The 144,179-nt window shown below is 35.6% G+C and overlaps 1 protein-coding gene and 1 pseudogene across 1 annotated transcript; one reads left to right on the top strand and one right to left on the bottom strand.

Moving 5' to 3' along the window:
* Nucleotides 1-54,136: 54,136 nt before the first annotated feature.
* LOC121474852 lies at nucleotides 54,137-54,594 on the bottom strand (annotated as a pseudogene).
* A 13,537-nt stretch (nucleotides 54,595-68,131) lies between these two features.
* VWDE (von Willebrand factor D and EGF domains) lies at nucleotides 68,132-141,476 on the top strand. Its single transcript, XM_041727390.1, has 30 exons — nucleotides 68,132-68,344; nucleotides 77,583-77,767; nucleotides 80,363-80,594; nucleotides 88,218-88,283; nucleotides 91,646-91,893; nucleotides 92,502-92,591; nucleotides 94,364-94,508; nucleotides 97,461-97,678; nucleotides 97,920-97,993; nucleotides 99,928-100,198; nucleotides 102,579-102,787; nucleotides 102,932-103,896; nucleotides 106,706-106,842; nucleotides 110,877-111,032; nucleotides 111,148-111,252; nucleotides 112,949-113,063; nucleotides 117,454-117,704; nucleotides 118,548-118,767; nucleotides 120,383-120,520; nucleotides 125,651-126,220; nucleotides 127,610-127,705; nucleotides 127,787-127,882; nucleotides 129,284-129,379; nucleotides 129,939-130,034; nucleotides 131,477-131,572; nucleotides 133,942-134,037; nucleotides 134,139-134,234; nucleotides 134,938-135,033; nucleotides 137,774-137,877; nucleotides 141,211-141,476. The coding sequence occupies exons 1-30, from the start codon at nucleotides 68,284-68,286 to the stop codon at nucleotides 141,223-141,225; spliced, it is 5,343 nt and encodes a 1,780-aa protein (XP_041583324.1). The 5' UTR covers nucleotides 68,132-68,283; the 3' UTR covers nucleotides 141,226-141,476.
* The last annotated feature ends 2,703 nt before the right edge of the window (nucleotides 141,477-144,179 follow it).

The raw sequence follows: 144,179 nt of genomic DNA, 5'->3' as shown, positions 1-144,179 counted from the left end.
GAGGGTTGAAATCATATAAGCATCTTTTCCAACAACAACGGTATAAATCTAGAAATTAATTACATGAAGCACATTTAAAAATTTACAAATATGTGAACACTAAACAACATACTATCAAACAATCACTGGATGAAAGAAGAAGTCAAAATAGAAATTTAAAAATGTCTTGAAACAAACAAAAATGGAAAAGCACATACCAAAATTTATGGGATGCAGCAAAAGCAGTTCCCAGGGAATTCATAGTGATAAGTATCTACCTCAAGAAACAAGAAAGTTCTCAAACAATCTAACTTTACATTTCAAGAAGCTACCAAAACAAAACAAAGCAAATGCAGCCCAAAGTTAGTAGAAAAAAGGAAATAAAAATATTAGAGAAGAAATAAATAAAATAGAGATTAAAAAGACAATAGAAAAGATCTATGTAAAAAAAAAGAAAAGATCTATGTAACTAAGAAATAGTTCTTTGAAAAGATAAAATTAAAAAACATTTAGCAAGGCTGACTCAAATAAAATCAGAAATGAAAGAGATGTTACACCAATATGACAGAAATGCAAAAGATCATGAGTGTACTATGAACAATTATATGCCAACAAATTAGACAATCTAGAGGAAATGAATAAATTCCTAAAAACATACAACCTACTGACACTGAATCATGATGAAATAAAAATTGGAACAGACTGATTACTAGAAAGGAAATTGGACAGTAATCAAAAACTTCCCAACAAAAGAGAAGTTCAGGATAAGAGAGCTTCATCAGTGAATTCCACCAAACATTAAAAGAATAATTAATACCAATCCTTCTCAAACTCTTTCAAAAAATAAGAGAGGGAATTCTTCCAAACTCATTTTATGAATCCAGACTGATACCAGAATCAGAGAGACACCATAAAAAAAGAAAAGTATAAGCCAATATTTCTGATGAACATAGATGCAAAAATCCTCAACAAAATGTTAGCAAATCACATTCAACAAAACAATAAAAGGGCAGCCTGGGTGGCTCAGCGGTTTAGCGCCACCTTCAGCCCTGGGCATGATCCTGGAGACCCAGGATCAAGTTCCGTGTCGGACTGCCTGTATGGAGCCTGCTTCTCCCTCTGCCTGTGTCTCTGCCTCTCTTCTCTCTGTGTGTCTTTCATGAATAAAGAAATAAAATCTCTAAAAAAACCCCAACAATACAATAAAAGGATCATATGCCACAATCAAGTGGTATTATTCCAGGGATGGCAAGAATTGCTTCACATTCTCAAATCAGTCAGTCATAAATATGCCACATTAAAAATAAAGTCATAAAATATGCCAAATTAACAAATGAAATACAAAAATCATATGATCATCTTGACAAATACCAAAAGAGCATTTAACAAAATTCAATATCTGTTTATGATAAAAACTCTCAACAAGGTAGGATTAGAGGAAACATACCTCAACATAATGAAGGCTACATATGACAAGCCCACAGTTAACTTCATATTGAATGGTGAAAAGCTAAAAGTTTTTTGTCTAAGATTAGGAACAAACAAAGATGTCCACTCTTGCCACTTTCATTCAACACAGTTAAATGAAATCCTAGCCAGAGCAATTAGGCAAGAAAAAGAAACAAGACTCCAAGCATCCAGATTGGAAAGGAAGAAGTAAAACTGTCACTATCTGCAGATGACATGATACTGTATACAGTAAATCCTAAAAACTTCATAAAAAACTGTTAGAATTAATAAACAAATTCCATAAAGTTATAGGATACAAAACCAGTACACACAAATCTATTGGATTTCCTTACACTAATAATGAACTAATAGAAAGAAAGTTTTCTAAAAAACATGCATTTACAATTACATTCAAAAAATTCCTGAGAAAAAATTTAACTAAGTGGATGAATCAAAGATGTATATTCTGAAAACTACAAGGCACCAATGAAAGAAATTGGATGAAACAAATAAATGGAAAGATATTCCAGGCTTATAAATTGCAGAAATTAATACTGTTAAAATATCCATACTACCCAAAGAAATCTACAAATTCAATGCAATACCTATCTAAATATCACTGATGTTTTTTACAGAAGTAAAACAATTATACAATTTGTATGGAACCACAAAAAAACCCTGAAAAGCCAAAACAATCCTGAGAAAGACGAACAAACTGGAGGCATTATACTCCCTGATTTCAAACTATAGTACAAAACTATAGTAATTAAAACATTATATATTGGCCTAAAAACAGATATATAGATCAAAAGAAAAGACTAGAGAGCCCCAAATTAAACACATTTGGTCAGTTTATTTGCAACAAAGGATCCAATAATATACAATGGGGAAAGGACAGTCTCCTCAATAAATAATGTTGGGCAAATTGGACAACCACATGCAAAAGAATAAAAGTGGACCACTTTTATACCATACAGAAAAATAAGCTTAAAGTGAATTAAAGACTTCATTCATTACATGTACTTCTTACATGTAAGACCTGAAGCCACGAAACTCCTAAAGGAAAGCATAAGCAGTTAGCTCCTTGATGAGTCCTGACAATGATTTTTTGAGTCTGACACCAAAAGCAAAGGCAACAAAGGCAAAAATAAATAAGTGGGATTACATTAAACTAGAAAGGTTCTGCCCAGCAAATAAAACCATCAACAAAATGGAAAGGGAGCCTACTGAATGGGAGAAAATAATTGCAATTATACATCTGACAAGAGGCTAATCTTTGAAATATATAAAGAACTCATACAACTCAATGGCAAAAACAACAACAAAAAATCCCAAAAAACAAACAAACAAAAAAAACCAGTTTCATTTAAAAAATGGGCAGAAGGCCCCTGGGTATTGCAGTCAGTTAAGCATACAGCTTTTGGTTTTGGCTCAGGTCTTGATCTCAAGCTTGTGAGATTGAGTCCCATGTTGAGCTCTGTGCTGAGTGCAGAGTCTGCTAAGGGTTCTCTCTCCCTCTCCCTCTTCCCCTCCCTGCATTCACACCTCTTTCTCACTGTCTCTCACTCTAAAATAAATAAATATTGTTTAAAATAATGAAATAAAATTAAAAAATAAATGACTAATGGGTAGAAGAGGGATGTCTAGGTGGTTCATTTGGTTAAACGTCTGATTCTTGTTATCAGTTCAGGTCTTTTTCTTTTTCTTTTTCTTTTTTTTTTTTTTTTCAGTTCAGGTCTTGATCTCAGATCAAGCCTCCACACCCAGTGTGGAGCTACTTAAAAAAATGGGCAGAAGATCTGAATAGACATTTTTCTATAGAAGACATATAGATGGGCAATAGTTACATGAAGATGTTCAACCTCATTAGTTATCAGGGAAATGAAATGAAAACCACAATGAAGTATCTCACCTGTTAGAATGGCTATCATCTAAACAACAAGAAATAAGAAGTACTCACAAAGATATGGAGCAAAGGGAACCCTTGTGCACTACTGGTGGAAATGTAAATTGGTACAACTACAGTGAAAAACAGTATGACAGTTCCTCAAAAAATTAAAAATAGAATTACCATATGATTCAGCAATTCTACTTCTGCGTATTTATCTGAAGGAAATGAAAATACTAACTCAAAAAAGATATATGCACCCCCATATTCACTGAAGTATTACTTACAAAAGCCAAGATACGGAAACAACCTAAGCATCCATCAATGAGTGAATGGATAAAGTAATTGTGATACACCAACACACACACACCCCCACACACACACACCGGAATATTATTCAGCAATAAAAAAATCTTGTTATTTGCAACAATATGAATCGACCTTGAGGGCATTATACTAAGTAAAATAAATCAGACAGCAAAAGACAAATACAGCATAATCTCAGTTATATGTAGAATCTAAAAAAAAAATACCCCCCAAAACAAAAACAAAATAAGCTCATAGATACAGAGAACAGATAAGTGGTTGTAAGAGGCAAGGGGTAGGTAGTAAGTGTGAGAAATGGGTGAATTATTTATTTTTTTTAAATTTAAATAAGTTGAAAAATTTTTAAAAAAGATAGAGTATTGAAAATTCAAAAAAAAAAAAACAGCAAAGAATTGGATTTGCCACCCATTGTCCTCACCCTTTGATGTTTTTTAAAGCTCCCAGGGTCACTGAGTAAATGTCAGTGCTACTTCTATAACATTCTTCTGAGGGCTTCATCAACCTTCTCTACCCATTTCCTATGCTTCATAGCTCTTCAAAATGCAGCGAGATTTGTCCTATCTCTATCTCTTCTAAAATGCTGGTTTTGTGACCTGTGCATCAGTTTTGCCTTGGATTTCTGGACTCACCATAGCTCCTGTCTATGAACCCTGATTTTGCTCAGTGAAAAATATTTGCCTGCTCCATGGCCTCCAGAAATCTATTCCCAATTCTAGGTACAGATGAAGAAGTTTCATCTCAATTTCAAACTCTAGACCAGTGTCATGATTGGGATGAGAGAAAGAAAATGGGATTTATATAGTTTACTGCTTTGTATCCTAAATTACCTGAGACTGGATCATAGGTATTGAATGGTTGCATTTAAAAGATCTGATAACCATGTTTTCAAATACTGTAGACCTCTACAGAATCTGATTCTTAGTTAAACTAGAAATTAAATCAAGTATAGTCTTCCATTCTCCATGAATTCTGTTTTAATTAATATTTTTTATAATTGTGTTTCTCTGAATGAGGTTGTTGAATTAAAGATGCCTGAGAAAATGCTGTATGATCTAGCATATACATAACCAACCAATTGGCATTTACATGACAAATTATTTTGTAATGTTAGACTAAAAACCTGGAAATGTATACTGACTATTAGGGATTTTTTTTTATTATGATCAATGTTTATTGCTTTTTGACCATACTATTACAAGGCATTATGGAAAAGATATATGCATATACCTGAAATACATCCTGTTCTAGTGCAGAAATAGGTTTCTTTTTATATTTCAAATATATTCACCATAATAATCAGCATTTGGGGAGATAGCCATCACATTGTTTTCTTCATTTTCCATTATTTCTTTTCTATGGTCCTTTTAAATTTCTGTGGTAAACTAGAGTAATAAAACATGGAGCAATATAAGGAAATGCTTGTTAGCCAAAAAAATTAACAAATTGTAATCAAGATTGGTTTCTTGTAATAAAGATTAATTATAATTGTAACTATATTTTATCAAAAGTACTTCATTTTTGAAACTACATATTTCTAACAGCAACTTCAGAATGCGTTAGTGTTATGGATACATAAAACCTTAAGAAAATACGAAATCACACAAAACATTTTATAAAGTTATTTTGAATCTCATTTCTTAGACAAATACATAATTTATAAGCTGGATTCTATTCCTGTTGGGTGTCCAAGTGCTTCCACATTTTTTGCTGAGTTAGTCTCAAACAACCTTGCATTCGTCACATTCATGCAGGTGCAGCTGTTGCAATACTCTGTGGGTTATATGATTCTGCTGTTATATGATTTGAATTTATCCAGCACTTATTTCATTCTGAAAGGCTGGAATCTAGCTCTCATTCGCTTCTCTAAATACATCACTTAATTCAAGGGAAAGCTTGGATTTTCCAAAAACTGTTCTAAAAGTATAATTGACATTCAGCCATAATTTACCTGGTTAGTATTTGCATCTGTGATTTTCCTGCCATATGTGTGCCTGTTTTGCATTTGCCCTTTACTGAATTCATTTTGGAAGAAAGTTTTAGTGAAGAGCTCTTTCTCAGATCTTGGGAAACTTAATGGTGAGTGAGAGAGCCTTGAAGTTAACACTTCACAGGGTTATTTAGAGGTCTGGGAAAAGCAGTGACAAAATGCAGAGAGATGATTTTCTAATTAAATAATCTCTGAAAGTTTCACTTAAAAATAAATTCCTTGTTAGAGATAAATAACAATATACATAATTTATTAAAGTATATTGACAACATTTTTAATTTATTAAACAAATTTTAGTTTACTCATCTTCTGGTCAATATATATTCTAAAGGCTCACATGAACATTGGGAACTGGTATAACTCCCATGGAGTTTTTGTTTGTTTGTTTGCTTTGCTTTGCTTGAACATTGTGGTAAGAGTTGCCTGATTCTAAGATGTTCATCAGTGGCTTGAAAAATTAGAATAAGCTTTAAATGTTGACATTATGACCAGTTATTTTCCATGCACAGAGATCAGCATATCTGGTTTCTATTGATTATAACTGCATAAAGGTTGATTTTTTTTAAACAAACATATTGAATTACTAGTACTTACTAGTGCTTAAGGTAGGGGTGCTATAGATCACTTTGAAGATTGAAATTCTTTTCATTCATTCAGTTGAAAATATTTTTGTTTGCAATTTCTCCATTACTCTTGCTTTGATACTGAAATTTTGCAGATAATTGGCTCTAAAGACTGTATTGTTTTATTGATCCAAATTAATGCTTTGATTTGGCTTATTTCTGTAAAAAAATTAAAGCAACAGCACTCAAAATATTTTTTTGGCCTTCTGTAAAGAACTGATGTAAAATTTAACTTACAATCCATCTTGTCACTACATGGTCATAGAAGGTGAAAGGACTCTAAAGTATTCAAAACCATTTTCATGTGTATACCTTGTTCACACACTGGCAACATTTGGGCCACTGTCTCCTTACAGAGACCAGATTCTAATCATTAGGGAAATAATGTTTTAAAGTCCATGCAATATGTCTTCATGTAAATTCAATGTAGTTTTTTTTTTTTATGTTGGGTTGATTTCAGTATTCTCACAAGTAATGTGAATTTTGAGCTTTGAGACAAATTTCTAAATTTATTCTCTAAGTTCCCTCCTCAAGTTTTTGGATATTAAGTATCAGGTAAGTGAAGGAGACTCCCAATAGAGTGAGCATCAGGCTCATAATCCAGGCTACCAAAGTTATTTCCACATATGTTATATTGCATTCAAGGGGTTATTCTCTGAAAAAAAAGTAGACATCAAATTTAAATAATAAAAATTAAGTAAATTTTCTAATTGTGTTAGATTTAACAATAATGTATCAGTTGCTTTGCAATAATATTAGCAAACATTTATTTTATTCTGAAAATATATTCTAGGTATTGTTCTACATGCTTACTATCATTTAATTCTAACTTAAAAAAAAAACTGTGGGGTTCCCTCATTTGATGAACACAGTGAAGTTCCAAGAATGAAGCTTCAGGATAGTGTAAACAAGGATTTGAATACAGGTGCTCTGTCTCTGTCTGGAGACCATGTTGTGAAGCAAAGCACTACATATATTCAGATTGGAATAGTGTGTTTCTCCAAAATTATTAAAGAATACATGTAAAATCAACTAGAGAATCACAATTTAATAAGCCATAGTCCTTTCTTTCCATGTACATATACTAATGGAAAAATATCAACTATAATCCATTTGTTTAGGAGCACATCAGTGAAGTGATGAAGCTGTGGAGACTGTATTATTAGCATATCTGACTGCATCTGGATGCCATGGAACTGAGGTGGCAAAAGAGCAAATATAACCTAATAATAATTACTCAATAAATATTGTTATTGATTTTGTGGGGGGGGGGGAAGAGACACGACTCAGTTCACTGGAAAGTTATAGAACTCCTAGGATTCATAAAAACCTTATCAGAAGAAGAAAGAAATCAGATCCCACCACAACGATGCCCATTTTATAGAGGAAGACAGTTTGAAATCCCCTAGATTAAGTGACTTATTCAAGGTTTAAATGAGTGAAAATAGGCAGAACTTGTGTAGGTCATTTTGATTTCTGGGCTTACATCTCCTCTTGGGCAAAACAAGTGTATAGAAAAAAATGAATGGCCACAATTTTTATTTTATCCCCATTTTCGGACTCATCTTCTGCCAAACTTTGAAGCAGTTGAATTACCTCTGCATGAACTATAGACCATCTAGGAAAGATAAGAATGGTATTTCATGATCCACTGACTACTATGTTGGATTAAAGTCCTACTTGTGATCCAACTTTTCTCAAATCCCCCCAATCAAGTTGACATGCTAATGCTTATCGTACTTCTGCTTTGAAAGCCTCTCCTGTGTAAATTATAATTTGTATCTCAGGTTATCAGTGAATGAGGGAGGTAGAGAAGAGTTTAGTTCTCAGAGTCTACTTCATTAAGGACTTCATTATCTTCTTGCCATACCACTAAAATTTAACTTCTATTATTTTGTGGAACAGTTTAAACCAACAGGAATTTAAGGATGCAATACTTTTGAAAATTGCATAGAAATGCAAAATGTAAACTACTTGTTGTGAACTGACTAAATATGACAGATACACATCTAAGATAATAGAACAATTGGGGGGAGGGACATTTTAGTTTTTTTCATTGCAATTGAGTAAATGTTAAATAACATAACAGAAACACACGGAAGAAGAAAATCTTAGTCCAAGAGTCAGAGATAAGTATTTAGAATGGTGTCCTAATAGACGTAAAACATGCCTTCTATTACATCTTCCATCCTGAAATGAACTGTAGCCCACCTTTAGATGTCTAACATTCTATAGTAACATGCATATCATCCAGAAAAGTAGCTGACAGCACAAAATATGGTAATAGCATTAATGTACCCCTCCTTGTTGAGACTTTACAAAATAATTTATGAGAGAAAAAGTAAATGGAACATAATTAAATGGTACATTTTCTACCCATATACTGAGTGCTAAAAGTTAATTTAATTTATTAAAATTTTCCAGTATTTGTGGAAGAATTATCTCTACTGTAGAAATATAAAAAAAAAAAACTGTAGTTTTGAGATGTAAGATAATTTACTAAATTTAATCAGACAATCCATGATGAAAGTAAAAATAAATTTCGATCTCCATCTACACAAACAGATATGTTTCAGGTACAGTAAGCCATATTTTGTCCATAGTTGAGCCATGTCATAATATGAAATATAAAAAAGAATACAACTCCAAATCATGGTTTATAACACATAATAACAACCCTTCAAATCGTATAAGGCTGCTATTTTTTTAATGCATTATGAAGACCAGATTGTTTAAATGAATTTGAATAAACATACAGTGTTTAGATATTTTTATAGTGATCTGTCCCTTCTTCAGTGCTCTTATTTTCAATATCCATTCTGTATTTGAAGTGACCATATTCCAACATAAGACCCTAATGTATCTTTATATTTCCAGAAACACCCTAAACTCAAAATGAAAAGATGAAGCAATTTGTTGAAGAATAATGCATTTGTTACTATTTCCCTGATCTTTCCAAAGATAAATTATTGAAAGGAAAGATTTGTAGCAGCTATAAACTAACCAGCAATGAGTTAAAACTCCGGTAGCCCTATTTCTCTTCATTAGCTTTAGTATGATCGTTTGGGTTGTCCATAATACAAGATGGATTTCCATCCTTTTTTTCCCTGTGTCCTTTGTTTTTGATAGACTTCAAAAAGTTAATCAAAGAATATTTTTCCTTGTCTGAGATCTAGTGGATGTTACCTTGAGACAACATTTATAGAAAATAAAAACCTCCATGCCCAATTTTGGAGACACTGACATTTCAGAAAAACTCCTGATGTATTCAAGTAGCGATATATAGACATTTCAGAAGGTCATATGAAGCAATCCATCCACAAATGCAGAAAAAGTAGTGTAACCCTTCCTTTGATTTACATATGATGTGGTCAGGTAAGCCTTCTGTGCTATCTCAGAGGGAAAAAAACAGATTATGTTCACAGCAGTGTGTGCAAATTGAGTTTTTTCCTTAAAAGGTATCCAGATATAAAAATGTCAACACTTTGAGGAGACATATTTTTTCTGTATCTGAAATACCAAGCTAGTATCTTTATGACTGTGACCTCTAAAAACTAGTGAAGAAAGTAGAATTTTTTTCTTTTCCAAAATTACTTGCATAGTACATTTTTGCAGGTGTGGGCAGCAATATGTGTACTTAGAACCATCCTGTTAGTCCTGCCCCTTGGAAACATAATATGGATTCTAGGAAATAGGTTAATTCTGGTTGCTTTTAAATTTTGATCACTGGAAAAAAATAAAAAATAAAAATAAATAAATTTTGATCACTGGATTTTTGGAATTCAATTTTTCACTTGGGTTAGATGTGGGCTGCTTATTTTAAATGTGTATATTCTAATTCTATTAACACTTTGCAATCACTGGTAATAATAAAGGAAATGGGGAAAATTCTTTCTTTTTAATAATAAATTTATTTTTTATTGGTGTTCAATTTGCCAACATACAGAATAACACCCAGTGCTCATCCCGTCAAGTGCCCCCCTCAGTGCCCACCACCCAGTCACCCCCACCCCTGCCCTCCTCCCCTTCCACCACCCCTAGTTCGTTTCCCAGAGTTAGGAGTCTTTATGTTCTGTCTCCCTTTCTGATATTTCCTACCCATTTCTTCTCCCTTCCCTTCTATTCCCTTTCACTATTATTTATATTCCCCAAATGAATGAGAACATATAATGTTTGTCCTTCTCCGACTGACTTATTTCACTCAGCATAATACCCTCCAGTTCCATCCACGTCGAAGCAAATGGTGGGTATTTGTCGTTTCTAATGGCTGAGTAATATTCCATTGTATACATAGACCACAGCTTCTTTATCCATTCATCTTTCGATGGACACCGAGGCTCCTTCCACAGTTTGGCTATTGTGGACATTGCTGATAGAAACATCGGGGTGCAGATGTTCCGGCGTTTCACTGCATCTGAATCTTTGGGGTAAATCCCCAACAGTGCAATTGCTGGGTCGTAGGGCAGGTCTATTTTTAACTCTTTGAGGAACCTCCACACAGTTTTCCAGAGTGGCTGCACCAGTTCACATTCCCACCAACAGTGCAAGAGGGTTCCCTTTCTCCGCATCCTCTCCAACATTTGTGGTTTCCTGTCTTGTTAATTTTCCCCGAAATGGGGAAAATTCTTGAGAGACTTTTCTTTATGTATTTATGCTAGAGCAAGTCTATCTCCAAGTGAAGAAGAGTGTGTATATATATATGTATATATGTATATATATATATATATATTCGTTGATTGTAAACCTTGACAATTAACATATCCATGGGACTCCTGGGTAGCTCAGCGGTTAAGCGTCTGCCTTGTCTCTGGTCCATGGTCCCACTCCGGGATCGAGTCCCACATTGGCTTCCTGCATGGAGCCTGCTTCTCCCTCTGCCTGTGTCTCTGCCTCTCTCTGTGTCTCTCATGAATAAATAAATAAATAAAATCTTTTAAAAAATTAATATATCCATTACTATCGTATCAAACCATTCAGCAATTATCAGTGATCAAATAAATATGATTAAAATTATGAAGTAAACCTATTCTTTCTAGAAGGTTTAAAAATATGTTAAAAAGATAACTCAATATAACTATGGATTTTATTACACAGATTCCTCTGCAAAAGGGAAAACAAAATCTCTTTCACTATCATTTTTTATTAATAATACAGTTATTGGTTTTTTGTGGGTTTTTTAAAAGATTTTATTTATTTATTCATAAGAGACACAGAGAGAGAAGCAGAGACACAGGCAGAGGGAGAGGCAGGCTCCCTGTAGGGAGCCCGATGTGGGACTGGATCCCGCGACTGGGATCACGCTGTGAGCCAAAGGCAGATGCTCAAACGCTGAACCACCCAGGCGTCCCTATTATTGGTTTTTAAAATTTCATCAACATAGCTTTACAAAGGTCTAAATCCAATGATCACATTTTGGATTATGGTTAACTTCACATTAGCTTGGGAAATGAGCACCTAATTTTATTTTATTTCTTTTTTTTTTATAATATATTTTTTAAAATTTTTATTTATTTATGATAGTCACAGAGAGAGAGAGTGGGGCAGAGACACAGGCAGAGGGAGAGGGAGAAGCAGGCTCCATGCAGGGAGCCCGACGTGGGATTCGATCCTGGATCTCCAGGATCGCGCCCTGGGCCAAAGGCAGGCGCTAAACCGCTGCACCACCCAGGGATCCCTGATTTTATTTCTGATTATCTCCTTAGATTGGGATACAGGCGTATATCAAAGTATGTAATGATTTTTAAGTTCATGATCTATATTGACATTGTTTTCAGAGAAAATGTACAAGTTTACATTGCTTTAGGAGAATACGATTGTATCTGTGTTTACTGTACATCTATCAGCATTTTGTGTTCCTTCTAAAGATGTTTTCTAATTGATAATGAAATGGCTTTTAATTTTTATTTCTATTTTTAGTGTAAATGTGGTTGAGTCTTCTTAGATATATGCATTAACCCTTTAAGTTTTCTCTTCTGTAATTCATCTGTTTATAGCCATTGCCTGTTCTTGTTACATAAGAGACTTCCTTTTATCTTTATGCTTTAAATAGTTTATCAATTAGAAAGCAAAATTAATTCTATATTGTAACTATGAATCATTATATATTTATTTGACAGAAGATGAACTTGTTGCATTATTTGTAAATACAATTATAATAGGAACTCTAATTCAGCTATTAAGTTTTGCTTTTTAATCTATTACCATACCTTTAAATACACCATTACAGGCAGTCCCAGTGGCTCAGCAGTTTAGCACCTGCCTTTGGCCCAGGGCGTGATCCTGGGGACCCGAGATCGAGTCCCACATCAGGCATCCCTGCAGGGAGCCTGCTTCTCCCTCTGCCTGTGTCCTCTGTGTGTGTGTGTGTGTGTGTGTGTGTGTGTGTGTGTGTCTCATCATGAATGAATAAAGAAATCTTTAAAAAAAAGATAAATAAATACACCATTACAGATGGTGGTCTGAGCACACTGGAAATCTGGTATGAAGGAGCCACTTGAGATTGATAAGTTTTTTGAAAGCTGTAATTTTTTATCCCAAATGAATTAATTCAGAAAATGAGTGACTGATGAATAAAGCCATCTAAAGATACTATTATTAGCACAGAAGAACCTGGCAGACCCAGTAGACTATTCTGTTGTTCATAAACAAAAGGGTTTTGTCTACTTTCTTTCAAATTCTGGCTATTCTAACTTTTTTAAGTGGAGATATCAATAAAATAGATATTTTTATTTTCTTAAGAAAAAACTTATAAAATTATATATGCATATTTATATTCACATGAATATATATTACAAATATATATTACATATTTATTACAACTCTCTATATACATTATATATATTACAACCCCTACACCAAACTGATTGGAAGACAAATATAGCCCTAAAGGGGGAAATGACAAAGGTGTTTTACACACTTAGGAATAACAAAGCAAAACAAAACAAAAAACAAAATAATAGTGAATGGCAGTTCCCTAATTGAAGACAACTAGGGAAATTAAAATGCAACACAGCACGTTGTTTCTAAAATGATTTTCTAAAAATAATATCTTCAAAGATGAAATCTTGCCTGTATCTGTTGGTTGTTTCTCAGTTGGCCATTTTAACAAGTTAAATATAAATGGACACCAACAGTTAATGTGATTAAAAGAATATGAAAAGCAAATTATAATGGCTTCTTAGTAACTCTGTAAAGGAGTGATGGAATGTTAACTTAGAATAAGGTACACTATTTATGTAGGTTCTTTATCAAATGATACAGCACAAAAAGAAAAAGTAGTGTTTATTTCTTATTTTTTAAGTAGCCTATTATATTAAGTATGACAAAATGAGTGAATCACTTTGGAACTCCTTTTTATTTAATTTGAGCAGAAATTTCGGCTTTGTTACACAATTATATAAAACTGAAAAATAATATATAGTCTTAGGTTTTAGTAATTTTCAAAAATACTGAGAGAATGATTCTGTATACTTCTTCATTTGAGTGTTTTCTGGGATACATGACTGGTTTGCTAGGAAGAAAGAGGGGACTCTAGAATGAAATAAAGAATAGCTTACATGAAATTAACTTATAAATATGAAAATTCAGTTGGATACAAACACTCCAATGACTTTCTTGATTCTAGTTTTTCACTTTCTTACATTACAGCTGATAATTAGGTATGAAGATTTTGTAGGTCACAGACTATTTTAAGAATCCAATGAGCACTATGAACTAGCTTTCTTTAAAAATATCATGCCTCACAAAGCATGTTGGATATAATTTCAGAGGTTTCACAGAATCTGAGCTTGATTCACTAATTATAGACACAGATTAAGATTCTTGTCTCAAAGAAAACAAAATACATATATCAGGAGATCATAATAGTTAAATTTTAAAATAACTGGGTTTAATATTATGGGCATAGTAAGTGATCTTTGGTCATTTGTGGGATTTATCTATAAAAATTACAACAAAAAAAGCTCAATGAAACTATGAGTCAAGATAAGTAGTAGGTCAATTCAAAACTCCTTTGGTCAGAAGTGTATTGCTTATTTTCAAGTTTAATTTTAATTTTAAATAAATCTGTAAGACTCTAGTTTAAGTTTGTTAGTTGAATGACCTGGGGTTATAGCATTTTCTTTGCTATATTAAAAAAAGGGGGCTTTTTTGCTTTAAAAAGGCATCAGCTGTGAATACCAAGACGGGCTTTTATGGAATATTTTCTCAAATTTATTTTTCTGCAGGAAATCATCCATACACAATCATGTCTACTATTTGATTATAAAAAACAGCCTGTTGGTGTCATATGATGTCAGTTCAGAACATTTATCTTATTCAACAAGCAGTATGGCACAGCTGATTTATTGCTCCCCCAGTTCAAGTGATATTCTGTTTTTTTCCTAGTTAAGGGGCACATTATTGATCTATTCAGATTAAATTGTCACTTAAGCAAAAATCGGAATGCTTATTTTTTGTCTTCATTTATAAGAATTCTCATTTTTAGTTTTCTTGCATATTTTATTTGTCAAAAATTTCTAACTACAGTAACTTCTGGAATACTAACAGAAAGATAAAAATAAACATTTTATTATCCCTAAAAATCTTTTTTTTTTTGGTGATAATCCATCATCAAAATACAGATATTTTTACAATGAATTATTGTACTGTTCTTCTTTCATAACTAATATGTGAATATTATTTTAAACTACATTAGTAACTGGGTTGTAAGATAACTAAATCTGTGATTTAATAAAAGAGATTGCTAAATTTTAAGTCTCAATATAATACTTGAAATTGCTCAAATGACATATTTTAAACATTAAGTCATGTACTCTGGTTTTTAATCCCATTTATCTAATCTCCATTTTGTTGTAGAGGTAGTTTGTATATACAGAATGGCACATATTTACATGAGGGGAGGGATTGTAGATCCTGCTGCATCTGCTTACACATTAAATTATTGTACTGTAGGTAAATGCAGGTTTTGTTCTATGTAAATAAGTGAGATGCCAGATCTTTTTACTAATCCATATTTACATGTATTATCTAGATTTTTACTGGTGACAGTGAATCTAGTTAATAGCCATGGACCTTTATGGAAATGTATATTGAAAAGTTAAAACTACTGTATAAACAGAGGAAAACATTACGATAGATGAGTTAACTATTATTATTATTGTTTGCCATTGTAAAATATAAACATATAATCATAGTTTAAACTTATTCTTAAACTTATTAGTTCAATACTCTGAAATCCTGAAATAACCTTTGGTATGAAAAGAAGTCTACTTAACTGAGCAAATGTTCTATGGAACTATGGATGCTTTGTGCCACATGGCTCTATGTCTATGTCTATAAGGAGTTACCAACATCGGGTGAGAGAAATTTTAGGAGACTAGCTTTTGTTAAAGCAAAGCACAACTCTCTAGTCAGAGTTGGATTTACCAGGAAGCTGCTGAAGAATCCACAGCTTCAGGGCTTCTTACTATGACTGGTCATGTACTTCCAGGGCCTCACAAAGGACCTATAGCAATGGGAATCAGCACATGCTTTTGTAATACTTGCAAAAGTCAAGTATTTTATATGAAAGCAGTTAAGACTGTTCTCTCTTTACTTTGCATTCTTTCTACTTTCTTCAAGGTAAATGGGGTTGGAATGATTGAAGAAAGTTTAGAAGGGTGCCTGAGTGATTCAGTTGGTTGAGTGTCTGACTCTTGGTTTTGGCTCAGGTCAAGGTTCCAGGGTTTCAGGGCTCCCTGCTCAGTGGGGAGTCTGCTTCTCCCTCTCCCTCTGCCCCACCCCTACACATTCTCTCTCTCTCTTTCTCTCTCTAAAATAAAAGGAATAAATTTTTGAAGAAAAAAAGGAAAGTTTTGAGATTAGTCTAAAAGGAAATTAGTTGGGACACATTGCAATTGTGTTTAAAATAGCACCTAGTTAACATGGCTCAGTCTCTTACATGGATAGTAACGTCATTTTTGGTTGCCTCTGTCTAGAAATGACTTTCTGTGATCTATCATGCCAATGAGTGTCATGTTACAAGGATGTTAGCACCTGAGTCAGAGGCATATTACTCTATAAACATGTCCAACAGCATCTGACACTAGAAGAGAAATGGAGGAAAAAAATGGTCTTAAAATATACCTACTCAAACACTAGCCTGTGAAAATGTGTCCAAACTCTATAGTTCACAAATGAAAGACACAACTACTGCAAAACTTTACTTCAAAGCACTAGTGACAATCTGTGAATCTAAATGAATTTTTTTGAAATTATTATTAGTAATAAAAAATTTCTATCAACTATTCTAGAAGATTGTCATAAAAATGTCATAACATTATTTCTGGTGAGGAGGCACTCAGAGTATGCAGCTAAAAAATTAGGAAAAAGTATTATCGAAGTTATTAATAAAAATATGCATTTTATTTGCATTTTGTGATATTTATGGTTTTTGCCAGCTTTTTAAAATATGTAATATATTGTGATTTTTCTCTTTCTAAAAAATATTCATTTTGTATCTGGTTTTGTATGCATAAATTTGTATTCTTTTTTTATAAATAGGGTCCAGATTATACAAACTTTAGGCCTCTTAAAACCTGGTTCTGTCCCTTACCTGAGAAAGTCAGAAAGAACTCTAGCCAGAGAATTTTAGGTAAGGAAGAAGCAATCCAGTGACCTTTTTCTTTCTCTCTTTTTTCTTTAGTCATCATTTTCTTATGGGTTTCTAACTTGATTCCTGATGCTGCCACTACAATTAGCCCTCCAGAAAATAGATTTATTTTCTGTTTTGAAATTCTGTGCCCTGTCTCCACTCCTTCCAAAGAAGAAAGTTTGCATCAAAATTGTTAAACTGAGTCATCTTTGTATGACAAGGTTATGGGTGGTTTTAAAAATGTATATTCTTTTTTTCCCCTCTTTTTAAAAGTTTTGTTTTAATTCCAGTATAGGGGTGCCTGGGTGGCTCAGAGGTTGAGCGTCTGCCTTTGGCTTAGGTCATGATCCCAGGGTCCTGGGATCGAGTCCCACATCAGGAGCCTGCTTCTCCCTCTCCCTGTGTCTCTGCCTCTGTGTGTGTGTGTATGTGTCTCATGAATAAATAAATAAAATCTTAAAAAAAAAAATAATTCCAGTATAGTTAGCTTTCAGTGTTGTTAGTAGCAGGTATACAATATAGAGACACAACAATTCTATGCATTACTCAGTGCTCATCATAATATGTGTACTCTTAATCTCCCTCACCTATTTCACCCATCCTCCCCCACCTCTGAGAACCATCAGTCTTTTCTCTATAGTTATGAGTCTGTTTCTTGGTTTGTCTCTCTCTTGCTCTCTTTTTTTTAAATATACATTCTTCTGACATTGCTTATATTTATTTTTTACAATGTAAATGTGCTTTCATTTTTTTAATTAAGGTTTTATTTTTTTTTTACAGTGTTTCCTTTTTTAAGATTATTTATTTGAGAAAGAAAGAGCAGAACAAGAGAGAGAGGGTGTGCACATGCACACATGAGGTGGGGGGCGGGGGGGGGAAGCGGAAGAGAAAGAGACTCCTTGCTGTGCAGGAAGCAGTGGAGTTTCCAGGCCCTGGCATTAGGACCTGAGCCAAAGGCAGATGCTCAACTGAGCCACCCAGGTTCCCTCAAAATTAAGGCTTTATTTTAAAGAAATTGCTTAAACACAAAGTGAAAATCATCTTGTTCTCATAAACTCAGTTTGAATTGATCTTAAATTTACAATATTGAAAATGTATCACATGCCAGGCCACAGAATTATCCAAATAATTAATTCATTACAATGTTAATTTTTAAAATGTGTGAAGAACAAAAAAACAAAAAAGCTGAAAAAATCCTACAATATGTGCTGAATATTCAATCTTGCAAAATATGGTTTTCTGAAGGAAACAGCTTATTTCTCATAAATTATCTTGAGTCTCTTATCCTATCTGAGCAATCTGTGGAGAAACAGTTGACTGACTGCCTGAGGAATCTTCATCTCCCCACTTCCTCCTTTGGTCCTTCCTGATCTATGGGGACTTTCTGTGGAGGGCAGTGAGGGATAATTGGGGTTAAAACCTGTTATAGACTAAAGTACTCCCATTTTATATGCCAAAATCCTAGCTGCTAGTGTGCTGGTTTTCAGAGGTGGGGCCTTTGGAAGTAATTAGATCTCAATGAGGTCAAGAAGGCAGGGCCCTTATGATGAGATTAATACTCTTGAATCGGAAACACCAGAGTGTTTGCTCTCTTTGCCCCCTGAGGGTACAGCAAGAAGAAAGCAGTCATCCGCAAACCAGGAAGAGGGCTTTCACCAGAAGCAGGATCTTCAGGTTCCTTGCTCTTGGACTTCTCAGCTTTCAGAATTGTTAAAAACAAATGTTTGTTTTTTAAACCACCCAGCCTGTGGTATTTTGTTCTGGCAGCTCAAGCAGACTAAGACAAAGGCCTGTCTCTGTTTACCTGGGGAAGGGCTGCAGAACTCATATTCCCCACGACTGCAAAAAAACTGACCACCTTCCAGATACAAAAGAACCATTTCTACACGTCACTTATTTTCCTTGTTTTTCTCTCTTCATCACCCATTATGGTTATTTTCTCAGAGGGAGGCAATTCCTACTCACACGTGGTGAGAACATTCTATTCTCTTAATTGTTGGTAGGAAGACTCCTTGAAGGGAGCGCTTCTCATTATTCTTAGTGGAGGAGGGTTCAAATTGAGCCTCCATAGGCCTGTTCTCCCTGGATTTCAGGCATTTAGCAGGAAGCCTTTTATTATAGGCCAAGGAACTTGCTTGCTTTCCCAAAGAAAAGTCTAGAAGAGGTGCAGGATGGATGGAAAATCCAAAAGGACAAATAAGAAATTCCCAGTTATTTCATTATAAAATGTGCAGTATAGGTCCTCTCTTTTTGCTCCTATGTGAGATTATTAAGAAAAGTCTTTGGCTTGATGTACAGGCTTGATGCCTCTGCATTCCTCTGGAAGGAAGTTTTGAACAAGTGCTAAGATTAGGGTTCCAGGGACCACACAGATGTAGGAGTCAGAGGAGAGCAGGAGAGCCGACATCCAGGCCATGCACAATTAATTTTGGTGAATATATGAATTATGAAAACTAAGAAATACATAGCATATTTTAGTAAAACTTCAAAGAGGTATACAGAGACCTAGGTAGAATGTGAAGATAAAATGTAACATTAATGTCCTCATGGTGTGCTGCTCCATTCCAAATTCAGTCCTGTTCTTCCAGACTGTGGGAGAAATACGTGGCGAAGATTCTTCCCCAGAAGAAAAGAGATCATTTCAAGATATGGGTTGTCCATGAACTGATTTAACACTTGTCTCCTGGAGTGATGTATCTGCTTTCACTGCAAAATGACTCCCCAAGAACAACAAGGAAGCAATAGCTCTTACTAAACTCCCCTAACAAAGTGATCCTTCCTAGAATAAGGTATTTATCTGAAAAACAAAACACTGCCTCTATCCCAGTGGCAAGATCGGTTTGTAATTCCTCCCAAACAATTTTTCCAGGTTAAAACAAAAACAAAAACACCTTTTATATATCATATAACCATTAGCTATTATAACTTGAAAAGATAAAGAGATGGAATGATACAAGATGTATTTGATGCATATAAAAGGTATATGATTTGACTTGAAGTGTACCTTAGATTTTAAATAATTGTGCCTTTTAATAACCTCTAGAATTAAATGAACTGTTATTTACTCTCTCAACAAACATTAAACAGTCAAATCTATTGACATTTTGTGTGAATATGCAATAAGCAATGTATACTAAAATTTGTTTCTATTAGCTTATAATTGGTTTGCATTGTTTTTAAACATGTCTAGACTGAAATCTGAGTCAAAAATGTTCAGCCCAAAAGAATTCTAACAATTTCTTTCTTAGAAAATAGAAATTTTATATCCAAATATCTCAGCCAATAACTTAGTAGGGTTTCTGCTTGTAATAAATAATCTTTTATGTCATTTGAAACATAATATGATCAGTTGTAAAATTCTTCACACTAAATGCTAAAGCATAAGTATTAAATTATAAAAATTTGGAATAGCTCTTAACCTAAATGATGATATAAAGAATATTATTAAATCAAATACTACATCCATACAATCCACACAATGATACAGGAGTGTGCAGTCATAAATAGGATGATATGTAGTTTTCTCTATTAAAATAATAACAATATATCAGAAAAATTTTAAAAGTAGGCTACAAAGCACATGAATAGTAACTTAATTATGCTAAATGTGAGTAGTCACACAAAAAAATTGAAAGGATGTGCATTACATATTTTTGTTGGCTATTACTTGGTAATTTATTTCCTCATATTTTCAGTTTTCTAGTTTAAACATCCATCTTTAGACTTTTATATAAATGTAGCTTTTTTGAGTTGGAGGTAAATGTAAAAGTGAATATATATATATATTAAATCAAAATGGAGAATCAGAATTATAATCTTAACCATGTATATCTAAAATATAGTTTTAAATTACAGATTATTCAATTATTAATTGAGCCTTTGGTTCTCAGAGAGTGTGTTACTTTGTTTAAAGGAAATTTAACCACTTTATCCTCCTCATATTTTATATTTTATTCTTGGATCCAACAAGTTTTGCCTCCTGACACCTCAATCTAAAACTAGCACCATTTTTATTAACTTTATAATTGAATGAAATAGTATTATTGACTATTTACTTGTTAGTTGTTTCCGTTAATAGAATATAAGTTTCATGAGGTCTAGAATTTAGCTTTGTTCATCCCTATCACTTTAGTGTCATGCATGGCACCTAGTGAGAAAATTAATGAAATCCGACTGTCAGAATGTTTTCATTTACAATAGCCTGTGTCAGTCTCTCAAATGTTTCCTGTTGATGTTTTACACTGAGCTATTTCTTCTTTTCTCACCAGAACTATGAATCCTGTTGCTTATTTTGATACTAAAAACATGTTCATGATTCAGATGCACAAACCACAGAGAACCTTGTGTTATTCACTTGTGTGTTCACTTTATTCTTGGCTTCATTTTATTTGATATTGTCAGGTCTTTGAACTCAATATACTTACCTTTTTATGTTATTGTGTCATTTACAAAGATCCTTCAAATTCTTTTGAAAATGAAAATAGTGGAGAAGTAAAAGTGGCAGCATGCAAAAAAGGTAAAGAATGGCTTTGAAATATATTGATTATAGTTAGAATGACTATCTAATTTATGGCTCAGACCATGGAATTTTTTAGAATGAAATGGGAAGTCAATAATAATTATGCAAAATAAGATGTCACTCTAATTGTAATAACTTTCTGAAGTGATAAGATCAAAGAAAATGTTAATACAAAAATAATCCGTCATAAGATATTTATTTCTCTGGTCCTGCTTCACCATTGGGATGATGACAGAGAACATGACCTGCTCTCTAACCCATTTTCCCTGTGTATGTGTCATTGCCCACCTTTTCCCCCTCTGTGGCCATCTGGAATATTTTTTACATGGAGTACAGAGGTGCAAGGGCATCATCCCACCCATGAAGTACAGATTTTTCCTTATGAATTGTAATCTACTAAATTCTATGAATTTGTGAAATTAAAGCAAAAGCTGAGATTCTTAGTATATTCCAGCTTTATTTTTTTTTTATATTCCAGCTTTATGTCTCAGAATTCTCCTTCAAACAATGAACATAGAGAAAACTATGTACTTAAAATCTAAATAGGTAAAAGGCAAAAATATTGGAAGAAGGCGAAAGAAGTTAGCATAATATTTCAAAACATTATTCTGCCAGAAATGCAAAGCCTTCACAGCTGGGTTCATTCCAGCTTATCCAATGTCTTCACTTGCCATTCTCTTGCTCAGTGACATTTTGCTTCTACAAAACCAAACCCAGCGCAGGCCGGGTGGCTCAGCAGTTTAGTGCCGCCTTCAGCCCCAGGGCCTGATCCTGGAGACCGAGATCGAGTCCTGCGTCAGGCTCCCTGCATGGAGCCTGCTTCTCCCTCTGCCTGTGTCTCTGCCTCTCTCTCTCTCTCTCCATGTCTCTCATGAATAAATAAATAAAATCTAAAACAACAACACCCAACCAGTTTTCTTACTCCTTGGGATTTTTTTCACCATATCTTTGCACGAGTGGTCTCCTTTAACCACGCTTTTGTCCACAACTTTTTTTTTTTTTTTTTTTTTTTTTTAATGATAGTCACACACAGAGAGAGGCAGAGGGAGAAGCAGGCTCCATGCACCGGGAGCCCGACGTGGGATTGGATCCCGGGTCCCCAGGATCACGCCCTGGGCCAAAGGCAGGCGCTAAACCGCTGCACCACCCAGGGATCTCTGTCCGGGACTTCTTAAGAGCGCAGTTACCTTTCTTAACCCCACAAGCAGGATCTAGTATTCCTTACTTCAGGTTCTCCTGGCATTTTTTACTCTGACTTGAAAATTTTGCATCTCCCTGGTTAGACTCCTGACTTCATTTTACATTTCTTACTCTGTTCTCCTTTATCCCAATTCTTTCCCTAAAGTGAGAGAGAGAGAGAGAGAGAGAGAAGGAGAGATTTGTTTTATTATTACAGAAACAATATATGTGAATGTTAACAATTTGACAATTCCTTAAAAAAATTTAAGTGTTCTTCTTTATTCCAATCTCAACTCCTTAAGATACCAAGTATGACAATTTGATAAGCATCCTTAGACATTTTTCTATTAAATTTTATATATGCATACACATACATATATAAATGTAGAATTTCCTTTTTCACTTGATATATAATAGACATCTCTACAAATCAACATATCAGATCCAGTTTATTCTACTGTGGAATATTCCACAGTATGACTTTATCATTATGTTTTCCAATATCTTAGGAAACTTACATGAGACAACACACATAGTTATATTTGCAATCACCTGGCACAAAGCAAGTTCTCAGTAATTTCAGCTATTATTCAGAACAGTATAAGAAGCAACATTTCAAATCTTTACACCTCTAAAAGTATCTCTACTACTAAAGTATCTACTAAAGTATCTCTAAAGTATCTCTAAAATCTGTTTTGTTTTCATCCTTCCTACGACGGCCATCAATTTTATTGTGGAATTTGATAAAAATCCTCACATACTAAATATAAGAAAGAGCTCTTTTAGTGAAATGAGATGATACACAGCTTCGGCTTTTCCCTTTGTAGAAATGCTTATATTTTCTTTCATTAAAATAGTGCCAGTTATAATTTTGGTTTACAGTTTTTTCTTACTGTTCTGTGGTAGTTCAAAAACATAAACCAAGATTCTTTGACTCTCTTCCCGTTGATATGAGTGTCTGTGCTCTTCCCTTGAATCTAGGGAGGCTTATGGTGGATTTTACCATTAATGGTAAAAGTAACACTATGTGATTTCTGAGCTAGATCAGAAAGGGCCATCCAGCTTTCACCTGGTTCTCCTGGGATGTTTGCTCTGAGATAAGCCAGCCACCACAGAAGAAGGCTAACTACTCTGACTCTACCATGCTAGAAAAAAAAGAATGTTATGGAAAGTTGTCATATGCTGAGAGACAAAGTATGTTGTAAAAAAGGGGAATTTAAAAAAGAAGTAAATAAAAACTGAATATGTTAACAGCCATTGGCTCTGGCTGTCAGGATTATAAATCATATTTTCCAGGCTTTAAGATTACATTGGAGTTTCTTTTTTTTTTTTTTAAGATTTTATTTATTTATTCATGAGAGACACACACACTGAGGCAGAGACACAGGCAGAGGGAGAAGCAGGCTCCCTGCAGGGAGCCCAATGTGGGAATCTATTCCAGGACTCCAGGATCAGGCCCTGGGCCAAAGGCAGGTGCCAAACCGCTGAGCCACCCAGGGATCCCACATTGGACTTTCCAAAATATGTATTTAGGACTTTGTATTTCTATTATTATTAAAACAAAATAAACCAATAAAGGAAGGGGAAAATAAACTATATTTTTCTATGTAAATGCAGACCTTAATATTATGTTGTTATTTAAAAATGCTTCCCTTGCTACTCTCAAAATAAAGAGATATTAACTAAAAGTAAAGCAAAATTTTAAAAAACTTGGGGATAGGTTGACTAATTACATTTATAATTTCTATCTAAAGAATAGACAGAGTTCAAATTTATTTATTGAAAATTCTTTGTGGGGGATCCCTGGGTGGTGCAGCGGTTTGGCGCCTGTCTTTGGCCCAGGGCGCAATCCTGGAGACCCGGGATCGAATCCCACATCGGGCTCCCGGTGCATGGAGCCTGCTTCTCCCTCTGCCTGTGTCTCTGCCTCTCTCTCTCTCTCTCTCTCTCTGTGACTATCATAAATAAAAAAAAAAAAAAGAAAAAAAAAAGAAAATTCTTTGTGGGACCTACTGACTAAATGAAATGTTTTTAAATGAACAAGGGATTGCTGATTCCCAAGTAATACAATAATTAAAGGTAATTTATAGGATGTCAGATTTAAAGGTATGATAAAATAAGCTATATGGCATGAAATAAATCAGAGTAGGTCATGTAAAAATGAGATACCAGGTGTAGAAGCTAAGATGCTCCATTTTTTAAAAAAAAGTATTTATAGGATTATTTATAGGATTTATAGAATTGACACCTTTTTTCACACACAAATGCACACAAAGACACAAAACTATTTTCTTCTTACTCTGTTCCATTTAATTGAAATGTTCTTAGACTTCACCGTATTTTTTTCAGAAACAATTTATTTTATTTTATGATTTAAGCAATACTAACATAATCATGTCATTAAATAATGAAATAAAATTATGACTATTCAAACTGTATATGCAAACCGGTGAAAGGTGATACAACTGCATTAAGTATTTCTTAGTAAAATGATTGGCAATGTTAACTCCTATGTCAGAAGGAAGAGTCTAATGCTGATTTACTCAAATGAAATAATGTTAATACTTTGCTCTTTTGCACAGTGTTAAGAAAGGAAAAAGTCCTGGGTAAGAATTACTTTGTTATTGCTAAAGTGTTGCTGTTGTTTATAATGTTGGTTATTACAGAGCCTCCCTATTGCTTCAAGTATGAAAGGAGGTGAAAGAAACTTATGAAGTAATTTTCTGGATGATAAAATTTCCTCAATTCATATAAAATGCTGATATTGGAGAGGGAATATAATCCTAGGATTCCATAATCTCAATAAATGTTTATTGACTAAATAAATTATGAAAATGGATAATTTGACAAATGAGTATCCAGTATGTACTCACTAATAGTGTAGACTCTGTAGCAGATATAAAGTTTCAACTTGAATCAAACAAATACTATATATGGAACTTTAACAGCATAAAATGCTCTGTGCCTCTCTCTTCTTTTAGGAAAATAGAACGCTCATCACCACCTGGTTACTGTTATACCCATTCTTCTTGATCTTCATCTTTAGTAAACTATCTGTTCTTCTATGTGGCTTCTTCACTCTCTAGTTTGTGTAGATTATTTATTATGAGAAGTTTTTTTTTGTTCATGATTTCTGGAGGCTTACAAAAAAGGATAAAAACATCAAGTTTCCGTATAGGTAGCAACTATAATGGAAACAAATCAAAAGTAACAATCAAGTTACTTATGACCTGTTATACAAAAATTTAATTCCACAAATTACTAACAAGTAGCTTTGCCAAGAACAATACTATTCAACTAATTAGAAACAGCACTTAACTTTTGGTATAAAAATTCTGTGGACTATCCCTCCATGAAGAGTAGCTTCTTGCTTTGAGTGGTGGGAATAGACCTTGAGAGCTGGGAGAGAAGACTGATCCTCAGGCACTGACTGGAACAGTTGCATTGAACATGGCAATTATTTGGGTTACACATAAGGACCCAATTCAAAATTCTGGCTTTCCACTTACAAAAAAAAAAAAAAAGTTCTTTTTTTTTTTTTTTAATTTTTATTTATGATAGTCACAGAGAGAGAGAGAGAGAGAGGCAGAGACACAGGCAGAGGGAGAAGCAGGCTCCATGCACCGGGAGCCCGATGTGGGATTCAATCCCGGGTCTCCAGAATCGTGCACTGGGCCAAAGGCAGGCGCCAAACCGCTGCGCCACCCAGGGATCCCTGACTTTCCACTTACACTGTGAACTAAAGCAGAGTGGCCTGAAATTCTCAAAGACATGGCCAAGGAAAGATCAATAATACTGCTTTTGTCATCAGTCAAATCCAAAAGACAGCCTAGAGCACAAAAATGCATTGACTTAAATGAGAAGAGAGTAAGATTAGGAAAATGGCCTGCTGACACTACAAGCTCCATTCCTCATTGCACCCAAAATATATTGATATCTATACCTATTACCTATACCTATATCCATATCCATACTTACACCTACCTATACCTATACTCATACACATATCAACTCTATCTGTATCATCTATCATCTAACTTTTTCTTTTTGTAAAACTAGTGTTAAGAATGCTCTTAACTTTTATCGAAAGATATATGGAGTGGTTTTTTTTTTGACATTTAAATTTTGTATTTCAAATGAAAAGTGAGTGAATAGGAAAAAATTGTGATACATGGGGAGATTATCCTGATACTCATGATATTATAAGAGTCCTCACAAATTGATAAGAAAACAAATATAACAATGGGCAAAATATATAAAGAAAACATGTAATGAAAACAATCACAGATGAGGAAAACCAAATGGTCAGTAAATATGAAAAAATACTTTCTCTCACCAGTGGCTGAAAAATGTAAATTGAAGCAGTATCATTATTTATTCATTGGATGATGAGAGGTAATGAGTTTTTCTATCCAGTGTTGTCATAAATGTGAAGAAAGGGAAATGCTCATGTATTTTTTTTTTTTACCATTTTTAAGTATACAACTCATGACATTAATTATGCTCACAGTGTTGTACAACCATCACCACTCTTGATTTCTAAAACTTTTATCACTCCACCAGAAACTGCAACCATTAAACAATAACCCCTAGAACTCCATCCAGAACCTGGTAATCTCTAACCTATTCTCTAGCTCCATGAACATGCCTTTGTTAGAGATTTCATATAAGTGTAATCATGTAATCGTCTTTTGAGGTCTGGCTTACTACACTTGGCATAATGTTGTTAAGGTTCATTCATGTTGTAGCATGGATCAAGGGTTTATTTTTTAGGGCCATTGTATGCATATACTACACTCATTTGTCAGTGGACACTTTGATTGTTTTCACCTTGTGGCTCCTGTGAATATGCTGCAATGAACATTGGCATACACGTAGGTGTTGAGTCCCTGTTTTCAATTCTTTGGGGTAAATGCCTAGGAGGAGAATTGTTAGGTCATGTGGTTTTTCTATTTAGTTTGTTGAGGAACCACCACTATTTTTCACAGTGGCTACCATTTACATTCCCACCAGCAGTGAACAAGGATTTCAAGTCTCTCTATATCCTTGGTGACAGTTATTTTCTTTTACTTTTGAGGTTTTTAAAAATGATTATTAGAGGTATCATGGTAGGTATGAAGTGATGAAGTAGGTATGAAGTGATGTCTCACTGAGTTCTTGATTTGTATTTCCCTCGCAACTGATATTGTTAAACATCTTTTCAATTATTGGCTTATTGGTAATTTGCATATCTTCTTTGGAACAGTGTTTATTCAAGTTCTTTGCTTTTTAATTGGGCCACATGTTTGTTGTTAAAGTTGTATCAGTCATTTTTGTAATCTGGTTATTAAACCTCTGTCAGATACATGATACGTAAATATTTTGTCCCATTCTATAGGTTATGTTTTCAGTTTCTTGATAATGGGTTTTGAGACATGATAGTTTTTAATTTTAATGAAGTCCAATTCATCAATTATTTACTTTTGCTGCTCATGCCTTCAGAGTAATTCCTAAGAATTCATTGCTCAATCTGAGTTCATGAAGATCTACCTCTATGTATTTCTCTAAGAGTTTTATGTATTTCTCTAAGAGTTTTATAGTTTTAGCTTTTATATTTAGGTTGTTGATCCATTTTGAATTAGTTTTTGTAGATGGTATAAAGTAAGAGTCCAACTTCATTCCTTTGTTTGTGGAAATCCAGTTGTCTCAGCATCATTGGTTGACAAGACTGTTCTTTTCCTATTGAATGAACTTTTCAACTTTGTCAAAAATTAATGGAGGTATGGGTTTATTTCTGGACTCTCAACTCAATTCCATTGTTCTAAATGTCTATCCTAATACCACTACATACTGTTTTGATTCCTGTAGCTTTGCAGTAAGTTTTGAAAATGATTTGTGAATCCTCCAAGTTTGTTCTTTATTTTCAGATTTTTTTGGCTACTCATATGAAACTGAGAACCGACTTTTCCATTTCTGCCAAAAGTTTGTTAAAATTTTGATAGGGATTGCAATGAATCCGTAGATCACTTTGGGTAATATTGACACCTTAATAATATTAAGTCTCCCTGGGACAACTGAGTGGCTCAGTGGTTGAGAGTCTGCTTTTGGCTCAGGTCGTGATTCCGGGGTCCTGGGATTGAGTCTCACATCAGGCTTCCCACAAGGAGCCTGCTTCTCCCTCTTCCGATGTCTCTGCCCTTCTCTCTCTATGTCCCTCATAAATAAATAAACAAAATCCTTAAAAAATATATTAGGTCTCCCTATTCATGAGATGTAGTTCTTTTTATTTAGATCCTCTTCAATTTATTTCAATAATATTTTGTAGTTTTCAGTGTACAAGTCTCACCCTTTCTTAATAAATTTATTTCTAGGTATTTAATTCTTGTAGATGCTATTATAAATAGAGTTGCTTCATTAGTTTCCTTTTTGGATTGTTCACTCTAGGCATTCAGAAACACAGTTATTTTTTTTGTATTAATCCTATGCCCTTTAATGTTGCTGAGTTCATTTATGAGTTTTAATAGTTTTCTCATGAATCCTTGGGATTTTCTATACACGGAATCATGTCATCTGCAAATTGAGATGGTTTCACGTTTTCCTTTCCAGTTTAGATGTCTTCCCCCCCCCCCCCTTTTATTGTCTAATTGTTTTTGCTGGAGCTACCAGTTCATCACAGTGGTAAAGAAGTCATCTTGTCTTGTTCCTGATCTTAGGGGGAAAGCTTTCAGTCTTTCTTTCTTTCTTTCTTTCTTTCTTCTTTCTTCTTTCTTTCTTTCTTTCTTTTTTAAGATTTTATTTATTTATTCATGAGAGACAGAGAGGCAGAGACACAGACAGAAGGAGAAGCAGGCTCCTTGCAGGAAGCCCAATGTAGAACTCCATCCCGGGATTCCAGGATCACACCCTGAGCCAAAGGTAGACCCTCAATTGCTGAGCCACCCAGGCATCCCAGCTTTCGGTCTTTCACCATTGAGTATGATGTTAGCCATGGGTTTTTCATAAATGCATTTTAAAATGTTGGTGGGAATATTATTGTTGCTTTTCAGGCATTTTTTGGTAATAGCAATTAAAATTAAAGAGTAATTTGGAGTTTCTGTTCATATATGATTTCCCAAAGACAAAAGAACTATTTTTAAGTGTTTTTAATTTTTTAAAAGATCTTGTTTATTTATTTATTCATGAGAGACAGAGAGAGACAGAAAGAGAGGCAGAGACACAGGCAGAGGGAGAAGTATGTTCCATGCAGGAGCCCAACAAGGGACTCCATCCCAGGTCTCCAGGATCAAGCCCTGGGCTGAAGGCGGCACTAAACCACTGAGCCACCTGGGCTGCCTCAAAAGGACTATTTTTAAGGGTAAATTGCATTATCTATACAGAAGTATTTTGATGAGATTGATTATTAAAAGCTGATATCAACTTAATTATCCATAAATATTGACTAGATTTTTATATGTATACATTGTGGAATATTTTAAATTTATCAAATATAATTAGATACATACATATAAACCTTGAAAATGTACATGATTTGTTTCCAGGTGGAAAAATATTTTATGTATATTACTACAATATAAGCTCATTTTTTATAAAAACTAAACCAAAACTGCCCTAAATATTATGTGTGCATCTGCATGTGTATGTGTGTTTTTATAAGTGTTAAGTATGAAGAAGGATCTATACCATGTAATTATACCTAGGGATGCCTAGGTGGCTCAGTGGTTGAGCATCTGCCTTTGGCTCAGGGCATGATCCTGGAGTTCCGGGATCTCATGAATAATTAAATAAAATATTTTTAAAAATAATTATAACTGGTTACCCTAGAAAATAGAAAATTTTCACTAAATTTTGTTATTAATTTTTGAAGATTATTCTGTATTATGATATAAATGTTTCAGAAGATGTAACTAATATTTTATTAAAAATTTACTGACGAGTACTTCAGGAAGACTCATTGTGGAATGAGTGATAAATACTTCAGGAAAAGTCAGAAAAAGAGGTTCTTTTGTCAAGGGAAAAAATTATTACAAAAAGAAATTAATCAACTTCATAGTTTTGCTCAATGCCCACAAAATGAAAATATAGAGGCCCACATGACAGCCTCTACATAAAAGAAACGGGAAAGAGTAAGACAATGAGGTTTTCTAAGTGGCTCTGGAGATAATGAGTAATCATGACAGGAAAATACTTCAAGGAGCTTAATATGTTGTGTTCTGTTTTTAGTGTTTCTGGAAAATTAAACTTTACATAGTGGTTATTCATGTAAAGGCCAAAATATACAGTAGAATATATACCATTTTAACTTGTGATCAACTGAACCTATGCACAGACCATTTTCCCTCTAACTTTAGGAGCTTGCTGCCACCCAAGGGTAACAGTAGAGTATGACAATCTGCATCAATACTTCAATGTCCATCAGTGAGCTATAGAACAGTATCAGATGTAGGCTTGTATTTCATACATTTTAGTTCAGTTCAAATAATATTAATATCAATATTAAATGCTGAATTCGGCACTGGAAATCCATATATAAATAAGGCTTTGATTCTCAAGGAGCTTATAGTATAGTAGTTGATAAACCCAGATAAACCCAGAAACATAATTTTAGTACCTTGAGATAAAAGATCCTGTGCTATGGGAAAACAGCAGAGTTCAGTGTTAATAACGTGTAGGTATGAAGCATAAACTATGAAGAGTAAAGAGTGAGAAGTTAGGCATATCCCAGATCATGGAAAATTGTGTTTTAAGGTAGAAAAATATTTCATGTAGATTAATACAACGTAAGTATGGGGAGCATGGGGGTTGAATGATATACAATAGTTATATCCTGGACATGTTGGATGGACATGCTTATAATATGAATTTGAAGCTCAGACAAAAGTCAGGAGTGGATATTTACATTTATGAGCTGGTGGATATTAATAATAGATAAACCATGAGAGAGAATGAATCATACAATAATACTGTATAGACAGAGTAAAAAGAACAATGAACCAAAGAGAGGAGTTAAGAACACATTTATTAAGAGTCAGAAGAGCAAAAAAACCTATAAGGAGATAGTTTATAAGGATAAAACCAGAAGACTAATAGGGCACTGAAAAGGAATTTTTCATTTTTTTTGTGTGTCACAAGATTCTTTAAAAATGTTTGATTAAAAAAATGGATGCTTGTCCAGAAAAACACACAAAAAAAAAACTACATAAAGAATAAATAAGGCATTATGTTTATTTGATTTCTTTTAAAATAGTTGTAAAATGTAAAATTAATATAATTTTAACTAGAACATATAAGGTTAACTAATATCACTTAGTATAACTAATCAGTACCAACTTGTGGAGTTATATATTTCATACAATTAGTTATGGAATATAAAAGTAACATCAACTAATAGTTACATCCTTACCAGTTTCAAATACAGAAATGAAACTTGGAAGCAAAAAAAAAAAAAAAAGCATAGTTTAGTGTAAATGATATTATTTGACTCTCAATTTGCAAAGTAGACTTCTATGTGCAAAATAAATATTACATTTGACAGTAAATTAATGTTTTTACTTTAATTAATGTTTACTTTAGAACTAAAAACCTCGCCTCACAAAATGACACAGCTACATATAGGGGGAAAAAAACTATGAAACCTACTTTACTAGAAAAGTGTAGGTAAGTGTAATATCACATCACATTTTCTAAGACCTTAAGCAGCATTCATTTCAAAGTCTGTCCTATTAATGATATGCTTGCCAGTTGGCAACTGTCCTAGACACTGGGGAAGGACTTCAGGACTCCCATTTCATCTTCCACAAAAGTTGTAGACACACACACAAATCTAGATAATTTCTCCAATAGATTTCACATGAATTACAATACAACAAAAAATAATATCATATGGGTAAAAATTAAGGAAATAGCCAGTCAGTCTTTGCAAGACATGTTGACAATTATTAATGCAAACTGCAAGGAATATGTTAATACACTATAGCTGGTATGCCGAATTACAAAGCTGTGTTGTGTAATTGTAGATAAGGTTTTACTGTAATACAGCTATATCCATTTGTTTATCGATTGTATATGGCTGCCTTTGCTTCACAACTGCAGAGATAAATAGTTTCTGCAAAAGACTGGCCAGTGAAACCAAAAACATTTACTATCTTACCCTTTACAGAAGAAGTTTGCCAAACCTACAGCAAAAGCTGAGCATCACCTATTAAGCAGAAAGATTCTAGCTCAGTTGGGAACTAAGTATTTAGAAATCCTTGGCTAAGTGTTGACAGACAGTCTCTCTGTCCTTCTGGGTCTTATATTCTAATTAGCATGTTCACTTGTCACCAATGATAGAAAAGGATATTTTATGTACTGTGCTTGTAATGATGATCCAGCAATGACAGTATGGTAGGAATCACTGCCAATGAGTATTTACTAGTCATTGTGCTCAATATTTTGTATGCATCATTTTATTTAAATTTTATACCAACTTATTTCCCTTTTTAAGAGGACAAAGTGAAGCTTAGATATATTTTGTAACATAATTAAGGTTGCAGTTAAACCAATAGAATCAATGTGGAGAGACTCAGCTCTTACTAATGAGATTAGTACTTCATCTCTTTCCCTTGACAGTAGAACCTCCCTTTCTGGCTATCCTTGAAGGATTTAACACTCATTTCAAATGGCTTCTCCACATGTATTCAACAATTAGTTTCTACTAAGATATAAATTACCCTCTAAAGTATTTGTATCATAATACAAGATAATTTTTAAAAATCGTAACCAAAAGTTTCACAAGATTGCACCTTCCTTTTTTAGGTAACCAATCATTACCATATACTCACACACACTTAAAATCACATGCACACACACATACACACACAAAAACACACATGTATAGGCAGAAGGGAGGCTTTGGGGTTATTGTTTCTGTTTCTGCAAATTGAGGTTATGCCGTTCCAGCTATGTAAATTGTGTTCTTACTGAAAACACGTGCTGTGCATTTCTCCATGTCTGTAAGCATAGATTTAACTCTATTTTTAATAGCCACGGGGGGACATATCCCAATCTATTCAACATTCCTCTCTCAATGAATAATCAGTTTGATTTCAGCTTTTTGATCCTCCCTACTCAAAATGCTATCATAAAGATCTCTTCCAAATACCCTTAATATGGACTTTTTATATCTGTGGAATTTATATTTAGATGAGAAAGTGCTCTCTCAAGGGTATATTTTAAATTTTTTTTCTAATTTTGCCAATTAATTTCTCAGAAGGCAATAATAATTTGTATTTCAGCCAGCAAAGCAGGAGAGTTGCCCTTCTTCACATTCATGGCAGCATCAGATAGTATACTTTTTTAATATATATATAAGTAGATCCAAACCCAGCATGAAGCCCAATGCAGGGCTTGAATTCACAACCCTGAAATCAAGACCTAGATCAAGAGTCAGATACTCAACCAACCAAGCCACCAAGGCACCCCACAGAGCTCCTTTCAAAAGACTTTTCTTCTCTTTGGGATCTTAGTCCCTGTGTTCTGGCTGCTTTAGTGTACTATGATGCCTGAAAGCAGCTAATTTATCATTTTATATAAGCTACTTTACATAGAAAAAAATATGTCAAGAGTAGTCATAACACCCAGTTCCAAAGAAGGAAACAAAAAAGGATATAGATAGATATGTATGTATATACACACATATTTTAGGTGCAATGAGGAAAGACGTAGCTTATAGTATCAACTCCTCTTCTTTTCACTGAAGGCAGAACATTCTTCTGGGCCCGACTCTTCTCAGCTTGATTTTTTGGCAGACACAGCATAATCAGGCCCTTCTAAATTATGTCTCAACTATTCTAGGACATTCCTCTTGAGTTATTAGTTCAAAGGGAAATCTAGTGTTTTATGTTGGTTTTTGTATCCAGAATCCAAATAAATGTGTAATGTGGTACCATCATCCCTACCTACTTCTTGAGGATTAACCTTCTCACAATGCCCAGTTGTGGGGGTGCTGACAACACTGACACTATCCTTGGCCTTCCGGGCATTCATGCCCACACAATGGCCTCCCTCAGGGCTATATTTTCCAGGACTCTTGGAAGTTAACATATGCCTTGGCCCAAATTTGGGAAGGCTTGTTCTGATCTTCCCTAAAGTGGTGCACAGAAAGCTCTATTTTAGATAACTGCCTTTCGACTTCAACACAATGCCCCTAGCTCTATAAAACCTGTGGATTAAGGTCCGTAGAGGCAGAGAATAGCTGCATAGCACCTGGATTATTGCCCCTGTCATCACCGTCAATACGTTACATTGAATAAAACTCTGTGTAAATGGTATAGAGCGGTTTGTTTCATTTTTCAGTCTCAAAGTAACTTCACAGTTTGGAGGATACTTTATTATCTCTCCTTCACCTTCTAACACCAAGGAGTATGTTAAAGAAATTCCCATTACAAGAAACCCACACAACCTAGAGAGTAAGGCAGTCAGTAGAAAAAAAAGTATACTAAAGGTGAAGATAATGGTGGATTTTAGAATAACAATATGGTGAGAAGCATTCTTTTTGTTTAAAGACAGACTGGCTAAACTAGACTGCAAAAAATCTATATATATCATCTGTTTTACTCATATTGGATTGGTCACATAGTGGATACTTAATAGATTTCACAAATTAACAATTTTAATCATTTAATCAGTCAACAACCATTTACTGAGTACTGGGTTCATATGATTTTACCTTTCTCCAACGTCAACACACTATATGAATTTGAGATGTTTTCTTATCTCTAAAATTGTTACAAGTTCTTTCCAGCTCCTTTTCCATTTAAATCTGTAAGTAGGCTTTGTCATGAATAATGCTAACATTAAAACAACAGCAACAGCAATACAAAATAAAGCCCCTAAAGTATCAATATCAAATTTTTCAATAGTCACATGTATCATTTTACTTTCTTCATTTAGATATACATTTTCCTGAAAACAGAGCACTTGGAGAATTTGCGTTACTTTTCTTTTTTCCCAATTCATGTATATTTTCAACTCTGGAACTAACACACAACAGGTGCTCAATATACAAGTTGAACAGATAAATGTATTTTGTTGATTCAGTTCACTGAGATGTAAGAAGACAAATACAAACTCTAAATGCACAGAACACAGAATACCATGAAGAACTACAAAGAAGAAAAAGTATATCAAACATTCTGTTACTTACAAGAACTTGTAAGTTCAAGGCCAAAACCATTGCCACTTTGTTCTGATGGGACCAGTTAGGAGTCTTCAGATAAGTCTGAGAATCAAAAGCTTTGTGAAATATAATGTAAATTTAAAAGGTTCAAAAGTCGGGACAAAAAAGTGGCTCTGGGTGGCTCAGAGGTTAAGCGTCTGCCTTCAGTTCAGGGTGTGATCCCGGAGTCCCAGTCTCGAGTCCCATGTCGGGCTCCTTGCAGGGAGCCTGCTTCTCCCTCTGCCTGTGTCTCTGCCTCTCATGAATAAATAAATAAAATCTTAAAAAAATAATAATAAAAGGTTCAAAAGTCTGCTTTAATGGCCAAGTTTTAGGAAACTCTAACATTATGTAAAATGATATAAATAAATGAATGCCAAAAGTAAACTTCATTTACAGCACTACACTACACTTTTCATCATATAATACAACTCTTTAGTTATCAAAAATATTTACATTTTTGGGAAGACTATATTTTCACGTGGATAGTTACACTGTTAGGACATATCTAAAAAGGATATAACTGTGCCCTCTAACATAGGAGAAACTTATACAAAAAAATCCCAGTATGGAAGACAACAAAAATAGCTCTTTAAATTTATATTTTATTACAAATGCCATCCAAATGTAAACAAGAGAGATTAGACAAGACAGAAAATGTTTTTATTGTTGATTTTTTTTTAATTTTTATTTATTTATGATAGTCACAGAGAGAGAGAGAGAGAGGCAGAGACACAGGCAGAGGGAGAAGCAGGCTCCATGCACCGGGAGCCCGATGTGGGATTCGATCCGGGGTCTCCAGGATCGCGCCCTGGGCCAAAGGCAAGCGCCAAACCACTGCGCCACCCAGGGATCCCTTTATTGTTGATAATACAAAATAAAAAGAATATCTTTTAAAAGATGAGCAAAAAGACTAGTTTTCCACTTAATATCTTTGCGCTAATTCCACTCACTTTCCAATGTAAAGCATCAGATCTGGGATATTTTAACTGCATCTTTGTTGTAGTAAGTGTGTGTAGGAGAGGAGAAAAACAGATAAAGATTATTTTCAAGTCTATATTAGCTTGGTCCATGTTTGAATAAATTCTAAAACAGTACTGGTGTATACACTAAGAGATTGTGATTATTGTAAATACGTAATAATGTCATATGTTATTGTTGGGCAATCTGTTCAAAAAACCATAAGAAATATACAATAAAGAAAGGACACTATTACCCCCTTGCATGTGAACAACAACAACAACAAAAAAAAAACAAACAAAATCTTAAGTGAAAATATGTAAAAGAATTTTCCTCAGTGCCTGCTGTATGTCTTCAGAATATGTCTTACAATTAGAAATATGTCAACTTGGGGATCCCTAGGTGGTTCAGGGGTTTAGCGTCACCTTCGGCCCACGGCGTGATCCTGGAGTCTCGGGATCGAGTCCCGTGTCGGGCTCCTTGAATGGAGCCTGCTTCTCCCTCTGCCGGTCTCTGCCTCTCTCTCTCTTTCTCTCTCTCTCTCTTTCTTTCTCTGTCTCTCTCTCTCTGTGTCTCACATTAATAAATAAATGAAATCTTTAAAAAAATATGTCAACTATTTTAACTAACTCCTCCTATTTTTACTTATAAAGTTAATTCCTCTACACAGCTTCTCCTGCAGAAGAACAGATGTAAAATAGCTTATTCTCTCTATAAATGTTTCCATAGTGTCTGAGTTGACATTTCAATGAAAATTGACTCTATTAACTTTATTTTGATACTAAAATGAAGTATCAGTTATTATTCTATGATAATATTCTGGTAACACAACTATCATAATATAAAAAGTCATTGGCTCCATTATTGCTTGCATATACTATGAAACTAAGGTGTTTTCTAATACCACATATCTAAGATAAATCTTCTGTATTTCTGCTGCTAGTGACTTGTAAATGACTCTACCATGCGTCAACTGAAACTTCCAATTTAATAAGGATTATTTAATTAAATACTTTCATGCCCTTATGATGCTTGCTAAATATAAAAGATACTCGATAAACATTCATTTCCTCTCACTTCTCCTTGTACCTCTACTCAATTAAACTAAAGGATATTATCCCCTTTACTTTTACAGGAGCTTAGAACCTGGTAAGTGATAATATTTGTCTTAGCGAGATGCCATTACTATTTATGTGATGGCTGTAAAGGAGATATGTGATCTATAGTAAAAACTGAAATACCTTTCCTTATTAAATTTTGGTCAGGATGCCTGGGTGGCTCAGCGGTTAAGTGCCTGTCTTCAGCTCAGGGCGTGATCCTGGAGTCCTGGGATTGAGTCCCCCATCAGGCTCCCTGCATGGAGCCTGCTTCTCCCTCTGCCGGTCTCTGCCTCTCTCTCTGTGTCTCTCATGAATAAATAAAATAAAATAAAATTTTGGTCAAGGTTTTTATTTTAAATAGTTTGTCTAACCGAAATTAACAGACATGCACTATCTTATATGCATGCATTTTTAAAAGATGTTCATGAAGACACAGTAAATCCATGGTAAATTTGCTAGCAAAACAGAGGCACCAACCAATGATACCTAGAACTCTGAACCTGGTGACAATGCTTGCCTTAAGTAGAGAGATGACAAGGCCACTTAGGGCTAAAAAGAGGATAAATATAAAAGAGAAAAATACAATAAGCTTTTAAGTCTCTTTCCTTTTTAAATGTTGGTCAAGTATTTTCTCGCAAAATGTTTTGTCTATTTATAATAAATACATATTTTATAAACTACACAAATCCACTTTTTAACATTCTTTATGAAAATAGTATTTCTGTTGGAGAAATTTAGAAAGCACTTATACTCAGGTGTGTTATTTCAGGATATGATCTAATAAATTCGGTTTAATATTCATTTTTAAATTGGGTGGTGGGTGAGAGGACAGCTCCCGATTTTTACAGATCCTAAACAGTTATTAAGTCTTGCACTTCACCCTTTTAAAGCTGTCGATAATATTCCTTCCCATACATGACAGATTTAGTTTTGTGAAACATAGGGATATCTGGAAAATAATGTTTTATTTTTACTTATATTTTATTTATATTTATTCTTTTATATTTTATTTATGTTTATTATTGTTGTTATTATATTTTAAGACTTTATTTATTTATTCATGAGAGACACAGAGAGAGAGGGAGAGAGAGGCAGAGACACAGGCAGAGGGAGAAGCAGGCTCCATGCAGGGAGCCTGATGCGGACTCGATCCCAGGACTTCGGGGTCACGCCCTGGGCCAAAGGCAGACGCTCAACCACTGGGCCACCCAGGCGTGGCTATTTATATTTATTATTAAAATAATTTAATACTCCTGTCTGCATAACTACCGAACAGTAACTAGGAATGGCTAACGCATACTGCTGCTGTTTCAAGCGCGGTGTATTAAGCTCCGTTGTCCTTGCCTGGATGAAAGGAGTTGGGGGCGGAGTCCTCCCTCAGTGGAGGTCTAGTTTACAGTAGGAGGAGCCGCAGCAGAAATCCGTGTCTCATTATGCTTTTTGCTAAGTAGAATTTCCTTGCCACTAGGATGCCTTTAGGAGCTAGTAGAAGTTCCTCACGGATCATCAAGGAGATTTTAAGGAGCAGGGTGTCAGAGGAGAAAGAACAGCCACCGCCACCAGCGGGAGCAAACGGCACTGCACAGGCAGGGCGAGGCCTGGGTCCCCACCAGTCACAACGCCAGCCCTGCGCGGGGATGCTCCGCGAGCTCCTGGGGGCGGGGGCGACCGGGGAGCCCGCCCCCCTCTCCGCAGCGGGCGGCGGCCTGCGCCCCACTCAGCCGCTGCGTCCCCGACCTTGCCGAGGCCTCGGCCAGCTCTGCGGGCGCTGCTGTGGGGGAGGAGTCCGAGATGTCGCGGAGCCCGAGGTGCGGGGACAGGTGCTCCGCTGGTCCTGCGACATTTCGGATCGGCCCGGCGTCCCGTTTTTGTTTTCTCTTTTGTCTTTGTTTTTGTTTTTGTTTTTTTTTAGTGTTCACAATGTTTATTAGAGAGCACCCTTTGCATCAACACCTGGGAGAAGAAAAGGGAGAAGGCAGCGTTGGATAAAGGGGGGAGTCACACCACGATGCAGGTCCCACAGCCTGAGCCAGCTGCATAGGGAGCTCTGGAAGAGCCTGTCAGCATTGTCCTTCCTCCACCAGTCAAAAACACAGGATACACATCCTCAGGGCCAGTTGTTCCTCCTGCCTGAGCTGTGAGCTATCCTGAATTCATCTCAGGAGACCATCCTGCCTCTTCCTCCAGCCTCAACCTCCCGGTTCAGGGGGCGCGCGGCCCAGGCAGCGATTTGGGGCTGTGCAGGGCCCCTGCTGCCCCCGCCCGCGACCCCGCCCGCCGCCAGTTTCTCCTGCTTCTTCTCACTCTTGCATCCAGCCCGGCCCTCAGTCCCAGGGAAGGCTCGCCAGGGGGGATTGGCAGCAGGCAGCACCTGGCTAAGTGCAATTGTTTGGGGAAGGCTTAGTAGTTCTAGAAACTGCAGAGAGGAGCTTCCAATAGATGGAGCAGGTGTAGCTCAGTTGGAAGGGGTAGCGCCCTGACTGTCCCAGCAGACAGGTTCTTTTTTTTTTTTTTTTTAAGATTTTATTTATTTATTTACTTATTTACTTATTTATTTATTTATTTATTTATTTATTTATTTGTTTGTTTGTTTAAGAGAGAAAGGGAGAGAGCCTCTGAGAGCCAGAGCCCCTGTGGGGGGGAGGGGGTGGAAAAGCAGGCTGGAAGGTGCAGGGTGGCAAAGAATCCCAAGCAGACTGTCCCTGAGCATAGAACCCCACCTGGGCTCCATCTCAGGACCCTGAGATCATGACTTGAGCAGAAACCAAGAGTTGGATGCTTAAGGATTGAGCCACCCTGGCACCTCAACCAGCAGACAGATTCTTTTTTATTTTTATTTTTTTAATTAATTTTTTCTTTTTCTTTTTTCTTTTTTTATAAATTATTATTATTATTATTATTATTATTATTATTATTATTTTTACAGCAGACAGATTCTTAACCTTCCAATCCTCTGTGCTGGATTGCTCATGAAAACCTTGCTTCTCAGGAGATGCTTCTGCTGCCTTCCTGCACAGTGAGAAAGTGGAGACAAATGTTGCAAAAGCAGCATCCCTCTTCCCCTGCAGATTTCACAGGATTTAAGAAATGAAAGGAGCAACCTAAGACACCATTCAAACCTGTGGTACCAGTAAACAATATATAACAGTGTGTCCAGAGTTCTTTCAGCCCAACCTCTCTGCTGGCTCCATACCAGTAAAACCAAATGCCTGTTGTCCAGCTCCCCCATGGTCCCCAGATCCAGTTATGTCCATTGCTCCCATTCACATACCTGCTTCAAAACTTCTCTTTTCCATGAGTTCCTATTTTAGGAATAATTCCCTCACTTCCTGTCAACTGGAAGCCTGCGGGTCATCTTCATTTCCTTCTAAAGCCAGGCAGTCCCCAAAACCTATCTGCTCCTTTAGCAAAACTCAATTCCATTCATTTTCTCCATTTCTTCCTGACACTGCTTGGGCAGATAGCCATCACCTCTCTCTTATGTTAGTGGCAGTAACTTCTCTTCTTGCTTTCATGTTCATATTCCTACTTAAATCTATCAGTTCATCTACATTGTCCTTTGCATAAGGCCCCCTGTTCAAAAGATAAGCTACAAGAGACTTCAGGGTAGACTCCTTTCTATCTTTATTCTTTTTTTCCCTACACCCTCATTCAGTTCCCTGATATGACCAGCCTCTCCTTCATTTCTTTCTTTCATTTCTCCTGGCCTGAAGGTTTTCTATTCCGTCTTTGTTTTTTTATCTGGCTATCTCCTACTCAGCCTTAACTTTCAGCTGAGACCTCATTTTTTTTGGGTATTTTCTTAAACCACCAAGAAAGATTTCCATAGTTCCATGTACTAAGCATTCTTCTGTGTGAAAACTTCCCATTTCCCCATCTGCCTATCCTATCAAATTGTAAGGTTCTTGAAGTTAAAGATTGCTATCTCCAGAGAATGGCTCAGTAACTGAGACATTGATGACACTCAAAAAGGACTTGCCTGATTAAATTTACCCTGGGGGTGCCTGGGTGGTTCAGTCATTTGAGTGTCTGACTCTTGATTTCAGCTCAAGTCATGATCTCAGGGTCCTGCTGAGCCTTCAGTCATGCTCTGAGCTGCAGGAGCCTGCTTCTCTGTCTCTCTCCCTCTGTGTTTGTGCCTCCCCACCGCTCATGCTCATTCTTCTTTCTCTCTCTCTGTCTCTCTAATAAGTGAATCTTTAAAATAAATAAATAAAATAAATTGAACCTGATGATAGTATGAATTGTGCTGATGAGGAAAGGTAGGACAAGGGCCTGAGAGGACGGACTTATCCAGTAGGTTCATGAGAAAGTTAGGAATAAGGCCGATTATTGGTCTCAGGAGACAGTTGCTTCTGCAATCCCAGCTGAGAGACTCAGCTTTGACATATGAAGGTGCCAGATAACCTGCTTAAAAACTCATCTGCTTTGTTCTCTATTTTTTTTTCACCCTCAGATATTTAAAAAACAAGAGATAAAACCTAAGTTGATATATAATCACTGCCAATTGATTCTACCTGCCTACCAAGTTGTTGCAGGGAGTCATCAAAAGGACGGACAGCTGTTTTACGGGAGAGCTGAACCCATGGCTCCTCATCTCTTCCTCTCTCCCTGGAATGTGTGATCTACCCTCGTTCCCATAGCTGGGGCTGTTCCAGGGACACAGCCTTGGAGAGTAATGTGTTGTTGAGCCCATCAGGATGTTGTATGCAACTGAACCCAGTGAAGGCCTCTCTATAAACTTTTAAGATTCTAGCGGGTACATAGCCAAGACAATTCTTCTACCCTTGCTTATTAAGCCTGCCAGTCTGGGGAGGTCTGGCCCTTTCTTCACTTTGTCCTTGCCTGCCTTGCAGTGGGACCAATTTATGAACCAACACAGGGCAACAAAATGCTCAGTAATTAATCATATTATAAAAATATATACCATTGTTTTTCAAGTCATGGTACAATTCCGGTTATATATTTGCTTAGCATGATATAACTCAGGGATAGTATATCCAGACTACAGACTATCAATGATAAAGGGGTCTTGTATTTGGATTAGGAAATTGAGATTGATGCACAGCATTTTCTGTAAGTACACTCTATTGCACTGTGATATCAAAATGTACCTGTGTTCTCACACTGCCATACCCTTGTTCACACTGTTTTCTTTGCCCAAACTGCCTTTCCTGCTATTTCTTACTGACAAGACCCTTTTCATGATTCAGCTGAAATAAATTCAGTGGTAAAGGAGTTATAAATTCCATGCCAAGATAAGTAAGTCATCTCCAGAGTGTCACATTCATTGCTCTCTATGCCTCTTCATTGTTGCACCCATTAATCTTCATCCATACTTGCATAGTAATTGTCAAGCTGTATTTTAATAAACTTTATATGTCTCCCTCCAACATTAAAAATGATTCATTTCTTGCAAATAAGCGACACCGGCAGGCTGTGTTTGGAAAGAAATGTTGCCCAACAGCTAGCACTAGAGCTGTAAAGCAAATATGGCATTTTTATAAGGGTTAATCTCAGTTCCACTGTGCTGTGTGAAAGTAGACAGATTCAAACGGCTACACATTGTTAGATTTCATCAATGTGGCAGTGTACTACTTGGTCAGAGAACAGCTTAGCAGGTGTCAGGGACTGGAGGGGGGAGATCCGTTGAATTTAAACGAACACTAGGGACATTTTAGGGGGAGATCCCTCTTTATCTCTTGCTTAAGGAGGTAGGTGCACACACATTATGTCATGAAAACTTTCAGAGCTCTACACAAAGAGGATACATTGAATGTTCAGAGATTGTTATTTTAAAAGGAGAAATACAAAATCATTGTGCAGTAGCCACACTGGTGATTCATACCCATAAACCAAAATCTTATTTGTGGTTCAGCTTCCCAGCATGACAAGGGGTGAGAAGGTTAGGGAGGACTTGATCCCAATTGTCTTCCTCTTGGTTAAGGTGCTATAACAGGGAAAGGACTTTATACTCACATAGTCACTGAGTATTTCTGATTCACTTTCACTTAGGTATGTGTGCCATATGTGACCTTATAAACTTCATAAAATTGTAAAAATCTAAGCCACAGATAATTTCATTCTTTTTTTTTAAATTTTTTTATTTTATTTTATTTATTTATGATAGGCACACAGTGAGAGAGAGAGAGAGAGAGGCAGAGAGACAGGCAGAGGGAGAAGCAGGCTCCATGCACCGGGAGCCCGATGTGGGACTCGATCCCAGGTCTCCAGGATCGCGCCCTGGGCCAAAGGCAGGCACTAAACCGCTGCGCCACCCAGGGATCCCCGATAATTTCATTCTTAAATATCAACCTATGAAAAGAATACATCCCAAATTATACAAAGAGTCTCATCGAAGGAAAGAAAATCTCCCCTAAATGAAGGAAACAAATATTAATATCTTGAAATATTGTATTTTCATAACTATTAACAAGTTAAAATACCTAAAGACAAGTCTAAAAATAAGTGTGCAGCACATGGATGAGAAAAATCCTAAAGAATATATAAAAAGAGTCTTAATTAAATATATATATGTATGCTTTCCTGTGAACATGAGTCAACTCCCCTAAATTGGTCTATAAAATTATTACTAAACACACAAACAATATATTTTGCTGGGGCTCAGGAGGGAAAGCTCAACCAAACGACAATGGATGCATCTGCAAATGATTAGCATATCTTAAAAATGAGGAAAATTATTTTCTTTTTTTTAAATTATTTTCTTTTTAAAAAGATTTTATCTATTTATTTGAGAGGAAGAGCATGAATGCAGGGTGGCAGCGAGGAGAAAAAGAAGTGGACTTCATGCTGAGTTAGGAGCCTGGTGTAGAGCTCCATCCCAGGACCCTGGGATCATGACCTGAGTCAAAGGCAGATGTTTAATTAACTGAGGCACCCAGGCACCCCCAAAATGAGGAAAATTCTTAAAAAGAATGAAGAAACAAAACATTAATAAATTTTGCTTGGATTTTGTTGTTTTGTGTTTTGGGGGGGAGGAGGTTCTGTTACTTTTAAACCAATAATCAATTATTAAAGTTGTTACTTTACAACTTTAGTTGTAAAGAAGTAATTAAGTTACTTACAAGAAGTAATTAAGTTACTTACAAGAAGTAATTAAGTTACTTTTACAGATTTTTTAGTGTACTTGATAGTTTGTAGAAATAGACTTTAATGTTTCAAATATCTTCAGCTGGTCATGTCAAACTTCAGTTATAGCTAAAGTAATTGTGGGCCAATTTATTCCTTTAAAAATACAATATTTATATAATCTAATTTTGTAAAGTCCAATGAAATGGAAATAATACATTAATAAGAATTATATTTCAACCATCTATATTTGGGAATCACTCTCTTAGGAGTTATATAAAATTTTGAAATAGAACATGCGTCATCAGCTACAGGGCGCCATTTACACTTGAAAGAGCTGGATCAAAACTACTTTAAAGAGAGAAAACCCCATTCAGATGTCCTGCCATACATGTGAATGTTCAGACTCAGCTGTTGTAAATCTGAATCAAACCTGTAGATCACCCTGAACCTTTGTGCCCTCACAGTCCCCTACCCCTCACTTGGGAACCTGAGGATGTAGGGAGTGCTCTAATCCTCTCTCGTCACTGCCCAGGGCTGCCTGGGGAATAGCAGGTGCAAAAGGGCCACTTGGCAAAGGGGGTCCTAAGCTCTGAGTTATTTCAAACATTTTCTTCCCTTAGCTCATGGAGCTTTTTTTCAGTCAACAGAGCTGTCAAGCAACATTCTTCAGGGTTTTCATCACAGGAGAAAATCCATCTGTGATAGAATAAAGTGATCCTTTCCAATTCTATCTCCAGATCTTTGGCCATGTTACTGCAGGTGCCAGATTTTCAGTATGTAAGGCCGATGTTTTCATAAACTTTGGGAAGTTTCTACTCTATTTCTCTCCCTCCTTCCCCCCTTCTTTTAACCTAAAGAAATTCTATTATCTCACAGTTCTGGAGGCCAGAAGTCAGAAATAAGAATCACTGGGTGGAAATCAAGGAGTTGGCAGGGCCCTCACTTGCCATGGGGCATCTAGGGTAGAATCTCTTCCTGCCTGTTCTAGTTTCTGGTGGCTGCCGGTATTCCTTGGCTCATGGCCACATCACTCCTTTCTCTGCCTTCATCTCCACATTACCTTCTCCTCTTGCATTCTGCTCCATCTTAAGCTATAAGTTTCCTCATCAATTGATTTACCAAGACGCTGCCTGACACATTCATGGTGTAGTTGAAGCAGTATTTGAGGTGTTGGCTGAAGCTCTTGAATCACATTTTCAAAATGCGTATTTCACACTGTGAATATGCTGTCTCGGTTTGAAACTGAATTTTGCTTCATTCATTTGACTGCCTTCAAGTAACTTTAAAAATATTTTTTAATATTTAAATTCTCATTTTTCCTGAATCACTCTTTTTCTCTAATTCCAAGTGGATATCATCAATGTGATCTTCTCCAATGAGATCAAGCGTACTCATCATCCTCAGGAAAGTTTCAATCAGAGAGAGATTCACAAGTTCCCATTGTATGTTAAAGTTTTAAAGTTTTTTTTTTTTTTCTGTTCCTTTAGTTTCCACATTCTTTCTTGCCATTCTGCATCTTCTCTGGCCAAGAGTTTTATGCTTTCTTGAACCTGAGTTCTTCCATCAAAACCACTAGTTATTCCACTCTGATATAGTTCCATTTGCTTCTAAGATGCCTTTAAGTTGTCCTTGGCCCCAGTAACTCGAAATTGGAAAGATTTTGATGACTCTTTGAGTGACATAGCAACTTCCTTTAAAGATAAACTATCATCACTCCATTAAATGAACTTTTTTTAGAAAGATTTTATTTATTTATTTATTTATTTATTTATTTATTTATTTATTTATTTAATTTATTCATGAAAACACACAGAGAGAGGCAGAGACATAGGCAGAGGGAGAAGCAGGACCCTGGACCCTGGGATCATGACCTGAGTCAAAGGGAGATGCTCCACCACTGAGCCACCCAGGTACCCTTCCATTCAGTAAAATTTTTGGTGACTCTCTTTTTGAGTCTCTGTGAAGGTCTCTGTCCCTCAGGGAAAAGGTAGACCTGTTTGCATCTTTACTAAGTGCTGCCAAACACAGAGTCTGTACCTTTTGAGTACTGGCCTCTACCACAGATGAACTCGAGAGCGTCATATGCTTCTTTATTAAGTCTAATCTTCTCACTGACTTCCTGATGTTCTTCAACTCAAGCAGAAAATCTTTTGCTTAGCTCTTTTGTCTTTCCTTCAAGTAAGTTGTATGTTTATAATAAATGCAATCAAAGAAGTTCATACCAGAATTTCATAGGAAAATCCAAACAGATTTGAGCCTTGTATCCATAATTCAGTCCACACCATCAGAAGATTGCATAGATGCCACAGACTATCTGGAAAGACATATTTTGTGGCCATCAGGAGGCCCTCTCTGGCTCCAAAGGGCACTGCATCTTTCTCTGTGGACATGAGTTCATGGATTGCAAGTTGCCAGCCTGGATGGAACCTGCAAGTATTTTAATTTAACCCAAACAAATGCCTGGAAACTAGAACTAGAACACATTAGCAGGAGTAGAGCAGGAGGGCCAGAGTTTACAGCTTAGTGTACTCTAGCTGTGCTCTGGTACTGGAGCTGTCTTGGAAGTCATAAGGGAAAGGCTATAATCTGATTGGACTGTGTCCTTGTAAGAAGAGGAAGAGAAAGATCTCACTCTCTCCCCACCATATGAGGACACAGAGACAAGGTGGTCATTTGCAAATCTCCTTATGATCTCATTTAACCTAATTACCTCTTAAAGATTCTTCCTCCAGATATAGTCACATTCACGATTACATCTTCAACATACAAATTTGGGGGAGTAGGCTGCATAGCAGGAGGCTCCAAGTCAGATGCTGATTTTGTAAACACATTACATATTCACCTTTGGAGAGTTTGAATTCAAGGCACAGAAAGTCAGCTGGATAGGAAGTGAGTTGATGCCAGGTCACTGTTGCCCTGAGAGTTACTGCATTAAACTCAAGGACAATGTAAGGCAAGTCAGTGCAGTAATTAAGATCATGAGTCTGGAATTAGAATGACTTGTTTTGAAAACTGGCTTTGCCAATCATCAACTAGGCAATTCTGAGCAAGTTCTTTTAACTTGTCTTTACCTCCGTCTCCTACTTCTGTACAATGGAGATAATAATACTCTTTGCCTTGTAAAGTTATCGTATGCTTAATAGATTGCTAAGGCTTTTGTTATTATTAGTATTATTATTACTCATGTGACCTATAATGTAATCTTATTAATTCAGCAAGTTTATTCAGTGCAGCCAGAAAAAGCTTAAATTGCATATTACTCTGTGAAATTGTCAGGGGGTTTGGAGATTGCTTATGGACTTCATACTCTCAGTCTCTTTTTCTTGTTTTTGTAGCTGACTCTTCCTCTTGCCTTATGAGTTTGCTAATACATCACTTCTAGCAAACTTACCTGCACTGAAAATTTACCTGCTGGATACGAGCAACCCCCAATATTTGCTCCCATGGCCTCCTAAGATGAATTTAACCAGCCTCACAATTTGCTCATGAAAAATTCAAAGATATAGATTCCAGCTTCAGAGTCTGTACTTAGAACTTTTTGTACAGAAAAATTCTTTGCCAGTGACACACTAATTTCTAGGACTGACTTGTTAGCAGGGTGTTAAATTTATTTGGTAAATAATAATTTCAAGAACTGCAGAAAATTACTTTTAACCATGTAGGAAGATTTTTATAAAAACGAGTATTTTCGGGGCAGCCCCGGTGGGGGGTGGGGTGGGGCACGGCTCAGGGGTTTAGCGCTGCCTTCAGCCTGGGGTGTGATCCTGGAGACCTGGGATCGAGTCCCATATCAGGCTCCCTGCCTGCTTCTCCCTCTGCCTTGTCTCTGCCATTCCCCCCCCCCCCCGTCTCTCTCTCTCTCTCTCTCTGTGTGTGTGTCTCTCATGAATAAATAAAAATAAAAATAAATAAATAAATAAAAATAAAATAAATAAAAATAAATAAATAAATAAAAATAAATAAAATCTCATAAATAAATAAAATCTTTTAAAAAAACGAGTATTTTCAGAAAGCCTTGATAAACTGGGGAACCCAGATAAATGTAAATGCTATATTGTTATTTGGTAAGTGATAAAAACTTTAGCCTTTAATGTCTTACTATAGTATTTCATTTACTAAACCACTTGCTACTTTAAGGTCATCTAAAATAGACAAAGGTAATTACCATAAATTAGATTCTAGGGAGAAATTGTGTTTACATTAAAATAATTAGACGAGCATGAAAAAAAAAAGGTCAACTTTTCACATCTAATGCTGTGTATCCTTGTTATATATAACCCAGAAATGTGATTTTAAAAAAAGAAGAAGAAAGATCTGAACTAAATATGTTGAACTTTTATTTTTCCTTAATAGTTGTGGGGAAAACTGTTTCCATCACTTGGTCTGGGTAAAACTAGCCCAAAGTTAATATTAAAATGAAAAGACAAGGAACACCTGGGTAGCTCAGTTGATTAAGCATCTGCCTTAGGCTCAGTTCGTGGCCTCGGGGTCCTGGGATGGTGTCCAAAGTTGGGTCTCCCCACTCAGCAGGGAATCTGCTTGTCCCTCTCTCTCTGCCCCCCTCACTCACGCTCTCTCTTTTTCAAGTAAATAAATAAAAAAATTAAAATATATATATATATAAGTTAAAAAGGCTGGAAAATGTGGGACAATGAAATGTAGGTGACTCGAGATCTTGACTAAGAAAATCTTCACAGAGGTTTCAGTTTAATAGACTGTCTTCTCTTTAAAATTTGCAGCAAATTAAATTTTACGCATTGCAATCTTATATAGACTAAATTTAAACTTCAAAAAAATGCAAATTTAATCTAATAGTACCTAAAACACATTTAGAACTTTTGTTTCCTTAGTTTTGTAAGTAGATTATACCACCTATGGGTAGAGTGGAGTATTACATTTTTCCTTTAGGATACCCCAGTAAACTTCCAGTGGGCAATGGAGCTGTGAATGTCAGATGTATATTTCCAGTAGATTAATTTTAGTTTGGTCCAATTCAACAGTGTTTTTGTTATCAGTATTAAATACTAAGTTAAGCATTGGGTTCTCAAAGTTGAGTAGTAAGCAAGGTTCTGCTTCTAATGGAGCTTAGAGCCTAGTGGGTGAGATAAAACTTGAAACAGATAACCTTTCAATACCAGTAGATAAAAGCAAATGTACTACGGTTGAAAACAGAGATCGTTTCCATGGTGTCTAAGTGTGAAGCAAGAAATAATGAGGTGCTGAGATTGATGAATTACACACAGCACAGATCGTGGACAAATGTACACATTATAAATGAGCTAAGTCTTGGTCATCATGTTGGGGACAGATTCTGATTATATGAAACTGAAGCTCAGGCAGAAGGTCAGGACTAGAGAATCATATTTGTAATTTAGTGGGCAAGAAAAGTAGATAAAGCATCAGAGTTGATGGATAATGCAAAAATATTACAAATGTGAACAAAGTAAGAATGATGGGCCAAGGGAAGAAGTTAACATCATTGAATAAGAATTAACATATCAAGAACGGGGAAATAGTTAAATAAAGAAAAGAATAGGAGATGCCAAGGGCAATTTCAGACTTTCTTGCTCTATTCTGTTTCATAGAATCTGGTAAAAAAAGTTTGGTAAAAAAAAAAAAAAAAGTTCCTGGGGCACCTGGCTGGCTCAGTCACTAGGGCATGCAACTCTTGATCTCATGGTCATGAGTTCAAGCCCCACATTGTGTGTAGAGATTACTTAAAAATAAAGTCTTAGAAAAGCACAAAACATAAGGTTCCTTTCCAGAAAGTCTTTATGTAAAATCTAGCATACAGAATAAATCATACCTTGTATTTTTTATTTATTTGATGATAATTCCCAAAGATTAATATTAAATGATGTACTATAATGGAGCATTCAGTTAATATTAACTAAAAGTATTTAATATAACAATATAATAAATACAAACTAATAGTCATTAATATAAGACTTATAAACAACATATGTATTAGTGGCTTTAAGCAAGGCTGGGAATTTTCTTTGGTAGTTAAAAGGAAAGAAAAAGATCTATTCAAAGGCTTCATGTTATTGAAAGTCTATCATTAAAGCCCTATTCAACATGGCATTATTTGTAATAAGTACTGTATTTCCCCAACATTTTTTATACTCGTGTAAAATATTACATTAATTTGCGTGTACATTTTGAACTGTAGTTTCTTCTTGTTCTACATTAAGCAACTGAAATAATAAGGGTGAAGCTGAGATATTCAGTGTGTCACTTGTTACCTGCTAGACAAATTTTCTTGTATGACTTTGGTGAACTTGCACGTTCAGTGTTATCTATGTCATGAACTATAGTCTCATCCCCTCTGTTTTTAGAAACACCCACATAAACCTGTGATGGGTATTTGTTTTATTGCAGAAGAATACATGAGCATATATTTTGGACTTATGTGATAAATTTGGGAGAAATTTATTCTGTAGACTCAAGGGGAAAAGCATATATATTTATAATCATGCTTACCCAGTGAAGCCAATTAGGCCTATACTTTATCTTTTCTCACTAACTCACACTCAATTTTTTACTTCTATCTAAGATTTAGTAATATTGCAGTTTATCAAGTAGTTACTATATACAGGGGGGAGGATAATACTTTCCATTTACTATCCCATTTCATCCTCACTACAGCCCTGTGTGATATGCATTTATTAATATTATCTTAGAAACAGGCAAACTGAGACACAATGGAACTCAGAGCTAGAATTGTGGAAAGCTCTGTCCAGCTACAAAGTCCAGGCTCTTAACTGCTGTAAGATTAGCTCAAACCTCTTCTCAAATCAAAGATAATGTGTTATTGATCTAGCATTTGGTTACCGAGGTCATAGAGCCATATGCCAGACTTACTCAAGTTATGAAGATTTCTGATTTCCATTCCCTCATCTCTACCCTATTGAGTACAGATTGCTAATTGGCAGTTGCCTCAAACAATTGTTTCTTTGGCCAGAACAAGGTTGTTGTTTAATTTTTAAGATTAATTGCAACTTAAAAATATTATACTAAAAAAAACACAAAACAAGAGTAAAAAGAAAATATTTTTAGTTTTTTCTTGAAAAAACAAACCATCTGACAAAATAGGACCACATTCCTTCAGTGCAACAGTCAGCTGGGATAGACAGTTCCCTTTAAGTTGTTAATGCACTTTTGATTTTCTAATTCCTACTACTTTCAGTTGCCTTGCATTGAACAGAAGTCACCCGTTTTCATCTCAGGCACTGTCTGTGTGGACATCTGAGTATTAGTCCTGGTCTCATGCCATGTTTCCAAACTGCTCCCTGCATAGATGGTGAGTACACACCATCTTCAACCAAAGCCATTGTCACCTGCAATTAATTTTGAATAAATCGCTCTTCACCTTAAATAAGCTTAAAAACAATTTTCCCAAATATTTGAAAATGTCTTATTTCTTACTTTTCAAATTTTCCTATATATTTAAGGTTATTACTATTTTGTTTTTAAAATAATTACTTGATAATACATTTACAAGTAACTACATATAATTATATAACACAGGTTCATGAGTACAATTACTCGCCATTCTTTTGAAGAATTTCCCTTATAATTTTGGTATGTTAAACCATCCAACACGCATTTTTAGGTTGTTTTAGAAGACTGACTTTTTAAAAAAATATGTTCCGTGCCCAGCATGGAGCCCAACATGGGGCTTGAACTCATGACCCTGAGATCAAGACATGAGCTGAGATCAAAAGTTGGAGGTTTAACCAACTGAGCCACCCACTCACCCCTGGAGGAATGACTTTTTAAAATGTTGCTTTGTATCCATAAAAAAAAGGACATACTTTTATATTTTCTGAAATCATTCTTGATATATTCATGTGACCTAAAAAAATAACATATTCTTTTTTTTTAGAATTACAAAAAATATTTTAGTAAAACATACGATTTACAGAAGTTTCCAGACAAGCCATACAAAATGGTCACAAGCTTTTTCTTGTTTTTTTTTTTAAGATTTTATTTATTTATGAGAGACACAGAGAAAGAGAGAGAGAGAGGCAGAAACACAGACAGAGGGAGAAGCAGGCTCCATGCAGGGAGCCCGAGGTGGGACTCGATCCCCGGTCTCCAGGATCACGCCCTGGGCCAAAGGCAGACGCCAAACTACTAGCCACCCAGGGATCCCCCCACAAGCTTTTTCTTGAAGGAAGGATTCTACCATTGGCAGCAAAGCCATAATGTTATTAGTGAGGGTTGTGATGTTTGCTTAATGTTCCCATTTTGGTTCAAACAATCAAGCTTGTCCATCTGCAGTGTCTAAATAAAGTTAGACTTACTAGAGAGTATATGCTAAAGAACTAGATAGGTGCTTTTATTTTTTATTTATTTATTTTTAAATATTTTATTTATTTATTCACACACACACAGAGAGGCAGGGGCACAGACAGAGGGAGAAGCAGGCTCCTTGCAGGGAGCCTGATGTGGGACTCGATCCCGGATTCCGGAATCAAGTAATGTTCCCATTTTGGTTCAAACAATCAAGCTTGTCCATCTGCAGTGTCTAAATAAAGTTAGACTTACTAGAGAGTATATGCTAAAGAACTAGATAGGTGCTTTTATTTTTTATTTATTTATTTTTAAATATTTTATTTATTTATTCACACACACACAGAGAGGCAGGGGCACAGACAGAGGGAGAAGCAGGCTCCTTGCAGGGAGCCTGATGTGGGACTCGATCCCGGATTCCGGAATCAAGTCCTGAGCCAAAGACAGAAGCTCGACCACTGAGCCACCCAGGGATCCCTAGTTAGGTGCTTTTAACCAATGCAATTAGATCACCATAAAAAAGGGGGAAAGGAGACCATAAAATTAAAATAAAACTACTTTTCCCCCTCAAAAAAAATAATAAAGAAAAACACCCACACCCCTGCAGCTAACCCTGACAACTACCTTCATTCACAGTGCTTTATACTTAAACCATGATGGGAGAAATGAATAAAAGCAGAAAGGGGCCACTGATTTTAAATGTTTCACAACAATTCAGATGGTACTTCTAACCTCTGTTCATGCTTTACAACAGTGAATCAGGACAAGACATAGATTTGCTAATGTGCATTTAATCAGCAAAGAAATGAAGATGTCTGGGCTTTTATTCTGTAATGTTTCAAAGACTGTGTCCATTAAATGCAAACGAAAAAGGGAGAAGTCTTGGCAGAATAGGAGAAGTGATGCACACTTAATGATCAGTTCGATTTTAAATATTATTCATGGCATATAGCCTAGTCCATGCTCTAGCTAACTCTATGATTTGGGCTTCATTGCTCTTCCACTGCTCCACTACATCATTTGCTAATGGATTACCTGGATTCTGAGCACTTAACAAAGCCTGGATCCATAACAAAACTGTGCAGATCTGTAGTGCTGGGGACCATTTATCTTTCAAAATATCTAAACATATTCTTCCCAACTTGTCTACATTAGGATGATAAATTTTGGTCATGAAACGTACTCTAGAGGCTGCCATTGGGAATCCTTCTGAAGGGAATAGGTGAAGTTTAAAAGTCCCCCCCCTCAAAGGAGGAATCCTGGGGGCCAGTAATGACCACATGAAAATAACGGGCGTTGCTTTCATCTGGTTCTGCTTTAATGCCAGGAACTGGTTTTGCCAGGATGCTGGGTTTCCTTGATAATCCTGCAAGGCAGCTTGGCCATCTTGTCTGGTCTTGACTTAAAATAACATATTCTTTTTTTTAAATATAATTTATTTATTCATGAGAGACACAGGCAGAGGGAGAAGAAGGTTCCCTGCAGGGAGCCCAATGTGGGACTCAATCCCAGGACCCTGGGATCATGACCTGAGCCAAAGGCAGACACTCAACCACTGAGCCACCCAGGCATCCCAAAATAACATATTCTTAAAAATATATAAAATTATTAAATATTTTCTAGGCCTAACAAGGCCTAAAGATAATTAATGCCAATTTACAAAGATCACATAGATAAATTTAGATTTTTCTCTTTAAGTATTTGAAGGGGACAATCTAACTGAGAAGACAAAGCAGCCTTTGTAGGTAATTACATACCTGAAGCCAGACCTCTCACCAGGTATCAGACAGGACACTCTGAGCTCTGAACCCCAGATCGAGCTTTGTTCTGAATTTTCCTCATGAACTTACTGTATAATTCCGTCCACTGAGGATCTTGACCTTCCATTCTACATCAGTAAAATTCATAGTTTTGCTAGAACCAATTTAATTAGGCATGTGTGGATTGTGTCTATGATGCCTCAAGCACTGAGCCGACCTTGGGGAAAACATCACATCTCAGAAAGATTTACCTTCCAGGACCTCCTCATATGGTGATTTAGACAATCCAGGAGGAGGAGATTTTTAATGCCATAGGTGAAGATAAGAGCTGCGAGAATGTGGAAGATGAATGCCATCGGAACGATTGTTAGTGGGACAAGAAAACGCTGGAGAAAAAGATGTCTCTGTGAGACTTAAACTCAGGGAGTAGAAAGCCAGGTAGAAGGTGAGGAACAGAAAGAATGCAGGCCAGGGATCCAGTGCTGCAAGGAAGTACTTGCTCAGTTCAGGTAATTCCAAGCTGTTTATTACGGCTGGAGAATTGTATTGTGGTAGGAGACTCCAGAGATGTAGGCTAGAGAGCAGCCCACCCTGAAGAGCCCTGCAGGCTATCTTATGGACAAAGATAAAGGGGAGCCACTGCAGAGGTGTTAGGAGGCCTGGGGGCATGAATGAAGACCACGGGGTGAGTTCACCTACTTACTAACCCCAGGAGGGGTGATGGTAAGCTATGCTAATGTATTATCAGTAGGAAGGTGAGAGATGAATGGAATTGAGTGATATTAAAGAAATAAAAATTAAATGGAATGGCTGCAAAGGTGAAATAGAGGCAAACATGTCTTTTTCTTCAGGCAGAAAAGAATGTGAAGATACAGGTTTTCGGTAGCAGTGCTGACTTCCTGTGAGCCCTGGCTTCAGTTTATTGAGTATCTAGAGGCATTAGAGTGAGCCTGGTGGCCAGACTCTCTTCCATTTTCCTTGTATCAACCTTTTGGCTTTTTGGCGCAGTGCTGGTGGCTGCAGAGGCAGAAGCATTGCTGGCTTCATCTCCACCTACTGAATGCTGCTTTGTAGAGAAGGTAATGGGTCTTTTGAGTCGATATTTCCAAGGCAGCCTCTTGATTATTCACATTTCTGACAATGGTAGAGATAGAAGCCTGCTTATCAGGGCAGATCTTCATGCCATGAGATTCCTGGGACCTAGACTGAAGTCTTTTCCTCAGCCCTTGCAATGATTGAGGGAGCATCCAGTTCCTCCATTAAATCCCTTCTTACTTACATCACAGAGTCATTGTTTCCAGCACAGCAACTTGACTGACACAACTTTATCACTAATTTTTTAAAAAGATTTTATTTATTTATTCATGAAAGACACAGAGAGAAAGAGAGAGAGGCAGAGACACGGGCAGAGGGAGAAGCAGGCTCCATGCAGGGAGCCCGACATGGGACTCGATCCCAGGTCTCCAGGATCAGGCCCTGGGCTGAAGGCAGTGCTAAACCACTGAGTCACCGGGGCTGCCCTCACTATTTTTTTTTTTTTTAAGATTTTATTTATTTATTTGAGAGAGAGAAACCAGCAAAAAAGGACCGGCAGGGAGAGCGGCAGAGGGAGAGGGAGAAGCTGACTTCTGGATGACCAGAGAGCCTGATTTGGGGCTCCATCCCAGGACCCGGGGATCATGACCTGAGCTGAAGGCAGATGCTTAACCCACTGAGCCACCCAGGCACCCCAATTTATCACTATTTTTATGTGGCCCATGTATTATTTATATCTGTTTCCCCTGCAGTACCCAACAAATCATGGCCTACCTAAGAATTATTTAAGTGAAAAGTAATAAATATTACTATTTTGATTTCTTAGGAATCTTTCACACAACTAGATTACAAAACCCAACAGTCCTGCCAATTTGGTAGGACTCTAGTCTTACTCTAGTCTACTATTTTCAACAGTTTTCATTATGAATAGGTCATGATGATTTATCAAAGCAAGCTGTTCACTGTTTAAATAATCAGGTTTAAAGAGGACTATAAAAAGAGAATTTTTCTGCTAAGGACTCCTGGGAGTCTTCTTGTTTTATATCCTGCTTCTAATGATGAGCTATACATTTGATTTTAAGAAATGAAACATGAACATAGTGATTTGTTTTTGAAACCTTTCTTTATTTAATTCAGATAATATCCTCTATCATCTACAAAATCCTTTTATTACAGTGCTTTGGTGGTGTATGCCTTTTTGATTACTGCCTGAAGTTGAAATTGCCATTCAATAAAAACAACCTGTAGCTCTAAGAAATAAACAGGAAATTCAGTTCCCTGAAGCAAGACTTGCTTGGATTTGCTTTGATAGTTAAAGGGAAGAAAGAGATCTTTTCAAGGGCATTATTTTATTGGAAGTCTCTCATTAAAACCATTGTTCAACGTGATATGAATTTCAAGAAGCCATATGTTTCCTCAATGTGACAATTTCTTCAGTCTCCTTTTGTAGTGAATTATATTCCTGTGTTTGCTTATTTTTAGGTGTAGTTCCTTTCTCATCTAGCTTGAGTGTTACAACGTTTAACATGAAACTGAGATATGTAATGTTTCACTGACACTTGCAAGATAGGCTCCCCTATATGACTTGGGTTTCCATGAATTGTCACTGTTACATATATAGAGGGCTACAGTCTCATTCCATCCGCCTCTGGAAACTTCCAAAAGCATTCATATTGTCCTTGTTTTCTTGATTGAAAACTAATATAATTAAACAACTTTTATTCGTGTAATAATTTTTGGAGACTTTAATTCATTCTGTAGACCCAGAAAGACAGAAATGTGTATATGGACATAGCCACAATTAACCAATGAATTAGATCTATATTTTCACACTTATTTCTTATCAAAATTTTCATTACTTTGTAAAATTTAGTAATAGGCCCATTAATCAAGTGATTACTATATGCCAGGAATGGGACTAAGTGATTTCCATTCACTATCCCATTTAACCCTCTTCACAACCTTGGGAAATATGCGCTTATCCTTTGATGTTACAAATGAAAAAGCTAAAATATGATAGTATTCAGAGCTGAGATTTCTAAAACAGGTCTGTCCAACCACAAAGTCTGCTCTCTTAACTACTACATGATCAGCCCAGTTCTCTTCCCTAGTCAAAGATAATGTGTTAGTGAAAAGTGTATTTGGACACCAAAGTCAAAGAATATATACCAGCCTTACTGAAGTCATGATTTCTGATCTTCCATTCTCTTACCCATAAAATGAGAACCTTTTTTTTTTAAATTTTATTTATTTAATCATGAGAGACACACAGAGAGAGAGGCAGAGACAGAGGCAGAGGGAGAGGCAGGCTCCCTGAGGGGAACCTGATGTGGGATGCTGTGTGGGACTCCATCCCAGGACCCTGGGATCACACCCTGAGCCAAAGGCAGACACTCAACCATTGAGCGACCCAGGCATCCCAGTGACTTTTAAAATTGTAGTGTTTAATAAGTATTTTAAAAATGAAAGAATGAAAGAATGAAAGAAGAAAAAGTATTTGCTTTTTAGAAAAAAGATATATTTAGCAAAATAGGTCCAAATTCTGTTAGTACAACAATCAGCTGGAGGTAGCAGCTACTTTATGTAATCAATGCATATATCATGCCCTAGTCCCCACCTTTCCTAGTTGTCTTGCACTGAACCATTGTCACATATTTACCTCTCCTGCCCTACATCTGTGGAATCCTGAGTATGTACCCTGAGTTCAAGCCATGTTTCCTAAACCGTCCTCTGCAAAGCTAGTAGGTAGGGTTTCAGGACTTCCATTCTATCTTCAATCAGAGCCTTTGATACATACTTTTTTTCTGACAAATTGTCTTAAAATAAGCTTAAAAACCATTGATCTGATGACTTCTCCAGCTCTAAATAGGTAAATTCTATTCAAATATAACTAGAATATATATCACGCCCTCTGCTGAAGGCGGCGCTAAACCCCTGAGCCACAGGGGCTGCCTGAGAATGAGTATTTATGATAGCTATAAGCAATCTCTCAGTTTCCTGACAATTTCCTGTAATTTAAAAATTTTTTAGTTAAATACCACTAATTAACATATAGTGTATTATTAGTTTCTGAGGTAGAATTTAGTGATTCATCAGTTTCATATAACACCCAGTGCTAATCAAGTCATGTGCCCTCCTTAATGCCCATCACTCAGTTACTTCATCCCCCCTCAACCCCTCTAGCAACTCTCAGTTTGTTTCCTGTAGTTAAGAGTCTCTTATGGTTTGTCTCTCTCTCTGATTTTGTCTTATTTTCTCTTCTTTCCCCTATAATTATCTGTTTTGTTTCTTAAATTCCACATATGAGTGAAATCATATAATGGTCTTTCTCTGATTGACTTATTTCACTTAGCATAATGTCCTCTAGTTCCATACACATAGTCTTATCAGTAAAGGGTTAGTACTCAAAATCTAGGAAGAGCTTATCAAATTCGACACCCCAAACCAAATAATCCAGTCAAGAAATGGATGATTTCCTAGAATTTTATCTTCTTCAGGCCACAGTTACTAGATGTGCTAAGGTAAAGGAGTTTGCACTGATTCAGTAAATGAGAAATTATAATATTAACAGTAACAAAAACCTCAGCCATTTGTAGAGCATATTCCTCACCTCATATAAATTGTTTAGTTTAATTCACAGAAGAACTTTACCAAGGAAATACTATTATTAACTTCATTTTAGAGATAAATACCAGCAATTCCATTCCTAGATCACTTTGCATCTTATAAAATTCTGGCTTATTTCAAATTGGATTAGGGTGAGTGGGACAGTTGGACAAAAATTTACTAGATTTAGATTTACTAGATTTTTGTCATAAATCTAACTATTCATTTTCTAAATAATGGAATTTCTGCTCCAATATTATCAAACTTCCCTTCTATAGTTACAGAATTTAGCTAATTATATATTACAAGTCATAATTATGAGGCTCAAAATGTTTTATGATTTAGAAAGGGATGATAACATAAATCATATAAACAGAAATGTTGCATAGTTTTCCCACCTGCTACAACATTTTATTTAAGTCTTCTGGAAGAATCTAAATAACATTCAAGTATAATCATGACACTTACTAGGGAGGCATTTTGGTTATAAAGGCATTTTATAATATATACTTCAGATGCAAACAGTATTACTTATGTGTATGGATGGCTGTTAAAGGGAATAATATACACCTTTTCCAATTCCATTCAAAGGAACTTTAGTATTTCACTCTCATTTTTAAACCACATTGTGGAAAATATTAAGTTGAAACCAGTTAATTTCTTTATTAAAATAACTTCATAAAATCTGCCTTTATTCTATAAAAATGACAGAAACAAATCTTTGAAAAGTAATTTATGTGAAATATTCTGACTGACGAGATAGGAAAACTGCTTAGCTGGCAAATCTTATGTCACCATGTTGCAATTTATGTGGTTTTGCATGCCTGATTGATGTGTAATCAATTTGTCAACCTCTGTAAGTATGAGTTTATGTCCCAATTGTAAACTCAATCAGAAGTTAAACTGTTTTTACTCTACTGAACATTTCAAGGAATCTTCTTGTAGTCAATAATGTTGAGATCTGTTTATTTTTTTTTATTTTTTTATTTTTTTGAGATCTGTTTAAAGAATTTTTTTTTTTTTAAGATTTTATTTATTTATTCATGATAGTCACACAGAGAGAGACAGAGAGGCAGAGACACAGGCAGAGGGAGAAGCAGGCTCCATGCACCGGGAGCCCGATGTGGGATTCGATCCCAGGTCTCCAGGATCGCGCCCTGGGCCAAAGGCAGGCGCCAAACCGCTGCGCCACCCAGGGATCCCTTTGAGATCTGTTTAAATGAAGGGTTTACTTTCTGGCTGATGTCTGAAAGATTCACTCATTTTATTTATTTTTTCTTATTGTGAAATTTACATAACAAAGTTATCATTTTAACCATTTTAACTATACAGGTCAGTAGCAATAAGTACATTCACATTGTTGTGCAATCATTATCACCATCCATCTCCTGGAGTTTTTTATCTTTCCAAACTGAAACTCTGTAATCATTATATAATAATTCCCCTTTGCCCCTGCCCCCGGAACTTAGGAACCACCATTCTACCTTCTTTCTCTATGAACATCATTACTCTAGGTGCATCACATAGTGGACTCATACAATATTTGTCCTTTTAACTGGCTTATTTCACTTAGCATAATGTCTTCAAGCTTCATCCATGTTTGTATTGTATCAGAATTTCTTTCCTTTTTATTTTTTTAAGATTTTATTTATTTATTCATGAGAGACAGAGAGAGAGAGAGAGAGAGAGAGAGAGGCAGAGACATAGGCAGAGGGAGAAGCAGGCTCCATGCAGGGAGCCGGATGTGGGACTTGATCCCAGGACCCCAAGATCATGTCCTGAGCCAAAGGAGGCGCTCAACTACTGAGCCACCCAGGTGTCCCTCTTTCCTTTTTTATTTTATTTTTCTTAAGATTTTATTTATTTAATCATGAGAGACACAGAGAGAGAGGCAGAGACACAGGCAGAGGGAGAAGCAGGCTCCATGCAGGGAGCCCAACGTGGGACTCGATCCCAGGTCTCCAGGATCACTCCCTGGGCCGAAGGCAGGCACTAAACCACTGAGCCTCCCAGGCGTCCCTCCTTTTTTAAAGTGATAATATTCCACTCTATGTATATACCACATTTTGTTTACCATTCATCCATCAGTGGACACTTGGGTTTCATCCACATTTTAGCTATGGTGAGTAATGCTGCTTTGAACAGGTGTGGAAAGATTCATTCTTCTAACCAGCATTCATCTTGGCAGGCAACTCTCCTCTCTCATGTTATTTTGTAGAGGCGTGTCACGATAAACATTAAAATTCACAGTTAATGGATGTTCTCAATGACTTTCCTTTAATATATCAAATCTCTAGGTTCACTCCTCATTAAGAAAAAGAAGCTTGTATTCGTGGTAGTAAGATGTCTATTCCATTTAGTGTCTCTGTCTGGGAGCAATAGCCTCCTGAATATAAACTCGGAATTAGAGCCAAGACATTATTTATGAAGCTCAAGTATTGATTTGGTGATACCATTATCTCCCCCTGATGGTATTTCCTGTTAACCCTCCCCCAACTGCCAAGAAAAAATTAGATGTATCTGGGAGAGAGCCAGACTCTCTCATTTAGTTAAATATACACTGACTGAGGAATTCATATGTTATGTAAATGTGTGTTTTCAATAATTTTACTCCAAATCACACTGTACACTGTTACAGGATACGACTGAGAAACTATGTACCTTTACATAATAGCAAGATAAGAAAAAGAATAATTATGTGGTATTACACCTTTGTTTTATTAACAGTAAACTATTATCTGCATTCATTTTAGTTATCTGCACCAGATGCTAAGTGCTCTCTCCTCAGACTCCTTCTCAGCACCCATCCCCACACATATATACACTTCTGTTTCTTAAACTCTGTGGAGTATGTATTATTATTATTATCATCGTTCCCATTGTACAGAAAAATGAGGTTAAAAGAGGTTAAGTGTGGTGTCCAAGGTTACATAGCTAGTAAATAGGTAGATCTAGGATTAGAGCCTGGGTGTTCTGACTCCAAGGTCTGTGCATTTAATTTGCTGTGTCTTTCTGCCCCCTCCAAATTTGGGGGCTTTACCTAGACAAGCTCATCATCATTTTGCAAATGAACCTGGCAAGTGCTGAGTTATTTTCATTTCCAAGAAAAAAATATCATCCTTTGAAAGTTTCTATTGATGGGCTTTTCTCTTTATTCAAGTTATATTGTACTTATTGACTCTTGGCTTCATTTCATCTTCCCTGGGACATTCTATACTATCTTCCTCTTAGTGATATCTGCTGCGTTTCCCCAGCGCTATAGATATTTACAATAAGGGTAACATGCATTCACTGTTTTTTCTCCTTTTCAAAAATAAATAAAAACTTAAAAGTGTTTGAATCCTTTACCAATTTTTGATGAACTTCACCAGATTTGTGTTAAAGCATCATTTTTGTTACTTTGCTTTTTCCCACAATCCTATGACTAATTTTTATTTGGTATGTTCTTACAGACCCACACCAGTTTAGACAATATTTCCATTGAGATTTGAAAATCAATTTTTTGAGTTCAGCTTTTTTTTCCATCTTAACTCACTTATATCAAAGAAAGTTGGTTCTTTGTTACAAATGTAACAAATGTATTGTAAACTCATAAAATGGTATTCATCATCAAAAACTGAAGGGAAAAATGGTATTTAAATTGTATAATCAGGGTTTGTTGAAAATTAGGTAAGTAATGTTGTCCTCTAAGAAAGCATAAAAGTTTATTGCATTTCTACAGATATTGAACCAAAAAATTTACAAAAAGCCTGTTACAACTTAATCTTTTTTTTTAAATAAATTAATTTTTATTGGTGTTCAATTTACCAACAAACAGAAAAACACCCAGTGCTCATCCCGTCAAGTGTCCCCCTCAGTGCCCATCACCCGTTCCCCCCCACCCTACGCCCTCCTCCCCTTCCACCACCCCTAGTTTGTTTCCCAGAATTAGGAGTCTTTATGTTCTGTCTCCCTTCCTGATATTTCCCACACATTTCTTCTCCCTTCCCTTATATTCCCTTTCACTATTATTTATATTCCCCAAATGAATGAGAACATACACTGTTTGTCCTTCTCCGATTGACTTACTGCGCTCAGCATAATACCCTCCAGTTCCATCCACGTCGAAGCAAATGGTGGGTATTTGTCATTTCTTTTTTTTTTTTTATAAATTTTTTTTTAATTTTCATCCACTTATGATAGTCAGAGAGAGAGAGAGGCAGAGACACAGGCAGAGGGAGAAGCAGGCTCCATGCACCGGGAGCCCGACGTGGGATTCGATCCTGTGTCTCCAGGATCGCGCCCTGGGCCAAAGGCAGGGGCCAAACCGCTGCGCCACCCAGGGATCCACGGTATTTTTCATTTCTAATGGCTGAGTAATATTCCATTGTATACAGAAACCACATCTTCTTTATCCATTCATCTTTCGATGGACACCGAGGCTCCTTACACAGTTTGGCTATTGTGGCCATTGCTGCTAGAAACATCGGGGTGCAGGTGTCCCAGCATTTCACTGCATCTGTATCTTTGGGGTAAATCCCCAACAGTGCAATTGCTGGGTCGTAGGGCAGGTCTATTTTTAACTCTTTGAGGAACCTCCACACAGTTTTCCAGAGTGGCTGCACCAGTTCACATTCCCACCAACAGTGCAGGAGGGTTCCCTTTTCTCCGCATCCTCTCCAACATTTGTGGTTTCCTGCCTTGTTAACTTTCCCCATTCTCACTGGTGTGAGGTGGTATCTCATTGTGGTTTTGATTTGTATTTCCCTGATGGCAAGTGATGCACAGCATTTTCTCATGTGCATGTAGGCCATGTCCATGTCTTCCTCTGTGAGATTTCTCTTCATGCCTTTTGCCCATTTCATGATTGGATTGTTTGTTTCCTTGGTGTTGAGTTTAATAAGTTCTTTATAGATTTTGGAAACTAGCCCTTTATCTGATATGTCATTTGCAAATATCTTCTCCCATTCTGTAGGTTGTCTTTGAGTTTTGTTGACTGTATCCTTTGCTGTGCAAAAGCTTCTTATCTTGATGAAGTCCCAATAGTTCATTTTTGCTTTTGTTTCTTTTGCCTTTGTGGATCTATCTTGCAAGAAGTTACTGTGGCCAAGTTCAAAAAGGGTGTTGCCTGTGTTCTCCTCTAGGATTTTGATGGACTCTTGTCTCACATTTAGATCTCTCATCCATTTTGAGTTTATCTTTGTGTATGGTGAAAGAGAGTGATCCAGTTTCATTCTTCTGCATGTGGATGTCCAATTTTCCCAGCACCATTTATTGAAGAGACTGTCTTTCTTCCAATGGATAGTCTTTCCTCCTTTATCGAATATTAGTTGACTATACATTTCAGGGTCCAGTTCTGGGTTCTCTATTCTGTTCCATTGATCTATGTGTCTGTTTTTGTGTCAGTACCACACTGTCTTGATGACCACAGCTTTGTAGTACAACCTGAAATCTGGCATTGTGATGTCCCCAGCTATGGTTTTCTTTTTTAAAATTCCCCTGGCTATTCGGAGTCTTTTCTGATTCCACACAAATCTTAAAATAATTTGTTCTAACTCTCTGAAGAAAGTCTATGGTATTTTGATAGGGTTGCATTAAACGTATAAATTGCCCTGGGTAACATTGACATTTTCACAATATTAATTCTGCCAATCCATGAGCATGGAATATTTTTCCATTTCTTTGTGTCTTCCTCAATTTCTTTCAGAAGTGTTCTATAGTTTTTAGGGTATAGATCCTTTACCTCTTTGGTTAGGTTTATTCCTAGGTATCTTATGCTTTTGGGTGCAATTGTAAATGGGATTGACTCCTTAATTTCTCTTTCTTCAGTCTCATTGTTAGTGTATAGAAATGCCATTGATTTCTGGGCATTGATTTTGTATCCTGCCACGCTACCAAATTGCTGTATGAGTTGTAGCAATCTTGGGGTGGAGGCTTTTGGGTTTTCTATGTAGAGTATCATGTCATCAGCGAAGAGGGAGAGTTTGACTTCTTCTTTGCCAATTTGAATGCCTTTAATCTCTTTTTGTTGTCTGATTGCTGAGGCGAGGACTTCCAGTACTATGATGAATAGCAGTGGTGAGAGTGGACATCCCTGTCTTGTTCCTGATCTTAGGGGAAAGGCTCCCAGTGCTTCCCCATTGAGAATGATATTTGCTGTGGGCTTTTCATAAATGGCTTTTAAGATGTTGAGGAAAGTTCCCTCTATCCCAACACTCTGAAGAGTTTTGATCAGGAATGGATGCTGTATTTTGTCAAATGCTTTCTCTGCATCTAATGAGAGGATCATATGGTTCTTGGTTTTTCTCTTGCTGATATGATGAATCACATTGATGGTTTTACGAGTGTTGAACCAGCCTTGTGTCCCGGGGATAAATCCTACTTGGTCATGGTGAATAATTTTCTTAATGTGTTGTTGGATCCTATTGACTAGTATCTTGTTGAGAATTTTTGCATCCATGTTCATCAGGGATATTGGTCTGTAATTCTCCTTTTTGGTGGGGTCTTTGTCTGGTTTCGGAATTAAGGTGATGCTGGCCTCAAAGAACGAATTTGGAAGTACTCCATCTCTTTCTATCTTTCCAAACAGCTTTAGTAGAATAGGTATGATTTCTTCTTTAAACGTTTGATAGAATTCCCCTGGGAAGCCATCTGGCCCTGGACTCTTGTGTCTTGGGAGGTTTTTGATGACTGCTTCAATTTCCTCCCTGGTTATTGGCCTGTTCAGGTTTTCTATTTCTTCCTGCTCCAGTTTTGGTAGTTTGTGGCTTTCCAGGAATGGAAATCTTGATTTCCATTGGAAATCTTAATCTTGATTATAACTATTATTTTATACTTTGTGATTTCACAAATAGACTGAGACAATTGATATTTGTTTTTCTGCCCCAGTTTTTTTTTTTCTTAAGATTCATTTATTTATTTGAGACAGAAAGCGTGAGAGAATGGAGGGAGGGGCAGAGGTGAGGGAAAGAAAGAATCCTCAAGCAGGTTCCCCCACTGAGCATGGAGTCCTATGCAGGGCTGGATCCCAGAATCCTGGGATTCTGACCTGAGCCAAAAAGAGAGTCAGCAACTTAACTGACTGCGCCACCCAAGTGCCCTTCTGTCCCAGTTTTAGTAGGGCCTTATTAGCTAAAACCAAAGATGTACACTAAAAATCTCTCAGCTTCCATCCTGCTTATTTTAAATTGTTCTTCCATAATTAGTCTAAAGATAAAAATCATCTATCCAGCCCCACCAAAAAGTTATGTTTCATTTTTGTTCTGGATTGGGTGCCTTCTTTGCGCGTAAAGGGGGCTACGCACAATTTTTTTAAAATTATATTTATTTATTCATAAAGACACACACAGGGAGAGAGAAGCAGAGACACAGGAAGAGGGAGAAGCAGGCTCCAAGCAGGGAGCCCGATGTGGGACTCGATCCAGGATCTCCAGGATCATGCCCTGAGCTGAACCGCTGGGCCACCCGGGCTGCCCTACACACAAGTTTTGTGCACTGCAAAGTTTTTTTTTTTGTTTTTTTTTCTCAAAATAGGTTAATACTTATATTTTGGAAACAGGTTTAAAAATTTTTAATTGCAATTTCTCTTTCAAGTAAAAAACCTAAACTATTTTTAAAAGAACTTCTTTATGCATTTGGACATCTTCTGTGTTATCAGCATGCCTCATCCAAGCCTCAGTCTTCGAAATCTGTAGGTGAAACTGTGGCCTGAATCCTGGAACCCACCAGGACCTTGGGACTACCTTCTGTTGACTAGTGTCTTCTTTCTCCTCAAGTACCAGCTCTGAGGGCATAGTTCTAGGTGATGGGTAAGGGGACTCAAAAACTGAGACTGCCAAAGAAAAGCGAGGAAAGTTGAGGTTTCATTTAATGACGTATGATACAGAATCAGGTGTTTGTTTGTTTTAAAGGTGGGGGCCTGCTTCCTCTGCAGAGGGAACCACACATATGAAGATAGCTTCAGATTAAAGACCATTTCCCAGGCCACTTTGGGAGTCATGTGACCATGTACTAAAGGATCCTGAGTTACTGGGTCACCACTGGATAACTGAAAGAACAATAGGATCACCAGCCAATACAGCCAGCAACATTAATCTCCACTCCCTCCCTCCCATCCTTCATCACTGAGGCCTGAGGTGACAGGGGCAACTTCTGAGAAGCATGTGTGCCTTTGGAGGCAAACCAGCACCCCCAATGATCAGGCTAAGAATCCCTCCACAGGGCTGGAAGACACAGCCCCTTCCAACAGAACCGCTCAAATGTTGCTTTTATTGAAGGCCCATCTGAACAATTTCTAGGATTTATCAGTGAGATGCGAGATGCCAAGCTCTACCCCGGGAGCTTGCCCCCTGCAGGGCTGTGGTTGAGATCCAAGGTGGTGGAGCCAGAGCTGGGAAGCGCGGGAAGGGTCCCCGGGGAGGGGAAGTGGGCGTGGCTTTGTGCCGGGGGCGTGGCTTTGTGCCGGGGGGCGTGGCTTTGCGCCGGGGGGCGTGGCTCCGCCGGCCGCTGCAGCCGCGGAGGGGAGGCGCGAGAGGCCAGCGCGGCTCTTCCCGGGGAGGGCGGCCGCGTCCCAGAGCGAGGACCCGCGGCGACCCTGCACTCTGCGCGCGAACGGACTGAGAAAGCCCTGATAGGAGGGGACAGGGGTCCGCGTCCTGCCTGCACCCGCTGCCAGGGCTCTGCGACAGCAGCAGGGATGCTCGGCCGGGTCTGGGCGCTGGCCCTGCTGCTCCTGGCCCCGGGCCGAGGTCGGCAAGGTAGGCGCAGGCGGGAGGGAGCCCGGGCCACGCTCCGGCCTTGGGGGACGGGGCTGGCCTGGGTGACTCGGGAGCGCCCCTGCGCATCTGCTCCTTCCTCCCCGGCCGCAGCCTTTGGCCAGTGCCTGTTGCTGCTCCTCTGTTTCCTCCTCTCCTGGTCCGCGAGGGCTCTCTAATTTGCCGTAAGAAACTTTCGCTGGATCTGCCAGGCATCCCAGCTGCAAGTGGATCCGCATTATCCGAAAAGAGTTCGGTTCCAAACTGCTCGGTTTCTGCCCCACTCCCACCCCACCGCTGGAAATAAGTAATTGATGAACATTTTATCCCTACAATAAATCAGTAAGTTTAGTGTATGATTTTTTTTAGTATATCTATTAGAATCTCTCTTGATCCTGTAAGAGATCTCTACGAAAAAAATAGCCCTCCTCCCCCCCAAAAAAAGAAAAAAAAATAGCCCCATTCCTGCCTCTTTAATCCATGACAAAGAATAGTATAGAATGCAATGAAGTTAAAACGTTAATTAACGCTTCCTGATTGTTTTTTGTGTATATGTAGATAAGATATTAAGTGAAAGGTAACTTACTCTTGTATTATAAATTTCCATATATTTTTCAGAAATAAATCTGTTGTACAACTTCGAAAAAAGAATTATGTGCAACATTTATAATTGCTTAGGGTATAATTTTGTCTTATTATCTTGTTGATCTCCATCTATTTTACTAAGGTAAATTTGCTCTGTAAAAAAGCAAGTTGCACTCGCCCATGTAACATTTTTAAAAGAATATTAAATATATAATTTCCTGAAATGATACCTTAACAAGGTATCATTAGTCTATACCTTCTTTGATTTGCTTACAGATTTACTAGATCTTCCTGAAGAACTGTTAAACATAGTGTAATGACATTAAATATGCATGTATTGCGGTTAGATAAAATATTTCCAAAAAAATGACCAGTATATATAAAGAGAATTTCAGTGTTGACTATAGATCACATAACCCCTTCTTGCCTCTCCATAATAGCTTTATCATCTCTCTACTGAAGCCAAATATTAACCCTTACCAGGTTCTAAACTCATATCATGGTAAAGTTGGTAACTTTTTTATATTTAATAGAGATAGGAGAGAGGAATGGAAAATATGAAACTTTTTTCAAACAACTTTATTGAATATAGTCCACAGTGTACAATAGTTATTGCAGTGTACAGTGATCTGGTTTTTAGTATAGTCACAAATATGTGCAACCACTATCATCAGTTTTAGAACATTTTTATCACCTTGAGAAAAAATACTTACTCTAGCTTTCTATCCCCTATTCCCTCCATGACCCTCTCCTCCCTCTCTTCCAAGTGTAAGCAATCTCTGATCTTACTTTCTCTTCTATGGATTTACCTATTCTGGATACTTTATATAAATGGAATCATGTAACAGGTTGTCTATTGTGACTGAATTTTTTTCACCTAGCATGTTTTCAGGGTTCATCCATATTGTACCATATTTAGTACTTCATCTCTTTTTATGGTGAAATAGTTTTCCATTCTAAGTATTTACCACATTTTGTATGTACATTCATCATCTGATGAACATTTGGGCGGTAATAAATATTACTACTCAGAACATCATGGTACAAGTTTTTATGTGGACACATGTTTTCATTTCTCTTATGCATAGGTATAACTAGAAGTAGAATTACTGAATCATGGAATAATTCTATTTAACCTTTTGAGGACTAGATTGTTTTCAAAAGTGGCTGTGCTGTTTTATAGTCCCATAGAAGTGTCTGAGGGTTCTAATTCATGCATGTTCTTGTAAAGATTGAGATTTTGATTTTAGCCATCCTATTATGTATAAAGTGACATTTCATTGTGGTTTGATTTTCATTTCCCTGGTAGCTAATGATGGCAAGCATTTTTCATGTGTTTATTGGATATTAGTATATCTTCTTTAAAGAAATACTACTCAGATACTTTAACAGTTTTTAAATTGGGTTAAGTTATATGAGTTATTTATGTATTATAGATACAATTCTCTTACCAAATATGTGATTTGCAGTTTTTTTTTTCCCATTCTGTGGGTTGTCTTTTCACTTTCCTGATAATGTCTTTTGAAACACGGAAGTTTTCATTTTAATGAAATCCAACTTATATATCTTTTCTTTTGTTGCTTGTGCTTTGTTATCATAGTTTGGAATTTGTTGCCAAATCTAAAGTTTCATGAAGATTTACCCCAATATATTTTTAAAGAATTTTATAGTTTTTGCTCTTGTATTTTGGTCTTTGGTACATTTTGAGTTAATTTTTATATATGGTACAGCATAAGGGTCTAAGTTTATTTTTTTTGCATATGAATATCCAATTTTCCCAGCACCATTTGCTGAAAAGACTGTCCTTTCCCCATTAAATGATGTTGGCCCCTCATGCCGAAAATTAGTTGAAAACCATAGGTAGGTACGTGGGTTTATTTGTGGACTTCCAATTTTATTCATTGACCTATGTTTATCCTTATGTCAACACTATGCTGTTTTTATTGCTGATGCTTTGTAGTAAATTATGAAATTGGAAAATATGATTCCTCCTATATTTTTTCAAGATTGATTTAGCTATTCTGTGTCCCTTGAAATTCCATATGAATTTTGAATTAGTTTGCTAATTTCTACAAAGGAGTCATTTGGTATTCTGTTAGTGATTTGATGAATCTTCATGTTAATTTGGGGAGGATTGTAATCCGAACATTAAATCTTCTGATCCATGAATGTAGATGTATTTCCATTTACATAGATCTGTAATTTCCTTCAACAATGTTTTTTGCTGTTTAAAGTGTAAGTTTGGGCTTCTTTTGTTAAATTTATCCCTCAGTATTTTGTTCTTTTGAAGCTATATAAGTGAATTGTTTGAATATTTCATTTTCAGTCTATTTGTTTGTTGCACATGTATGAGAGCATAATTAAACTTAGTATCTTGATTTTGTATCCTGAAACCTTGTTAAACTCGTTCATTGTAACTTTTGTGTCTGTAGATTTCTTAGGAATTTTTACATAAAAGATCATGTCATCTGTGAACAGAGATGGTTTTTCTTTTTTTCCATTCTGTGTACCTTTAATTTATTTATCTTGCCTAGTTGTCCTAGTTAGAACCTGAAGTACCATGTTAAATGGAAGCAGGGAGAATGGGCCTTCCTAATCTTATAAGAGAGCATCCAGTCTTTCTTCATTAAGTATGATGTTAACTGGAGGCTTGCTTTTTCTTTAATTAAATTTTTTTTTAATAGATTGTCAGGTTGAGTAAGTTCTATTCTATTCCTAGTTTTTTGGGTATATATATCAAAAAAGGGTGTTAGATTCTTTTCAAATGATTCTTCTGGGTCTATTGAAAAAGCACTTGTGAATTTTTTTTTTATCCTATCAGTATGGCATATTATGTCGATTCATTTTTGGAATTTAAATCAACCTTGCACACCTGGCTTAATTTCCACTTGCTTATGGTTATAATTCTTTTTCTAATTTCTGGATTCATGTTGCTAATATCATGCTGAGGATATCTGCATCCATATTCAAAAGATACATTGGTCTACAGTCTTCTCTTCTTGTGTTTTTTTTTTTCTTTCTGGTTTTGGTATCAAGAATAATCCTGGGTTCATAGAATGAATCTGGAAGTATTCCATCCTTTTATATTATTTGGAAGTGTTTGTAAAGAACTGGTATTATTCTTTAAATATTTGGTAGAATATAGTATTGATGCCATCTGAATCTGGCCTTTTCTTTATGGGTGTGTTGTGTTTTGTTTTGTTTTTTAACTCAATATTTTTACATGATGTAAACCTATTCAGATTGCTTATTTCTACTTGAGTCATTTTTTCATTTGTGTCTTTTTAGGAATTTGGCAATCTCATCTAACTTATCTACTTTATTGACATATACCAGCTTGTAATAATATTCCTTTCTTTTAAAAAAATATTTATTTATTTTAGAGAGAGAATGAGAGAATGTACAGAATGGAGAGCAGAGGGAGAGACAGAGAGTGAGAGAGTCTTATGCAGATTTTGTGCTGAGCACAAAGCCTGAAGCAGGGCTTGAATTTACGACCCTGAGATTATGACCTGAGCTGAAACCTAGAGTCCAACACTTAGGCACCCTTGTAATAATATTCCTTAATAAAATCTGTAGTGATGCTTCCTGTTTCATTTCAGATTCTGGCAACTGAGTCTTCTCTTTTTCCTTTCTCAATCTCATTAGAGATATGCCAATTTTGTTGATTTTTTTCATAGAACCAGCTTGTGGTTTCATTGATTTTCTCCATTGTTTTTCTATTCTCAATTTTATTAATTTTCTCTTTAATCTTTATAGTTTCCTTACATCTGCTTCCTTTAGACATAGTATGCTCTTCTTTTTCCAGTGTCTTAAGGTGCAAGGTTAGTTACTACATTGAGATCTTACTCTTATCTAATGTAGGCAAATACATCTATAAATTTCCATTTAAGTACTAATTTGGCAGCATCTCATAAATTTGGCATATTGTATCTTTGTTTTAATCTTTTCAATGTATTTTCTCATTTCCTTCTTAATTTCTTTTTTGACCCATTGATTATTTAGGTTAATTTCCACCTATTTGTAAGCTCTTTAAATTTATTTCTGCAATTGATTTGTAATTTCATTCCATTGTGATCAAAGAACGCATTTTGCATGATTTCTATCTTTTTAAAAATGTATTGAGGTTTATCTTGTGGTCTAGTGTATTGTATCTCCTGAAGAATGTTGTGTGTGCACTTCGAAAGAACTTCTATTTGCTGTTGTTGGGAGGAGTGTTCTATAGATGTCTGTTAGATCACATTGGTTTATAGTATTGTTCTAGCTCTATTTCTTTGTTGATCTTCTGCCGTTTTTCTATTCATATGGAAAATGAAGTATTGGGGCGCCTGGGTGGCTTGCTCAGTGGTGGAATGTCAGCCTTTGGCTCAGGGCCTGGTCCCAGGATCCTGGGATTGAGTCCCACAATGGCTCCCTGCAGGGAATCTGCTTCTCCCTCTGCCTATGTCTTTGCCTCTCTCTCTCTCTGTGTCTCTCATGAATAAATAGATAAAATCTTAAAAAAGAAAAAAAGAAAAGAAAAGAAAATGGAGAATTGTGGGGCACCTAGGTGCCTTAGTTGGTTAAGCATTCAACTCTTGATTTCTACTCAGGTCATGATCTCCGGGTTGTGAGATTGGGCCCTGTGTCAGGCTGCATGCTCAGCGTGGAGTCTGCTTGTACCTCTCCCTCTGCTCTTGCCCCTGCTCTTTCTCTTTCATAAATAAATAAATAAATAAATAAATAAATAAATAAATAAAATATATTTTTAAAAAAATTAGTATTGAAGTCTCCAACCATTACCATTGAAGTACGTATTTTTTCCTTCTGTGCATGTGTGTGTATTCATAATTGAGTTTCTTCCTCATGAACTGAACCTAACTGCCCCTCCTTATCTCTAGTAACATTTTTAAAGGTTTTTTTTTTTTGGTCTGATATTAATTTAGCCAATCCAGATTTTTTGTGGTTGCTGTTTGCATGATATTTCATACTTTTACTTTCAGTCTATTTGTATTCTTTGCAATAGGCACACTTTTTTGCCTCTTGATATAAAAGAGAGCAAAGTAATATAGCAAACTAGTCACTATTTGACCTTGCTTTTCAACCTTTGTGTTGTTGCAGGATTCATAGTCCTATTTTGAATATCAAAAGCTTTAGGGAAGGTATAAAAAATTTAAAAATCCACAAATATTTGAAATTCCCATAGGGCAATATACCAAAGATTTTATAATTATAAATGAAAATATTATGAAGTACCTGTCTTCAGATATTAATAATCATTTTTGCCTTTAATAATACAATGATTTATCTACTTTCTTAACATATTTGTTTATCCACCAATTATGAATTTTAAAGAATCTTGGCTATTGTGTTAAACTAGAAAACAATTTGGTACAGATTATCTTGTATCTACAAACAAAACTAGAAAACCATTTTCTTATTGTATCATTATGTATCAACTTTACAACTTGACACGCTCTCCCTGCTCTCCCTCTACCCCTGCTGCTCCCCTTGTGCTCTCTCACTCTTTCTTTCAAATAAATAAATAAAATCTTTAAAAAAGAGAACAGAATAAATAGAAATGTCAATTTTAATGTGTATTTTCTATGTATTTCTGAAAAAAAGAAAGATTTTATTTATTTCCTTGAGACAGAGAGAGGGAGAGCAGAGAAGAAGAGGGAGAAGGAGACTCCCCACTGAGAATGGAGCTTGACATGAGGGTAGATTCCAGGACCCTGAGATCATGACCTAGGTTAAAGACAGATGCTTGACTGAGCCACGCAGGCACCCCTATATGTACTTTTGTTATGAAGGAAAAATTATATTGGAAGTTTTCTAGAAAGCTTAGCACATTATTCATGTCATGAAATTGATTAATGAGTAACTGTAATAATCTAATTGTAGAGCTTTCTTTTATTATTTGAGAAATATTATTTATTTTTTGAGAAGCTAAGTCCCCAAATTTCCAAATGGGAGCCAAAACCATCCTAATAATTCTCACCTAGTTAATTATATGTTGCATTCTAGGGTTAAGGTTGTAATTAGGTTTTTAAGAGTGTGGCTTGTTCATTGCTAATAAAATTTTTAAATTTTCTGCAGAGACCTTGAACTTTTTAAAAAGACAAGCAGAAAAAAAAAAAAAAAGACAAGCAGATTTTTTGGGAAAAAATGAAGTGAAAAATACAAAATATGAGTTCTTTTAATTATATGAAAGAAGAATTTTTGTCTAAAATGAATGTTAAAAATAAATAAACTTTTAAAAATTTCTGAGTAAATATTTTATAGTTCTTTACTGTTTTGATGTGGGGAACAAAGGCAAAAGAAAAAATTAAATATCCTGGAGGATCCCTGGGTGGCTCAGCGGTTTAGCACCTGCCTTCGGCCCAGGGCGTGATCCTGGAGATCCAGGATTGAGTCCCACTTCAGGCTCCCTGTGTGGAGCCTGCTTCTCCCTCTGCCTGTGTCTCTGCCATTCTCTCTCTCTCTCTCTCTCTGTGTGTCTCATGAATAAATAAATAAAATCTTAAAAAAAAAAAATTTCCTTACAACTTAAAACCCACTGACAAGTCCTTGAGAAAAGCAGAGTGACCTTTCCTAGGAACTCAACTGCTTCAATGTAATACTTTGCTAGTACCTTATCTTAATATTAACCGAACCCCCACAATCCTGTAAGTCTCCTTTAACATATAAAAATTCTTTTGGAAACTTCCTTTATCTCTAGCCCCACAAGATACATGTTAGCAATCATACGCCAAGCACATGGCCCATTGATACACATCTACAGGGTCTCAAGACTAGGGTTTTAGTAGACAGTAATGAATGGCCTTTCTCTAACAATAGCTACCCCCTCAAGGTCCTAGAAACCTTGCTTCCAAAATTACTCAGAGAGTTACTCTAACCCCCTCTCAAAAGCATGTAAGTCCTGTCACCGTGCTTTATTTTATTTTATTTTATTTTATTTTAATTATTCATGAGAGACACAGAGAGGGAGAGGCAGAGACAGGCAGAAAGAGAAATGGGTGACTCAATCCCAGGACCCTGGGATCACAACCTGAGCCAAAGGCAGACTCTCAACCACTGAGCCACAGGTGCCCCACCATGCTTTAATAAAACCACATTTTTGCACCAAAGACATCTCAAGAATTCTTTTTTGACTGTTTGCTCTAAACCTCAGAATTTCTACACACTATTGATGTTATGCTGTGATTGCCACTACATTTATTACATTTTTAGCTTTGGATTAGTGAACAGTAATTCAAAGTGCAGAGTCAGAGGAAGTGTGAGCACTACAGAAACATTAAGGAGAAAAACTGTACAGAATAAAAACGGAGTTAGTGACTTTTTTTTCCCCAAGATAATATTCTATCGCAGGAAAGAGATAGAGAAAACATTTCAATAATTCATGCAAACCTCACTGGTAATCTCTTTTTAAATATTTTCCTAAGTTTCCAACCAGGTACAATGTTCTGATATTGATAGTATCTTGAGTTATTTCAAAATTAAATGAAATGTCAGTATATATCCCCTGAGTTCTATCCATACACATTTTATGAAATATTTATCTAGTGTTGACAGATTGAGATCATCAAAGTCAATAGAGCCTTTTGGATTACATTTTTTTTGGGAAGTTGAAAACTGGTGGAGCAAGAGATAAAAAGGAGGAGAAATCTTTTGTGCTCATTCCTAAATTTTTCTACTACAAAAAATTCTTTGGGGAGACTTTGTCTTGAAGAACACTATATTTTGTACAGTTTAACTGCTATCTCTACAAATGACAAAAAACAAAAATTATAATAATAACAGTTTTTATAAGCTACACTTAGGAGATCAACTTGCACATTAATATCTCTAATTTATTGTGCTGTTATTAATTTATTTCTAGGATATATTTCTACCTCAGTTTCTCTCTTCTTGCTGGGACAAGAGCTTTATGATCTGCCTATGTGGGTTTGACAGAAAAGGTATCTATCTTCCAGGTCAAGTGCTGCTCAGAAAATGGCTTCCCTAAAAAAAAACTACAGAACTCTCCCTTTCTCTAGGGTCTTTTCTTGTTTCTCCTTCAAAACTGCTCCCCTGCACCCTATTCCTTTCCTGTGCTTGGTAATAAAGTGGATTTCAATACTTTATCTTTAAAAAAAAAGAAAAAAACTTTGAAAACTTTATATTCTTTCCTGTACTGAAGAATGTAAGGAACTTCAGTAGGAGAGCATTTTGCAAAAAACAGATTGACATTAAAAGCTTAATTTACTATGTTGCCTTCCAGGATGTGGCAGAGATGCGACTTGGGGAGTCATGTGGAAAGCAGGTCATGGAGGGTCGTTGATGGCTTTCAGATCTGGAAGGCCACTCTCAAGAGGAGTCTTTGCAGGGTCTGTGACCTCAGGTGGCAACAGTCCTAACTCAACAGTGATCAGCAGTATTCCTTGTCCAAATTAAATGAAAATAAATTTCTTGAAATACAGTGCCTCAAACATTCTTCAGAGTTTGTAGATTGGTTTATTGCATTTATGGAAAACGCAAGTCGTCTTTGACTAAGAGACCCTGACATTTCAGATGGTCATGATGTGCACTTGTAGGTTATTTGCTTAATTTGGGGGAAAAGTCAATTTTAATTGAGGGCTAAATTATGTTAATGAAGAAAACACATACACATGAGACACCTGTCTTTCCATCCTAGTTCAGGAGTGCTCTCCTGGAGGACACCAGCTTCTTCAGAGCCCTTATAGAAGTGTGCATTTTGACTCAATGCACCTCCAGCATTCTCCCTTTCAAGACCTAATATGTGACCATTCCCTGTCTCCTGGATGGTATCGATTTCTCATCTTTGACAGACCTGCCGAGATGCCAACCAAATGTGTTGAGGTATTTCAACTACTAAGAACTACACATGTATTTTCTTATATATTCTTTCATGTGAGGATTGAATCATGTTACAATCCATTTATTTCTTGCTCTGAAATATTTTATTATAATATGTATAATATTATTTAATATTATAAATTATATTCTTTAATATTACTGTAAATATTATTTTATAATATTTATAATATTTTTGTGTCAAGATTGAATTAATGCAAAAGAGCATTGCCATGTTTTCTGTTCTAATAATTATAGTAACATTAATATTATGCTCATTCATGCAGTGCACCTTTTAAATCATAATTTAAAAGTAAAATTTGAAAAAAAAATAAAAAAAAAAAAAAAAGTAAAATTTGGGAATGCCTGGGTGGCCCAGGGGTTGAATGTCTGCCTTTGACCCAGGGAGTGATACTGGAGACCTGGGATTGAGTCCCACACTGGGCTTCCTTCATGGTGCCTGCTTCTCCCTCTGCCTGTCTCTGCCTCTCTCTCTCTCTCTGTGTCTCTCATGAATAAATACATAAAATATTTAAAATAAATAAATAAATAAAAGTAAAATTTGAGGAAATTCACTACATCCTTAAATATTTGTGTTCTTTGACTGAACTAATTATAATTGTATCTAGAGCTTCCCATAAATGTAAAGGTGAACTGATTTTGCTGGGTCTTCCATGGGGAAGTGTTCCCTACCCCCACCCTCTCATCCTACTTGAGCCAAGACTTTAGAGCATCCAACTGGAGAATTAGTAGAATTTTTTTTTCTTTAACTCTACAGGATTGTACAAATCTGTGTAGATAAATGCCTACTTATGATGGTTAAAATAATTCATGTGTATTATAGAAAATTTAGAATAACGGACAGTTTATAGCATAACACTCATTCATCATCTACTCACACAGTCATACTACCATGAACATTCTGCTATCTTTCCTTCTTTTCATATTGTTCTGTAAGGTTCATGCTGCATGTTCAGTTGCATAACATGCTTTTTTCAGGTACAGTTTTCAGTTTTCAAGTACAGCATTAGCATTTGCCTATACTGTTGAAAATTCTTTAATATTAATGTTGAAAATAATATTCTGTCATATATATATATATGCCATATTTATTTAAACATTGTCATGTGTACACAGTCAGGCTTTTGCTGTAATAATTCTGCAATTAGCATATAAATCACTACTACAAAAAAATCACTGTTACATTTTAGTGTAGTTAGATTATTTTTATAAGTAAAATTAGTGAAGATTAATGTCCTTTTGAAGGTTCGATACATGATTATTTTTAAAAAATATAATGCTCATTTCTCATTTTAGTAGATAAAAATATCTTTTCTAATACTGAATAGTTTCATGTATTCATTAAGCATCTGTATGTTTCTTCTGTGAATTATGTGTTTGTGTATTTTACCCATCTATAGATCATAGAGTTTTTAAGTGGATAATATTATATCATTAAAATAAAATAAGAAATACAATAATGTGACAATAAACAATACACTGAATATAATGCTATTAACAAATACTTTTTTCTTATTCTTATCTTATATTTTAAAAATTATTATTTAAACATAACTATCAATCTTATCCTTTATGATTTCTTTTGTTTTTAAGCATGGAAATAGTTATAATATTGAGCATTATAATCTGACTAACAATTACTGACTCATTGTTTTGTAGAAATTATGTTATGTACATAATTATATTTATATCTCACCACAGCACAGTGAGGTGGGTACTACCATCCACCTAGAGCAAAAGGGAAGGATGTTGGGTGCCTTGCCTGAGGTCATGCATTTAGCAAGTGCTTGGGTCCTTCCCAAATTATATAGTTTCCTCTTATTTTTCCTGGGTCAGTTTTCTATTTAACTCCATTTTCCATCTGGAAATGATTTTGATAATTGGCTTCAAGTGAGGCTTTAATTTCATTTTTTTTCCAAATTGCAAACCCATTGTTTCATCACCAGATTTTGAACATCTTTTCCTTCTCCCCTGATTTTTGATGTCTCCTGAACTGTGCATTAACTTCTTACATACCCTATATCCAGTAATTTTAGAAGAAATCTCCAAGGTGAGTTTATCTTTTGCTCTGTATTAAGATGACTTCAGATTCACTTATCTTAGGATGTATCACTATGGTAGTAAGTTATCTGACACTGAATTTCTCTTGTTTACAAAGGTAACAAATAGAATACATTTAAATTGAATAAGATTATATTGGTGATCCCTGGGTGGCTCTGAGGTTTGGTGCCTGCCTTCGGCCCAGGTCGTGATCCTTAAGTCCTGGGATAGAGTCCCACATCGGGCTCCCTGCATGGGGCCTGCTTCTCCCTCTGTTTGTGTCTCCGCCTCTGTGTGTGTGTGTGTGTGTCTCATAAATAAAAAAAAATAAAATCTTTAAAAAAAAAGAGTTAAGATTATATTAATTATGAGCAATTTACCTTAAATTTAGTATTCTATAGTTACTTTAATAGGGTACAAGTTATTAGAATCTTTAAATTATTATTTTAAGGGTTATTTAGAAGAAAATGCAAAGTTGACTTATCTATCATGTGTGAAAATAAATTGGATTTTCAACTTTTGTTTTCTCTGTTGCAAAAGATGAATCACTGTGGAACACAGGCTCCTATCTGGCTGTCTCTGAGAGATACAGAGACCCTGCCTTTACCTGGAGAGATCAAGCAACTGACAGCTTGTGCTACATGGCAGATTTTGTTTAGTGCTACCAAAGACTGCTGCCTTTTCCAAATCCCAGTGTCTGTAAGAAACTGTGGAAATTTTTTTGTGTACTTACTACAGCCCACTCAGGGATGTATGGGATATTGTGCAGAAGGTAAGAAAATATGAGTAATATATGTGAACTGCTAATCACAGAACTGTGTGTGTGTTGATGTGTTGGGGCCATTCTGTGAAGAGGTTGTGTTGAGATAATACATATCTCAGGAAGAGTCTTGGTCTGCCACTGTTGCTAAAATGACAGCTAAATTTCTGGTTTAGGATTCTTTACCAAGATCTTAAGATCTTGGAAAATATTTGTCGATGTGAAAGTATCAGAGCAGATTGCTTGCCATCCCTCCCGTTGAAAATGATGATTGAGAAAACTGGTCAATGCAATAGGCATTGATTGGCACAGGGTTCCTACCTTACAAAGAATACCTGAAGAAGGTTTCTCTCAATAGGTGATGAACTTGAGCTGAGCTCTGAATGAGGACAATGGGCCAGCCATGGATACTACGGGGAAAGAGCATTCCAGGTAGAAAGAGCAACAAATGTCAGTGTCCTTAGACAGGTATGAAGATGGCCCTCCAAGGAACTGAGGGAGGAACAAAATGGCAGGAAGACTGGGTGGATGAGACTTTAGAGATGAAGTCAGAGTAATAGGAAGAGGCAGAATCTATAGGGTCTGTAGACCATGGTAAGAACTTAGAGTTAGTCATAATTGCAGTATAAAGTCTTATGGGGTTTAAAGTAGGTGAATATGATCTAAATATTGCATTTAAAGGGCCACGAATGCTGCAGTAAGACTCCACCTAGGAGGCTATGGAAAGATGGTGGTGGCTCAAAGGTGGGGGGAAGAGGAAATGATTTAAACTAGTGGCAGAGGAAAGAGGTTATTGAGTTGAGATGTCTTTTGGAAGCTGAGCTCATGCATTGAATATAGAAGATGGAAAGAAAGGAACCTAGGGCAAGTCCTAGTTTTTCTTGCTTGGGCCATTGAGTTGGGAAAGTAACACATCAGTTAGAGTGAAGATAGAAATGGAGAGTTGTATTTTGTCCTGTTCTGTAAGAGGGGACATGAGATGTACAGACATAAAATGCACACCAGATTCATGAGCCTGCCACTGATATGGTGTTGACTAAGGATGTTGGGGAGTAGAGTCACTTGTGAGTAACTCCCATAATACACTATCATGGAGCTCACAATAGATAATTGAACTTAATGAGGTTTTGTTTCTTTTTTCTCTATACTCGATTATGACTATGAACTCTTTGAAGATAATGTACCCTTTATACCAGGGTCTCATGACCTTATGTCTTGAACAAAGTAAGGACTCAATAAATGAATGTTTAATAGAACTAGTGACCCAACTCTTCAGATATATTAGAAGCTCAAAATAGAAAGAAACTCCATAATGGTGATTTTTTTTTTTAACTTGGGCTGCTTAGATAAGAATGAAGCCAATAATTGAGGGATTTATTCTTTTGGGAGGATGGAGGGAGTGTACTGATATGCTGCTACATGACCAGATTGTGGGAGAAGACCAACCTCCCTCTGCTATGTTATCTGGACTCCTCTATACGTAGGAGATTGAAAATGCTAGGAGATAGTGTTGTAGATCAGTGTTCTTAAACTAGGCAAACACTTGATTCAGCAAACAATAATAATTGTATGAGTAATACCTACAAACATTCTCATTTGAGGTTGTTAGACTTTCCAAATTAAAAAACCCAAATAACAGATATGGCACAATGATGTTAAAGAGCATACATGGAACCCCAAATTGCAGTGAATGGCATGAATGAGGAGATTAAAAGTTGTTGTATCTGAGAACACCGGAAGGAGGGAGGGTGACATTTACAATGAGGTGCCACCTGAGAGCAGGGCATTGACAGAGTTTGAGGCTAAATGGTCCTGGGTCAGATAAAGAGAAGAGTGTGGGGAAAAACCTTCCAGACAACAGCATGTGAAAGGCCTTAAGGCAGTGAGTGTGGTGTTGCTTCAAGAGTGAAGCCCCGTGAGACATTGGAGCAAGACATTGGATTGCCAAGAGTGAGGGGCGTAACAAGCCATGGGTTTGGAAAGGCAGCAAGGCCTGATATTTAGGGAGCTCTTCATTTTATTCTCTGTGCTTTGAGAAGTCTTAGGAGAATTATCCTGAGAGCCATAGCCAGTAAATCTTCACATTTCTCAAAGGGCTGCTAGCCAGCTAAAACTGGCGGAAAGCAATATATTCAGTAAGGACGAACAGCATCTGCTCAGTTAATACAGCTAGTGTTATTCACTGGGAAGGAGAAAATCCAGGGAGATGCTTCAACTTCATTGAGTGGCCAAGATGAGAGATTTTGAAAAATGTCTCTTTGTGTATTTTTCAAAATTCTGGTCATTAAAAATAGTTAATTTTTATAAAATCTCAAATAATATTACCAAGTATGTGTGGAAAATGGTGTAGGTGTTGCAATGGGAAAAAAACCCCAAAATATGCCTACATTATTTTAAGAAATATTGATTACTATTAAAGATGAAAATAAAACTTTAACTCCAAATAAATAAAGACAATCACCTCAAAGGAAGAGATTACATTGAATTTAAAAACTTAGTACATAAAATTTACATTTTTATGACAAGCCTTTAAAACTTAAAAAAAAAATTCTCGTTTATGCCATTTCCACCCATTCAGTTCCTCAAGCTTGAATATTCTGGATTGTTTCTCTTATTTTTCATGTTCAAGTCCTCCTACTGGTTTTAAGTCAAGAGAATTTTGGGGAGAAGATAGTTATTTTTACTCTGTGTGTTAGTTATTAATCAGATAAACACATGAATTATCCTCTCTGATGTGCCAATAAAAGCTTACTTTGAAATACTCTTTAGACTTGAATTAGACTTCATAGATAGCAGACAAAAATGAGTCACTTAACCCACTTAAGTGTCTCTTTTTCTTGCTTACTAAGAATCTGAAGCAGATGTTCCCTGGTGATGGTGATTTGGCCACTTTACAATGTCAGGTGGAGGTCTCTGTGAGTTTCTAGGCTTTTACTTTTCCTTCACAGTGATGAGATGAAGCTCCAGTTTTAAACCTTTATGTGCATTTTAGACAGGAGAAAAGCAGAAGCGCTAGGGGCATAAAGAAGGTCTTTGCTAACTGAAACTTATCCCCCTTTAAGGAGCTTATTTGGAAGACTTATCATAGCTACTTCAGAAGAATTCTTTAACGTATCTCTGTCCTCAGAGGCAGTCTGTAAAATGTACTGTTTTTACCTGAACATACTTCTGCTTCCAACTAATAGGCTATCAGATGTCAACAATTAGTCATATTTAGCTTAAAATAATCAAAACAGAAAAAAATAAAGATGTTTCCAATTTAATAATATATCCTCATAGTCATGAGGATTTTTAAAAATAATTTAGATATAATTTTTACACAATTTATCTGTATTTTCTAGAAGCCAAATAAAAGAAATGTTAATTTCTTATACTTACAGTCAATGCCATTCAAACAAAAAGATTTATATGTCATTTAAGAAGAATTCACTGGAAAAATATTTTTCACATTTTCCATATTTTTACTTAGCAAGGTACTTAGATGCTAATGCTACACATGAAGAGGCATTATATCATTTGAAAGGCTATGAGAAATTGAGGGCAGATATTATATATCCTACAGGACCCACTAGAAAATGTATATGTGTGTATGTGTGTATAATAGCTAATAGCCAATATAAGAGATAAAATGCACAAGTTACACACTTATTTAAAGATGCAGAAAAAGGTGAAAAGTGCTAATAGGACAGATAGGAAAGAGCAACATGATAAGTTTAAACCCTATAGTATCAGTAATTATATTAAATATATATTATCTAAAAACCCCAATTGAAAGTCAGAAATTTCCATTCCAGAAATGTTATCCAGATTGGATAATAAAAGCATGCTCAACTACAGGCTGCCCAGAAAAACCCATTTTAAAAATAAAGAAAAATGGGGTTGAAAACATAAGGATAGAAAAAATATATACTTAGGTATCACAAATCACAAGAAATCCAGAGAGGTGATATTAATATTAAAGAAAGTAAATTATTGAGCAAAGAATACTACCTATACAAAAGGTCATTTCCTAAAGACAAAAGGGTCAATTGAACAACAGGACAAAACAGTTCTAAATCTTAATGTACCGGGATCCCTGGGTGGCGCAGCGGTTTAGCGCCTGCCTTTGGCCCAGGGCGCGATCCTGGAGACCCAGAATCGAATCCCACGTCGGGCTCCTGGTGCATGGAGCCTGCTTCTCCCTCTGCCTGTGTCTCTGCCTCTCTCTCTCTGTGTGTGACTATCATAAATAAATAAAAATTAAAAAAAATAAATCTTTATGTACCTAATAATGGAATTCAAAATACATAAAGCAAAACTTACAGAACTTCAACAAGAAATAGACAAATCTATAGCTCAGGTTGAAGATCAACACTCACCAGTTGATAATTAAGCACATAGAAACAACAACAAAAAAATGGAGGAGACTAGAAAAACTCTATCAACCAACTTGATCTAAATGACAGAGTGTGGAGGTTCCTCAAAGAGTTAGAAAAGACCTGCCCTAAGACCCAGCAATTGCACTGCTGGGGATTTACCCCAAAGATACAGATGCAGTGAAACGCCGGGACACCTGCACCCCGATGTTTATGGCAGCAATGTCCACAATAGCCAAACTGTGGAAGGATCCTCGGTGTCCATCGAAAGATGAATGGATAAAGAAGATGTGGTTTATGTATATAATGGAATATTACTCAGCCATTAGAAATGACAAATACCCACCATTTGCTTCGACATGGATGGAACTGGAGGGTATTATGCTGAGTGAAATAAGTCAATCGGAGAAGGACAAACATTATATGTTCTCATTCATTTTGGGAATATAAATAATAGTGAAAGGGAATAGAAGGGAAGGGAGAAGTAATGGGTAGGAAATATCAGAAAGGGAGCCAAACATGGAAGACTCCTAACTGGGAAATGAACTAGGGGTGGTGGAAGGGGAGGAGGGCGGGGGGTCGGGGTGACTGGTTGGCGGGCACTGAGAGGGGCACTTGATAGGATGAGCACTGGGTGTTATTCTGTATGTTGGCAAATTGAACACCAATAAAATATGAATTTATTATTTAAAAAAATGTAATTCCTCAGGGATAAGATGCTTACAAAAATTAAATCAAATAATCCCTATGAGATATGAAACTCAAGTTATAGTACATAAACAGATCTAAAGACACTGTTAAAATAAATTACCATTTTATAATAAAGCTATAAATCACAGCTCTTAAAAATAAATAAATAAATAAATAATAACAGAATATTCCACAAATGATTGAACAACCCACATTCTTTACAAGTGCACAGGAAACATTTACCAAGATAGATTACAGTCTAGGCCATAAACTAAGGAAATTAAAATATTAGAAAAAGTTTGATGTTAGTAAAAAAGAAAAACCCATTAAATATACTGTGAAAACAAGAAACTTTACCAAAAACAAAACAAAACAAACAAACAAAAAAACCCTCAGCTTATATGTTAAGAAACTAGAAGCAGCAGCACAAAGGAGACCCAAAATAAGCAGAAAGGAAATAATGGTCAGAATGAAAATCAATGAAACAATATACAAAACAAAAAACTTAAAATCAAAAGCTAGTTCTTTGAGAAATTCAATAAAATTAGTAATTCTCTAGCCAATTCAGTCAGTACAGAAAGATAAATTTCTAGTATCAGGAATGAGATTTTATACAAATACCAACCCTACAGATATTAAAAGAATAAAGAATTATTATGAATAATTCCCAATACTTTTGACAACTGAAATGAAGACAAATTTCTTGAAATACACAGATAGAGCTCACTCAAAAAGATAATTTCAATGGTCCTATATTTATTTTAAAAATTGTATTTCTAGTTAAAATCTATTCCATAGACAAAACAAAACAAATGAAAATCCCTGGCCCAGATGGTTTGGGGATTCTTCCAAATAATAAAGGAGGAAATAATACCAATTTTACACAACTTTTCCAGAAAAATGAATAGTAGGAACTACAAAACTTCTGTAAGGCCAGCATTACTCTGAAACTAAAAGCAGACACAGACATTATAAGAAAACTATGAAAAAATGTCCTTCATGAATATAAATATAGATGACACAGTCTATTTAGAAATCTAGTTGAATCCATAAAATAGCTTCTGGAGCTAGCAAGCAGTGATGCTGAAAGAAGAAAGATCAACATATTAAAAGACACTTGTATTTATATACTAGAGAAATTTCATCTAAAGATACCATTTATAGTACCAAGAATATGAAATACTTAGGAATAAATATGGAGAAAGTTGTATAAGGCCTATAAAGTGAGATTAGTGAAACTTTGCTAAGATAAATTGGAAAACTTAAAATAATGGAGAAATAAACCATGTTCATGGAACAAAGATTGAATATTAAGAAATCAGTTCTCCTCAGAATAATTTAAAGCTCTAAAACAATCCTAGTCAATAACTCAGCAAGCTTTTTTGTGGAAATTGATAAATTTATCCTAAAATTTATATGGAAATATAAAATACCTACAATACTCAAAACTATATTGATAAGGGAAAGAATTGGACAATTTATACTAACTTTTAGACTTATTCTAAAGTAGCAATGATCTACAGAGCATTTCCATCAAGATAGACAGATCAGTGGAAAAGAATGGAGAAGTCAGAAATAAATTAACACATAATTAACTGATTTCAACCCAGGAACACAGTCTATTCTTTAGAAAAAGGACAGTGGTTTCAATAAATTAGATTTCCATATACAAATAAAATGATAAAAATGCAAATAAAAAAGTGACTCACAGTGGTTATTAGAGTTGCAAATACTAGAAAACAAATAAAAACAATGTTTAAAAATGATGAACTGTAGAGATTTTAGGAAATGTTATTGAATCTGAGGAAGAGTTACATAGGAAGGCCTCAGAAGGTATGAGCCATAAAGCAGCTCCCATGATGTTGGCAGAAGTCTATAGACATTCCATCATTGACTGACTCAGATTTCAAGTTCTATCTCTCAGTTTAAATTCTAAATTCTTCCAAAAGGCAATGTGATGAGCCTATCTTTGTTCAGGTAGTTACCCTTGTTCCAATTAACTGAGCTGTGGCATTGAGTTATAGTTATTGCCATGACAGTTGTTGACTCATTTCTGTGATCCTGCACATGATTAGAGGCGAGGCAAGTTCCATGGAAGTGGTTCAAACCAACTGTTGTATAAATTTACGGAAATTGTTTCATTACTTATTAATGTAGACTAAAATTTAGAAAACAAGATATGGGATGCCTGGTTGGTTCAGTTGGTTGAGCATCTGCCTTCAGCTTAGGTCATGGTCTCTGGGCCCTGGGAACAAAGCCCTGTCCGGCTTCCTGATCAGTGGGGAGTCTGCTTCTCCCTCTCCCTCTGCTGCTCCCTACCACTCATTCTCTCTCTCTCTCAAATAAATAAAATCTTTAAAATAAAAAAGAAAAGAAAACAAGATATGAAAGCTATTGTTTTAAAATGGGATTCCAGATTATTTCCACTTGATCTTATCCTGAAAAGGGAAAAAATTATTATTAAAAAAATGAGAAGTCTTAGTCTTTATTAAAACATACTTCTCCAAAGAAATTTCATTTCAGATATTTATGTATGTATTTATATCTTTATGCTCAATTGAATAAGTACCCAAACCTTAACCTTCTGCAGCTATTTCTGATGCAAAATTATACCCATGTGACCCTGATGAAATTGAAATTGGAGGTGACTGTGTTCGTAAGTATCACGTTATTTTTTAATAATGTATTATAAATTAATAATTTCAGTGGGTTTTTATGTTATATAACTTACTTAGGTGTTAATTATACTGTTTGACAATGCCTCATTCTAGTGGCTATCAAAAATGAAAATCACTTTATCGTGCCTTTAAGGAATAATACTGGAATTGGCAAATATACAGAGTTGAGCATTTCCATACCCTGAAGACATGTATGTATGTTGGTAGCATCTTTTTTACAAGGAGATTTGGCAATTTATTTTAATTTAAAAATTCATGTGTATTTGTAACAATTCCATTTTCAAAAATCTAGCGTAGAGAAATATTTAAAGTATACAAGTATAATGTTTAAAACAGTATTTTCTAATAACATGAAAAAAATAAATTGCAGATATCCAATAACTGTTGATAATTCAATATTTTTGATGTACCCATTATAATAAAATATTATTTAAACAATATTAAAATTCAGGAATACATTCTTTGACATAGTAATTATTAATAGCATATTGTGGGTAAGAAATTAGATTACACAGCACAATCCCATTTTTGTTTTCTGTGAATTATTACATTTGTACCAAATAATTCATGAAAGATAACCACGAAAGATGTTAATGATACTGGTTTTCTCCTCCTCTCAATCTATATATTTTTTTATTTTCTAACTTAAATTTTCAAGTTATTTCCAAAATAAAGACTCACTACTCTAATATTTCTTAAAATAAATCACTCTAAATAGATTGTCTAATAAAATTTATGATGTCTACTTAAAGGATGAAAAGAAATTAAAAATTTTATTGAAACATTAGCTTTTTGGTGGAATCAGATATATTGATGGTAATAGGAGGATATTCTAAATGAATAAGGGATTGTTGACATATAATTAATGAAGGTGTTTTAATGGTGAAATAAACCATAATGATATAAAACAGATCAGGATATATCACATAATATTTAGATACCAGTTCTAAAAATTAATATGCTTTGCCTTGAAAAGTACTCTTATATCAGTGGTCAAAACAAATCACTGTTTCCTATATTCTATTCCAGTTGTAAATGGATTGGCCTTCTCATTTTTCTAGTGTTCTTTAAGCAAGCTGTCATTTTATTTGAAAGTCTCAGTTTAATTAAATCCTGTGATTTAAGTTTTTAAGAGAATAAAATAATATCCCTAATATAGTGGACATTAACCATAAAGTATAATTTCTTGGCTGTTCTGCATATTAGGTTTGGATTTTCTTTCTCAAACATATATGTTATAGTAAAATCACTTTCTCTTCTGAATAAGTAATAAATTTAAGCTGCGTATGTTATTCAGAATGTTTATGCAATTAATTGGAAAAAATGCTATACAAAACCATACACAATTTGGGGAGGTGACACTTGAATGGAAATATTTAGTCAAAGGCAACAGCTTCAGGACACCTGGGTGGCTCAGTGGTGGAGCGTCTGCCTTTGGCTCAGGGTGTGATCCTGGAGTGCCTGGATCGAGTCCCACATCCAGCTCCCTGCATGGAGCCTGCTTCTCCTTCTGCCTATGTCTCTGCCTCTTTCTCTCTCTGTGTCTCTCATGAATAAATAAATAAATCTTAAAAAAAAGTCAACAGCTTCAGGATAAAATAGAGAATACGTTAGCATATTTAGCAACTGTTAATATTAGAATTGACAAAGGGATAATAATTATGCTTTTGAAGCAGAGATCATTTATCTCTCCGTTTTTGAAACCGTTCCTTTTAAGTATATGTTGACAAAGTTTCTTTGATCTACATTGCTGTAATGATCTGTTTACCCAGAGTTGGTGCCATTTAAAATACTGATTCAGGGACGGCTGGTGGTTCAGCGATTGAGCATCTGCCTTTGGCTCAGGGCTTGATCCTGGTTCTGGGATCGAGTCCCACATCAGGCTCCCTCCAGGGAGCCTGTTTCTCCCTCTGCCTGTGTCTCTGCGTCTCTCATGAATAAATAAATCTTTAAAAAAACAAATAAAATATTGATTCAAAAATTTTAATTTTCATGAATTATTTTCTTTTCAGTTATTTATCATCTCTTACTCTTAATCATCATTTCCACAGATAGTTCTTCCCTGTTTAGATAAAAGTTCATCTTCTTTTTCCTAATCTATTTAAGAGGGAATTTTCCCTCGGATATATAATTTTAAAAAATCAATGTACTAGGGACGCCTGAGTGGCTCAGCAGTTGAGTGCCTGCCTTTGGCTCAGGTTGTGATCTTGGGCCTCAGGTTCGAGTCCCATATCGGGTTCCCTGGGAGGAGTCTGCTTCTCCCTCTGCCTGTGTCTCTGCCTCTCTCTCTCAGTCTGTGTCTCTCATGAATAAATAAATGGACCTTTTAAAAAAATAAATGTACTAAAGGGTAGCCTATTATTTCAAATCTAAACATAATGATTTGGTGTTTGGCAAAATATTTACTACTTTGATAAATTTGAAAAAAATCATTTGTTACTGAGATTTTGTAACTAGATATCTAACAAAATAGCACTTTAAAATATTTCAAAATACATTAGGTTTTCTCCAATACATTTAGGTTAAAGTCCCTCAGAGTTTCCAAAAATCTATATGATGGGGCTAAAATTTTAGCTTTGCAATTCTTATAAAGTTACCACCTATTTCACAGAAGAATATTTGTACATTTTAGCACATATGTTTTAAATCTTGTAAAATTTATCACTTATTTTTTTCTTTTCTAAAACAAAACAAATCAAAACATTTAGATCCCCAAATTTAATCTTACAAGTGACCAGAGATAAAAATTGTGAAATCTTCCTGTTTCTAGAGAAAATTTCAAACATTTTTAATAACAGAAAAATGAAAAGAATAGGACTATGTTAACATTAAATGTGTTTCACTGAACAGTATAATCACTCTCATAATGAGCAGCTCTTTCAATCCAGAGTAATGATGTGTTGAGTTGTAAGAGTAAATGATAACAGTAAAATAGTAAGTCATTTGAATTTACATTATAATTTTTAAGCAAGAAATTATAATGTAAAAAAATCTTAATTTTGTTTGTTCCATCTTTTAGGAAAATCTTTCAGAAATTTCTTAAAAAGAGGTAAATTACTTTAATGTTCAAGAGCTAGACTCTTCAAGGCTAGATGTATCCAACATGCATTAATATAAACTTGATGAGCTGATGAATTTCTCTGCTATCAGTATTTCTGTGATTATGGGTCAAAATAAGAACATGCTATTTTGCTGATTGCTAGAGAATAATTATTTCTCTAAATGTTATTTTCCTTTTTCTAATATAAATCCCTGAGTTACAGTCTCCATGAGCTTTACCCATAAGCCAGTTTCCAATCTTTAAGATGCCTGACTACAGATATTCATTTTCTCCCATCAGGTCAGCTGTCTGCCTCATTGCCACCACCACCCCCAGGAAGGCCGGAAGTTGTGGTGGAGCTGATTGGATCCAGGCTTTTCTGTAGGTGTGCTTTTGATGTTTCCCCTACAAACACCTCAGTGGGATTTCTCATAACTTGGTCTAGACTTTCTTCTCAAGAAATCAAAGAGGAACTGAAGCAAGAGACCACAGTTCAGGCATCCTCTCTATTAGAACTGGATGGCATAAATCTCAGACTTGGAGATAGGGTATGTTCACAAACAATTGGGTTTTCTTTTCTGTTCTTTTTTTTCTTTTCTTTTCTTGTCATGAATGTATTAATTTTCAAAATGGACTTCTTAACATAACATATCCTGAAAATACTCTTGTCCCCAGAATATAAAGCACTATTGTTTTTCTTTTTCTTTTTTCTTTTGCAATTTTGCCAACTCCAGTGATAATTGCATGATCAGTAATCTTAGTGACTACGTATGAATATCCACTGTTACAGTTTGCTGTATTATCAATGAACCTTTATAACTTGATGCCTCTTTCTTGATGCCTCTTTCTGGTTTTAAAATGATATGTTTTTATTCTAGAAAAATGCTTTTATTTTTTTAATGATGGTATCACTTATTATATATTTTTAAATATATCTTAAACACAAAGTCTATAGCTCTTTAATTTATGTTGAGGCTTTGAATAGCTAATACTTTTAAATGGCGGAATTTTTCTCAATTTTCAATTAAGTTTTAACATCATTTAATTTCTTATTTTCTTTTTTGCACTACCAAAAGTTAAGTACTTAATTATAAGTTTACACATATTTTCTCCATGATTTTACTACTAAATGATTATTTGTTAATTGTATTTGTAGATATTCTGTAGTGCTTCCATCTTTTTATTGGAGAAACCACACGTACAAAGTATAGCCATCGAAAGCCAAGAATTTTTTGCAGGCATTAAGGTATGTAGCCATAGGGATGGATCAGAAAGATTATTTCTCTATCACTGTGTTTTCCATACTGTGGATGCTGGTTCCAGGATCTTTTTTTTTTTTTAAGATTTTATTTATTGACTCATGAGAGACACACAGAGAGAGGTAGAGACATAGGCAGAGGGAGCAGCAGGCTCTCACAGGGAGCCTGATGTGGGACTTGATCCCTGAACTGAGGATCAAATCCTGAGCTGAAGGCAGACGCTTAACTGCTGAGCTATCTAGGCATCCCTGGTTTCAGGATCTCATCATAGACTGAATATTGAGAACCAAGAGCCTCAAAATCCTAATTTTTTTAAAAAAGGTCCAATTATACACAATAGGAACCAGAGAAAAGAGTGAGAAGAGCAACCATGTTGCCAGAACAGCATAATCAGTGGAAGGAGAGCAGAGCTCAGACATCGGAACACAGAACCTTTGGATCTCCACTGATGAACACTCAGCAGACAGTATCAGCGTCAGTGGTCAGCCCCCAGAAAATGTTTTTGATTAGGCTAACAGGAAGACAGTGCGGTGCTAAGAAGCATCTGTTTTGAGAGCTAGACAAGAATCAAGACTGAGTAAAAACTTCCTGCCTCAAAAAAGGATTATCTATGAACTGGGATAGGACCAGTTTTAGATTTCAATACTCCATAATCCAAATGAGGAAAACAGAGGCTGTGAAATAAGCTGAAGGTTGAGATGTTTGAGGTGACAAAAGTATTTCGATTTATATATTCAAAAATACTTAGTTTTCTGTTTGCAACAATGTGGGTGAACCTAGAATGCATTATGCTAAGCGAAATAAGTCAGAGAAAGACAGATACCATATGTTTCCACTCATGTGGAATTTAAGAAACAAAACAGATGAACATATGGGAGGGAGGGGAAGAAAGAAGAGGGAGACAAACCATAAGAGACTTTTTTTTAAGATTTTTATTTATTTATTTTTGTGGGATACAGAGAGAGAGAGAGAGAGAGAGAAAGAAAGCATGAGCAGAGAGAGAGGGAGAAGCAGGTGCCCCACTGAGTAGGGAGCCCAATGTGGAACTCGATCCCAGAACCCTGGGATCATGACCTGAGGTGAAGGCAGATGCTTAACCATCTGAGCCACCCAGGTATCCCCATAAGAGACTCTTAATGATAGAGAACAAACAGAGTTGATAGTGGGAGGTGGGCAGGAGATAGGTTAAATGGGTGATGGGTATTAAGGAGGGCACTTATGAGCACTGGGTATTATGTGTAAGTGATGAATCACTAAATTCTACCCCTGAAACTAATATTGCACTGTGTGTTAACTAACTAGAATTTAAATAAAAAACTGAAGAAAAAACCCTTAGATTTGTAACTTATGTTAGGGATGATATTAATCCCTAAGAATAAACAGACTCTTAACCTTGGTGAGTCAGTAAACAGTAACAAACAAATGAAAGAGTGTAGGCATTTCTTTGTCTCCTCCATTCTCCAGTAACCATTCCCAGAACCATAATCGCTAAGGCAGATTCCTACCAGACAGCCTAACATGCTGGGGAACCAGATTATGCCTTAACTCGGAGCAGTCCAGTGACTCTACACGCTGCTAATGTTTTTAAGGGTTTGGTTTTAACTGATCTTATTTAATTAAAAAAATTCCAGGGTTTAAGGTTATTACTCCCAGCTTATTTGGCAAAATATGAGCTGTTGAGAAAACTGCTCTTGCAAATTTTTGTCTTTGGAATAAATTCTATTTCTACAAATCTGCTCTACATATTTTCTTATACCAGTTACACCCTGAATTAAGCACTATATCAGAAGATGGGAAAGAATATCAGTTGAAGATAGAGAGCACAGTTCCTGTCATTTGTTCGGAATTCAATGAGCTTGACCAGGAATGCAAAATCTCATTAAAACTGAAAACTGTTGAGCAAGGTAATATACTAAATTCCTTTAATTTTATTAGATTTCAAATAATAATTAATGCTTTTTTTCTTCTAGAAAAAGTCACTGGAGTGCACACATATAATTCATTATGTTGTGTGTTTACATCAAATTACAGCTCAGTCACGTTAATAATAGTGGGCCATGTTTATGACTGTCAAAACAATCTATGTTGCAATTCACATTTATCCCTCCTGGGTTGGACCACAAACTCAGTACACATTAACTCTCTGCTAGCTCTCTTATTCCTTCTTTTCCCCTTGATGTATCTTTTATGGCCCGGTCCAGTTTCCCTCCTTTTTAATCAAGGCAGAAGTAATTTTTATTGACTTTGAGCTCTTATGGAACTAAATCTTCAATATAAGTATTTTGATGTTTTTCATTCATAGCCTTATTGTCTTTTTATGTGTTTAGCATATTTGCCTAAAATATATGCTCTTAGAGAGCAAAGGTGCTATCTATTGCCTTAAAGTAATTCTCAATGTTTGGTTAATGTTTTTTGGTTTGCTTTTAAACTAATTAACTGACTATGCACATATACACACACACATACATTTTTATATGCATGCGTACACGCACACACACACACACACACACACGACGGCAGCAACTTCACATTAAAAAAATCAAACAGACAGTAATGAGCAGCTCCTCCTCATCTTTCTCTTCTTCCTCCTCATTCTCCTCCTCCAACTTATGTTTTTTTCTTTGCTTTGTTTTCTGAGTTGGAGGGACAAACTGCCCTTTAAGTTTTTCCAGATACTCCTAACTAGGGAGGTATGATATGTTATGCTAACATAAATTCAAACTTGGGCAACGCCGATCTCCTAAACTCTCTCTAACATAAGCTGTGTTTGAGACCTTTTGTTTTAAAATTCTATTTAAATTACTAATTATATAGATTGTATGATGCATGGCTGCATATATGTCACTGTCATAGCCTATAGATAGAGATGAAATTCTCCCATAGAACACGATAGACTATGAGAGGACAGACCATATATAGCAGTCATTGGCTTTATTGAGTTTTATTTCTCCCCCTGAGACTTAGAAGCAGAGACCAAAGCATGTAAGAGATACATAAATTAGAATATAAGTTGTAAGAGAGATTCTGTTTATACAGTTTTTCACCATAAGACATAAACTGTTATGTAGTAAATACACCAAATACAATGTATCTAGGTCTTCATGTCTATGTTATATCAAATTAAACCAGAGAAACGGATAAAAATGCTAGGAGAGTCCAATGTGAATGAATGTTGCACTCAGAAAAGAGATGAATATGGAAATAGAGGCATCAGGAGAGGCTATCCCAAGACAATTGACAATAAGCAGAGACTGAGGTAATACCCCACTACCTATTTAGATTTCAGGAGCATCATGAACAACACTGTGTTGTGAAATTCAGCACAGAAATATGCACTAAAACCGTCTATCAGACTGCTTGACATAATTCTACTTCATACTATCTGTGAAAGACATATTTTGTAAATGTTACTATAGTTTATGAGGGGCAAATAGGAAGAGGATGATGTTATCAATATTTTCCAGACCTGTGTTAGACAAAGATTTTCTTCAGCTGCAAGTTTACTTTAAACTATATTTTTGTGCTCTCAATTCTTTCAACAAGACAAGCATTATTATAATAATAAGAAAGCGATATATTTTCTACATTTTAGAAATTGGCATGTTCCCATTATTTTTCAATTAAAAATAATTTCCCTTTTTTTGGAGAAAAATTCCTGGATTTCATTCTGGATATGCCTCATTTTATCATTTTTTAAGTGTATCTACTTCCATAGGGAACAAGTTGGTGTCTCTTAGTGATTTTCTACAATGACTGCGCTAATTTTTATAGGCTTACAGAGAACAGTATTTGGCCCTCACACTGTGGATCAAGGGAAATGATGTCAGGGGCCAGATATATTCCATAATTACCTTAGGGAACTGGCTAAGAGTTCAGATGTTTCTGTTATTTTTTAAGTGCATAGGAACAGTATGTATTTCTTGGGGAAGAAATGTACGAAGTGGAACTTTTTTTTTTTTTTCAGGAATTTGGAGTCTAGTGCAGTGTTCTATGTCAGAGCAGTATAATTTTATACTGAAAATTATGTGTGGAAGAAAAGAAAATAGAAAGTTTTTAATGACTGCTGCTTTTTTCCACATCTCAAAAAGGTTTTGTAATCATTGATTAGATATAAGAGCAAACTTCCCTTGTTGCCAGTTTTTGGAGCAATCTATCCTTTTTGTTTAGTTACACATTTGCGATGTACACATTTGCGATGTTCTTCTCTTCTGTTACCATTTTCTTTCTAAATTATTAGTTTTTATTCTTTGTTCCATAGGAAAGGGAGCATCTTAGGGCTCTGAATATATTGGGCCATTTGGGAGATCAAAAGCAATAGAGAGTTCATTACTGGTATGGAGTTACTTAATTTATTTTATTTTTTCCATTTTTAAGATGATGATACAATAATCATCTCTATCAATAATCATTGCTAACACTCATCAATAGATAGAACATAAGTACAAACCCTGTGAAATATTACAGACATATCTGGACACAAAGCACAATTTTTAGGTGGAAAGAACATCAAATTATATTCCTTGGTGGTAGAATTATGATTTTTTTTACAGAAATACAATCAATCTTATATATTGCTTTTGGATTTTTTACAGGTACAGATGGGTTTATAACCTTATTGAAAATAGTACTGTGTATGTATAGATATATGTTTATATTGCAGTTGATTAATTATTTGTAAAGATTGGGAAGGGTTCATAGCTTTGGTTTTATTTAGACAAAATTACAACCATATTTTTTAAATAAGAGAAAATAAGAATAATCTCTCAACTCAGTGTTCCATGTTAATCAAGTTATTACATGTTTTGGTTGGTATATTTCCTTAAAAAAAAATCTCAATGTATTCTTTCACAAAATAGGTAAAGAACAGCTAGGTTTAAATTTGGCATTGTCTTCCTGTCATGTGGACCTTCACCGAACATCATCCTGTGCTAATGGATCCTGTAGCCATGCTTTTGTGTACTACACTGCTGTAACAGATTTTTCTCGAGATGGAGATCGAGTTACAAACATTGTAGTGGAGCCTATAGTTCATGAGGATTTCCTGTGGAACAGCTACATTCCAGACAGCATCCAGGTTGACAAATTACGAAAATATCTTTACAATTGGAGCTTTAAATATATATATATTTATTTGATCAATGCATCTTGCAAACTTTTCATTTCAAAATTGTTTTTTCCATTTTAAATGATTCAATTTCAATAACTATGATAAAACAATAATTAATGAAAAAGTCATTGAGATTGCTAAGAAATTTATTGTGTATCAGTAAATGCGATTAATGATAATATTTACCAAAAATATCTTTGCTTTTAAGATCAAAGTAAAGGATGTCCCAACTGCTTACTGCTATTCATTTACTGACCCACATATAATTACATTTGATGGCAGGTAATTTCCTGAAAGTTTTTTCTTATAGTAGTTGTTGTTTCCTTTGGATTTTGCTGTTGTCTTGTTTGAAATATCTTACTATTTTATTATTTCTTCATCCTCGTCACTGAAAAATTAGAAGGGAAGGCATATATGGATATCGCTGGCTTGTTTCAAACTACTGATTTATTTGTATGGAGTGTTTTTACCTTAAAATTTGGCCCTTGGTAAATACACAAATTAGTTGTGAGCTGAATTTGTAAAAATGAAAATTCTTGCAAATATGAACAATCATTTCAACTTGATCATTTAGTTATTTTTAATAATGGTTTCTTTACTCTAGTGATATTTTAGTATATTACATTTCTGAATGATACTGAAATAATCTTTAGGATTTAGGCAAAATGATTAACACATTATAATTATTTTTAAAACTAAGCATTTCTACTTCATGACGAGAATAATCAGGGTAAAACTATTGTAGCCATCATGAATAGCTGGATATCTGCCCCTGGAATGCAAGTAAAGTGGGCAAAATGATCAAAAAGTAATCTAAGCTATCTTGCTATTAATATCTACCTATGAGGATTTAAACTCAGTTATACCATTCTGGGAAATATTTAATTTTAAGATGTCACTAAAGAAAATTATAAGAACACCTCTTTGTTGAGTCAAAATTTTCTTCATGATGTAAGGTAATTTATTCTTTACAAAAATTTTTTTAAAGATTTTATTTATTTATTCAGAGAGACACAGAGAGACAGAGACATAGGCAGAGGGAGAAACAAGCTCCTCGCAGGGAGCCTGATGAAGAACTTGATCCCGGATCCCAGGATCACTCCCCGAGTGGAAGGCAGGTGCCCAACCACTGAGCCACCCAGGCACTCTGCATGATCCCAGGATCTGGGAGCAAGTCCCACATCGGCCTCCCTGCAGGGAGCCTGTTTCTCCCTCTGCCTATGTCTCTGCCTCTCTCTCTCTCTATCTCTCTCTATCTCTGTGTGTGTGTGTGTCTCTCATGAATAAATAAATAAATATATTTTTTTAATTTTTTAATGTGATCATTGTCAGTAATATTTTTCAATATGAGCAAATAGATTTTGAACTCCATAGCAAATGATAATCTAGAAGTTGGAGCAAGTGTTGAAAAGTTGTGGAAATTGATCCCACATGCAAGAATCCTTTATGGTTACAATGAAAAGCTTAGAAGTTTTAGTGGAAAAGCCTCCAGAAAGCATAGTTGGGATTACTTTAATTGGTTATAATTCAACAAGATTAATTGTGCAATGAGTGACAAACTTTGTGCTAAATGCTGAGGGTATGACAGTGCATAAAACAAACATCCTCTGCTCTCATGCAGCTTATATCTATATAGGTAAAGAGAGATATGCACAATTAATAAATAAAATACATAGTGTATCTAAGGAACATAGGTGCTATGAAGAAAAAAAATACAGCAAGGATGAGAGGAGAAGAATCTAGCAGGAGTTGACTGAAGTGGTGAAAGGAAGAAACAAGTAGTGAGATCACTACTTTGTTTCATTCAGTTCTCTAAACTAATATGAAGCAGGGACGCTTGGGTGGCTCAGTCGATCAAGCATCAGACTCTTGATTTGGGCTCAAGATCATGATCTCAGGTTCCTGGCAGGGACCTCCTGTAGGGCTACACACTCAGCAAGGAGTCAGCTTGAGATTCTCTCTCTCCCTCTGCCCCTCCTCCCTCTCACATGCATGCATGCACTCCCTCTCTCAAATAAGTAAATCTTAATAAAATAATATGAAGCTATGAGAAATATGGATTTTTCATTCTTGCATCAAAATATATTGAATGTGTATTAATAAATTTAACACACATTTTTTTTGCTTATAACATATTACTGTGGTATTTTGTACCAATTCTTTTTTTTTTTTTTTTTGTACCAATTCTTAATGCAGTTGATTTTTGTTAATGATAGGGTATATGATAATTTCAAGACTGGAACATTTGTGCTTTATAAGAGTATGTCACGTGATTTTGAAGTCCATGTACGCCAGTGGGACTGTGGAAGCCTTCACTATCCTGTGTCATGTAACTGCGGGTTTGTTGCCAAAGAAGAAAGTGATGTAGTAACTTTCGACATGTGCAGTGGTCAGCTACATGAATCACAGCCATATTTATCTGTAAAGAGTCAAGATGTAACCAGCAATGTCAAGATAAGTGAATCTTATTTAGGAAGAAAAGTCACAGTATGTATAATTCTTTACAATTAAAAGTATTTTTCCTCTTTTTCCTATAGATTTTGGCTTAAAGTCTGAACTTTTTTCATCTCCATTAAATTAAGAACTATCGTTTTCTAACATTACTTTTTTTCCCCAAAATAGCTTTTTGATTAATACTGATCTTAGAAGGAATAACATTTTTTTTCACTTTGCACACACAAATAGACACAACATGGTTAAGACTCTGTTAAATCTAAGCAGCCTTATTTTAAGATTTTGGTAACTTGATGGGTCATTCCTAAAAATTATTTTTGATGGTACCTAATAAATTATATGTTACACAGAAATGAAATATATAATTAAGAATAAATATTCAGGAGTAGTTAGCCAATTTTTGAAATGAGTACAGGTGGTTCTGCCTCAGGAATAGGCTGGCAGGTACATGGAAGAGATTAGAAAACCAACAAACAGGGATCCCTGGGTGGCGCAGTGGTTTGGCGCCTGCCTTTGGCCCGGGGCGCGATCCTGGAGACCCGGGATCGAATCCCACGTCGGGCTCCCGGTGCATGGAGCCTGCTTCTCCCTCTGCCTGTGTCTCTGCCTCTCTCTCTCTCTCTGTGACTATCATAAATAAATAAAATTAAAAAAAAAAAAAACCAACAAACAGATCCAAGAATATGTATTCATTAATATTTTAAAATAATGCTTGACATCTATAAGCTCTTTATGTTATAATGTCATTTTCCTTTTATCTTCCAAGAAAGTAAATTCCAGGTGAATAAGGTTCAAATTTAAATGAAAATAGTAGAAAAGATAGGTGAATGTTTTTTTTACCTGAGGTGAACAAGAATTTTTAAACATAATGTTACATATTTGAATTCCATCCTCAAAAAACCAAAATGCAAATGAAAAATTGGGGAAATATTTTCTACATATAAAACATACAGCTAGTAGAGAAAATATGCCCTTTTAAAAATATTTTTCTATCTTCCAATCTTTTTTTTTTTTTTAAAGAAACTCTACAGCCAACGTGGGGCTTGAACTCAAAACCCCAAGATCAAGAACCACTACTGACTGAGCCAGCCAGGTGCTCTTAGAAAACAATCATACTTTACTAATAACCGGCACTCCAATTAAAATGAACAAATAATATACACAGGCAATTTACAAAAGAAATAAAACTGATAAATATATCCAAAAGTATAAATAACCAACAAAAATATGAAAACCACAACCTCATTAGTAAAGAAATGCAGATTAAACATCTCATACAATATTGACAAGAGTAGAAATAGTATCTACACTTTCCAGAGAACACATATATTATGCATGCATAAATTCTTTGCATGTCATTTTTCAAGAAGTTTTCCTTCTGGAAATTTACCATAATAAATAACTAAGTATATGCAGAGCCCCAGTGATATTCATTGCATCTCTCTCTAAAGGAAAAAGTTGAAATTAATTAGTCATGAATATTTTAGGTTAACCAAAACTCTAAGTGATGTCATATAATAGAACACTTTCTGGTCATTAAAGTTTTGGAGTTGATTGTATTTATTGACAGGCAAAGATAGTTTTAGAAGAAAGAAGAATTAGAAGAATCTGCACCACATTAACATTAACTAGCTCAGATTGAATTAAGTAATATAAGGTTTGTTTGCTTTTCAAATAATTTTCAGGAATGAGCACTTACCATTTCTATAAAGAGAAAAAAGTGCCATTTTTAAATTTAAAAAATTAAAGGAGAAGGAGTCGGAAGAACAGACACAGATGGTGGATCTTCATGATTTTTAGAGGATAGTTTCTCAACATTCAAGTCCCTGATCTGGGAGTGGTGATAGGCCTTCAAGGAGGATCACAGATGACATAGATAATTAAGATAATTCAACAAACCCCTTGCTCTCATTCCAACTCCCCAGATATGCCCTGGTTATAATTTGGCTTCTGATTAAATTTGCCTACTGTGAAGATGAGAATATTGATTAGCCACAGGAACATATATTCTTCTGGAATTATATTTATCTGTATAAATTAATTACTTGGTAGTCTAAATCTATATTTAATTATCATCAGAGACATTACTTGGTAAACATTATCCTCAACATCTATAACTGTTTTGATTGTATAAAATATCTCACCTTAGTTTAAATTTATTTAAAGGAAGAGGCTTGGAACAATATTTATTAATGAAAGAATCAATATGGAGATCAAATTTCAAGTCAGCAAAGTGCAAAAGCCCACTGGTTTGACATATAGCATTAAAAGGAAAATTGTAGTCTGAAGAAAATCAGTATTCTGTTCTCTTTTTATATTGAAGGAATAAATGAATTTATTTCTTCTCAAATAATAGTTTTTTTCTTAATGCATGTTGAATATCGTTTAAGCATCTTTTATTTCTGTATTTCAGATCTGGTTTTCTTCTGGAGCTTTTATCCGTGCTGATCTTAGTGAATGGGGCATGAGTTTAACAATCAGAGCCCCTAGCCTAGACTACCGAAACACTCTGGGACTCTGTGGCACCTTTGATAATAACCCAGAAAATGATTTCCATAATAAAAATGGGATAAAAATTGATCTAACATTTAATAATTGTGTTGCTTTTATTAATGAGTGGAGGTAAGAAGGTAAACTTTTCATTTGTTATTGTATTCATGTTTGACTTAAAATGGTGACACGATTCTCAGATTTTTTTTGCAACACACTACTGAGAAAACATGTTCTTGTCCAATTTACTATTCTTTTCTGTTTTTCACCTGGAAGGATTTTGCCGGGGAAAAGCATGTTTGACACAATGCCAATTTCTCCGCCATCACCTGGAAAACTCTCCTATTGTAGCTGCTCATTGAACACTAATTCATTATATCCTTTTGATCACCTGGACAGTGTATCTCAACAAGAAATTATTTCAGGTTGCAAAGATCTCAAACATGCCAAATTCTCTTTCCTGATACCAGAACTAGATGTCACCTCTGAATATATTAATTCAGAAGCTCTCATCAGAGGGATAAATGAGTATACATCTGGAGAAGAAAATAACTTGAACTTCCTGTCTCAAGAAAAAAAGCATGTGAACCTAAGCAAACTGGAATTACATTTACAAAAACATCCTGGAAATGAAAAACAAGAGGCACCGAAGACTTTGGACAACGGGAAACATACACAGGATCAGGGGAGCCACAGCCAGGAAATGAGGCGGGATCCACAAAACAGATGGAAACGGCAAAACTTTTATGAGTTTCTTCCTATGTTTGCTTTCCAGAGTCTCAGCCAAAGTGACCTAGAAGAATTGACTTATTTTTTCCCTGAGGACCATACTGAGGATGTCCACCAGGAGTTTGTCCCTACGTGGCCCACACCCTCTGGTCTCACCGAAGGCCACACTTTGGCACTGTGCCAGCAGACTCTTGCCAACTCTAGTGTAGGAAGACGCTGTCTTGCCTTTCTGGGCAAGAGTCTGGACAATGCTATAGATATGTGTGTTAAGGATGTTCTCCTAAAAGATGACCTCAGCTGGGCAGAAGCAGGTGTGGCTCTTTTAGAAAATGAATGTGAAAAGAGAATTTTGGAAGAGGGGAAATACAATGCAGAAGAAAATAGCAAGTCAGTCGAAGATATTCTCTTGGTACTAAAATGCCCCAATTTATGCAGCGGCCATGGGCAGTGCATGGAATGGGGATGCGCATGTTCCCCTGGCTTTGGTTCCTATGACTGCAGTGATTCGCATGGTAAGTACTCTCCAACTTCGATATTGTGTATGTTATTTGATTATGAAAATTCTTTGTTTTTTACCTTCAGTATCTTAACAATATTTGTTCAGATTATATAGGGCAAAGAACCCAAATTATTTAATCAATATAGTAATAATTCTTCCAAAGTGTCTCATCTTACTCAGAGTAAAAGCTGAGGTACGTATAGTAGCCTATACTGCACAACATAATCAGGCACGCAGTAACTCTTCAGTCATCCCCTACAACTAAAAACCCTTACTCATTTCATTCGACCCACTTTGGTTTCTGTAAAGCCAAGTTCTCTTGACCTCAGGGTCTTTGCACACAGCTCATCCCTCCACTTGTAAAGAATAATTATTTTTTCTAGAACTCAAATTTAATATTTTTTGAGTACTGTGTTTATAATATTCTGCTAATCATACCAATTTGCTTAATTTTTCTCTAGTCCACCTACATGGTACAAACTATTATATCTCAATATGTAAGAGAAAGAAATTTTTAAAAATCAATTTGAGGGGCGCTCAGGTGGCTCAGCCAGTTAAGCGTCTGTCTTTGGCTCAGGTCATGATCTCTGGGTCGAGGGATCAAGTGCTTCCTCAGGCTCCCTGCTCAGTGAGGTGTCTGCTTTTCCCTTTCCCTCTGCCCCCAACCCCGGCCTTGCTCTCTCTCTCACAAATAAATAAAATCTTTTTTAAAAAATCTACTTGATTTCATTAGCTATTAAACCAATTACTCCTCCTGATTTTCCTTCTACCCCCACCATCCTGCTCTTTTCCATCTGCAGACTTTGCCATCTCAGTAAATGCACACTTCATTTCTCTTACTGTTCACATTAAAAACTTGTAGTCATGTTGACTTTTCCTCTTTTTTTCATGCCTCAAGCTTAATCCGTTAGGAGCAAATCCTGCTCTAGCTTCAACGATTTTCATTTCTTCCCCTGGTACAACTTAGTCCAAGCCACCATTAGCTCTCACCTAATTATAAATTCTCTCAAAGCTTATTCTCCACGCAGCAACTAAAATGATCCCTTTGAGGGGCACCTGGGTGGCTCAGCGGTTGAGTGTCTGCCTTTGGCTCAAGTTGTAATGCCAGGGTTCTGGAATTGAGTCCCACGTCAGGCTCCTCGCAGGAAGCCTGCTTCTCTCTCTGCCTTTCTCTCTGTATCTCTCATGAATAGATGAATAAAATCTTAAAAAAAAATAGTAATCCCTTTGAAATGATAGTGAGATCATAGTACTCCTGCTTAAATCTCTCTAATAGCTCTCCCCTCTCCTTCCAAGTAAAATCTACATTCCCTACCATAGCCTAGAAGCCCCTATTCAATGGGAGTCTCCTCTCTCACTGAATTTCATCTGTTATTCTCTCTATAACTCATTTCACTGCTCCCCAGTATTCTTAAGTGGTTGTTTGCTGTTTCTCAAAGGGCCAAACCTGCTTCTTCCTCAGAATCTTTGCATTTACTTCTTTCAACATGTATCTTCATGAAGGACTTCCTTCTCATCTCTCTTCAAATGTCATATTATCTGAGACTTCTTCCATGGTCATTCAAAATAAAGTGGTTTTCTTCACACAAGTCTATAGTCTTTATGTCCCTTCATATGGTTAATATAGATGTTTTCTCCCTAGTCTTGAAAACATTTATGTTATACACTTTATTTTTCATATGTTTATTTTTTTGTCCTCCTATATTAGAATGTAAGTTATATGAAGGCAGGATCTTTATTCTGGCTATATATCCCAGGTACCTAGAATAACCAGAAAAATAGAAATTGCTTAGTAAACAGTTTGTCGAATATGAAAGCATAAACTATTAAATATGTTTTTATAATTTTCATAAGCATTTTTGGGATTCTGAGTACACAAATTATGATTTTATATTCCACTGCTAGTAAAGTTCTATTCACTTCAGTTTTGCCAATAGAGGATTCAATTACTTTTATATGCTGCATTAATCTATTTTGACAACCAGATCTTGCTTATACAAATACTGTGTTATCTTACCAATGCCAGAATCATAGATATAACTATATGAAGATCAGTTAACTCTGTCCGCTAGGAGAATTTTTTTTCTATGATTGAAAGTACATCTAAGATTATGGTGGCATATAAGATAGCAATGATACCTAAAAACATTAATAACAGTTAAATGAAATTTTGATACCTCTTCTGTTTAAGAATTTTTAAGAATTTTAATACATTACATTGCTAGTTATACTATTTTTTAAAAATATTTTATTTATGTATTCATGAGAGATACAGAGAGAGAAAGGCAGAGATACAAGCAGAGACACAAGCAGAGGGAGAAACCGCATCCTACAGGGAGCCCAATGCAGGACTCCATCCCCAGACCCCAGGACCATGCCCTGAGCTGCAGGCAGATGCTCTGCCACTGAGCCACCCAGACCTCCCTAATTACAGTATTTTATTACAAAAGTATTTTTTTCTGTAACCTGTCTCTATGGCACAGACCAAAATGGCAAGAACAAAACACAGACCATTGTAGTAGTAATTTCTTAATACTTGTAAATAATTGGTATTAAACTTTATTAAAACATGAATTAAACCTGCATATTTAGGTACTGGTAATATCTTTATTGCTATTTTTATTGGTTTGATGGTGGGTCACACTTCTTTTAACATCAGATTATTCTTAATATTTAATAGTTTAATTAATGTGCTAATATTTGGAGTAGACTTCAAAATATTATGTTCCATATGCTTTTAATTTGGACCTTGAAAATAATTAGTTTATTTTTCTGGAATTAAAGAAAATTTATCCATTTTGTTTTATCATTCTTTCCAAAAGATATGCCTCCTGAAATTATAGAACTTGAGAATGCTGGATTCTGTAATATTCGAAAATATAATTGTATGATAGTGAGAGTGTTTGGTAAAGGCTTCAAAGAATCACCTTCAATTAAATGTGAAGTTACTAAACTGCAGGTATGTTAAATTTAGTGTTGAAAAACAATTATATTTATGAGTTATTCAGATTAATTTTATCTTCGACTAATTTGGTTTACCAATTAGCAACATAATCCCAAAAGATGTCATATCCACAGAGAGCTCAGTAGGAAAATAGCTAAGTTGCTTAACCTTAAAGCTTCTCCCTTATTTGTTAACTCTATTAAACTATTTTATATAATTCTTATTGCAGTATTGGTTCACTATTCCAGTCATACTAAGAAATTAATATGATATTAAGCTTGATATGCAAGCTTCTGTATTCATCGAAATGTAAAACCACAAAGAATGGAGATCATTTTTGTCCAAGACAATCTGTATAACTTATAGGACATAAGGATATGAACAATTCCCTTTACAAGACAAAAAGATGAAGATTAACTGCACTTATCCTGTATATTCTCTTACTATGGATTTCAAAAAGAAAATAGTGTTTTTCTTTCTTTGGGCTACAAACAGCACGTATGATCACTCAGTCTGAACACTGGTATATCAGATTATACCTTATTTGGATGATTACTTGTATGTTCTTCTTTTTCTTTATTCAAGTGGATTTTTATTTTAAGGAAAATTCTTTGAAGTACTTACTTGGAGAAGCTTGAAAACTTAAAACAACAAATGATATTTTAGCATTCTTTATACTTTTTTCTCTAAATTGCTGAAGCCAAATATAATACTGGGTTTGAGAATTTAAGGAGGAAATAACTTTTATATCTGTCTTTATCAAATCATGATACAAGTTTACTTACTTCCATGTTTTTTGAGTAGAGCTTTTCTAAATAACCATGAAATATTTTAATCCCAATGAAATAAGACAGAAAATAGAAAACGGAAATAAGTATGATTTTATTCACTTCAGTATTACTCAAGAGAGTAGACATTATTTCTACTGTTGTTCATGTAAAGTTGTTCATGTTGTTCATGGCAGAATAAATTATATGACATCACACTACTATTAAGTGATTTGCCAAGAAAGAGTTTTGTAGGTTTATATTCTCTTGGAAAGTACACGTTGTGCTTACTTTAAGATACATTATTTGCTGTGATATTTATTCTCATATTACATTCCTTTTCTAAACATCTGATAGGGATCCCTGGGTGGCGCAGCGGTTTGGCACCTGCCTTTGGCCCAGGGCGCGATCCTGGAGACCCGGGATTGAATCCCACGTCGGGCTCCCGGTGCATGGAGCCTGCTTCTCCCTCAGCCTATGTCTCTGCCTCTATATCTTTCTCTCTCTGTGTGACCATAATAAATAAATAAAAATTTAAAAAAATATATTTAAAAAAAATAAATAAACATCTGATAAAGAGCACACTGTGAAATTCTTTAGCACACTATACAGAACTACAGAAAGAAATATCCATGTTCACTAGCCCCAACCGAACTTACTTAGATTAGCTATTTTCTTTCGCACCCTGTTCAGGATATTTTTGTATTTCATTTGTAAGACAATTTGGTTTATTTTTAAATATTTGTACTCCACTTTGCATTTTCTCCACACTATAGTTGATTTTAGTTATTTACTTACTTGGAAAATATACAAAATAATATAATGGTTCTGAGGGTCTGTGCCATGTGAAAGGTATTCACAGAGAAATGTCACTGTCTTATCATCTCTGCCACTCTGTCCATTATCCTTTTTTTCCATTCCATTTCCATCTATCCCCTGGAGGTATCCACTCTCATTATTTTCTGGTTTATCCTTACTGCATTTCTTTTGCGCAAAGGAACAGATAAATTCCTTCTTTTTGCATGAAGCGTAGCGTATTATTGATGTTCTTTTCTGCTTTTGCAGTAGTACTCTTAAACAAGTTTTTATCTAGAGATGCAAGCACCCAATCCTTTCTTTCACTCCCTTCCCCCCAAAAAAAGCAGTCAGGAGTTTTATAGAATCCAATTTTTAAATACTTATAGGATTAAATCCAAGCAGCTATCCTAGAAATGAATAGCCCTTTGTGATCCAGCTCTTGTCTAATTTTGCAAACTTGAACTCCCTGGACATGTTCTACTAAAATCTCATGCTGTCTCATGCATCCTTGCCTTGCACTTGGTATCCCCTCCAGCCACGCTGAATGGCACTCTCACCATTTCTGCTCCCAATGTCCAGATGGCGGTCTCTTCTGCTTTCAGGAAGAGAAGCCTCCCTAACTGTGCTAGACTCAATGGCTTCTTTCTCTCTCACTAAGCTTTATTTGAGTCTCAATTACAGCAATATTAAAATTATTTTATTTGTCTGTCTTTTCCTCTGTGATCTTTTTTTCATCAGAGAGTCCTCAGCATATAAAGATACACAAAATATGGATAAATGGAAAATAAATAGAACTCTGTTTATTCCTTATTTGGGGTAGGCTTCTCCAAAGACAAGTGGAAATAATTTCTGGATTTCCAGTCATTGGCTGGAGTCTTGTTTCAATGCACAAAGTCCTGTGTCCATCCAAGTGTCCATATCATGACTACCCTGAGACATTGTTGTCAATTTCTCTCCACTAGAGGGGGACTAGAGGGGGACCACTGAACTGACCGATCTGTTGGGCCAGATTGTACACACCCCCTTAAATGTAGAAATTTCTACTTTGGCCTACTCTTTCAGTCATCAAATCTTAACAGGATAGTTTCTGTTGGCCACAGGTGAGCATGTTCTTACTTTCTTTCCCATCTCCTACTGACCCTCAGTATGGAAGTGTCAGCATGCTCCTTGACCATTTCTTGTTTTTTAAAAAAATATTTTATTTGTTTATTCATGAGAGACACACAGAGAGAGAGAGAGGCAGAGACACAGGCAGCTGGAGAAGCAGGCTCCATGCAGGGACCCCAATGTGGGACTTGATCCCAGGACTCCAGGATCATGCCCGGACCAAAAGCAGATGCTCAATTGATGAGCCACCCAGGCATCCCTCCTTGACCATTTCTGAGCAATTGAAAGCATTCTGCAGTCAGAATTTTTTTTAAAAATTGAAATCAAAGTATTATCAATAAAACATGTCCTTTTAGTTTTCTGTGTAGTTACCAGTACACAGAAAATTATTGTGGCTTTTCTTTTTTAGACACCAATGCATTTTAATACTGAAAAATAGTCCATAGGCTAAGTGTGATATGCCTCTGAGTTATTAAATAGGGCTAACTGATTAGAATTTAGTTATAAGTTACATAAATTCATTCGAACTACCCAGAGAAAAAATAGTATTTATTATGAGGACAAGATGTTTTTCACAGAATCAGGATTAGAATGTAATTGCTGAATTCTCAGGAATAATTTGAACTTGAGGCTTGAACACATAAAAACTCTGCACTTATATGTGTGTTTATCTGTCTCAGTTCTGTTTTTCTCTGCACGCTTCATTTTTCCCCTTTTACTAGATACTAACTTTCTCCACGTAGTGAGAAGCACAGCCCCCATAACTCCATAACTTTGTGTCTTGCACCTCAAGCCACCAGAGCTGGACTGGCCCAACATACCCTCTAGTACAAAGTTAAAATATTCCAAATAATCAAAGCATTGGCTCAGCTTAGATCCACCAGGGAGTAGTTAAGTGTAGTTAGGAAGATGGGTCATATAAGAATATGAGGGGGTTCTGGGAACCACACAGATGGAAGAATGGAAAGACCAATTTTGAGTAGAAGTGGAAAGGAGCTTTTGCAGGAGAGATTAGTTTCTGGGTAGGAAATCAATCCACTGTGTGTCAGCTATGTAGTCAAATGTGTTTCCTCTTCCTACAAAACTCACTACATGAGTGATCATACATTCATTATGTATGATCAATATTGGTAACTTCTTTGATCTGAACCCATAAGAAATGCATGAGGCATCAGAAGCAGTTTATGTCAAATTAAGGTGTATATGGTTTTCATTATTCTGGATAAAATTCACTGTGGATGTCACTTTTATTACTTCATTATATATTCCAATATACCAGGCATGCATTTTAAAATTTATATTTTGATTATACGTAATTCACTAACAAGAGATTTCCATAATTAAAAGGGGTTAATTACCTTCTCATTTTGCCTTTAGTATAATAGCAGTAAATGGGTCCTTGGAAAAACTGTCTACACGCATACTGTTTTTCAAAATAGCAGAACTGTTGATTGTCAGCTGCCCCCTGATGTTCAACCATCTGATACCATGAATCTGATGGGTGAGAAACCAATTGCGAAGTGGCAATTAAAGGTAAAAAGTATATATATTATCATATTTGTAAACAAAGTAAATATATATTAAAATTTCATAATTTTTGAAGCTACATTTAGAATAAATTATCTTATTATAAAACTATATCTTACAGGTATCCAATGATGGTTATAGGTTCAGTAATCCCAAAATAATGATCATTTATGATGGAGCTTGTCAAGTTTGTGGTCTCTATGGGAACGACTCATGTGCTCTAAAGGTATGTATTTTTTTTCACTTATTTTCACATTTACTTGATAGGTATTTTCATTTCCCATGTTACTGGCATGATAATGGTATATTAGTTTTTTCACCTTCATATCAGAAATACTAATGGAGAAAAGCCTTTCTCAAGTTTATATGAGGTTAATTAAAATTGTTACTCTGACTGTAACTCTTGTTGAAATGGCAAGGAAAGGATTTCTACCTTTTGTGTTTTGAAGTTGGCAGATTGTTTATTCTTTAAAAAAAAATTAAAAGAGGAGGTTCAGATTGAATTTTAATTCCTGCATATATTTCTTTTTAAGTACTAAAAATTATTTTCCAGTAAGATTTTTCTCCGCAATCACCTAATTTTTGTAGCAAGTGGTGTGCATTTGAATGGAGCTTGTAAAATGTATAAGGCTAACACTTTTACAGGAAGGAGGGTTTTTTTGGTTTATTTTGTTTTGTTTTTTGTTTTTTTGTGGCAACTAAATTAATTGAACCTTGCAAATCTCCACCACTGAAAGGATCACAGAACAACCCAAAAAAAGCTGAATCCTCACAGCCACACCCTCTTAACCTAGGTCCAGTCTGCTGGGTTTATCAACAGATCTTTCTCACATGCCAGCTGCTGATTTAATAGATACCATGGATCTAATATTAGTTAGCTCTTCAAAACTGAGAAGCATATCAAATAATACTCACATTTAAAGTATTATTATTTAAAAATTTAAATCTATCTTCCCTTGAGATTAGTAATTAGACCATATCAGTAAGAAGTTTCTGTTTCTGAAAAGTTGTTTGATTTTTACTTTCCTCTAAATACTCCATTTCCACATCTTACAAGAAATACTTTTTTCTTTTTTAAAAATATTTTATTTATTTATTCATGAGAGATATATATAGAGAGAGGCAGAGACAAAGGCAGAGGGAGAAACAGGCTCCCTTCAGGGAGCCCAGTGTAGGTCTCAATCCCTGAACTCCAGGATCACCCCCTGAGCCAAAATCAGAGCTTAACCACTGAGCCATCCAGGCATCCCAAGAAATACCTTTAAAATGTTGTAACTCACAATTGTTTTATATTCTTTCTGTTCTTATTTTTGCGTCATGTTCTAAGTAACATCAGAGGAGATTTTGTTAAATGGGCAAAGTTTATATATGCTGAACAAAATTTGGTCTTCTACCCAGATTAAAAATGATTGCTACATTTAACATTATTATTTTGCAGATCAGCCTTTCTTTCTACTATTTTGTAAAAGGCTATCCATTGTCAAGTGTGGATAATTATGCCATGGTTCTGGTTGAGTTTCACTATGTTCAGAGGACATAGTGGTCTTCTAGAGCAAGGGAAAATGCTATAAACTAATGTGTTTCTGTAAGATAAGCAGGGGAAAAAATTGCTTCATTTCTTTATTAAAAGAGTACTTCCAGCTGAGTTAGCAGTAAAAAAACAATAAACAAAACAAGAAGAAAAGACAGATTTTCTATTATTTATTTATAAGCTATAATTCTACATAGAGATAAAGCTATAAAGTGTTTTCTTATTCTCTCCATATTGATCAGTTCCATTAGGACATATGAAAAAAAATCAAAGCAGACTTAAAATATACTTTCACTAGAATCACCAACATATGTGATGCTGGCTTTCTATGTACATTTTTTTCCTAAACACTAACTATAGTATCTTGTTTTTCTTTTTAAATTTCCATTAGGAAAATGTTTGCATTATTGATGGACTCTGCTACGTTGAAGAAGATAAAAATCCTACCAGCCCTTGTTTGATTTGTAAACCAAAAATGTCAAAATTTACCTGGTCAGTTTTAGAAAGTAAGTTAATCTTTATTAATCCAAATGTTTTCTCTACAAGATATTTTTTAAGTGATTATAAACCATGAGTTACATAAATGTGTTTAAGATGAACACTGTGCTTAATTTAGCATCTTTCCTGTCTGCATGATTTACTTTGCTTGAATGTAATATAAGGTGAAATGTTATTTCATGTAATTTCTATGATTATACTACAATAGAGTATGGGATTTTCATTTTAACGTTTGATAGTGAAAGCAAATGTGAATTATTAATAGAAGAAATGGAAACGATTAGTTCAGCTATACAGTTTGTACAAGTCAAATAGCTACTAACAAAACAACCTCTCAAGTACTAGGTAAGTACATAAAACATCCATCAGTAAGGTTGGTGGGTGTAGTGGAAAGAGAACATTGCTTTGAGACCAATGCTTTATATCCTGTTCTTAGCCTTAATTCTTTTTTAGTTTTGCGACAAGATATCTAGCTATTTAAATTCCAGAAGCCATGCATTCATCACCTATTAAATAAAATTACCTGGACTCACGAATCTATTTTTTTTTTTCACGAATCTATTAAATGCCTCCCAGCCCTACCATTCTGTGACTACTTGAGTATAATAGCAGGTCCAGATAATGTCTGGATACTTTGTTCCATCTGAAAAAACACCCCACATCATAGTTATGTACCATATAATTTCGTCACTTCCTCAAAATACAGCATCCATTCCTGATCAAAACTCTTTAGAGTGTAGGGATAGAGGGCACATTCCTCAGCATCTTAAAAGCCATCCATGAAAAGCCCACAGCAAATATCATTCTAAATGAGGAAAAAACAAAAAAAAATGGGGAGAAACCGAGAGCCTTTCCCCTAAGATCAGGAACACAGTAGGGATGTCCACTCTCACCACTAGAGTACTAGAAGTCAACATAGTACTAGAAGTCCTAGCCTCAGCAATCAGACAACAAAAAGAAATAAAAGACATTCATATTGTCTATTCTTCTTCAAAGAAGAAGTCAAACTCTCCCTCTTCGCAGATGACATGATGCTGTACATAGAAAACCCAAAAGACTCCACCCCAAGATTGCTAGAATTCATACAGCAATTCAGCAATGTGGCAGGATACAAACTCAATGCCCAGAAATCAGTGGCATTTCTATACACTAACAGTGAGACTGAAGAAAGAGAAATTAAGAAATCAATCCCATTTACAATTGCACCCAAAAGCATAGGAATAACCCTAACCAAAGAGGTAAAAGATCTATACCCGAAAAACTGCAGAACACATCTGAAAGAAATTGAGGAAGACACAAAGAGAAGAGATATTCCATACTCCTGGACTAGAAGAATTAATATTGTGAAAATGTCTCTGCTACCCAGGGCAATTTGCACATTCAATGCAATCCCTATCAAAATACCATGGACTTTCTTCAGAGAGTTGGAACAAATCATCTTAAGATTTGTGTGGAATCAGAAAAGATCCCTAATAGCCAGGGGAATATGAAAAAGAAAACCAAAGCCGGGGGCATCACAATGCCAGATTTCAGGTTGTACTACAACGCTGTGGTCATTAAGACAGTGTGGTACTGGCACAAAAACAGACACATAGATCAATGGAACAGAATAGAGAACCCAGAAATGGGCCCTCAACTCTATGGTCAACGAATATTCAACAAAACAGGAAAGACTATCCACTGGAAAAAGGACAGTCTCTTCAATACGTGGTGCTGGGAAAATTGGACAGCCACGTGCAGAAGAATGAAAGATAAACTCAAAATGGATGAAAGATCTAAATGTGAGACAAGAATCCATCAAAATCCTAGAGGAGAACACAGGCAACACCCTTTTTGAACCTGGCCACAGCAACTTCTTGCAAGATACATCTATGAAGGCAAGGGAAACAAAAACAAAAATAAGCTATTGGGACTTAATCAGGATAAAAAGCTTCTGCACAGCAAAAGAAACAGTGAACAAAACTAAAAGACAACCTACAGAATGGGAGAAGATATTTGTAAATGACATATCAGATAAAGGGCTAGTATCCAAGATCTATAAAGAACTTATTAAACTCAACAGCAAAGAAACAATCCAATCATGAAATGGACAGAAGACATAAACAGAAATTTCACCAAAGACCTACACATGGCCACAGGCCCATGAGAAAATGCTCCGCATCACTTGCCATCAGGGAAATACAAATCAAAACCACAATGAGATACCACCTCACACCAGTGAGAATGGGGAAAATTAACAAGAAAGGAAACAACAAATGTTGGAGAGGATGTGGAGAAAGGGGAACCCTCTTGCACTGTTGGTGGGAATGTGAACTGGTGTAGCCACTCTGGGAAACTGTGTGGAGGTTCCTCAAAGAGTTAAAAAGAGATCTGCCCTACGACCCAGCAATTGCACTGCTGGGGATTTACCCCAAAGATACAGATGCAGTGAAACGCCAGAACACCTGCATCCCAATGTTTATAGCAACAATGTCCACAATAGCCAAACTATGGAAGGAGCCTCGGTGTCCATAGACAGCTGAATGGATCAAGAAGATGTGGTCTATGTATACAATGGAATATTACTCAGCCATCAGAAAGGACAAATACCCACCATTTGCTTCAACGTGGATGGAATTGGGAGGGCATTATGCTGAGTGAAGTAAATCAATCGGAGAAGGACAATCATTACATGGTTTCACTCATACGGGGAATATAAAAAATAGTGAAAGGGATCATAGGGGAAAGGAGAGAAAATGAGTGGGAAAAATCAGAGGGGGTGACAAAACATGAGAGACTCCTAACTCTGGGAAATGAACAAGGGGTAGTGGAAGGGGAGGTGGGTGGGGGGATGGGGTGACTAGGTGATGAGCACTGAAGGGGGTCACTTGACGGGATGAGCACTGGATGTTATACTATATGTTGGCAAATCGAACTCCAATAAAAAAATATACAAAATAAAATTTGTCACTTCCTGAAGTACAGCTTATATAATTCCATGTAGATATTTCTTCATTCTCTTTCCTCAGTCAAAAGACCAGGCATCATAAAATATTGACAAGATATAATTATATAATTACTCCCTGCCCCCACCCCCATGTAATTTTATCTGAGTCATAAAACCTTATACTGTGCTTTGTAACATCACTATATATATTATTGTATATAAAAATTCTGTTACTGTGTTAGACCTTTTGTCAGATAATTCATTGCTCAGGTGCAAGACTCATGGGGTGTTATAGGAAGATGATGAGAATTTGGAGAAGAATTTAGTGCCGGAGACCAGGGAAACACAATAGAGCTTATGAATTGATGTCTATGTTTTTCATGGCTTGGTGTGACTGACTCATCATAGATTTACAATATTCAAGGATAAAAGGGTCTGGAAATATCTATTCCAAATTTCTCATATTGAGGGGTGAGGACATTAAAATCAGTAAATTATATAAAGATATATGAGGGCAGGGACGCCTGAGTGGCTCAGTGGTTAAGCGTCTGCCTTTGGCTCAGGTCCTGATCCTGGGGTCCCGGGATCGAGTTCCACATCGGGCTCCCTGCGGGAAACCTGCTTCTTCCTCTGCCTCTCTCTGTGTGTCTCTCATGAATGAATAAATAAAATCTTAAATAAAAAAAAGATATATGAGGGCAGAACAGGAGCCAGAACTACATTCTCTTGGCATCAGTGCTTTGTTGATGTCAGCAGAGTGTATTTGTACCCAGCGCAATTAAGAAGGCTATTCTTCCTATCTGTTAAGCCGGTTGGTAAGGAAGGGGGACATTTTTTAATGTGACAGTATAAAAAGATGTTTTAAAGCATGACTTGAGCACAAAGGGAGCCCCCTGTGCCCTCTGAAATAACCAGCATTCCAGCATGTGAGCTTGGCAGCAGGAAAGCCCTTGGAGGAGCAGAGTATTGCTGTGACTCTCTGGCCCCCAGTTCTAACTGAGGAGACAGGAGCAGTGAGGAAAATTCAGGGGACAAGAAAAATGAACAAGAAAGAAAGGTGTTGAGGGGGAAAGTAAAGCTGAAAAGGGAGAGGATGAAGAAGAGAGAGTGAAAGAGCAAGCAGTTAGTTGGTCGACATCCAGAAGTAGTTTTCAGATCTCAGAGAAGACGCATCCTGTCTGGGGAATGCAAATGTGGCTACGTATCTTCTGCTCTGGTCAAAGAGCTTTATGCTCTCATAGCAACTTTTGAAGTCTTGCACCTGCCGGTTACTTTTACATTTTCTAAGAATGCAATTGAATTTATTTCAAATGTAAAAAAAAAATTGAAAAAGGAGTCAAGGTAGGTATTGGCTGTTTTAGCAGAGTTCAAAAACTTCATCAGAATGTTGAAGTGAGAGCTCTCTGTAGCCTAGTCTCCCTTTTCCTTTATCTTTCTACACTAATATAAAGTATATGTTTTCTCTGTGACAGACAACCAACCTCCAGTGATTCAAATACCGCAAGACAAATTACAGACATTTTTCGGGGAGAACTTTTTGTACCAGTTCACGGCCTTTGATCCTGAAGGTTCTGACGTCCATTTTACCTTGGACTCGGGTCCTGAGGGAGCAAATGTTTCCTCTTCAGGACTTCTTATGTGGAAAACAGAGTCCCAGACCCCACAGGAATTCACTCTACGTTTTAATGACGACTGTAATGCTGAAACGAGAGTCACGATTATGGTAATATTTATCATTACGTAAATGCCACTGAATTAATTAACAATACCATTATCTATTTTAAACTCAAAATATAATTCTTAATTTGTGATGAGGAACTAAATTATTCAACGTCATGGAAAAATTAAACTGCCAAAATGCTGTTTTTGTTGGAATTTAAACCTTAGGGAGAGTCTCAAGTCTAGAGCATGGAGCTAAATGACTAATTCCTAGACCATTTTGGCCTGTATTTAACTATGACAAGGATAAAGAATGCATTCATGTCTCTCTCTCTGAATGATCAACCTAAGATTGATAATTATATACTTTTCCTTCACGGATGGTCATTTTTTATTGACTATTATTTTGGTATTATCAGTCATGAGCTATTAATAGTGTATTTTGTACACTGTATTCACTTGAAATTTGGGACACTTTTATAGAGAAGTAGTAGTATGAAGCGCAATTGTGTACTGTCATGTTAACCTGTTAATTCAAGTGACTGTTTATTCTCTATATTTGGGATAACTGGTGACTGTTTTACACTTCAGGGATTTTTTTTTTCCAATTGTGTTGCTTGCATGATAGAAATTGATCGATCATCTAGTAACATTTAAAAAATTTTTCCCCAGCATTTATATTTTGGTTATGCGCTTGAAAGTTGGCATAATTGCTTTATTAAACTATCTTTTCAAATACTCTTGTACATGAAATATATATGTATTTTTATTTTTTTTTAAGTTTTTGCAAAACTTGTGATCTGGTCCTACTTACACATAAACATACATACTTATCACAATTTCTGGGGCCTAAACTGAAGTTACTTTTATTAAAAAGTAGAGCATTTACTTTTTGTTTCTTTTGAAGGTGACTGTGAAGTCTTGTGATTGCTTGAATGGTGGATTATGCGTGTCAGACACTAAATCTCCTCCAGGAAGTGGAATGTACCTGTGTGTCTGCTTGCCTGGCTTTCAGGGCAGTCTTTGTGAAGTGAACGTCACTGAGTGCCAGTCACACCCCTGTGGTCTTGGCAAATGTGTTAGTGGATTTCAGAGTTATTCTTGTGTATGTCCACCTGAACTCAAAGGTAAGTTTTGGTTCTTCGTGAATGAAATTAATATGTGAACAAGTTAGACAGCAGATTAATCTGCAAACAAATTAATCTGCAGATTACTCAAGCAAGTATATGGTCCTAAAGATTTTAATACACATTTAGAAAGTCTAGTAAAAGTCATCACAAATACATTTGCTACCCATATTCTTTTATGATTTACATTACATACACTCTTACAATTTTTCCCATTTTCATAATTTTAATGGCAATATTCCATGTCTATGTAGTATTTTGCAGGTTCCCAAACACTTCTGTATATATTTAGTAGGTAGAAACATAATTTAATGAATTTCCATTAAAATTGTATGGAATAATAAGGAAATTTGCCATGGGAAATGTAAAAATTATCATTTAAAAACGTTGATATTTCATTAACTTAAAAAGATCATGAAAAAAAAGATCATGACATAAAGTTAGAGTTGAAATTAAATAAAATTAGCTAACTCATTAATTTTCCTAAAGTGTCTGATTCTAGAAATCTCAACCAAGTATATGAATGACAACTTTTAATTTCCCAAGGCTTTTTATATCATACCGATAGTTCCTCTAATTTCCAGATATAAATTTTATTTTATTTTATTATTTTTAGATATAAATTTTAAATAAGTAAATATGCAATTATTGAGCTGATATTTTCCTTGAAGACATCTATTTTAACATTGTAATAGAACTAAGCAGGATATTTAGGTGTCTTCTAGTTTTCTCAGCATTTTGAAATAAAAATAATAGGGGCACCTGGGTGGCTTAGTCAGTTAAGTGTGAGACTCTTGATTTCAGCTCAGGTCATGATCTCAGGATCTTGAGTTCAAGCCCTATATAGGCTCCATGTTCAGCACAGAGTCTGCTTATCCCTCTCCCTCCCCTTCTGTTCCTCCTACTGCTCCCATTCTCCCTCTCTCTCAAATAAATAAATGAAATCTTAAAATAAAAACTTTATCATTTTATAATTTGGAACTATTGAACTATAGACTACATTTAAAGAATTCATATGTTGTACTCTAATGAATAAATGACTATGAATATATTAATTCAATTAAGTTTTTAAGCATTTCAGAGAGCAATACTTGATCTCAAAAAATTTTACTGAGGAAAGATTAACTTTTCCTAGCATGCTGTAAAATTTTCATGGATTTTCACGGCTAATGCATTAACTGCACTAAGTTGTCCTTAAGTTAAGCAGGCAGTCATTCTAATAACTTTTTTAAAAATTCCCTGAGCTTTTTGTAACAAGGTAAAAATTGCTGCTATTATATGGTAATTTTTTGCCTTAAAATATTAATGGCCTTCTTATCTTCTTTTTTATAGAAAAAAATCTTATGTACTTGAAAGGTCTTTATTTAATGTTAAATAGAATCTAGTTAATGACTTTTTAATTCTGCTGTAAATTTAAAAATGAGTACATTCCTCTTAATGTATGATAGCTTTTCCAGAATTTATAAGACATAGCTTAAAGTAAAAGAAATAAGGATGTCTTTAGGAAAGTAAAATAAAATATCTTTAGGTAAAAGAAATCAAATAATGAGTGCTTGATAGGACATATGTTTTTCAAAATAAATAATTTAAACTCTCAATCTGTATTTTTGTTTAGGCAAAAATTGCCAGGAGGATGTTGATGAGTGTGAATCCAGGCCTTGCTTTCCAGGAGCAGAATGTCTCAATACCTTTGGTTCCTATCATTGTGGTGCATGTCCAAAAGGATTTTATGGTGATGGGAAAATATGTCATGGTAAACGTCTCGATTTTCTGTCATGAAATGTTTTTTGCTACATTTAATTAATCCAAATTTCTCAGTTCTATTATCTCTTTAACTCATGCATTCATGCGGTATATATTCTTTAAGTGTCATGCACTGAGCTGGATGCAGAGGATGCAAAAATAGATAAGACATGCCCTCTGACCTAATAGGTTTGAGTATAATACCAGGGAGTCTAATGTGTAATCACATAGTTCAGTATGGTGTTCTGTGTCTTGATAGAAGTGCCGGGAGAGAATAGGAGGAATACGAGACAGGGAATCATGTCTACCTGGAGGGATAATGAAAAGTTTTAAAAAGGAAGTATCGTTACAGCTAAATCTAATGTATCCAGTCAAGAGAGAGAAGCTTTCTGGGCAAAGAAACATCTTGAATAAGGGTAGAGAGGCATGTAATGTCACAGCACACCTTGGGCACTATGAATAACTCAGTGTGCTTAAAGTCGAGGGTAAAAGGGACTGCTACAAAGAGTTAAAGCTAGAGAACTAGCCACTGGCCAGATCACTGAGACACCATGAGAAACATGATACAGTTTACATCTGAGAAGTCTACTCAAGATGCATACGGAGGATGACCACTTATGCGTGAGGAACTGTGCAAGTCTGAAGGTGGGAAGAAAAGCTAAGACAATATTACAAATAAATAGGAAAGACATGAAGATATTCTGACCTTTAATAAGGAGGTAATGTCTTAAAGAAACACTAAAGAAGCAAGTTGATGACCTGTGGTCTGTAATTAATATTAATGTGGAAAAGGAAAGAGTTACTAAGTCCCAAGCACTCAGTTTAGGCAAATGAGTGTGTAGAATTGGCATTCGCATTGAGATTAAATGAGATCATCAGGGAGGATTTGGATCCAATAGGATTAGTATCCTTATAAAAGGACACAACCAGAGAACTTACTCTCTTTCTGCCCTGTGAGGACACAGGGAGAAGGTGGCTGTCTGGGAGCCAGGAAGAGACTCTCACCAGGGACCAAAAGGGCCTCCATCTTGATCTTGAACTTGCTACCCTCCAGAGTGGTAAGAAAATAAATTCCTGTTGGTAGGACACTCAGTCTCTGGTGTTTTATTATGGCAGCCTGAGCTGACCAAGACACACAACATGCATGAAAACTAAGAAAGAAGAAGTGATTTGGGAAGGGAAAGAATGCACTCAGTATGGATACATAGAGATTGAGGTGACTTCAAGTGGCACTCAGGAGGGAAGGTTAAAGTAAAGATACAGTTCTTAGCGGCATAAGTCCTGGATGAAATTGCCCAAAGAGAATGCTAAGAGAAGGGAGGACAAAAATTGGTGGATGCCAACATTTTAAAAGCTTAAAAAAGAAAAGTTATTTATAGAAGACAGTGTCAAAGAACCGTATTTTGGTATCGTTAAGTGAATAAGATCCCATTTTGGTGAAAAATAGATATTAATGCAGGATGGTAAGGGAAGTTCCCTATTAGCTCAGCCACTCACATTTCTCCCTCCATTCACAGTCCCAAATACTCAACAGTATCATACCCTTCACTCTATGAACTCAAGTGATCTAAAATCTGCCTTTCACAGAGACTCATTCTCTGAATGAAACCTGTAGCAAGTGGAACTTAAGACAAAAGCAGGTTGAACCAAGTCCCATTACACATGAGTGATTAATAAATTTCTCAACTCTGTACAGACATTTGTGTATTTAAGAAGATGCTTATACAAAATATTTTTTTTATTGTTGATATTGTTTGGTTAGCTTTATAACAGCCACCAGAGTCACTGACTATAAAAGGAAATGCAGCACAGTTCTTATTCTTGAGGTTGCTAACTAGAAAATGAAAGAAACACATAGGAGTCAATATCATGAAAGACAAAACTCTCTGGGAGAACACAGATGGATGAAATTGGTTGGGTGGCTGTGAGACCGTTGGAGCATCTGTTATTCACATCGGGCTGCCATAACAGAATAACACAGATAAGGTACTTAAAAAACAGAAATTCATTTCCTCAGAGTTCTGGAGGGTGGTAGGTCAGGATCAAGGTGCCAGCAGAATTGGTTTCTGGCTTCTCTCCATGGCTGACAGATGGCTACCTTCTCACTGTGTCCTCACCTGTACACCTTCCTTGTGGTTCCTCCTCTTCTTAAAAGGACACCAGTCCTGTTGAATTAGGACCTCACTCATTACTTCATTTAACCTTAATTACCTCCTTAAAGGTAATACAGTCACATTTAGAATTAGGGCTTTAGCATAAATAAATAAATTTGGGGGAACACAATTCAGTCCATAATGCATGGATTTGCTGAAGAGGAACATTTAAACTAGCTCTGTAATCTAAATTGTGAAGTGTTCATTCCAAGTGACATTTTTTTAAAAGATTTTATTTATTTATTCATGAGAGACACAGAGAGAGAGAGAGAGAGAGGCAGAGACACAGGCAGAGGGAGAAGCAGGCTCCATGCAGGGAGCCAGATGTGGGACTCGATCCCGGGTCTCCAGGATCAGGCCCCTGGCTGAAGGAGGCGCTAAACCGCTGAGCCACCCGGGCTGCCCTCCAAGTGACATTTTTATTGTATGTTCTTACAGTATTTTGATTTTGTAATAGTTTAGTCTGTTTTTCATGCATACATCCACAGTTGAAACACAGATTTTACATGAATCTACTACACATACTGTGGTTCTGACAAGTTCTAACAAAAGTAAAACTAAGGAAGAGAATGGTAAAAATGCCATACAAAGAGAGAGCTGTGGTAAGTCAACAAATGGAAATGCCTCTAGTAAGTAACGATCTTGCTAAAATTTAATGATGAGTAATACCTCCCATTTATTTCCGAGAAGACCAACATATTTTTCCGTAGGGATTTTTCTTTTTAAGATTATACAATACACACACACACACACACACAAAAAAAAGATTATACAATACAGTTTACAGATTATTCTTTTTCTCGCTAATCCATTGACTCCTTTGGCTTATATTCTAGAAAAATAATGCATGTTGTATAATGAACAAATGACATTTAAGATGATTTCAGAGAAGCTTATGACTGGAAGTGACCATTTCAAAGTTACATTTTATAACTCCCTGGTCATTCAACATCAGCTCAAACCTTAAAAAATATAAGAAGCTCATTATTTCATAATGCCTTTTCTTTTCCTAAATAGTACTATCTTTACAACTCTTGATTTATACAATAAATATTCTAATTGTCTTCATAAAGACCTTACACATTTTACATTAGTTTTCTTTATGCTTTTGCATTTTGCAATATTAGCTATTCATCTTGCAAGATTATCACTACACTTATTTATTTTGAAAGATATCATTGTTGATTACTGCAATATAGGAAAGCTATCTGATTTTAATGTATTCATGCATCATTACCTTACTAAACACTCTTATTTACACTGTTTTTATAGTTTATTCTCTTTCTTTGTTTTATAAATAGGTAATACCTCTTGCCAATAGTGAGTTTGTCTCTAACTCTTATTTACTTTCTTATTATAGTAGTAATTATGATTTATCCTGTATTCATGATATACCAGCGTTAGACAGATATTATTTATATACTATCTCATTCAGTCCTCTCAATAGTTATAGACAGTAACTGTTATTATTTCCATTTAACAGATATTACTCATCTTTACAGAGGCATAGATGAGTTAAGTGTTCTGTTCTGATTTATAGAGTTTGTAAAAGAAGAGAGATTTGAACCTGAATAGTCTGACTGCAGAGTTCCAGCTCTCAAACTTGGGCCCTCATTGAAATGGCTGGGACCTCCAGTGCAAAGTGTGTAGGGAGAGAATTGTTTCTTAATGGTTTTAATGGAAATTCTTCTCATGTTTCACCATTAAGTATGATATCATGATAGGTTTCTGCTAGAAAACCTTCACCCAGTTAAGGATGCTTTTATTTGTTGCTTTCTAAGAATTCTCTTTAGTTTTAAATTAGAAGTAGTTTTCAAATTTTATCAAATGGTTTTTCAGCATCATTTATTACTTGCTGTTATTTCTGTTAATGTTTCATTAGGCTAACTTTTTCAGAATGTTTCAACAGAAAATTGTATCAAATTACTTTTTAACATTTTATATTGCTCTCTTTATTAATATTATAATGCAATTATGTGTAATTCGATTAGTAGAGATACAAGTCTATTTCATCCTGATGTAAGAGTCTGTAATTACACTACTGCATTTGATTTGCTAGTATTTCATTTAAAATGCTTATGTATTTTCATAAATGGTATTGATGATAGGATTATACCACTTGATCAATTGTTTATAAAACTTTTCATCTCTTTCTGTGCATTGCAAGAGTTTTATAAAATATTCTTTCCTTGATAATTTGGTAATTTTTTTCCATTAGATCATCTGTCTTGGCATCATTTTTGGGGGTGACTTTAAAATATTTTTGTTTCCTTGCAATTGTTCTATCAACTCCTCTGTTTCTTCTTCAGTCAATTTAATCATTTATAATTTGAAAAAAAATGTTTATCTCTTTGAGATTTCAAATTCTTAGCTTAGAATTATACATAGTATGTTTGTGTAATTTAAAATTTGTTTCAGGGCAGCCCAGGTGGCCCAGAGGTTTAGCGCCATCTTCAGCCCAGGGCCCGATCCTGGAGACCCGGGATCAAGTCCCATGTTGGGCTCCCTACATGGAGCCTGCTTCTCCCTCTGCTTGTGTCTCTGCCTCTCTCTCTCTCTCTCTCTCTCTCTCTCTCTCTCTCTGTGTCTCTCATGAATAAATAAATAAAATCTTTTAAAAAATTTTTGCTTCAGATTATTATTATGAATTGTGAGTAATTTCCTTTGCTTTGAGCCTCAGTATATGAAGTGGTCAATAAATGTTTGTTTGCTATTTCTAACTCTTAATAAAATTATTAGTTATTGTTCTTTAACTTTTACAATGTTTAACATTCTATATACCTGGCATATCCAAATAGATTACAAATCCCTTGAAGGCAGGAACTGATTGGTGACTTCTTATTGCTATACAACTCCTAGTATAATGGTATACATGTGATAGACATTAAATGAAGGAATTAATTGCTTAATGTTAAATACTATGGGAAGAGCAGAATATTAATAAATGTTATTGATTGACATTTCTTTTTCTTTTTTTCGTTCTTTAGATACAGCATTTCAGCCACCATCAACAGATCACTCACCATCTGGGGCAAACTTTACCCACAGTCCTCCTACTGTCAAGAAGTTCTTGGACACACCCAGTAACATCTCACACTTCTCATTAAAATCAGTTACAACTCAAATGAATAATTCAAAGAAAGTTCTTTCCCATCAGATATCAGGCTTTGAACAGGTGGATCATACTATCAGTACAAATCTCAGTCTGAAGGAATTGGGAGTTTCCATGAACAACCATAATTCTTTAAGTGTTAACCCAAATCATTCCCCTGGTGAAGTAAAGGATTTTATACAGAGCGCCATCCAAACAGAGGCAGGAGGGCATAATTCTCAAATTAACAGGTCTGCCCAAAGTTACACGCAGTATAAAGATGGGTATGCCTCATCAGTTACTAGAGCCATCACTGTTTTGCCAGAAAAGCCTGGATGGATGAAAATATCAACTTGTTCTGGATCACCTTGTTTTCTCGGTGTTTCTTGTGTGCCAACCACAGATGGTCACTTCCAATGTGGACGCTGCCCCTTTGGATATTATGGAGATGGTATCAATTGCAGAGGTAGTATGAAAATTCTTCAGAAGATGGGAAGAAAACTATTTGGTTCACATTTAAGTAATTAAGAGATGCTTTTCTTTTTACTCCACTTAGTTCACCAATTTCTATTCATTGTATTTGTTAATTATTTGTATAAATACTCTTCATATTTCAAAAAATTATTAACATGAGTGTTCCTGAGTTATTTTTTTAAATAATGTCAAATAGTACTAAAACTATATATTATAAATACTTTCTGAGTACCTTCTGTGTTCCAAGCTCTATAGAAACATTCTTTGTCAGGTATGCCATATAATCCATAAAGACTCCACATATTGAGTGTTATTTTTCCCATTGTCCAGATAGGAAGGCAGAGCCTTAGAGGGCTAGCTCACTTGCCTAGCATTAAGCAGCTAAAGAGACAAAATAAGGATGTGAATGACATTGTGGTCTGGGTTCTTTTCAGCTCATGGTGGGCATTTAGCCCATTAGTAATTTAAATTACTAATTCTGGCATATTCACTTATTTGCATAAACTAGATTTCTCTGTAATTCCTCTAGCTCTTGAGAATAAAACAAGTTGGGCATCACTGTAATTTTGAAAGGAGCGTTTACTTTTCACAATTATCAGTATTGTTTTCTTCGATGCAAATCAAATTGTTGGCTTTGGTACTGCAGAAGCTTTTCTGTGTTGCTGTTATTTTGTTATTTGTTTTGTGTTATTTGTATTTTGATTTATTTGAGACCAACTTAAGCAATAGAGCTTGTTGGAGTATTTCTTTGTTCCCAGTATTACTAAGAGTAATTACTTTGTTTTTTTGGTTTTCTTTCTTTTTTTTTTTTTTGTAGGAATAGTGATAATAATAACTTTCAAATCTTACATAATATAAAACTCCATATTATTAATAAACAAAACAAAACAATCAGATACATTTAGATTACCTCAGAAAAATGTTAAATGCCTAATAGAATATATCATGAGTTAAAGAAGCTTAAGGAATACAAACCTATAAACTTAGGATGTGTTCCTAGCATCTTGCTCTTGCACTTTTATATTCTGATTATTCCTGCCATTTACCAACATTTACCTGATTAGTATCTGAAACTTTACAGACCTCTGAAAGAAGACTATAATCCCGTTTATGGCTAGCAGCCACCTTCAACGTCAGGCTTTGCTATGGGAGTAATTACCACATATGGTACTTCTTTCTGACTATATTAGTCATGTTTCTCAGTCACTCTAGTAGTAAAACAAATACAAGGGAAAAATTTTATGGATAAATGCAGTGGTTATTGCTTAATAAGCAGCCTCAAAATTTTCAAATTTCACAGAATTTGATCTTCCTTGTAAGTCTATGAGCAACATGTATATATTGTATCAACAATTCAGCTTTTTTTCCTTCATTTCTGCAGCCATTTGTAGACACCCATGTGGAAAAAGCAGGGAGTGTGTTGCCCCAAACATATGCAAATGTAAACCTGGTTACACTGGTTCTAACTGCCAAACTGGTAGGTATAGTATTCATTAGTTCACATAATGAAGTTAATTGATAATTGACATTTCTAAAACATGAGCTTTATTTTACACAGCTGTATGTCATCCTGATTGCAAAAACCATGGAAAATGTATCAAGCCTAACATTTGTGACTGTCCCCCGGGACATGGGGGTGCAACCTGTGATGAAGGTGATAATTCAAATTAAAAATCAAATAACAGATCCAAAATAAAACTGTCTTCTTTAAAGTTTTTTTGTAAAGATAAACCAGTTTTACTGTGTTTATACTAATATATGCTCATTAATGCTGGTGAGGAAGTCTAAGCTTTTTAATGTTTATTAAAAATAATTTATTTAATTTTTAAAGATTTTATTTATTTATTCATGAGAGACACAGAGAGAGAAGCAGAGACACAGGCAGAGGGAGAAGCAGGCTCCCCGCAGGGAGCCCAATGTGGGACTCAATCCCAGGACCCTGGGATCATGCCCTGAGCCAAAGGCAGCTGTTCAACTGCTGAGCCACCCAGGCATCCCTAAAACTAATTCATTTGAAGATTCTGAAAACTTAAAAATAGAGAATTAGACATCCAAAGAGTAATAGCTTATTTGTCCTTGGTAAAATTGTCTTCGGAAGTAATATGTGTTAGTTATAAGGTGCCATATCCCTACGTATATTTTAGCTTCAAGCAAAGGACACCTGATTATTGAATAACTTGCCAAATGTGGCTCCAAGAAAGTGCTAAATCCAAATAGTTAGAAGATACTAAATAGTAAAAAGAATCCTGAAGAGTGATTTTTAAAAACATGTCTATAGCCATATAATTTTATTATTTTGGTTGAAATCTTTGGAGAGTTTATGAAATGGCATTTTAAAAATGGTTAATATTTTAAAAGAACACATTTGTTATTTTTAATATAACATTTTAAAGAACACACTTTGATAGATGGTACAATAATTATGAATAAACTAAGTTACATTAAATACTTTCATGTCAAGGGTAGGTACAAATTAACAAATTAAATTCAGTAGAGAGTGAACTAATAGAACACTCAATATCGATAGCATATGAAAGTAATTGTGGAAATATAGGAGTATTGTATTTTTAGGGCAGGAACATGTAAGTCTAAGTCTCACTTTTCAGAAGAAACCTAAGATGGTATATTTCCATCCAACTAACCAAAACATGCTGATGATTTGCTGGTGTTTTTAGAGTATAAACCTGAATAGTCAATCCCACAGAATTAAATTTCATAGTAAAAGAGAACTGAGTTTGGGACGCTGGGTGACTCAGCGATTTAGCACCTGCCTCCTGCTCAGGGCATGATCCTGGAGTCCGGGGATCAAGTCCCACATCAGGTTCCTTGCATGGAGCCTGCTTCTCCCTCTGCCTGTGGCTCTGCCTCTCTCTCTCTCTCTCTCTCTCTCTGTCTCTCATGAATAAATAAATAAAATCTTTTTAAAAAAAATAAAATAAAAGAACTGAGTTTATTATAAATTGCTCTTACAAAAAAGTTTATTGCAGTTATGATTGGTAAATATAAACTGACCTTTCCCTAATAGCTGATTTAATAACATAATGTGTTTCTGCAGAACATTGTAGCCCACCTTGTCAACATGGTGGCACCTGCTTGGCTGGAAATCTCTGCACTTGTCCTTACGGTTTTATAGGACCAAGGTGTGAAACAAGTAAGCAGAACTCTCTTGCAGCCTAATGTAATGAAACTGCTCCTTTAAATAGTTGATGGCTTTAATACTAAGATAAACCCAGAGCCTAGTTAAAGAACGTACATCATGATTTATTATGACAGTTATCATTCTGCATACCACCAGGAGCCCTGGGTGCCAGTACTAAGATAAAGAAGTTTGTTCTTAGCAACTCTCTTCTTGACCATTTCTTTGAGATAATAAGAATTTCAGTTTGTTGATTTGCATGTAAGTTTATCTTGTTTCATTTATATCTATGATTATTTTCATTAATAACTAATAATTTTCTCAAATAGCCAACTCTTATTTACCATTCAGTTCAGTGATTTTCTTCTTTCCCCATATCTATTAGCAAAAAAATAGCTGAATGTGAGAATCAGAGACCATTTAAAGCCAAAGAATAAATTAGTTTTATTTTTCTTTCTGATCTCATTCATTAGAAAATGTGATAGGCAGTTATGAGCTAGTTAGGTAAGAGCCAATAATATAACCAATTCCAAGACTAATTTACTTTGCTTTTATTTTTATTCTATGACCTTAGTGGTTTGTAACAGGCACTGTGAAAATGGAGGTGAATGTCTTACACCAGATATTTGCCAGTGCAAGCCTGGCTGGTATGGACCTACTTGTGGTACAGGTAAAATAAGAAATATTTCAATGAATAAATTAGTTAAAACAAATTTAAAGCATAACATTATTATGATAAGATTAATTTGAAGTTTTACTAAAACCCTATCTCTTATCTTGGTTCTTTTTCTTGTCTCAGACCATAGAGTGTATTTCAGCTTTACTGTTATCCATCCCAACCAATACCTTTCTTTTTCTTTCTTTTTTTTTTGGGGGGGGGGGGCTTTTTATTTCCATCATCCACTTGCCTTAGAGTGGAGAGAAACGGATCTGTGCTACATCTTCTCGATCTCTTTCAAGTTTTTTTTTTTTTTTTCATCACAACACAGACATTCTGTTTCACGAAACATTCAGGCAATTGAGTTAAGTGACACCATCACATTTTCTGTTTCTTTATCACAATATCAGGCTTACTTCTTTGCCAGCAATGTTTGCAGGTATCTATGTGTAATCTAATCTATTGTGAACTAATGACTTCACAAATTTAACTTAATGTTTATAGCTTGCCAACTATGTGTGAAGCATGATGCAAGGGGGAAACAAAGATCAGTTTGATGTTTTCCCTGACTTCAAGTAGCACAGCATTAGTGAAGGAAACTTAGGATACAGTTATTTAAAAAGACTATAATACAGGTTGGATTATAATAGGCAATGTAATTAATGCACAGTTCCTTGGAAGCAGAGAGGATAGAAATTCATTCTGGCATGTACAGTTCGGAAGAAAATAGTATTGAGGTAGGCCTTGGAGGATGGGTAAAGTCTGGGTTGAAAAATCGAATTGGGGGTGCCTCTCAAAGTGGGACAAGGGAAGAAGCAAAAACAGAGAATGCTTTTGAAAATGTTAGGACTTGAGTGTTCCAGGCAGCCTGGGTAGCTCAGTGGTTTAGCATGGCCTTGGGCCCAGGGTGTGATCCTGGAGTCCCGGGATCGAGTCCCACATCAGGCTCTCTGCATGGAGCCTACTTCTCCCTCTGCCTGTGTCTCCTCCCCCTGCCTCTCTCTCTCTCTCTCTTCTCTCTCTCTCTCTGTCTCTCATGAATAAATAAATAAAACCTTAAAAAAAAAAAAAAAGAACGACTTGAGTGTTCCAATTTGGATTAGGAAGGAGACTTAAAGAGGTATTTGAGTAGATTACAGACCATTCCTTAGTGCTGTTGAAATGTCTTCTAGTTTCCCATCATGTTCTCAGCCTACAGAGGGCATTCTGAATTCTAATGATAACCTCCATATTCTTAGCATGGTATTATTTGTAAACTTAATGAACAAACTTTCAAAGCTATTATCCAGTTATTTCATTCCTCTTATGTTTGGCAAAGTCAAATTAATTGTAGGTTATGGGTTTTACTTGCAGTAAAAATAAAATATTTCATTATGCACTCTTTTGTACTTCAGTGCAGCTTTCATTTTTTAAATAATAAAACTTTTATGGTGTCTCTTCCCCCTGCTGTTCAGCTTTGTGTGACCCCATTTGCCTCAATGGTGGTTCCTGTAATAAGCCAAACACTTGCCTCTGTCCAGATGGATTCTTTGGTGCACAGTGTCAGAATGGTAATTAGTTTTTAATGTCTTTCTTTTTTTCTTATAAATAAAAAGGGAAAAGTATAAACAGAATTCATAGTAAACATAAGTCTCAAAAGGGAAGATGCTATTTTTTTCTCTATTTCTTGTGATGTTGCACCTGTGGCCACCAAATGACCAGATCATAGAAATGTATGAGTTATTATATAAAATATTTGTATTTATTCAACATACATTAGGCTCCCGACCTTGGCACTTGTCTGTGCAGTTCGATAGGATCAAAATGTGAACCAAATAAGTAAAGTTCTCTTGCAGTCCGTTGTGTGCAGTGGTGTCATTTTTATTGCCCCCACAGCAAAAGCATTTGATTTATGGCTAAGCTAATGTCTGCTATTATCTCATGATCTCTCAACTTCAGTTTTATTAAATGTTTATGAAAATCTAGCTATGCACGGCACTGTGCAAGGTGATATGGGGACCTAAAGATGCATCATTTCCCCCCTTTGTGGCCTGCTATTTTAATGCTTTTCCTGATATAGTAATGATACAGGGTTTTGTTTTGTTTTGTTTTTTCAGAATAACAAGCATGTCCTGAAGCTCACGGTGTAGTCATGAATTAGTATCAGTAAATGGAATTTAAAATGTATTTTCTACATCATCATATCTTTGAGTTTATGCAAAATGCAGAGTAGATTTTTAGTAGAAAGATGTCAGAACCTGTCATAATTCAATTCCTAAAACCTATACTTTCCTTGCCATGTTATACTTTGATGTGATTTCATTTCTTTTATTTGGAGGTTGGCTAGGATTCTTACATTGCCATTGAGGTAGGGAAGAAACCATCACTAGAGTACTAGCTATACAGGCATGGCAGATGAGTTTTTCTAATTAAGATTTCCTTTAAGTAACTAGTTTGTGAAAGGGGAGGAGTAAAGACTAGTAAAGACTAAGATAAGGCAAACCTTGGAAACCAAGCGACTATGTCTAAACCCATATTTATGAGCTATAGATGTAGTTTTGACTAAGAATGTGAGAGAGCAATAAAAAGCTGATCTCTCTCATGCTCCTTGCAGTAGATGTAAGATAAGAGTGAGAAAACTTCTCTAATATTTATATGCCAACTGTATAACTGGGAAAGGAGCAGATCTCTCAATTATTAAATATTGAACTAAAATGTACCTATTGAACATATGTTATGTTAGCAGGTTTGGAATTAGGTAGCCTCTAAAAGTTGTAGCTGGCATGGGTTTGAAATTTACTTAAAGTCTCTAGGATCAGACCTCCTGCCTTTCAGGTTTGAACTAGACAGTTGCTGTAGGATTAAGTGAGACATACATACATACTGTAAGCATATGGCTAGCTATCATAAATAATTTTTTTTCATTTTTTCGTTTCTTTTGTTTTTAGAGAGGGATAGGAGGAAGGGCAGAGGTAGAGGGAGAGAGAGAATGCTAAGCAGGCTCCATGCCCAGAGCAGAGCCCAATGTAGAGCTGATCTCATGACTCTGAGAAACAACCTAAGCTGAAATCAGGCTCTTAGGTAGGGCGCTTAACTGACTGAACCCCCCAGATGCTCCAGTACAATTGTCTTTAAGACATGCTGGACAAGATGCAGAAGAGATAAAAAACATGATCTTTATTATTATTTACAGAAAAAATAAACTTTAAATTTCCAGGCAGGATTGCTTTTTTTTTTTTTTTTTTTAAGTAAAAGCATTTAATCATCATGTCTGGAAGAAACATGAAACAATAAAAATTCTCTCGTAAAAGATGATAAACATTAACTTTTGAATTCCATGGAGCAGAATCATTTACACAGAAAATACGAGTAATAGCATAGTCAAGGTTATCCAATAAATATTCCTAACAAAGCCAAGGATTTATTGTTAAAATGAATTTTCACTAAGCATCCACAGAAATAAGTCACATATAAAGTTCTGCCTTTATTCAAAAGTCAACTTAAGATTATTTTCCAAAAATCCTGTGACAGATTATTGACATTTTTCTAATTTCTGCAGGAATAGATACATTTCTTATTTTGAGCCAGGTTTTAACTTATTTTCTTGGTTCCACTCAGATCATTCACTCACTCTTAACTTATAAGAGTGGTGAAATATTAGATTCATAATTTAAGCACTATAATACCAAAGATGCCATTTGTTGTGAGCACTTCATCAATACATTTCAAATTGTGCTAATTCACTAGCTGCTTAAAGCTATGAGCATTGGATTTTATGATTTAGAAAGGATGGTTTTAATCACCTGCAGTTGTGATCTTTTATTTTAATAGCACATTTCTCTGCCTTATGGCCCCATAGATAACAAGCACATGATGCAATATGTAATATATAATAATTGAATTTGTAATATTCACAGATTGCTGCCATGTGTTCTTTTAGCTATCTGTCACCCTCCCTGTAAGAATGGTGGCCGCTGCATGAGAAATAATGTGTGTGCCTGTCGTGAAGGATATGCTGGGAAGAGATGCCAAAAAAGTAAGACACCACTGGATGTATTTGCCAACCACAGGTAAAGCAGACACATTAAATCTCAAAAGTATTGCTGTTTCAGGGCTGTTTCTTCCTTTTACCTTAAGGTATCTGTGATCCCATGTGCATGAACGGAGGAAAATGCGTGGGACCAAACATTTGCTCTTGTCCTTCCGGTTGGAGAGGGAAACAATGCAACATAGGTAAGAATACTCTTCAAATGTTAAAGCCTCATGAGAACATAAAGCAGAATTTACTACAAAAAACATTTTCCTTGTTTTTTGTGTTGTGTTTTTTGTTCCTACTTTAGGGGATTCCCTTTTGAAATAGAGTAAAATGCCAAGCGCTCTGAATTCATTCTTTCAGATTACCAGAGAAAGAGGGTGTTTTTCCAGTCTCTACACTGTGATTGCCAGCATAAATGACAAGTCTTTAACTCCTGTCTCCTTGTCATTAACTAGAAGACAAGAGAAAGGGTAAAAAATGACATTCCTTGACCCTGTCTCAGACCAACCAATTCAGAACCTTCCAAGTTGGGGTGCTCCTGCTTTCAAATCTGGCTAGATTTTGAGGTGATAGCAGCTCTCCTCATCCAAATGATTCATTTTTTTCCTTTTTTAAATTATTATTTAAAATTATCAGCTATTATAAGGTATTTATCAAAGCAAAAAATAAGAGGCAACTTAAATATCCAACAATTGAGGAAAAGTTGAAACACAACGCATTAGATCAGTGGAACGTTATATACTCATCAAAACCAACTTATTTGAGTCAGCAAGAACAGTGAAAAATATTCTTGGCAAAATGTTACGAGAAAACTTTAAATCATCAACTTTTAACTGGTTCTCTCCTTTAGTGGAATTTTTGTGGCTTAATTTTTTAACTTTTTTATATTTCTGTTTACAGCTCTCTGCTTTCAGAAATGTAAAAATGGTGGTGAATGTATTGCTCCCAGTATATGCCATTGTCCTACCACCTGGGAAGGAGGGCAGTGTCAAATACGTAAGCCTACAAACTTTGTCTGTTAGTCTACATTCTTGAACCTGAATCTTTACAATTATCAAACAAAGGGTAGAGTGAGGAAAAATCACAGAAAAGAGCAAATCCCAGCATGTGGATCCATTCAAAAAATGGTTTTAGAAATAAAGAAAATCTTATTCATTGTTACACCCATTCAAAAGGAGAAAATATGGTAAAATGATTTTAAGATTTTGTATGATAGAGTTAACTCCAAATTACAGTCTGTGCATTGCCTTTGAAGTTCTCTCAGGTGTGCTAAAGATGCACTTAATATACACTTTGAGTATTTTTTCATATTATGAGAAAAATACATATTAACCATGAAAATAATAAAACATATTAAAAACTTTTTTAAACTAAATTGTCCCAGATTTCACCACCCAGAACTAATTCCTTTTATGACTTTAGTATGTTAATATAGTTCCCTTTAGTTTTAGTCATAGATGTTACGTAATGAGGTGTCAGGATATTGAGGAAAATCAAATTTCATGAAATTTTGAAATTTATGAAAACTTGAAATACCATGTTAAAATATTTAAAAACTTGGGGATCCCGGGTGGCTCAGCAGTTTAACACCTGTCTTCAGCTCAGGGTGTGATCCTGGGGTCCTGGGATCAAGTTCCACATCAGGCTTCCTGCATGGAGTCTGCTTTTCCCTCTCCCTGTGTCCCTGCCTCTCTCTCTCTCTCTCTCATGAATAAATAAATAAAATCTTTAAATAAATAAATATTGAATAATTAACTCAATGGGAAAAACTGGAAATCCCCCCAAATATTTTCAAGTGATCAATAATTGCATCATTTCAAAACTGATGATCCAAGTGCATTGTAAACTGAATATATACAGTTGCAAAATGACCATGTGTTTTTACTAGAAATACTTGCACTGTTTTTTGATGTTTTATGAACCACACTTCTTTCCATGTACCAGAGAATCTGCATATATCTTTTATGACTCTTTGACTTTATTTTCTTGGTAACTGCTGTTATAATTTGTACATTTTTCATCCTAAGAAAATATTATCAAAGAATTCACTAAGTGCTAGTACCTAGTTCGGAAATATCTGCTCAAAAGTTTGATCTGCTTGAAGGTCAGTGTGATTAAATTGCTAGAAAAAAGAGCTATCACCATCAATTTGGCCTGCTTATTCTGGAGAGAGGTCTATGTGGACCAGGAGGGAGAATGATAAGATATTAAAAGCACATTAATGTGGGACGTGACCTAGTGTGTGTGGATTGAAGTACTCTGACCACAGCCTGAAGATGTGCACTCTAATTTTGTACCTTGCAGCTTCTCTGAGAATTTTTCAAAGTCCCCTTCCTCAAAATCCTTTATTTCCAAGTGTCCAGAAATTCTAAATATTGACGTTACTTGAACTAGATGTCTTATTGCCATCTGCTGGAAAGTTCTTGTAACAAATATTCAATCTATGATGTCTGTGATGTGAAAAGTTCTTCCTTAGCTGTGGAACTTTGTGCCTTACACAACCTGCCCAACCATACCTACCAGCCCTGGGAAGAACATAACCTTTTAATGTTGCACTTATACCAAAGACAATATTATTCTTGAGTTATACAAGCTTTCGTTACGAGCTCTGGAAGCAGATACCTCTCTCATGAAAAATAACTGTATTGTATGCAATTTTATATTATGCTTATTTTCACTCAGTATTACTTAAAAGCATTTTCTATGTCCTTCAAAACATAATTTTGAATGGAATATTAAGTTCTGTAATACATATAAAATGTAATTTTAAATGTAACATAATTTATATGTACATATATACATATGACATTCACTTGATTTTTACTCTTATTTTGAACATTATAGTCATTTACAGAGTATTACTCTACCAGGCATTTTCTCTATAAGTCGGTAGGTAGATAGATGATAATGTAGGTTGACAGATTAGATAGATAGATGATAGATAAATAGATCGATATTGAGGTATATTGAGATAGGTATAGGTATTAGATTTCATGAGAAGAGATTTTAAGGAAGAAATTGGTAGTGTAAAAATTTTTAGGAAGATTTTTTTTGGTTGTTTAAAGATTTTATTTATTTATTCATGAGAGAGAGAGAGAGGCAGAGACACAGGCAGAGGGAGAAGCAGGCTCCATTCAGGGAGCCCAATGTGGGACTCAATCCTGCGCCTCTGATATCACGCCCTGAGCCAAAGGCAGACACTCAACCTCTGAGCTACCCAGGCATTCCTTTAGGAAGTTTCTAATAAAGTTATTACGTTCAATGATAGTATATTAAATTGTCAATTTTTCTATACACTGGCCAGTACTGAATTATCTCTTTTAAACTTTTGCTAAATTATTTTTTTTTAAACTTTTGCTAAATTATTAAAAAGCAAATTATGAATTCTATTTTATGTTGCTGATTTGTATCTCCTCTCTAAAGAAAATAAAACCATATACCTAGTGTTTAAAGTGTAGCCAATGAAAATTCTATTTGCTTTAATATCTTCATAGAAATGTGAAAATACTGTGTTGTGTTTTGAATGTCTTGTTTTTTATGTGTATGAGTGTGTGTGTGTGTGTGTGTGTGTGTGCACGCACAGTGGCTGCACAGGAATGGGACTGCAGTTGGTCGTTCATAAAATCTTATGACTATTTTATAGTTGAGTAGCTGAATGGCTTCAGACCACCAGAATAGATGATGTCACAAGCATTTGTGTCAAAGGACAGTAATTGTAAAACTTTGTGTATTGCAGCAATTTGCAAACAGAAGTGTCTTTATGGAGGGAGATGTGTATTTCCCAATGTGTGCTCCTGTCGCAATGGATATTCTGGAGTCAAATGTGAAAAGAAAGTACAGGTATTTTCAATTTTAAACAGAAAATTAATATTATATATTGACATCTGCTGTCTACTCAGATATTCTACTTAGCAATTGACACCTACCTATTATGTTTATTTTCTTTTACTTCCAAATAAAAAACATGGGAGGATTTACTATTTGCCTTTGAAACTAAAAATAATATCATTTTGTATCATTATAGTTATCTTATTCAAAATTTTGATGTGCACTTAAGGAATTTTAATGAATAGATATGACTGGCAAGTATAATGTTTTATTTCATGGCACTGGAGCTAAAAGAAAACCAATATTCCCCAATATGGACTTAAGACCATTAATTTATATTTTGGTCAAATACTAGATTAAAAGACTACCTTCCTCCTCCCTCAATTTTTTTTTAAATCCACTACTTCATTGATTTGAGGATGGATTGTGTGCCATTAAAACTTTGTCTATCGGGCAGCCCTGGTGGCTCAGTAGTTTAGTACTGCCTTCTACCCAGGGCATGATCTGGATCCTGGAGACCCAGGATCGAGTCCCACATTGGGCTCCCTGCATGGAGCCTACTTCTCCCTCTGCCTCTGTCTCTGCCTTTCTTTCTCTCTCTCTCTCTCTCTCTGTCTCTCATAAATAAATAAATAAAATCTTAAAAAAAAAAAAAACCTTGTCTATCCTCATTCTTTTCTCATACAGTATTTCTTTTTTTTTTTTTTTAAGATTTTATTTATTCATGAGAGGCACAGAAAGAGAGGAAGAAACATATAGGCAGAGGGAGAAGTAGGCTCCCCAAAGGGAGCCCAGTGTGGGACTCGATCCCAGGACCAGGATCACGGCCTGAGCCAAAGGCAGACACTCAACCACTGAGCCACCCAGGTGTCCCATCATACTGTATTTCTTTCTCTTTACTTGCTCCCTATTAGAATCCATTTCAGGGAAAGCAATAAAAAATTAAAAAAAAAAAAAAACAACTCTTCTTATCATTAGAATTTGGATTTATTTAAATTTTAAAAATCAAGAAAACAAAGGAAAAATAGATGTTTTCTTAGAGTTCCTGATAGAGCCCCACACTTATTTAGAAGTCCAGTGCTATAGAAACATCTATTTTAAGAGTTTCTGTAATCAAATCTGTGCTTACAAGGTTAAACTGAATTTTATTTTGTCTCCAGTCTTAAATTTGTAAATATCTACAGCCAAGGTATTTTATCAGTCCTAAATCCAGTATGTATGAGGGTAATGCTATTTGCAAAAACAACAACAACAACAACAACAACAAAAAGGCAGCAGAGCTCTCAAAAGTTTCTTGAAGTTAATCTGCATTAGTTTTAATTTAAAAAGCAATTATATGGCAGCCTGGGTGGCTCAGGGGTTTAGCGCAGCCTTCGGCCCAGGGCATAATCCTGGAGACCCGGGATTGAGTCCCACATCGGGCTCCCTGCATGGAGCCTGCTTCTCCCCCTGCCTGTGTCTCCACCCCCCTCTCTCTCTGTTTCTCATGAATAAATAAATAAAATCTTTAAAAAAATAAATAAATAGCAATTATATTCTATTTAGCACTTCAGAAAGCCCAAGGTTTTGAATATCAGTCTGTTGGAGTACCATAATTTGAAAAATGATAAGGAATTTTCTTTCTGAAGTGTGATAGTGAATCAATGTGGCTTAGAGGCAAAGTGGACATGCACTTGCACTTCTCCTTGCCCTGGTGTCCAGCCTGGATGCATACAAAACAAAAACAAAACAAACTCATAACATTACTGTGTTTTGAAAACCAGGAAACCAAAAGTTATTGAGTATCCATTTGATTAACTGTTGTTAAGAACAATGAATATAAAAACCTGAATTCCCTCATTCAAAAGCAGCAAACACGTGTATTATTTTATTTTATTTGAGATTTTTATGCCACAGAAAACCCTATGACCTCAAAAGCTTTCAAATCCACTTTGACATACTAAACTAGGTGTCTTCTCTATAACCTATATTTATCTATTTCTTCACTACCTCACTCCTCCCTGAGATTATCTTCATCCCCACTAATGGTGCTTCTGAGACCCTACCTGGAGTCTTATTAAGGAAGGAAAGAACAGTGGGTCATGGGGAAGGAAAAGGAAAACAACAACAAAAAAAATACCTCAGGGGCCTCATGTCCTACTTTCCTATAATCTTCTCTTCCAAATTCTTGACTGCAGTTCTCACTTGAGCTTTACTCTATTGCTCATTGGTGAGCAATAACAGAGGGTAAAAATAAATTTCTTTTTAGGGAAAAACAAACAAACAAACAACTACTATTTATGGGTTTCACAGAACCCTCCCTGACGCCTCCCTGAACTCCTCCCTGTTCCCTCCCTGCCTACCTTCCTGGCCCTTCTTCCAGCATCCTGAGGTAGTGGGGGGAAAATAATGGAAGATAGTGATTGAGTTGCTAGAATTTCAATGGAAACAACAAAACGAGAATTTCTAGCTAGAAACTAGGGACATACAGAAAGGGGAAATTGGGCAAAGGAAGTGCTAAGGACAGGTGGATTTATGAAAGGCTTCCAGAGGTTTCAGAACTTGCTGCCAGCTGCTAGGTACATTTAGCATTGGCCCTGCCACTTATTCACTCTATGACCTTCAGCAAGGTATTGAAACCCCCTGAGTTTCAGTTTCTTCATCTGTACTACAGTGCTCATAACACCTAATCATAGGATTGTTAAAGGACTAAAGTAACACATATGCCTAGTATGGAGAAAACATTGTGTAAGTTGGTTATCGATTATTACGATTATTACATTGAATAGAGGAATAGACCAGTAGAAGGAAAAAAATGAGGAAAAAGACTGGAGAGAAATGTTGTCACGCACTGAAAAAACAGTCTTTTCCTGAAAAGTTTCAGGAAGAAATGCCCTGGCTTCTATTCAGCATGGATGTTTCTTGAATACAACCTTTTGTCAAGATGGAGTAATGTAGTATCCAAGCTCCATTTAGTCACAACTGCTTTGATATTTAAATATGATCTGGATTAGATCTTAGTTTTATGAGAACAGTATTTAGTCTGCAGTGGCAAACGTAGAACCAAGAGCTTTCTGTCACATCAGAGAAAAGGAGGTACAAATAATGAGCAAGGGTCGGGATCCCTGGGTGGCGCAGCGGTTTAGCGCCTGCCTTTGGCCCAGGGCGCGATCCTGGAGACCTGGGATCGAATCCCACGTCGGGCTCCCGGTGCATGGAGCCTGCTTCTCCCTCTGCCTATGTCTCTGCCTCTCTCTCTCTCTGTGACTATCAAAAATAAATAAAAATTAAAAAAAAAAATAATGAGCAAGGGTCAAATGGTTTTCTAATATTCATTGAAACTTGATTTCCCTCTTCCTACTACAGACAAAACGCCATTAATATCAAGTTATGTGAATCACAAGCCTGTTGTAAGAATGAAATTTTTAATTCAGAAAAAGTTGAAGATAACTACTTGAAGTTGATTTGAACCTAATTTTAAAAATTATTTAAAGACTGAAGAAACTAATAGCATATAGAATGCTCCTACCTGTCATTGTTAGAGAATATCAAAGAAGAAATCCAGGTAATCTGAATTGACCTGGAAATGTGATTTGTTATTTTCATATTGAGATGATGTATCTGATATTTGAGACATTCACCATAACCTAATAAACTGAGTATTTCCCAATTCTTACTGTGATGGTGTCTTTATTATCAAGAATCAGTCATCAGTCAACATAACAGAAGCCATTTGATGTATCCAGATATGAAGTGTTTAATGCAGAATTAAGAACTCTGAGGACTCTTGGAAGAGCTGGAGGTGAGGGTGGGGAAAGGGGAGGTAGAGGTCAGGAAAGCTGCTGCTGGAGGTCAGGGAAGTAGATATTGAAGACAGCCTAAAGGCTCAAGCAGAGGCCTTTCAACTTTCTTAGAGCTGCTGCAATACTTGAGAATCTTTAAAAACTCCACCAACTTCTCAAGCAAAGCAGGTCATTATAAAAAAATTGTTGCAAAGCCACTGTGAATTTTTTTTTTAATCTATCCAAATACCTAGATGCAAACACCTTGAAAAAATAATGACTTACATTTCCATCTCCTGTCTCTCTGGAAAGCTTTTCTCATCAGCAAACTCTAACTGAGAACCACACAGAAAAGGGGATTCGGGAGAATGTAGCTCCAGCCTTAGAAGGAAGTCACAGTGTTACCGACGAGACAATAGTAAGCTAATAGAAGACATACCCTGCATCTTACTTATTGCTTTGGGCTATATTCCAGAGATTAAAGCCATCATTTTTCCATGATAAAAATACTATATTTAGTTTTGCTGTTTTTTCCCCTCAAGTCTTTCTGTTGCTCTAACCTGTACCACTTCTGAATGAAATGGAAGAAATAATGAAATTTTTGTCTTGGAAGGCTTACTTGGTCACTGTACTGATATGTAAAAAGAGCATGAAGATGTTTGTTTCATTTTTCCATTCTTTTGGTACCTTGATCTATTTTGATGTAGAAGCAAAGAGAGAAACTATCACAAAATCAAATCCTTCTACAAATATCAAAAGAGAAGTGAATGCTAAATAAAAGAAAAACTTTTTTTTTTAAAGATTTTATTTATTTATTCATAAGAGACATAGAGAGAGAGAGGCAGAGACACAGGCAGAGGGAGAAGCAGTCTCCTCTCAGGGAGCCTGATGTGGGACTCAATCCCAGAACCCTGAGTCGAAGCCAGACGCTCAACCACTGAGCCACCCAGGCGTCCCAATAAAAGCAAAACTTAATGGCATTAATTATTGGGGAAGTGGGTAATGTCAACAAGTATAAACATGTGATTGAAGGATTTGCCTCAGATATAAATAATTCTAGATTATCTACAGTTATAAATCTTTTCCTCTCCTATCTCATATTTGACCTCACTTTGTCTTTTCCAGAAAATATTTTAATTTTTAAAAAAATATTTTTATATTTATTTATGAGAGAGAGAGAGAGAGAGAAAAGTAGACTCCCCACTGAGCAGAGAGCCTGACACCATGCTTAATCTCAGGACCCAGAGATCAAGACCTGAGCCTAAGGCAAACATTTAACCAACTGAGCCCGCAGGCACCCCCAGAAAATATTTTAATTTGAAGATACCTATTTTAAAGCGTTCAAGTTCACAAAACTCATTTTGTTTTTTTAAGTGGAAATACTGAGCATTCCTAAGTCATGTTTATTTTTTTTCTAAGTCATGTTTAAACTATAAGATAAAGTAAGACATTTTTAGACTAAAATTATGCTGACTTTGGTAAGAATCTTGTAAATAATAGCATTTAATGTCAGAATTAAAGAGATTTTAATTTATTTCATATTTACGGAAAGGTATTTTTAAATAATTATTTAAGAGGGATCCCTGGGTGGTGCAGCGGTTTGGTGCCTGCCTTTGGCCCAGGGCGGGATCCTGTAGATCCGGGATCGAATCCCATGTCCGGCTTCCGGTGCATGGAGCCTGCTTCTCCCTCTGCCTGTGTCTCTGCCTCTCTCTCTCTCTCTGTGTGACTATCATAAATAAATTAAAAAAAAAAGAAAGAAAGAAAATACAGTATTTCACCATGTTTTACTTTGTTACCAAAAGTACAGATACATGAATGCAGAATGACAATGCAATTGAGAATTAGTGTATGTTTCAATTTTTGTGCTTTCATAAAAATATAAGTCCTAGAAAGAAAAACAACACTAGATAAAACTGAATACTTTTTAAAAGTTAATGATTGGAATTAAAATTCCTACAAAAATAGATGTAATAAAAATAGATATAATTTTAATAATTGTCTCTTTATGACCTTTGCTGTATTCAACATAGCAACTTTATCAATACCTTATTAAATTAATTTTCAATGTATTTTTTTATGACTAAAAAGTTATAATTGCTCAAGGATTTATTCTGAAATGTCTAAACCAACACTTTTAATCTTTCATTAACATTTTCTAGATCTACATCAAGAACCCCAAGCTACAATTAAAATATTAATCAGTAGACTATCCATTTATAATAGATTTAATGGGCCTGTACATGCTAATAATGAAGAAATGCTATGGTTTACAGATTTTATATAAAAGCACTCTTTATGAAAGCTAATGACTCATGCAAATGAAAGTAATGTTTTAGAAATATAATGTGAGTTTAGAAAAGCAAGTAATTTGATAAATTTATGGAGAAGAAATTTAATTTTTCTTACTTCTTGTTGATATTTTCACATTTTTTAACTTTAAAATGTTTTATCCAGAATACATTTGGATAATACTTTGAAGATAATGAGTGTCTGAGAACTTAAGCAAAAATGCTTTAAAATGTGTACCTTTCAATGTTTACCTTATAAATC

This window comes from Vulpes lagopus, chromosome 13, assembly GCF_018345385.1.
Source record: "Vulpes lagopus strain Blue_001 chromosome 13, ASM1834538v1, whole genome shotgun sequence".
Classification (NCBI taxonomy): domain Eukaryota; kingdom Metazoa; phylum Chordata; class Mammalia; order Carnivora; family Canidae; genus Vulpes; species Vulpes lagopus.
Note: the sequence above shows the minus strand (reverse complement) of the source record. Positions and strands in the feature narration are given on the sequence as shown.

Excerpts from the sequence above, each read along its gene's own strand:
- VWDE (XM_041727390.1), top strand. The coding sequence starts at position 68,284 with ATGCTCGGCCGGGTCTGGGCGCTGGCCCTGCTGCTCCTGGCCCCGGGC. Across the intron at positions 127,883-129,283 it reads GGGTGCAACCTGTGATGAAG|AACATTGTAGCCCACCTTGT; the intron begins GTGATAATTCAA and ends GTGTTTCTGCAG. Across the intron at positions 134,038-134,138 it reads TGGGAAGAGATGCCAAAAAA|GTATCTGTGATCCCATGTGC; the intron begins GTAAGACACCAC and ends TTTTACCTTAAG.